Here is a 144,179-nt window from a genome sequence, read left to right as displayed (position 1 = left end):
GTGACATTAACGATCTATTTGGAAATTAAATAAAAAAGGAAGTTTAATAGAAAAGCAAATTGAATAAAAATGGAAGTTGAATAAAAATAAAAATGAAAGTTGCATAAAATTAAAAATGGAAGTTCAATCCAGAAACCACTATACCTTAACGATCTATTTGGAAATTAAATAAAAATGGAAATTGAGTAGAAAAGAAACTTGATTGAAAAAGGAAGTTAAATAAAAATAAAAATGGAAGTTGCAGAAAATTAAAAATGGAAGTTCATTCAAGAAACCACTATACCTTAACGATCTATTTGGAAATTAAATAAAAAAGGAAGTTGAATAGAAAAATAACCTGAATAAAAATAAAAATGGAAGTTGCAGAAAGTTAAAAATGGAAGTTCATTCAAGAAACCTGTAACAACCCTCATTTTAACTTAGTCATACTCGCATACACTTATGGATGATCTTGTTTTAATATGTGCATTTGCAAATCTTGTCTTGTTTTGCCTGAATGATTGCTTGCATGCTTTGTTCTTGTCTGGTGTGTTGCCAAGGTCATCTTAAGCCTAGACACCTTCGAGACCTTTATCACTTAGAACTATCTTGGAACCCCTTTAGTTGACCGCCATCTTCACCCTGGCACATTGGCCGAGATGTCACAATCTAGGCCGAGGTGCGCGTCGCCTAGGCCGAGATGTGCATCATCTGGGCCGAGATGTTAATATCTAGGCGTCCTAGATCCTTGATCCTTGCATTAGTGATTTTGTTCCTGGAATGGTATGACCAAGACCGAGGTGTGGCACATCTAGGCCAAGGTGTGGCACAGCTTAGTCAAGTGTTGTCCTTCCAAGCCGATGTCATTGTCACCCTGCTTGCCGAAGCTTTGCCCTTAGCCGAGATCATCACTTGCCGGAGTACTCTTGCTGTTTAGCTTGTTAAATACACTTTGTCTTGGTCTTGTCTAATTAGTCAGTCACCTTTTTTAGTAGAGCCAATCAGCCGATGCCACGTGTCCCGATAGAGGGATTAAGTCAGTGATTGTCGTGAGAAACATATCATTTTGTATCAAATCTTGCCTTTTAGAGAGAGAAACTCTAGGAAGAAGAAGGAGAAGTTTGAGCAAGAGAGAGTGAACTTCCAAGCTTGATCGTTGGAGCTTAAACCGTTAGATTCGAGTTTTGAGGTTAGAATCTTAACCTACTGTTGTTGTTCTTATTGATCATCTAGCTGCATTGCACGATCAAACCTGTTCGGCACGTCATGCATTGATTTAAAGTTGGTTTTAGAAAGAGAAAATGGTTTTCATGTGTTCTTGAAGAAAAGCCTCGTTTGATCCGAAAGTTTGCACTAAGGCTCATGTTTTTGTGTTTGTTTTGATAAGATCCTTATGTATGGGTACCTGGGTCCACGTTTTTGAATTCATAGCATGAAATCTTAGCTTTCGCTATAGCAAGTTTTGATCTTCGCATTCATTTTCCTCGTGTTCATGTTCTTCATGCTCTTCATGCTCTTCATGCTCATGTTCTTCATGTTGTCAAGAGGGAAACCCAGTTTTTCCCGACTTCGCTTTTGAATGTGGCCATCGAGGCCACACCTCGGCAAGGAGGTGTGGGACCTCGGCCTAGACCTGGTAGTTGCCCAGCGTGTTTTCCAAAAATAAGAAACTGTGTTTTGATTTGATTTGGCTTAGTTTTGAAGAATGCCGAGGTCATTTGCATGTATGCTAGACTTGTTTTGAGTAGTGCATTCAATGGACTTTGCCATGTGTTTGTAGGACTTGGACTTGCTTTGACCCTAACGTTTGAAGAACTATGTGAGTAGTATTTCTAATAAAGCTATGTTATAACGTTTTGTTAAAGCTTCGCTTTGCTTGTTTTGAAAAGAATTTGTTAAGCATGAATGATTGTCCCTGTTTTGTATACCAAGCATGATTTTGTTTTGATGACCTTCTCGGGAAGTCCCTTGTGCTGGAGGACTCTAAACTTTCGCAGCACATCTCGTTTTGGAAGTCCCTTGTGCTGGAGGACTCTAAACTTTCGCAGCACATCCTGTCTTGAAAGTCCCTTGTGCTGGAGGACTCTAAACTTTCGCAGTACATCTTGTCTTGAAAGTCCCTTGTGCTGGAGGACTCTAAACTTTCGCAGCACTCTCGTGTTAAAAAGGGGCTACGGGCCTTTGTAACATAGGTCCCTTGTGCTAGAGGACCCTAAACTTTTGTAGCACCCTTGTTTGAGATGCTCCTCTTGCTTTGTCTTGTTTTGCCACTGACGGTTTACCGCGTGGATGTGTTTGCCGGAATGTTATTATTTGTAATATGTGATGCTAGTAAGTATCCCTTGAAGCTTTGAAGATTTGTTAGATGGACGAGGTTCATTCCTGGTTATATATAAAGTTTTGTCTTGTATTGTTTTGAAAGGACTTTGGCTATTATTCATGCAAACTCCTTTATTATCTATACCATTCACTGAGTATCCAAGCTCACCCTCTCTACATATATATAGGTGATGAACAAGAAGGCGATGACGCCTAGATGTGATTCTGGAGCTTATTTTGGGTTTTTGATTATGTCGGCTTAACCTGTATTGACGTCGGCAGTCTTGAAAATTATGCTTCTCGATTTGTAATACTTGTATGTTGAATACATCGGCTTGAGAAGCCTTTTGATCAAGATGTGTGTTTTGTTTGATTGTTACGTCGGCAAGGAGGATGTCAGCAACCTGGCAGACCGTGTTCCTTGACCTGTAGTTCGTACATTTTGTTGTGTCGGCTTGTGAGGCCCTTTGTTAATATGTAAGATGTAATTTGTACTTGGCTTCGTTTGTAATTAAGTTGTAACCCATATGAAGACGGTTGCTATTTCACTTGACTTATGCACAGCTCTTATGGACTAACCTGTTAGTATATATCGCTTCCGTACTTGTGAGGCCCATATATTTATACTCTTTAGTGTGTGAATTTTGTAAGTTGGCCTTCGGTAATCTCGGATTACTGGCCATCACGGCACAAAACTACTAGGGGCGGTTTGGGGTCGTGACAAAACCACTATACCTTAACGATCTATTTGGAAATTAAATAAAAAAGGAAGTTTAATAGAAAAGTAAATTGAATAAAAATGGAAGTTGAATAAAAATAAAAATAAAAATTGCATAAAATTAAAAATGGAAGTTCAATCCAGAAACCACTATACCTTAACGATCTATTTGGAAATTAAATAAAAAAGGAAGTTGAGTAGAAAAGAAACTTGATTGAAAAAGGAAGTTAAATAAAAATAAAATGGAAGTTGCAGAAAATTAAAAATGGAAGTTCATTCAAGAAACCACTATACCTTAACGATCTATTTGGAAATTAAATAAAAAAGGAATTTGAATAGAAAAATAACCTGAATAAAAATAGAAGTCGAATAAAAATAAAAATGGAAGTTGTAGAAAATTAAAAATGGAAGTTTATTTAAGAAACCAGTATACCTTAACGATCTATTTGGAAATTAAATAAAAAAGAAAGTTTAATAGAAAAGTAAATTGAATAAAAATGGAAGTTGAATAAAAATAAAAATGAAAGTTGCATAAAATTAAAAATGAAAGTTCAATCCAGAAACCACTATACCTTAACGATCTATTTGGAAATTAAATAAAAAAGGAAGTTTAATAGAAAAGTAAATTGAATAAAAATAGAAGTTGAATAAAAATAAAAATGAAAGTTGCAGAAAATTAAAAATAGAAATTCATTCAAGAAACCACTATACCTTAACGATCAATTTGGAAATTAAATAAAAAAGGAAGTTGAATAGAAAAGTAAATTGAATAAAAATGGAAGTTAAATAAAAATAAAAGTAAAAGTTGCAGAAAATTAAAAATGGAAGTTCAATCAAGAAACCACTATACCGTAACGATCTATTTGGAAATTAAATATAACAGGAAGTTTAATAGAAAAGCAAATTGAATAAAAATGGAAGTTGAATAAAAAAAAAATGAAAGTTGCATAAAATTAAAAATGGAAGTTCAATCCAGAAACCACAATACCTTAACGATTTATTTGGAAATTAAATAAAAAAGGAAGTTGAATGTGAATAGAAAAGAAACTTGATTGAAAAAGGAAGTTAAATAAAAATAAAAATGGAAGTTGCAGAAAATTAAAAATGGAAATTCATTCAAGAAACCACTCTACCTTCACAATCTATTTGGAAAAAGAATAAAAAAGGAAATTGAATAGAAAAATAACCTGAATAAAAATGGAAGTCGAATAAAAATAAAAATGGAAGTTGTAGAAAATTAAAAATGGAAGTTCATTAAAGAAACCACTATACCTTAACGATCTATTTGGAAATTAAATAAAAAAGGAAGTTTAACAGAAAAGTAAATTGAATAAAAATGGAAGTTGAATAAAAATAAAAGTGAAAGTTGCATAAAATTAAAAATGGAAGTTCAATCCAGAAACAAGTATACCTTAACGATCTATTTTTAAATTAAATAAAAAAGGAAGTTGAATAGAAAAGAAACTTGAATAAAAAAAGAAGTTGAATAGAAATAAAAATGGAAGTTGCAGAAAATTAAAATTGGAAGTTCATTCAATAAACCACTATACCTTAACGATCGGAAATTAAATAAAAAAGGTAGTTGAATAGAAAAATAACTTGAATAAAAATGGAAGCTGAATAAAAATAAAAATGGAAGTTCCATAAAATTAAAAATGGAAGTTCATTAAAGAAACCACTATACCTTAACGATCTATTTGGAAATTAAATAAAAAAGGAAGTTCAATAGAAAAGTAAATTGAATAAAAATGGAAGTGGAATAAAATAAAAGTGAAAGTTGCATAAAATTAAAAATGGAAGTTCAATCCAAAAACCAGTATACCTTAATGATCTATTTGGAAATTAAATAAAAAAGAAGTTGAATAGAAAAGAAACTTGAATAAAAAAAGAAGTTGAATAGAAATGAAAATGGAAGTTGCAGAAAATTAAAATTGGAAGTACATTCAAGAAACCACTATACCTCAACGATCTATTTGGAAATTAAATAAAAAGGAAGTTGATTTGGAAATTAAATAAAAAGGAAGTGGAAGAGAAAAATAACCTGAATAAAAATGGAAGTCGAATAAAAAAAAATGAAAGTTGCAGAAAATTAAAAATGGAAGTTCATTCAAGAAACCACAATATCTTAACGATCTATTTGGAAATTAAATAAAGAAGGTAGTTTAATAGGAAAGTAAATTGAATAAAAATGGAAGTTGAATAAAAATAAAAGTGAAAGTTCCATAAAATTAAAAATGGAAGTTCAATCTAGATACCACTATACCTTAACGATCTATTTAGAAATTAAATAAAAAAGGAAGTTGAGTAGAAAAGAAACTTGAATAAAAAAAGAAGTTGAATAGAAATAAAAATGGAAGTTGCAGAAAATTAAAATTTGAAGTTCTTTAAAGAAACCACAATACCTTAACGATCTATTTGGAAATTAATAAAAATGGAAGTTGAATTGAAAAGTAACTTGAATAAAAATAGAAGTTAACTTAAAATAAAAATGGAAGTTGCAGAAAATTAAAAAAGGAAATTCATTCAAGAAACCACTATACCTTAACGATCTATTCGGAAATTAAATAAAAAAGGAAGTTGAATAGAAAAATGACTTGAATAAAAATGGAAGTCAAACAAAAATAAAAATGAAAGTTGCACAAAACTAAAAACGGAAGTTCATTCAAGAAACCACTATACCTTAACGATCTATTTGGAAGTTAAATAAAAAATAAAGTTTAATAGAAAAGTAAATTGAATAAAAATGGAAGTTGAATAAAATAAAAGTGAAAGTTGCATAAAATTAAAAATAGAAGTTCAATCCAGAAACCTCTATTCCATAACGATCTATTTAGAAATTAAATAAAAAAAGAAGTTGAATAGAAATAAAAATGGAAGTTGCATAAAATTAAAATTGGAAGAGCATTCAAGAAACCACTATACCTTAACAACCTATTTGGAAATTAAATAAAAAAGGAAGTTGAATAGAAAAATGACTTGAATTAAAAAGGAAGTTGAATAGAAATAATAATGGAAGTTGCAGAAAATTGAAATTAGAAGTTCATTCAAGAAACCACTATACCTTAACGATCTATTTGGAAATTAAATAAAAAAGGAAGTTGAATAGAAAAATAACTTGAATAAAAATGGAAGTGGAATAAAAATAAAAATAAAAACGAAAGTTGCAGAAAATTAAAAATGGAAGTTCATTCAAGAAACCACAATACCTTAATGATCTATTTGGAAATTAAATAAAAAAGGATGTTTAATAGAAAAGTAAATTGAATAAAAACGGAAGATGAATAAAAATAAAAGTGAAAGTTGCATAAAATTAAAATGGAAGTTCAATCCAGAAACCACTATACCTTAACGATCTATTTGGAAATTAAATAAAAAAGGAAGTTGAATAGAAAAATAACTAGAATAAAAATGGAAGTTGAATAAAATAAAAATGGAAGTTGCAGAAAATTAAAAATGGAAGTTCATTCAAGAAACCACTATACCTTTACGATCTATTTGGAAATTAAATAAAAAAGGAAGTTGAATTGAAAAATAACTTGAATAAAAATGGTAGTGGAATAAAAATAAAAATGAATGTTGCAGAAAATTAAAAATGGAAGCTCATCCAAGCAACCACTATACCTTAACGATCAATTTGGAAATTAAATAAAAAATGAAGTTTAGTAGAAAAGTAAATTGAATAAAAATGGAAATTGAATAAAAATAAAAGTGAAAGTTGCAGAAAATTGAAAATGGAAGTTCAATCCAGAGACCACAATACCTTAACGATCTATTTGGAAATTAAATAAAAAAGGAAGTTGTGTGGAAAAGAAACTTGATTGAAAAAGGAAGTTAAATAAAAATAAAAATGGAAGTTGCAGGAAATTAAAAATGGAAGTTCATTCAAGAAACCAGTATACCTTAATGATCTATTTGGAAATTAAATAAAGAAGGAAGTTGAATTGAAAAGTAACTTGAATAAAAATAGAATTTAATTAAAAATAAAAATGGAAGTTAGAGAAAAGTAAAAATGGAAATTTATTCAACAAACCACTATACCTTAACGATATATTTGGAAATTAAATAAAAAATGAAGTTGAATAGAAAAGAAACTTGGATAAAAAAAGAAGTTGAATAGAAATAAAAATAGAAGTTGCATAAAATTAAATTTGGAAGAGTATTCAAGAAACCACTATACCTTAACGACTTATTTGGAAATTGAATAAAAAAGGAAGTTGAATAGAAAAATGACTTGAATAAAAAAGGAAGTTGAATAGAAATAAAAATGGAAGTTGCAGAAAATTAAAATTGGAAATTCATTCAAGAAACCACTATACCTTAACGATCTATTTCAAAATTAAATAAAAAAAAGAAGTTGAATAGAAAAATAACTTGAATAAAAATGGAAGTGGAATAAAAATAAAAACGAAAGTTGCAGAAAATTAAAACTGAAATTCATTCAAGAAACCACAATACCTTAATGATCTATTTGGAAATTAAATAAAAAAGGAAGTTTAATAGAAAAGTAAATTGAATAAAAATGGAAACTGAAAAAAAATAAAAGTGAAAGTTGCATAAAATTAAAAATGGAAGTTCAATCCCGAAACCACAATACCTTAACGATCTATTTGGAAATTAAATAAAAAAGGAAGTTGAACAGAAAAATAACTAGAATAAAAAGGGAAGTTCATTCAAGAAACCACTATACCTTAACGAACTATTTGGAAATTAAATAAAAAAGGAAGTTGAATAGAAAAATAACCTGAATAAAAATAGAAGTCGAATAAAAATAAAAATGGAAGTTGTAGAAAATTAAAAATGGAAGTCTATTCAAGAAACAAATATACCTTAACGATCTATTTGGAAATTAAATAAAAAAGGAAGTTGAATAGAAAAGTAAATTGAATAAAAATGGAAGCTGAATAAAAATAAAAATGAAAGTTGTAGAAAATTAAAAATAGATGTTCATTCAAGAAACCACAATACCTTAACGATCTATTTGGAAATTAAATAAAAAAGGAAGTTTAATAGAAAAGTAAATTGAATAAAAATGGAAGCTGAATAAAAATAAAAGTGAAAGTTGCATAAAATTAAAAATGGAAGTTCTATCCAGAAACCACTATACCTTAACGATCTATTTGGAAATTAAATAAAAAAGGAAGTTGATTAGAAAAATAACTAGAATAAAAATGGAAGTTGAATAAAATAAAAATGGAAGTTGCAGAAAATTAAAAATGGAAGTTTATTCAAGAAACCACTATACCATAACGATCTATTTGGAAATTATATAAAAAAGGAAGTTGAATAGAAAAGTAAATTGAATAAAAATGGAAGTCAAATAAAAATAAAAATGGAAGTTCATTGAAGAAACCACTATATCTTAACGATCTATTTGGAAATTAAATAAAAAAAGGAAGTTGAACAGAAAAGTAAATTGAATAAAAATAAAAGTTGAATAAAAATAAAAATGAAAGTTGCATAAAATTAAAAATGGAAGTTCAATCCAGAAACCACCATACCTTAACGATCAATTTGGAAATTAAATAAAAAGGGAAGTTGAATAGAAAAATAAATTGAACAAAAATGGAAGTCAAATAAAAATAAAAATGGAAGTTGCAAAAAATTAAAAATGGAAGTTCATTCAAGAAACCACTATACCTTAACGATCTATTTGGAAATTAAATACAAAAAGAAGTTGAATAGAAAAATGACTTGAATAAAAATGGAAGTCGAATAAAAATAAAAATGGAAGTGGCAGAAAATTAAAAATGGAAGTTGATTCAAGAAACCACTATACCTTAACGATCTATTTGAAAATTAAATAAAAAAGGAAGTTGAATTGAAAAATAACTTGAATAAAAATGGTAGTGGAATAAAAATAAAAATGAAAGTTGCAGAAAATTAAAAATGGAAGTTCATTCAAGCAACCACTATACCTTAACCATCTATTCGGAAATTAAATAAAAAATGAAGTTTAGTAGAAAAGTAAATTGAATAAAAATGGAAGTTGAATAAAAATAAAAGTGAAAGTTGCAGAAAATTAAAAATGGAAGTTCAATCCAGAAACCACTATACCTTAACAATCTATTTGGAAATTAAATAAAAAAGGAAGTTAAATAGAAAAGAAACTTGAATAAAAAAAGAAGTTGAATAGAAATAAAAATGAAAGTTGCAGAAAATTAAAAATGGAAGTTCAATCCAGAAACCACTATACCATAACGATCTATTTGGATATTAAATAAAAAAACGAAGTTTAATAGAAAAGTAAATCGAATAAAAATGGAAGTTGAATAAAAATAGAAATGCAAGTTGCAGAAACTTAAAAATGGAAGTTCATTCAAGAAACCACTATACCTTAACAATCTATTTGGAAATTAAATAAAAAAAGAAGTTTAAACAAAAAGTAAATTGAATAAATACGGAAGTTGAATATAAATAAAAATAAAAGTTGCATAAAATTAACAATGGAAGTTCAATCCAAAAACCACTATACCATAACGATCTATTTGGAAATTAAATAAAAAAGGAAGTTGTGTAGAAAAGAAACTTGAATAAAAAAGGAAGTTAAATAAAAATAAAAATGGAAGTTGCAGAAAATTAAAAATGGAAGTTCATTCAAGAAACCACTATACCTTAACGATATATTTGGAAATTAAATAAAAATGGAAGTTTTATAGAAAAGTAAATTGAATAAAAATGGAAGTTAAATAAAAATAAAAATGGAAGTTGCAGAAAATTAAAAATGGAAGTTCATTCAAGAAACCACTATACCTTAACGATCTATTTGGAAATGAAATAAAAAAGGAAGTTTTATAGAAAAGTAAATTGAATAAAAATAAAAATAGTAGTTCCAGAAAATTAAAAATGGAAGTTCATTTAAGAAACCACTATACCTTAACGATGTATTTGGAAATTAAATAAAAAAGGAAGTTGAATAGAAAAATAACTTGAATAAAAATGGAAGCTGAATAAAAATAAAAATTAATGTTGCAGAAAATAAAAAATAGAAGTTCATTCAAGAAACCACTATATCTTAACGATCTATTTGGAAATTAAATAAAAAAGGAAGTGGAATAGAAAAATAATTTGAATAAAAATGGAAGCTGAATAAAAATAAAAATGGAAGTTCCATAAAAATAAAAATGGAAGTTCATTAAAGAAACAACTATACCTTAACGATCTATTGGGAAATTAAATAAAAAAGGAAGTTTAATAAAAAAGTAAATTGAATAAAAATGGAAGTTGAATAAAAATAAAAGTGAAAGTTGCATAAAATAAAAAATGGAAGTTCAATCCAGAAACCAGTATACCTTAACGATCTATTTGGAAATCAAATAAAAAAGGAAGTCGAATAGAAAAGAAACTTGAATAAAAAAAGAGGTTGAATAGAAATAAAAATGGAAGTTGCAGAAAATTAAAATTGAAAGTTCATTCAAGAAACCAGTATACCTTAACCATCTATTTGGAAATTAAATAAAAAAGGAAGTTGAATTGAAAAGTAATTTGAATAAAAATAGAATTTAATTAAAAATAAAAATAGAAGTTGCAGAAAATTAAAAATGGAAATTCATTCAACAAACCACTATACCTTAACGATATATTTGGAAATTAAATAAAAAAGGAAGTTGAATAGAAAAGAAACTTGAATAAAAAAAGAAGTTGAATAGAAATAAAAATGGAAGTTGCAGAAAATAAAAATTGAAAGTTCATTCAAGAAACCAGTATACCTTAACGATCTATTTGGAAATTAAATAAAAAAGAAAGTTGAATTGAAAAGTAACTTGAATAAAAATAGAAGTTAATTAAAAATAAAAATGGAAGTTGCAGAAAATTAAAAATGGAAATTCATTCCAGAAACCACTATACCTTAACGATCTATTTGGAAATTAAATAAAAAAGGAAGTTTAATAGAAAAGTAAATTGATTAAAAATGGAAGTTGAATAAAAATAAAAATGAAAGTTTCACAAAATTAAAAACGGAAGTTCATTCAAGAAACCACTATACCTTAACAATCTATTTGGAAATTAAATAAAAAATAAAGTTTAATAGAAAAGGAAATTGAATAAAAATGGAAGTTCAATCTAGAAACCACTATACCTTAACGACCTATTTCGAAATTAAATAAAAAAGTAAGTTGAATAGAAAAATGACTTGAATAAAAAAGGTAGTTGAATAGAAATTAAAATGGAAGTTGCAGAAAATTAAAATTGGAAGTTCATTCAAGAAACCACTATACCTTGACGATCTATATGGAAATTAAATAAAAAGGGAAGTTGAATAGAAAAAATAACTTGTATAAAAATGGAAGTGGAATAAAAATAAAAATGGAAGTTGCAGAAAATTAAAAATGGAAGTTCATTAAAGAAAGCACAATACCTTAACGATCTATTTGGAAATTAAATAAAAAAGGAAGTTTAATAGAATAGTAAATTGAACAAAAATGGAAGTTGAAAAAAACTAAAAGTGAAAGTTGCACAAAATTAAAAATAGAAGTTCAATCCAGAAACCACTATACCTTAACGATATATTTGGAAATTAAATAAAAAAGGAAGTTGAATAGAAAAGAAACTTGAATAAAAAAAGAAGTTGAATAGAAATAAAAATGGAAGTTGCAGAAAATTAAAATTAGAAGTTCATTCAAGAAACCACTATACCTTAACGATCTATTTGGAAATTAAATATAAAAGGAAGTTTAATAGAAAAGGAAATTGCATAAAAATGGAAGTTGAATAAAAATAAAAATGAAAGTTGCAGAAAATTAAAAGTGGAAGTTCAATCCAGAAATCACTATACCTTAATGATCTATTTGGAAAATAAATAAAAAAGGAAGTTGAATAGAAAAATAACTTGAATAAAAATGGAAGTTGAATAAAAATAAAAATGGAAGTTCATTCAAGAAACCACTATATCTTAACGATCTATTTCGAAATTAAATAAAAAAGGAAGTTGAATAGAGAAATAACCTGAATATAAATGGAAGTGGAATAAAAATAAAAATGGAAGTTGCAGAAAATTAAAAATGGAAGTTCATTCAGGCAACCACTATACCATAAGGATCTATTTGGATATTAAATAAAAAAAACAAAGTTTAATAGAATAGTAAATCGAATAAAAATGGAAGTTGAATAAAAATAGAAATGAAAGTTGCAGAAACTTAAAAGTGGAAGTTCATTCAAGAAACCACTATACCTTAACGATCTATTTGGAAATTAAATAAATAAGGAAGTTTAAACGAAAAGTAAATTGAATAAAAATGGAAGTTGAATAAAAATAAAAACGAAAGTTGCATAAAATTAACAATGGAAGTTCAATCCAAAAATCACTGTACCATAACGATTTATTTGGAAATTAAATAAAAAAGTAAGTTGAGTAGAAAAGAAACTTGTATAAAAAAGAAAGTTAAATAAAAATAAAAATGGAAGTTCACTCAACAAACCAGTGTACCTTAACGATCTATTTGGAAATTAAATAAAAAAGGAAGTTGAATAGAAAAATAACTTGAATAAAAATTGAAACTGAATAAAAATAAAAATGGAAGTACATTCTAGAAACCACTACACCTTAACGATCTATTTGGAAATTAAATAAAAAAGGAAGTTGAGTAGAAAAGAAACTTGATTGAAAAGGGAAGTTAAATAAAAATAAAAATGGAAGTTCATTCAAGAAACCACTATACCTTAACGATCTGTTTGGAAATTAAATAAAAAAGGAAGTTTAAATGAAAAGTAAATTGAATAAAAATGGAAGTTGAATAAAAATAAAAATGAAAGTTGCATAAAATTAACAATGGAAGTTCAATCCAAAAACCACTATACCATAACGATTTATTTGGAAATTAAATAAAAAAGGAAGTTGAGTAGAAAAGAAACTTGTATAAAAAAGGAAGTTAAATAAAAATAAAAATGGAAGTTGCAGAAAATTAAAAATGGAAGTTCACTCAACAAACCAGTGTACCTTAACGATCTATTTGGAAATTAAATAAAAAAGGAAGTTGAATAGAAAAATAACTTGAATAAAAATGGAAGCTGAATAAAAATAAAAATGGAAGTTGCCGAAAATTAAAAATTTAAGTTCATTCAATAAACCACTATACCTTAACGATCTATTTGGAAATTAAATAAAAAGGAAGTTGAATTGAAAAATAACCTGAATATAAATGGAAGTGGAATAAAAATAAAAATGGAAGTTGCAGAAAATTAAAAATGGAAGTTCATTCAAACAACCACTATACCATAACGATCTATTTGGATATTAAATAAAAAAACGAAGTTTAATAAAAATAGAAATGAAAGTTGCAGAAATTTAAAAATGGAAGTTCATTCAAGAAACCACTCTACCTTAACGATCTATTTGTTAATTAAATAAAAAAGGAAGTTTAAACGAAAAGTAAATTGAATAAAAATGGAATTTGAATAAAAATAAAAATGAAAGTTGCATAAAATTAACAATGGAAGTTCAATCCAAAAACCACTATACCATAACGATTTATTTGGAAATTAAATAAAAAAAGAAGTTGAGTAGAAAAGAAACTTGAATAAAAAAGGAAGTTAAATAAAAATAAAAATGGAAGTTGCAGAAAATTAAAAGTGGAAGTTCACTCAACAAACCAGTGTACTTTAACGATCTATTTGGAAATTAAATAAAAAAAGAAGTTGAATAGAAAAATAACTTGAATAAAAGTGGAAACTGAATAAAAATAAAAAAGGAAGTTCATTCTAGAAACCACTAGCCCTTAACGATCTATTTGGAAATTAAATAAAAAAGGAAGTTGAGTAGAAAAGAAACTTGATTGAAAAAGGAAGTTAAATAAAAATAAAAATGGAAGTTCATTCAAGAAACCACTATACGTTAACGATCTATTTGGAAATTAAATAAAAAAGGAAGTTGAATAGAAAAATAACCTGAATAAAAATAGAAGTCGAACAAAAATAAAAATGGAAGTTGTAGAAAATTAAAAATGAAAGTTCATTCAAGAAACAACTATACCTTAACAATCTATTTGGAAATTAAATAAAAAAGGAAGTTTAATAGAAAAGTAAATTGAATAAAAATGGAAGTTGAATAAAATTAAAAATGGAAGTTCAATGCAGAAACCACTATACCTTAACGATCTATTTGGAAATTATATAAAAAAGGAAGTTGAATGGAAAAGTAAATTGAATAAAAATGGAAGCTGAATAAAAATAAAAATGAAAGTTGCAGAAAATTAAAAATGCAAGTTCATTCAAGAAACCACAATACCTTAACGATCTATTTGGAAATTTAATAAAAAAGGAAGTCTAATAGAAAAGTAAATTGAATAAAAATGGAAGCTGAATAAAAATAAAAGTGAAAGTTGCATAAAATTAAAAATGGAAGTTCAATCCAGAATCCACTATACCTTAACGATCTATTCGGAAATTAAATAAAAAAGGAAGTTGAATAGAAAAATAACTAGAATAAAAATGGAAGTTGAATAAAATAAAAATGGAAGTTGCAGAAAATTAAAAATGGAAGTTCATTTAAGAAACCACTATACCTTAACGAACTATTTGGAAATTATATAAAAAAGGAAGTTGAATAGAAAAGTAAATTGAATACAAATGGAAGTCAAATAAAAATAAAAATGGAAGTTCATTCAAGAAACCACTATACCTTAACGATCTATTTGGAAATTAAATAAAAAAGGAAGTTGAATAGAAAAGTAAATTGAATAAAAATGGAAGTTCAATAAAAATAAAAATGAAAGTTGCATAAAATTAAAAATGGAAGTTCAATCCAGAAACCACCATACCTTAATGATCTATTTGGAGATTAAATAAAAAGGGAACTCGAATATAAATATAAATTGAATAAAAGAGGAAGTCAAATAAAAATACAAATGGAAGTTGCAGAAAATTAAAAATGGAAGTTCATTCAAAATGCCACTATACCTTAACGATCTATTTGGAAATTAAATAAAAAAGGAAGTTGAATAGAAAAATGACTTGAATAAAAATGGAAGTCGAATAAAAATAAAAATGGAAGTTGCAGAAACTTAAAAATGGAAGTTCATTCAAGAAACCACTATACCTTAACGATTTATTTGGAAATTAAATAAAAAATAAAGTTTAATAGAAATGTAAATTTAATAAAAATGGAAGTCGAATAAAAATAAAAATGAAAGTTGCACAAAATTTAAAAGGGAAGTTTAATCCAGAAACCACTATACGTTAACGATCTATTTGGAAATTAAATTAAAAAAGAAGCTGAATAGAAAAGTAACATGAATAAAAATGGAAGTTACTTAAAATAAAAATGGAAGTTGCAGAAAATTAAAAATAGAAATTCATTCAAGAAACCACTATACCTTAACGATCTATTTGGAAATTAAATAAAAAATGTAGTTGAATAGAAAAGTAAATTGAATAAAAATGGAAGTTAAGTAAAAATAAAAATACAAGTTACAGAAAATTAAAAATGGAAGTTCACTTAAGAAACCACTATAACTTAACGATCTATTTGGAAATTAAATAAAAAAGGAAGTTTAATTGGAAAGTAAATTGAATAAAAATGGAAGTTGAATAAAAATAAAAGTGAAAGTTACATAAAATTAAAAGTGGAAGTTCAATCTAGAAACCACTATACCTTAACGATTTATTTAGAAATTAAATAAAAAAGGAAGTTGAATAGAAAAGAACTTGAATAAAAAAAGAAGTTGAATAGAAATAAAAATGGAAGTTGCAGAAAATTAAAATTGGAAGTTCATTCAAGAAACCAGTATACCTTAACGATCTATTTGGAAATTAAATAAAAAAGGAAGTTGAATTGAAAAGTAACTTGAATAAAAAAAGAAGTTGAATAGAAATAAAAATGGAAGTTGCAGAAAATTAAAAATGGAAATTCATTCTAGAAACCACTATACCATAACGATCTATGTGGAATTTAAATAAAAAAGGAAATTTAACAGTAAAGTAAATTGATTAAAAATGGAAGTTGAATAAAAATAAAAATGAAAGTTGCATAAAATTAAAAACGAAAGTTCATTCAAGAAACCACTATACCTTAACGATCTATTTGGAAATTAAATAAAAAATAAAGTTTAATAGAAAAGTAAATTGAAAAAAAATGGAGGTTGAATCCAGAAACCACTATACCTTAATGACCTATTTAGAAATTAAATAAAAAAGGAAGTGGAATAGAAAAGAAACATGAATAAAAAAAAGAAGTTGAATAGAAATAAAAATGGAAGTTGCATAACATTAAAATTGGAAGAGCATTCATGAAACCACTATACCTTAACGACCTATTTGGAAATTAAATAAAAAAGGAAGTTGAATAAAAAAATGACTTGAATAAAAAAGGAAGTTGAATAGAAATAAAAATGGAAGTTGCAGAAAATTAAAATTGGAAGTTCATTCAAGAAACCACTATACCTTAACAATCTATTTGGAATTTAAATAAAAAAGGAAGTTGAATAGAAAAATAACTTGAATAAAAATGGAAGTGGAATAAAAATAAAAATGGAAGTCGCAGAAAATTAAAAATTGAAGTTCATTCAAGAAACCACAATACCGTAACGATCTATTTCGAAATTAAATAAAAAAGGAAGTTTAATAGAAAATTAAATTGAATAAAAATGGAAGCTGAATAAAAATAAAAGTGAAAGTTGCATAAAATTAAAAATGGAAGTTCAGTCCAGAAACCACTATACCTTAACGATCTATTTGGAAATTAAATAAAAAAGGAAGTTGAATAGAAAAAGAACTACAATAAAAACGGAAGTTGAATAAAATAAAAATGGAAGTTGCAGAAAATTAAAAATGGAAGTTCATTCAAGTAACCACTATACCTTAACGATCTATTTGGAATTTAAATAAAAAAGGAAGTCGAATTGAAAAATAACATTAATAAAAATGGAAGTGGAATAAAAATAAAAATGAAAGTTGCACAAAATTAAAAATGGAAGTTCATTCAAGCAACCACTATACCTTTACGATCTATTTTGAAATTAAATAAAAAATGAAGTTTAGTGGAAAAGTAAATTGAATAAAAATGGAAGTTGAATAAAAATAAAAGTGAAAGTGGCAGAAAATTAAAAATGGAAGTTCAATCCAGAAACCACTATACCTTAACGATCTATTTGGAAATTAAATAAAAAAGGAAGTTGAATAGAAAAGAAACTTGAAAAAAAAAAGAAGTTGAATAGAATTAAAAATGGAAGTTGCATAAAATTAAAAATGGAAGTTCGTTCAAGAAACCATTATACCTTAACGATCTATTTGGAAATTAAATAAAAAAGGAAGTAGAATTGAAAAATAACTTGAATAAAAATGGAAGTGGAATAAAAATAAAAATGGAAGTTGCAGAAAATTAAAAATGGAAGTTCATTCAAGCAACCACTATACCTTAACGATCTATTTGGAAATTAAATAAAAAACGAAGTTTAGTAGAAAAGTAAATTGAATAAAAATGGAAGTTGAATAAAAATAAAAGTGAAAGTTGGAAAAAATTAAAAATTGATGTTCAATCCAGAAACCACTATACCTTAACGATCTATTTGGAAATTAAATAAAAAAGGAAGTTGAATAGAAAAGAAATTTAAATAAAAAAAAGAAGTTGAATAGAAATAAAAAAGAAAGTTGCAGAAAATTAAAAATGGAAGTTCAATCCAGAAACCACTACACCATAACGATCAATTTGGAAATTAAATAAATTAACGAAGTTTAATAGAAAAGTAAATCGAATAAAAATCGAAGTTGAATAAAAATAGAAATGAAAGTTGAAGAAAATTAAAAATGGAAGTTCATTCAAGAAACCACCATACCTTAATGATCTATTTGGAAATTAAATAAAAAAGAAAGTTTAAACGAAAAGTAAATTGAATAAAAATAAAAATGAAAGTTGCATAAAATTAAAAATGGAAGTTCACTCAGGAAACCAGTATACCTTAACGATCTATTTGGAAATTAAATAAAAAAGGAAGTTGAATAGAAAAATAACTTGAATAAAAATGGAAACTGAAGAAAAATAAAAATGGAAGTTCCATAAAATTAAAAATGAAAGTTCATTAAAGAAATAGCTAGACCTTAACGATCTATTGGGAAATTAAATAAAAAAGGAAGTTTAATGGAAAAGTAAATTGAAAAAAAAATGGAAGTTGAATAAAAATAAAAGTGAAAGTTGCATAAAATTAAAAATGGAAGTGCAGTCCAGAAACCAGTATACCTTAATTCTCTATTTGGAAATTAAATAAAAAAGGAAGTTGAATAGAAAAGAAACTTGAATAGAAAAAGAAGTTGAATAGAAATAAAAATGGAAGTCGCAGAAAATTAAAATTGGAAGTTCATTCAAGAAACCACTATACCTTAACGATCTATTTGGAAATTAAATATAAAAGGAAGTTTAATAGAAAAGGAAATTGAAAAAAAATGGAAGTTGAATAAAAATAAAAATGAAAGCTGCATAAAATTAAACATGGAAGTTCAATCCAGAAACCACTATACCTTAACGATCTATTTGGAAATTAAATAAGAAAGGAAGTTGAGTAGAAAAGAAACTTGATTGGAAAAGTAAGTTACATAAAAATGAAAATGGAAGTTGCAGAAAATTAAAAATGGAAGTTCATTCAAGAAACTACTATACCTTAACGATCTATTTGGAAATTTAATAAAAAATGAAGTTTAATAGAAAAGTAAATTTAATAAAAATGGAAGTCGAATAAAAATAAAATGAAAGTTGCATAAAATTAAAAATGGAAGTTCAATCCAGAAACCACTATACCTTAACGATCTATTTGTAAATTAAATAAGAAAGGAAGTTGAGTAGAAAAGAAACTTGATTGGAAAAGTAAGTTAAATAAAAATAAAAATGGAAGTTGCAGAAAATTAAAAATGGAAGTTCATTCAAGAAACCACTATACCTTAACGATCTATTTGGAAATTTAATAAAAAACGAAGTTGAATAGAAAAAAAACCTGAATAAAAACAGAAGTCGTATAAAAAAAAAATGGAGGTTGTAGAAAATTAAAAATGGAAGTTCATTAAAGAAACCACTATACCTTAACGTTATAGCGATCCCGGTGGTACCTTTACCGTTTTGTTGTATTTCGGACTCGATTCCGTGGAGTGGTAGTGGTATCTACCTTGTTGCTGCCCTTTAATTCCCTTTGATTGAGTTTTAGGGTGTTTTGAGGAAGGTTGTTACAGGTTGGTTAGGCCCTGGTTTCAATTCCTTGTCGTTCAGTTTTTAGGCGGTCCGCTCGAGCGGGTCTTCTTGCGCTCGAGCGGAGATTGCACACTTCCAGTATTTTCGTGTTCCTGCAAAACTTCTGCAGATGTGGTTTTTACGCTCGAGCGGGTTTGTTGGCACTCGAGCGGTGGAGCTCGAGCGGGTGGTACTTTCTGGGTGTAAGTTTTGGGAGGTGGAAATCTGCGCTCGAGCGGACTGGTTTTCGCGCTCGAGCGGAAGTGCTTTATTCTTGTGTCTTGGAGCTCGAGCGGACCTTATTGCGCTCGAGCGTGTCCAGAGTTTTGTTCTTGGCGCTCGAGCGTCGTGTTCTCCGCTTGAGCGGGTCATACGTATATGAGTTATCCGCTGGGTGATTTTAAATCACTTTTTACTTTTCTTTCTCTCTCCTACTTTTTCTAAAAGTTATTTTGAGAGCTCCTCTCTCTAAAATCTTACATTCTCTCTAGATTTTGATCTAGCTAGGGTGAGTTCCTTGTCTTTGGCCTTTACAAAAGAGTTGTTGATCGTCGGGGGCTACGTTTTAATCTGAAAATCTCGGGTTTTGGAGCACGTTGGGTTTTGTCATCTTCTCCTTTGGGGCTCCGAATTTGAGGTAGGGATATCCTACTCCTCTCTATGGACTTTGTCTTTAAATTTTAGTATTTTGAGATGTTGGGGTTGGTTTGGTCATTTTGTGAAAATTTGGGGCTTTTGTGTAATTTTACAAAAGTTGGGGTTTTACTTATAATAAACCTAGATGCATGTCTGGCATAGAGAAATGGAATAAATGTTAAATCATTGACGAAAATGGGACCCTAAGGGTTGTAATGTAAATTATGGAAAATGACCTAATTACATTGTTTGATTAATTGGGACAATTAATTGTGAGAATTGAAGAAAAAGAAATGGAATTGTTGAGGTTGGGAATGCATGAGGTTAAAGGGTGTAGTTGAACTATTTATCGCTCACCGAATTGAAATGTTGATTTAATATCCATTTGCGCATTTATTCTCTGTTTAGAAATAACTGCTTTGGGCTATCGGTGGAGGATAGTCGTGATTGTTGTAGACAATGCATGATGATTAGGCAAACTAAAACTAATCGATTGAATGTGTCATAGAGTATGACGGTTGAATTGAATACATTAAATTTATGTATTGATTGATTGTATATAGAACCCTTGTGTTTATATGCATTGTGTGTAGAGGAGGAGATGGGGGATGTACTCCGCGGTTTAGGGGAAGATAGGGGATGTACCTCTAAACCGGATAGACTTGGGAGGAGATGGGGGATGAACTCTGTAGACATAGCTCATATGCTTGTCTAGAAAAGTGAAGATAGAGCTCATATGCTTATCTTTGAGAAGTGTAGATATAGCTCTTATGCTTGTCTAGAGAAGTGAAGATAGGGCTAATATGCTTATCTGTGAACGTGGGATATAGTTGTTATACATATCTGTTGAGACGATGATAGAGCTAATGTGCTTATCTGTTGAAAAAGGGAAAATGAAAGTAACTTGGACTCATAAGTCGTATGACATAAAATGTGATTTATGTGGATGTATCAGTGTTAGCCATCTATCAATTGCTAATCTTTTAGTCATTGTTCATGGTTGGTTTAGTGTATTTCTACTGGGCTGTGGCTCACCCTATATGGGAATATCATTTTCAGGTACAGGTAGCATGCCACCTCCAAGGACATAGCTTGGGAGGCTAGAGGCGGACACATTTTTGTGTTGTTTCACTTTTGATGTATTACATGTAATTTCAAGCCAAGGGCTTAAAGTGTAAATGAGTTAGTACTCTTTTGTTGTAACCAAGTGTTAACTTGGAAAGCGGTAAGCCCATAGGGCATTTGCTTTTGTTGTTAACATGTAATACTTTTGTAAGAAACTACTTTGATGAATAGAAGAACGTTTATTTTTATTGTCAATGTATGTCTATGTTGATGGGTCAATGTTATTATTTTGAGGGCGTTACATTAACGATCTATTTGGAAATTAAATAAAAAAGGAAGTTTAATAAAAAAGCAAATTGAATAAAAATGAAATTTGAATAAAAATAAAAATGAAAGTTGCATAAAATTAAAAATGGAAGTTCAATCCAGAAACCACTATACCCTAACGATCTATTTGGAAATTATATAAAAAAGGAAGTTGAATAGAAAAGTAAATTGAATAAAAATGGAAGTCAAAAAAAAATAAAAATGGAAGTTCATTCAAGAAACCACTATACCTTAACGATCTATTTGGAAATTAAATTTTAAAGGTAGTTGAATAGAAAAGTAAATTGAATAAAAATGGATGTTGAACAAAAATAAAAATGAAAGTTGCATAAAATTAAAAATGGAAGTTCAATCCAGAAACCAGCATACCTTAACGATCTATTTGGATATTAAATAAAAAGAGAAGTTGAATAGAAAAATAAATTGAATAAAAATGGAAGTCAAATAAAAATAAAAATGGAACTTGCAGAAAATTGAAAATGGAAGTTCATTCAAGAAACCACTATACCTTAACAATCTATTTGGAAATTAAATAAAAAAGGAAGTTGAATAGAAAAATGACTTGAAAAAAAATGGAAGTCGAATAAAAATAAAAATGGAAGTTGCAGAAAATTAAAAATGGAAGTTCATTCAAGAAACCACTATACCTTAACGATCTATTTGGAAATTTAATAAAAAACGAAGTTGAATAGAAAAATAACCTGAATAAAAACAGAAGTCGAATAAAAAAAATGGAGGTTGTGGAAAATTAAAAATGAAAGTTCATTAAAGAAACCACTATACCTTAACGATCTATTTGGAAATTAAATAAAAAAGGAAGTTTAATAAAAAAGTAAAATGAATAAAAATGGATGTTGAATAAAAATAAAAATGAAAGTTGCATAAAATTAAAAATGGAAGTTCAATCCAGAAACCACTATACCTTAACGATCTATTTGGAAATTATATAAAAAAAGAAGTTGAATAGAAAAGTAAATTGAATAAAAAAGGAAGTCAAATAAAAATAAAAATGGAAGTTCATTCAAGAAACCACTATACCTTAACGATCTATTTGGAAATTAAATAAAAAAGGTAGTTGAATAGAAAAGTAAATTGAATAAAAATGGATGTTAAATAAAAATAAAAATGAAAGTTGCATAAAATTAAAAATGAAAGTTCAATCCAGAAACCAGCATACCTTAACGATCTATTTGGATATTAAATAAAAAGGGAAGTTGAATAGAAAAATAAATTGAATAAAAATGGAAGTCAAATAAAAATAAAAATGGAAGTTGCACAAAATTGAAAATGGAAGTTCATTCAAGAAACCACTATACCTTAACAATCTATTTGGAAATTAAATAAAAAAGGAAGTTGAATAGAAAAATGACTTGAAAAAAAATGGAAGTCGAATAAAAATAAAACTGAAAGTTGCAGAAAATTAAAAATGGAAGTTCATTCAAGAAACCACTATACCTTAATGATCTATTTGGAAATTAAATAAAAAATGAAGTTTAATAGAAAAGCAAATTTAATAAAAATGGAAGTCGAATAAAAATAAAATGAAAGTTGCATAAAATTAAAAATGGAAGTTCAATCCAGAAACCACTATACCTTAACGATATATTTGGAAATTAAATTAAAAAAGAAGCTGAATAGAAAAGTAACATGAATAAAAATGTAAGTTACTTAAAAATAAAAATAGAAGTTGCAGAAAATTAAAAATAGAAATTCATTCAAGAAACCATTATACTTTAACGATCTATTTGGAAATGAAATAAAAAAGGAAGTTGAATAGAAAAATAACCTGAATAAAAATAGAAGTCGAATAAAAATAAAAATGGAAGTTGTAGAAAATTAAAAATGGAAGTTCATTAAAGAAAACACTATACCTTAACGATCTATTTGGAAATTAAATAAAAAAAGAACTTTAATAGGAAAGTAAATTGAATAAAAATGGAAGTTGAATAAAAATAAAAGTGAAAGTTGCATAAAATTAAAAATGGAAGTTCAATCTGGAAACCACTATACCTTAACGATCTATTTAGAAATTAAATAAAAAAGGAAGTTGAATAGAAACGAAACTTGAATAAAAAAAGAAGTAGAATAGAAATAAAAATGGAAGTTGCAGAAAATTAAAATTGGAAGTAAATTCAAGAAACCAGTATACCTTAACGATCTATTTGGAAATTAAATAAAAAAGGTAGTTGAATAGAAAAGTAAATTGAAGAAAAATGGAAGTTGAATAAAAATAAAAATGAAAGTTGCATAAAATTAAAAATGGAAGTTCCATCCAGAAACCACCGTACCTTAAAGATCTATTTGGAAATTAAATAAAAAGGGAAGTTGAATAGAAAAATAAATTGAATAAAAATGGAAGTTCATTCAAGAAACCACTATACCTTAACGATCTATTTGGAAATTAAATAAAAAAGGAAGTTGAATAGAAAAATGACTTGAAAAAAAATGGAAGTCGAATAAAAATAAAAATGGAAGTTGCAGAAAATTAAAAATCGAATTTCATTCAAGAAACCACTATACCTTAACGATCTATTTGGAAATTAAATAAAAAATGAAGTTTAATAGAAAAGTAAATTTAATAAAAATGGAATTCGAATAAAAATAAAAATGAAAGTTGCATAAAATTAAAAATGGAAGTTCAATCCAGAAACCACTATACGTTAACGATCTATTTGGAAATGAAATTAAAAAAGAAGCTGAATAGAAAAGTAACATGAATAAAAATGGAAGTTACATAAAAATAAAAATGGAAGTTGCAGAAAATTAAAAATAGAAATTCCTTCAAGAAACCACTATACTTTAACGACCTATTTGGAAATTAAATAAAAAAGGAAGTTGAATAGAAAAATAACCTGAATAAAAATAGAAGTCGAGTAAAAATAAAAATGGAAGTTGTAGAAAATTAAAAATGGAAGTTCATTAAAGAAACAACTATACCTTAACGATCTATTTGGAAAGTTAAGAAAAAAGGAAGTTTAATAGGAAAGTAAATTGAATAAAAATGGAAATTGAATAAAAATAAAAGTGAAAGTTGCATAAAATTAGAAATGGAAGTTCAATCTAGAAACCACTATACCTTAACGATCTATTTTGAAATTAAATAAAAAAGGAAGTTGAATAGAAAAGAAACTTGATTAAAAAAAGAAGTTGAATAGAAATAAAAATGGAAGTTGCAGAAAATTAAAATTGGAAGTTCATTCTAGAAACCAGTATACCTTAACGATCTATTTGGAAATTAAATAAAAAAGGAAGTTGAATTGAAAGGTAACTTGAATTAAAATAGAAGTTAATTAAAAATAAAAATGGAAGTTGCAAAAAGCTAAAAATGGAAATTCATTCAAGAAACCACTACACCATAAAGATCTATTTGGAAATTAAATAAAAAAGGAAGTTTAATAGAAAAGTAAATTGATTAAAAATGGAAGTTGAATAAAAATAAAAATGAAAGTTGCATAAAATTAAAAACGGGACTTTATTCAAGAAACCACTGTACCTTAACGATCTATTTGGAAATTAAATAAAAAATAAAGTTTAACAGAAAAGTAAATTGAATAAAAATGGAAGTTGAATAAAAATAAAAGTGAAAGTTGCATAAAATTAAAAATATAAATTCAATCCAGAAACCACTATACCTTAACGATCTATTTGGAAATTAAATAAAAAAGGAAGTTGAATAGAAAAATAACTAGAATAAAAATGGAAGTTGAATAAAATAAAAATGAAAGTTACAGAAAATCAAAAATGGAAGTTCATTCAAGAAACCACTATACCTTAACGTTCTATTTGGAAATTAAAAAAAAATGGAAGTGGAATAAAAATAAAAATGGAAGTTGCAGAAAATTAAAAATGGAAGTTAATTCAAGCAACCACTATACCTTAACGATCTATTTGGAAATTAAATAAAAAATGAAGTTTAGTAGAAAAGTAAATTGAATAAAAATGGAAGTTGAATAAAAATAAAAGTGAAAGTTGCAGAAAATTAAAAATGGAAGTTCAATCCAGAAACCACTATACCTTAACTATCTATTTGGAAATTAAATAAAAAAGAAGTTGAATAGAAAAATAACCTGAATAAAAAAAGAAGTTGAATAGAAATAAAAATGAAAGTTGCAAAAAATTAAAAATGGAAGTTCAATCCAGAAACCACTATACTATAACGATCTATTTGGATATTAAATAAAATAACGAAGTTTAAAAGAAAAGTAAATCGAATAAAAATGGAAGTTGAATAAAAATAGAAATGAAAGTTGCAGAAACTTAAAAATGTAAGTTCATTCAAGAAACCAATATACCTTAACGATCTATTTGGAATTTAAATAAAAAAGGAAGTTTAAACGAAAAATAAATTGAATAAAAATGGAAGTTGAATACAAATAAAAATGAAAGTTGCTTAAAATTAACAATGGAAGTTCAATCCAAAAACCACTATACCATAATAATCTATTTGGAAATTAAACAAAAAAAGAAGTCGAGTAGAAAAGAAACTTGAATAAAAAAGGAAGTTAAATAAAAATAAAATGAAAGTTGCAGAAAATTAAAAATGGAAGTTCATTCAGGAAACCACTATACCTTAACGATCTATTTGGAAATTAAATAAAAAAGGAAGTTGAATAGAAAAATAACTTGAATAAAAATGGAAGCTGAATAAAAATAAAAATGAAAGTTGCAGAAAATTAAAAATAGAAGTTCATTCAAGAAACCACTATACCTTAACGATCTATTTGGAAATTAAATAAAAAAAGGAAGTTGAACAGAAAAATAACTTGAATAAAAATGGAAGCTGAATAAAAATAAAAATGGAAGTTCCTTAAAATTAAAAACGGAAGTTCAATCCAGAAACCACTATACCTTAACGATCTATTGGGAAATTAAATAAAAAAGAAAGTTTGAGAAAAAAGTAAATTGATTAAAAATGGAAGTTGAATAAAAATAAAAGTGAAAGTTGCATAAAATTAAAAATGGAAGTTCAATCCAGAAACCTGTATACCTTAACGATCTATTTGGAAATTAAATAAAAAAGGAATTTGAATAGAAAAGAAACTTGAATAAAAAAGGAAGTTGAATAGAAATAAAAATGGCAGTTGCAGAAAATTAAAATTGGAAGTTCATTCAAGAAACCACTATACCGTAACGATCTATTTGGAAATTAAATATAAAAGGAAGTTTAATAGAAAAGGAAATTGAATAAAAATAAAAATGAAAGTTGCATAAAATTAAAAGTGGAAGTTCATTCAAGAAACCACTATACCTTAACGATCTATTTGGAAATTAAATAAAAAAGGAAGTTTAATAGAAAAGTAAATTGAATAAAAATGGAAGTTGAATAAAAATAAAAACGAAAGTTGCATAAAATTAAAAATGGAAGTTCAATCCAGAAACCACAATACCTTAACGATCTATTTGGAAATTATATAAAAATGGAAGTTGAATAGAAAAGTAAATTGAATAAAAATGGAAGTCAAATAAAAATAAAAATGAAAGTTCATTCAAGAAACCACTATACCTTAACGTTCTATTTGGAAATTAAATAAAAAAGGAAGTTGAATTGGAAAATAACTTGAATAAAAATGGAAGTGGAATAAAAATAAAAATGGAAGTTGCAGAAAATTAAAAATGGAAGTTAATTCAAGCAACCACTATACCTTAACGATCTATTTGGAAATTAAATAAAAAATGAAGTTTAGTAGAAAAGTAAATTGAATAAAAATGGAAGTTGAATAAAAATAAAAGTGAAAGTTGCTGAAAATTAAAAATGGAAGTTCAATCCAGAAACCACTATACCTTAACTATCTATTTGGAAATTAAATAAAAAAGAAGTTGAATAGAAAAATAACCTGAATAAAAAAAGAAGTTGAATAGAAATAAAAATGAAAGTTGCAAAAAATTAAAAATGGAAGTTCAATCTAGAAACCACTATACTATAACGATCTATTTGGATATTAAATAAAATAACGAAGTTTAAAAGAAAAGTAAATCGAATAAAAATGGAAGTTGAATAAAAATAGAAATGAAAGTTGCAGAAACTTAAAAATGTAAGTTCATTGAAAAAACCAATATACCTTAACGATCTATTTGGAATTTAAATAAAAAAGGAAGTTTAAACGAAAAATAAATTGAATAAAAATGGAAGTTGAATACAAATAAAAATGAAAGTTGCTTAAAATTAACAATGGAAGTTCAATCCAAAAACCACTATACCATAATAATCTATTTGGAAATTAAACAAAAAAAGAAGTCGAGTAGAAAAGAAACTTGAATAAAAAAGGAAGTTAAATAAAAATAAAATGAAAGTTGCAGAAAATTAAAAATGGAAGTTCATTCAGGAAACCACTATACCTTAACGATCTATTTGGAAATTAAATAAAAAAGGAAGTTGAATAGAAAAATAACTTGAATAAAAATGGAAGCTGAATAAAAATAAAAATGAAAGTTGCAGAAAATTAAAAATAGAAGTTCATTCAAGAAACCACTATACCTTAACGATCTATTTGGAAATTAAATAAAAAAAGGAAGTTGAACAGAAAAATAACTTGAATAAAAATGGAAGCTGAATAAAAATAAAAATGGAAGTTCCTTAAAATTAAAAACGGAAGTTCAATCCAGAAACCACTATACCTTAACGATCTATTGGGAAATTAAATAAAAAAGAAAGTTTGAGAAAAAAGTAAATTGATTAAAAATGGAAGTTGAATAAAAATAAAAGTGAAAGTTGCATAAAATTAAAAATGGAAGTTCAATCCAGAAACCTGTATACCTTAACGATCTATTTGGAAATTAAATAAAAAAGGAAGTTGAATAGAAAAGAAACTTGAATAAAAAAGGAAGTTGAATAGAAATAAAAATGGAAATTGCAGAAAATTAAAATTGGAAGTTCATTCAAGAAACCACTATACCGTAACGATCTATTTGGAAATTAAATATAAAAGGAAGTTTAATAGAAAAGGAAATTGAATAAAAATAAAAATGAAAGTTGCATAAAATTGAAAATGGAAGTTCAATCCAAAAACCACTATACCTTAACGATCAACTTGGAAATTAAATAAAAAAGGAACTTTAGTAGAAAAGAAACTTGATTGAAAAAGGAAGTTAAATAAAAATAAAAATGGAAGTTGCAGAAAATTAAAAATGGAAGTTCATTCAGGAAACCACTATACCTTAACGATCTATTTGGAAATTAAATAAAAAACGAAGTTGAATGGAAAAATAACCTGAATAAAAATACAAGTCGAATTAAAATTAAAATGGAAGTTGCAGAAAATTAAAAGTGGAAGTTCATTCAAGAAACCACTATACCTTAACGATCTATTTGGAAATTAAATAAAAAAGGAAGTTTAATAGAAAAGTAAATTGAATAAAATTGGAAGTTGAATAAAAATAAAAACGAAAGTTGCATAAAATTAAAAATGGAAGTTCAATCCAGAAACCACAATACCTTAACGATCTATTTGGAAATTATATAAAAATGGAAGTTGAATAGAAAAGTAAATTGAATAAAAATGGAAGTCAAATAAAAATAAAAATGAAAGTTCATTCAAGAAAACACTATACCTTAACGATCTATTTGGAAATTAAATAAAAAAGGAAGTTGTATAAAAAAGTAAATTGAATGAAAATGGAAGTTGAATAAAAATAAAAATGAAAGTGGCATAAAATTAAAAATGGAAGTTCAATCCAGAAACCACTATACTATAACGATCTATTTGGAAATTAAATAAAAAGGAAGTTGAATAGAAAAATAAATTGAATAAAAATGGAAGTCAAATAAAAATAAAAATGGAAGTTGCAGAAAATTAAAAATGGAAGTTCATTCAAGAAACCACTATATCTTAACGATCTATTTGGAAATTAAATAAAAAAGGAAGTTGAATAGAAAAATGACTTGAATAAAAATGGAAGTCGAATAAAAATAAAAATGGAAGTTGCAGAAAATTAAAAGTGGAAGTTCATTAAAGAAACCACTAGACCTTAACGATATATTTGGAAATTAAATAAAAAAAGAAGTTTAATAGAAAAGTAGATTTAATCAAAATGGAAGTCGTATAAAAATAAAAATGAAAGTTGCATAAAATTAAAAACTGAAGTTCAATCCAGAAACCACTATACGTTAACGATCTATTTGGAAATTAAATTAAAAAGGAAGCTGAATTGAAAAGTATCATGAATAAAAATGGAAGTTACTTAAAATAAAACTGGAAGTTGCAGAAAATTAAAAATAGAAATTCATTCAAGAAACCACTATACCTTAACGATCTATTTGGAAATTAAATAAAAAAGGATGTTTAATGGAAAAGTAAATTGAATAAAAATGGAAGTTGAATAAAAAGTAAAATGAAAGTTGCATAAAATTAACAATGTAAGTTCAATCCAAAAACCACTATACTTTAACGATCTATTTGGAAATTAAACAAAAAAGGAAGTCGAGTAGAAAAGAAACTTGAATAAAAAAGGAAGCTAAATAAAAATAAAATGAAAGTTGCAGAAAATTGAAAATGGAAGTTCATTTAGGAAACCATAATACCTTAACGTTCTATTTGGAAATTAAATAAAAAAGTAAGTTGAATAGAAAAATAACTTGAATAAAATGGAAGCTGAATAAAAATAAAAATGAAAGTTGCAGAAAATTAAAAATAGAAGTTCATTCAAGAAACCACTATACCTTAACGATCTATTTGGAAATTAAATAAAAAAGGAAGTTGAACAGAAAAATAACTTGAAGAAAAATGGATGCTGAATAAAAACAAAAATGGAAGTTCCATAAAATTAAAAATGAAAGTTCAATCCAGAAACCACTATACCTTAACGATCTATTGGGAAATTAAATAAAGAAGGAAGTTTAATAAAAAAAGTAAATTGATTAAAAATGGAAGTTGAATAAAAATAAAAGTGAAAGTTGCATAAAATTAAAAATGGAATTTCAATGAAGAAGCCTGTATACCTTAACGATCTATTTGGAAATTAAATAAAAAAGGAAGTTGAATAGAAAAGAAACTTGAATAAAAAAAAAGTTGAATAGAAATAAAAATGGAAGTTGCAGAAAATTAAAATTGGAAGTTCATTCAAGAAACCACTATACCTTAACGATCTATTTGGAAATTAAATACAAAAGGAAGTTTAATAGAAAAGGAAATTGAATAAAAATAAAAATGAAAGTTGCATAAAATTAAAAATGGAAGTTTAATCCAAAAACCACTATCCCTTAACGATCTACTTGGAAATTAAATAAAAAAAGAAGTTGAGTAGAAAAGAAACTTGATTGAAAAACGAAGTTAAATAAAAATAAAAATGGAAGTTGCAGAAAATTAAAAGTGGAAGTTCATTCAGGAAACCAATATACCTTAACGATCTATTTGGAAATTAAATAAAAAAAGAAGTTGAATGGAAAAATAACCTGAATAAAAATAGAAGTCGAATAAAAATAAAAATGGAAGTTGCAGAAAATTAAAAGTGGAAGTTCATTAAAGAAACCACTATACCTTAACGATCTATTTGGAAATTAAATAAAAAAGGAAGTTTAAACGAAAAGTAAATTGAATAAAAATAAAAATGAAAGTTGCATAAAATTAAAAATGGAAGTTCACTCAGGAAACCAGTATACCTTAACGATCTATTTGGAAATTAAATAAAAAAGGAAGTTGAATAGAAAAATAACTTGAATAAAAATGGAAACTGAAGAAAAATAAAAATGGAAGTTCCATAAAATTAAAAATGAAAGTTCATTAAAGAAATTGCTAGACCTTAACGATCTATAGGGAAATTAAATAAAAAAGGAAGTTTAATGGAAAAGTAAATTGAAAAAAAAAATGGAAGCTGAATAAAAATAAAAGTGAAAGTTGCATAAAATTAAAAATGGAAGTGCAGTCCAGAAACCAGTATACCTTAATTCTCTATTTGGAAATTAAATAAAAAAGGAAGTTGAATAGAAAAGAAACTTGAATAGAAAAAGAAGTTGAATAGAAATAAAAATGGAAGTCGCAGAAAATTAAAATTGGAAGTTCATTCAAGAAACCACTATACCTTAACGATCTATTTGGAAATTAAATATAAAAGGAAGTTTAATAGAAAAGGAAATTGAAAAAAAATGGAAGTTGAATAAAAATAAAAATGAAAGCTGCATAAAATTAAACATGGAAGTTCAATCCAGAAACCACTATACCTTAACGATCTATTTGGAAATTAAATAAGAAAGGAAGTTGAGTAGAAAAGAAACTTGATTGGAAAAGTAAGTTACATAAAAATGAAAATGGAAGTTGCAGAAAATTAAAAATGGAAGTTCATTCAAGAAACTACTATACCTTAACGATCTATTTGGAAATTTAATAAAAAATGAAGTTTAATAGAAAAGTAAATTTAATAAAAATGGAAGTCGAATAAAAATAAAATGAAAGTTGCATAAAATTAAAAATGGAAGTTCAATCCAGAAACCACTATACCTTAACGATCTATTTGTAAATTAAATAAGAAAGGAAGTTGAGTAGAAAAGAAACTTGATTGGAAAAGTAAGTTAAATAAAAATAAAAATGGAAGTTGCAGAAAATTAAAAATGGAAGTTCATTCAAGAAACCACTATACCTTAACGATCTATTTGGAAATTTAATAAAAAACGAAGTTGAATAGAAAAAAAACCTGAATAAAAACAGAAGTCGTATAAAAAAAAAATGGAGGTTGTAGAAAATTAAAAATGGAAGTTCATTAAAGAAACCACTATACCTTAACGTTATAGCGATCCCGGTGGTACCTTTACCGTTTTGTTGTATTTCGGACTCGGTTCCGTGGAGTGGTAGTGGTATCTACCTTGTTGCTGCCCTTTAATTCCCTTTGATTGAGTTTTAGGGTGTTTTGAGGAAGGTTGTTACAGGTTGGTTAGGCCCTGGTTTCAATTCCTTGTCGTTCAGTTTTTAGGCGGTCCGCTCGAGCGGGTCTTCTTGCGCTCGAGCGGAGATTGCACACTTCCAGTATTTTCGTGTTCCTGCAAAACTTCTGCAGATGTGGTTTTTACGCCCGAGCGGGTTTGTTGGCACTCGAGCGGTGGAGCTCGAGCGGGTGGTACTTTCTGGGTGTAAGTTTTGGGAGGTGGAAATCTGCGCTCGAGCGGACTGGTTTTCGCGCTCGAGCGGAAGTGCTTTATTCTTGTGTCTTGGAGCTCGAGCGGACCTTATTGCGCTCGAGCGTGTCCAGAGTTTTGTTCTTGGCGCTCGAGCGTCGTGTTCTCCGCTTGAGCGGGTCATACGTATATGGGTTATCCGCTGGGTGATTTTAAATCACTTTTTACTTTTCTTTCTCTCTCCTACTTTTTCTAAAAGTTATTTTGAGAGCTCCTCTCTCTAAAATCTTACCTTCTCTCTAGATTTTGATCTAGCTAGGGTGAGTTCCTTGTCTTTGGCCTTTACAAAAGAGTTGTTGATCGTCGGGGGCTACGTTTTAATCTGAAAATCTCGGGTTTTGGAGCACGTTGGGTTTTGTCATCTTCTCCTTTGGGGCTCCGAATTTGAGGTAGGGATATCCTACTCCTCTCTATGGACTTTGTCTTTAAATTTTAGTATTTTGAGATGTTGGGGTTGGTTTGGTCATTTTGTGAAAATTTGGGGCTTTTGTGTAATTTTACAAAAGTTGGGGTTTTACTTATAATAAACCTAGATGCATGTCTGGCATAGAGAAATGGAATAAATGTTAAATCATTGACGAAAATGGGACCCTAAGGGTTGTAATGTAAATTATGGAAAATGACCTAATTACATTGTTTGATTAATTGGGACAATTAATTGTGAGAATTGAAGAAAAAGAAATGGAATTGTTGAGGTTGGGAATGCATGAGGTTAAAGGGTGTAGTTGAACTATTTATCGCTCACCGAATTGAAATGTTGATTTAATATCCATTTGCGCATTTATTCTCTGTTTAGAAATAACTGCTTTGGGCTATCGGTGGAGGATAGTCGTGATTATTGTAGACAATGCATGATGATTAGGCAAACTAAAACTAATCGATTGAATGTGTCATAGAGTATGACGGTTGAATTGAATACATTAAATTTATGTATTGATTGATTGTATATAGAACCCTTGTGTTTATATGCATTGTGTGTAGAGGAGGAGATGGGGGATGTACTCCGCGGTTTAGGGGAAGATAGGGGATGTACCTCTAAACCGGATAGACTTGGGAGGAGATGGGGGATGAACTCTGTAGACATAGCTCATATGCTTGTCTAGAAAAGTGAAGATAGAGCTCATATGCTTATCTTTGAGAAGTGTAGATATAGCTCTTATGCTTGTCTAGAGAAGTGAAGATAGGGCTAATATGCTTATCTGTGAACGTGGGATATAGTTGTTATACATATCTGTTGAGACGATGATAGAGCTAATGTGCTTATCTGTTGAAAAAGGGAAAATGAAAAGTAACTTGGACTCATAAGTCGTATGACATAAAATGTGATTTATGTGGATGTATCAGTGTTAGCCATCTATCAATTGCTAATCTTTTAGTCATTGTTCATGGTTGGTTTAGTGTATTTCTACTGGGCTGTGGCTCACCCTATATGGGAATATCATTTTCAGGTACAGGTAGCATGCCACCTCCAAGGACATAGCTTGGGAGGTTAGAGGCGGACACATTTTTGTGTTGTTTCACTTTTGATGTATTACATGTAATTTCAAGCCAAGGGCTTAAAGTGTAAATGAGTTAGTACTCTTTTGTTGTAACCAAGTGTTAACTTGGAAAGCGGTAAGCCCATAGGGCATTTGCTTTTGTTGTTAACATGTAATACTTTTGTAAGAAACTACTTTGATGAATAGAAGAACGTTTATTTTTATTGTCAATGTATGTCTATGTTGATGGGTCAATGTTATTATTTTGAGGGCGTTACATTAACGATCTATATGGAAATTAAATAAAAAAGGAAGTTTAATAAAAAAGCAAATTGAATAAAAATGAAATTTGAATAAAAATAAAAATGAAAGTTGCATAAAATTAAAAATGGAAGTTCAATCCAGAAACCACTATACCCTAACGATCTATTTGGAAATTATATAAAAAAGGAAGTTGAATAGAAAAGTAAATTGAATAAAAATGGAAGTCAAAAAAAAATAAAAATGGAAGTTCATTCAAGAATCCACTATACCTTAACGATCTATTTGGAAATTAAATTTTAAAGGTAGTTGAATAGAAAAGTAAATTGAATAAAAATGGATGTTGAACAAAAATAAAAATGAAAGTTGCATAAAATTAAAAATGGAAGTTCAATCCAGAAACCAGCATACCTTAACGATCTATTTGGATATTAAATAAAAAGAGAAGTTGAATAGAAAAATAAATTGAATAAAAATGGAAGTCAAATAAAAATAAAAATGGAAGTTGCAGAAAATTGAAAATGGAAGTTCATTCAAGAAACCACTATACCTTAACAATCTATTTGGAAATTAAATAAAAAAGGAAGTTGAATAGAAAAATGACTTGAAAAAAAATGGAAGTCGAATAAAAATAAAAATGGAAGTTGCAGAAAATTAAAAATGGAAGTTCATTCAAGAAACAACTATACCTTAACGATCTATTTGGAAATTTAATAAAAAACGAAGTTGAATAGAAAAATAACCTGAATAAAAACAGAAGTCGAATAAAAAAAAATGGAGGTTGTGGAAAATTAAAAATGAAAGTTCATTAAAGAAACCACTATACCTTAACGATCTATTTGGAAATTAAATAAAAAAGGAAGTTTAATAAAAAAGTAAAATGAATAAAAATGGATGTTGAATAAAAATAAAAATGAAAGTTGCATAAAATTAAAAATGGAAGTTCAATCCAGAAACCACTATACCTTAACGATCTATTTGGAAATTATATAAAAAAAGAAGTTGAATAGAAAAGTAAATTGAATAAAAAAGGAAGTCAAATAAAAATAAAAATGGAAGTTCATTCAAGAAACCACTATACCTTAACGATCTATTTGGAAATTAAATAAAAAAGGTAGTTGAATAGAAAAGTAAATTGAATAAAAATGGATGTTAAATAAAAATAAAAATGAAAGTTGCATAAAATTAAAAATGAAAGTTCAATCCAGAAACCAGCATACCTTAACGATCTATTTGGATATTAAATAAAAAGGGAAGTTGAATAGAAAAATAAATTGAATAAAAATGGAAGTCAAATAAAAATAAAAATGGAAGTTGCAGAAAATTGAAAATGGAAGTTCATTCAAGAAACCACTATACCTTAACAATCTATTTGGAAATTAAATAAAAAAGGAAGTTGAATAGAAAAATGACTTGAAAAAAAATGGAAGTCGAATAAAAATAAAACTGAAAGTTGCAGAAAATTAAAAATGGAAGTTCATTCAAGAAACCACTATACCTTAATGATCTATTTGGAAAATAAATAAAAAATGAAGTTTAATAGAAAAGCAAATTTAATAAAAATGGAAGTCGAATAAAAATAAAATGAAAGTTGCATAAAATTAAAAATGGAAGTTCAATCCAGAAACCACTATACCTTAACGATATATTTGGAAATTAAATTAAAAAAGAAGCTGAATAGAAAAGTAACATGAATAAAAATGTAAGTTACTTAAAAATAAAAATAGAAGTGGCAGAAAATTAAAAATAGAAATTCATTCAAGAAACCATTATACTTTAACGATCTATTTGGAAATGAAATAAAAAAGGAAGTTGAATAGAAAAATAACCTGAATAAAAATAGAAGTCGAATAAAAATAAAAATGGAAGTTGTAGAAAATTAAAAATGGAAGTTCATTAAAGAAAACACTATACCTTAACGATCTATTTGGAAATTAAATAAAAAAAGAACTTTAATAGGAAAGTAAATTGAATAAAAATGGAAGTTGAATAAAAATAAAAGTGAAAGTTGCATAAAATTAAAAATGGAAGTTCAATCTGGAAACCACTATACCTTAACGATCTATTTAGAAATTAAATAAAAAAGGAAGTTGAATAGAAACGAAACTTGAATAAAAAAAGAAGTAGAATAGAAATAAAAATGGAAGTTGCAGAAAATTAAAATTGGAAGTAAATTCAAGAAACCAGTATACCTTAACGATCTATTTGGAAATTAAATAAAAAAGGTAGTTGAATAGAATAGTAAATTGAAGAAAAATGGAAGTTGAATAAAAATAAAAATGAAAGTTGCATAAAATTAAAAATGGAAGTTCCATCCAGAAACCACCGTACCTTAAAGATCTATTTGGAAATTAAATAAAAAGGGAAGTTGAATAGAAAAATAAATTGAATAAAAATGGAAGTTCATTCAAGAAACCACTATACCTTAACGATCTATTTGGAAATTAAATAAAAAAGGAAGTTGAATAGAAAAATGACTTGAAAAAAAATGGAAGTCGAATAAAAATAAAAATGGAAGTTGCAGAAAATTAAAAATCGAAGTTCATTCAAGAAACCACTATACCTTAACGATCTATTTGGAAATTAAATAAAAAATGAAGTTTAATAGAAAAGTAAATTTAATAAAAATGGAATTCGAATAAAAATAAAAATGAAAGTTGCATAAAATTAAAAATGGAAGTTCAATCCAGAAACCACTATACGTTAACGATCTATTTGGAAATGAAATTAAAAAAGAAGATGAATAGAAAAGTAACATGAATAAAAATGGAAGTTACATAAAAATAAAAATGGAAGTTGCAGAAAATTAAAAATAGAAATTCCTTCAAGAAACCACTATACTTTAACGACCTATTTGGAAATTAAATAAAAAAGGAAGTTGAATAGAAAAATAACCTGAATAAAAATAGAAGTCGAGTAAAAATAAAAATGTAAGTTGTAGAAAATTAAAAATGGAAGTTCATTAAAGAAACAACTATACCTTAACGATCTATTTGGAAAGTTAAGAAAAAAGGAAGTTTAATAGGAAAGTAAATTGAATAAAAATGGAAGTTGAATAAAAATAAAAGTGAAAGTTGCATAAAATTAAAAATGGAAGTTCAATCTAGAAACCACTATACCTTAACGATCTATTTTGAAATTAAATAAAAAAGGAAGTTGAATAGAAAAGAAACTTGATTAAAAAAAGAAGTTGAATAGAAATAAAAATGGAAGTTGCAGAAAATTAAAATTGGAAGTTCATTCTAGAAACCAGTATACCTTAACGATCTATTTGGAAATTAAATAAAAAAGGAAGTTGAATTGAAAGGTAACTTGAATTAAAATAGAAGTTAATTAAAAATAAAAATGGAAGTTGCAAAAAGCTAAAAATGGAAATTCATTCAAGAAACCACTATACCATAAAGATCTATTTGGAAATTAAATAAAAAAGGAAGTTTAATAGAAAAGTAAATTGATTAAAAATGGAAGTTGAATAAAAATAAAAATGAAAGTTGCATAAAATTAAAAACGGGACTTTATTCAAGAAACCACTGTACCTTAACGATCTATTTGGAAATTAAATAAAAAATAAAGTTTAACAGAAAAGTAAATTGAATAAAAATGGAAGTTGAATAAAAATAAAAGTGAAAGTTGCATCAAATTAAAAATCGAAGTTCATTCCGGAAACCACTATACCTTAACGACCTATTTAGAAATTAAATAAAAAAGGAAGTTTATAGCGATCCCGGGTTTACCCTTGTTGTATAGTGATCCGGACATGTGTCCGTGGATGTTGGTAGTTGTTTACTATCTTGTTTACATCCTTTCTTACTTTGTATTTGAGTTATAGGATGTGTTGAGCAGGTTTGTTACAGGTTGGTTGAGTTTAGAAACCAAAACTAGTTGCTCAGATTTTTGGCCTGTACGCTCGAGCGGAGGTGTTGGCGCTCGAGCGTAGATTACATCCTTCCAGTATCTTGTTGTGCAGTGTTGTGAGCTCGAGCGTAGGGTTGGGAGCTCGAGCGGAGGCCTGGTTCTGCAAAAGTGCTGGGCGAGTGCATTCTGCGCTCGAGCGGGAGGTTGGCCGCTCGAGCGGAAGTCTGTGAGTGGCCGCTCGAGCGGGGTGTTTTAAGCTCGAGCGGAAGACTGGGTTTAAGTCCCGAATTTGTGACTCTTCAAATCACTTTTTCACTTTATCTTCTCTCTCTTACTTTTCCAAAATCACCATTGTTGAGCCTCTCACTCTAGATACTACCTTCTCTCTAGGTTTTGATCTAGTAGGAGTGATTTACTCACCTTTGGCCTTTACAAAAAGGTTGTTGATCGTCGAGGGCTTCATTTTAATCTGAAAATCACGGGTTTTGGAGCACGTTGGGTTTTGTCGTCTTCTCCTTTGGGACTCCGAATTTGAGGTAGGGATATCCTACTCCTCTCTATGGGTTTTGTCTTTAAATTTTGGTATTTTGAGATGTTGGGCTTGGTTTGGTAATTTTGTGAAAGTTTGGGGCTTTTGTGTAATTTTACAAAAGTTGGGGTTTTATTCATAATAAACCTAAATGCATGTTTGGCATAGAAAAATGGAATGATTGTTGAATCATTGATGAAAATGGGACCTAAGGGTTGAAATGGTAATTATGGAAAATGGCCTAATTACATTGTTTAATTAATTGGGATAATTAATTGGTGAGAAATGAGGAAATGAAATGTTGATTGAATATCCATTTGTGCATTTATTTTCTGTTTTAGAAATAACTGCTTGGGGCTATCGGTGGAGGATAGTCGTGATTGTTGTAGACAATGTATGTTGATTAGGCAAATTGAAACTAATCAATGGAATGTGTTATGGAACTTGACAGTTGCTAGAATACATTAATTGTTTGTATTGTGTGATTGTATATAGAACCAATGTGTTTATATGCGTTATGTGTAGAGGAGGAGATAGGGGATGTACTCCGCGGTTTAGGGGAAGATAGGGGATGGACCTCTAAACCGGATAGGTATTTGGAGGAGATAGGGGATGTACTCCGTAGACAGAGCTCATATGCTTGTCTAGAGAAGTGAAGATAGAGCTCATATGCTTATCTTTGTGAAGTGTTGTGAAGTGTGGATACAGCTTGTATGCTTATCTGTGGATATTGTTGATATACATATCTGTTGTGAAGTGTGGATACAGCTTGTATGCTTATCTGTGGATATTGTTGATATACATATCTGTTGTAAAGTGTGGATACGGCTTGTATGCTTATCTGTGGATATTGTTGATATACATATCTGTTGAGAATGTGGATATAGCTTTTATGCTTATCTGAATGTGAGATATAGTTTTTATACATGTCTGTGGAAATGATGATAGAGCTAGCATGCTTATCTGTTGAAAAAGGGAAAATGAAAAGTAATTGGGACTTGTAAGTCGTTGACATAAATATGTAATTTATGTGATTGTATCAGTGTTGACCAACTATCAATTGCTAATGTTTTAGTCATTGTCCATGGTTGGTTTAGTGTATTTCTACTGGGCTGTGGCTCACCCTATATGGGAATATCATTTTCAGGTGCAGGAAGCATGCCACCTCCAAGGACATAGCTGGGAGGCTAGTGGCGGACATAGTTTTGTTGTTGTACTTTTGATGTATTACATGTAATTGCAAGCCAAGGGCTTAATGTGTAAACGAGTTAGAACTCTTTGTTGTAACCAAGTGTTAACTTGGAAAGCTGTAAGCCCGTAGGGCATTTTGTTATGAGATTAACATGTAATACTTATGTAATGGAATTCTAATGAATGATAGAAGGTGGTTAGTTTATCTATCAACGCTCGTCTTATTTGTTGGGTTTAATGTTATTATTTTGAGGGCGTTACAACTTGGTATCAGAGCGTACCGGGTTCGAATACTTTGGGTACGTGGGAAGTGATTAGGATCACAATGGGTTTGTCTCGCTTGATAGAGACTTAGATGTAGTATCATATGCTATGTGCTCAATTGATAACATGCTTATGTGACTATGTGGGTATGGGATTTAATTTCTAGGATGTTGATTGGATCCTTGAGTTTCTGGGAGTCTTGTTGGAAAAGCACTTGATCAATGCTGTTTCTAACCGGAACTCTAGTAACGTCTCGGGACTATCATTATCCGGAAATGAAGTTCGTAAGTGCTTATGTGTTTATGTGCTTATGTGGAGTGAATTACAGTTGTCCATGCATTAGGACGTGAGTGATTAGTTTCGGCACACCTATGAATGTGCTAACGTTCTGTGTTGCCTTGATTAGGATGTCAGGACGAGGAAGAGGTGCTAGGCGTGGTAGACCTGCAAGGCAGGAAGTACCGTCACAGGGTGAGATCCCAGCAGTGCAGGAGGGAGTTGGGCAGGCCAATGTGGCCGAGCCAGTAGGTCAGCAGGCTATGGGTGCCTTGGCCAGAGAGATAGCAGGAGCTTTGGGTATTCTTAGAGCTGGGAATCAGGCAGCTGAGGCAGGGCCTTCCTTCTTGAAGAGGGAGTTCTTCCGGTGTAATCCGGACGAGTTTATCGGGGATCCTAAAGAGCCGCTTAAGGCAGATGAATGGCTCGAACAGACAACGAAGACGTTTGAGATGCTTGGCATCGAGGACGGAGCACTGAAAGTGACCTTGGCATCTTTCCAACTGAAGGGAGATGCGGGTCAATGGTGGAAATACGAGAAAGCTCGTGTTGGTGGTACTTGGGAGGCGTTTATGAATGCTTTTCAGGAGAGGTTTTTATCAGCAGCAGCTAGGGAGAAGCTGAGGGATCAGTTTAGCCGGCTTAATCAGCAGGGCTTGTCAGTGGCCGAGTTTGAGGCTACTTTTACCAGTCTGTCCAGGTTCGCACCTGAACTGGTGGCGTCTGAGGAACGCCGTTGCTATGAGTTTGAGCGGAAGTTGAGGCGGGGCCTCAAGTTGAGAATTGGTGGGTCTTATATTCGAGAGTATAGACACCTAGTGGATGCTGCAGCTCATATGGAGCTTATGATGCAGGAGGAGGATGAGGGTCAGAGAGGCTCCAAGAGGAGCCAGGATAGTCAGGGTGATGGCAGGAGACAGAAGGGTTATAACCCTCAGCAGTCTCAGGGTGCAGTCTCTAGATCGACCTTTCCAGTGCCTAGTGTAGGCTCGGGGAGAGGCAGTCAGGGAGAATTCACTTGTTACAAGTGTGGCCAGCTGGGTCACAAGGTTTCTGTTTGCCCGCAGAAGGGTGGAGGTCAGAAAGCTGCTTCTTCATCAGCTAGACCACAGAGTCAGAGTTTGGGCAGGGGGCAGCTCTTGATTTGTTATCAGTGTGGACAACCTGGGCACATGAAGAGGTTTTGCCCACAGTTGAGTGCCACTTCGGGAGCGTCTGGTTCTAGGCAGACGCAGGGTTTTCAGCCAGCTCAGTCTGTGCAGGCCTCGAGGGCCAATCCGGGAGCTTCGTCATCCCAGTCTGTGCAGCAGTCTTTTGCTCCGAGAGGTGAGCAGGTAGACCAGGGGCCTACGGGGCGCGTGTATGCTGTTACCGCGCAGGATTTAGTACCAGCTCCATCAGTAGTGAGAGGTACTTTTCTGTTTTGCAACTCGGTTGCTAATGTGTTGATAGACACGGGTGCATCTCATTCTTTTGTATCTGCTGCATTTGCATCTGTTTTGGAATTGGAGTTAGCACAGTTAGCATCTCCTATTTGTGTGGTATCGCCTTTGGGCGGTGAGTTGATTCTGAAACAGGGTGTTAGAGGATGTGATATTGAGGTCGCCGATTATAGGCTTCCTTTTCCGTTTGTTGTCATGCCCATGAAGGGTTTTGATGTTATTTTGGGTATGGACTGGTTATCGTCATACCGGGCTGTTATTGATTGCTACCGCCAGAGGGTTACATTGTGTACCTTGAGCGGGGAGTGGTTCCATTTCTTGGGAGACCGGGTTGGTAGTGTTTTGCCACCGGGGTATGATTCGCGAGGGCGAAGTGAGCTTAGTAGTCTACTTGCTAGCTTTGAGAGTGGTGAGAGTGGTGAGACCCAGCATGTATTGCCGAGGGTGGTTTGTGAGTATTCGGATGTCTTTCCCGAAGATCTTGTTAGTTTGCCACCTCACCGAGAGATAGAGTTCTCTATTGATTTAGTGCCTGGTACGGCGCCGATTTCTATGGCACCTTACCGTTTTGCTCCAGCAGAGTTGGTTGAGTTGAAAGTTCAGCTCCAGGAATTGCTCGATAAGGGCTTTGTTCGCCCTAGTGTTTCACCGTGGGGAGCACCGGCCCTCTTTGTTAAAAAGAAAGATGGTGCCTTGAGATTGTGTATAGACTACCGGAAGTTGAATCGGGCTACGGTTAAGAATAAGTATCCTATGCCCCGTATAGATGATTTGTTTGACCAGTTGAAGGGTTCCCGTTGTTTCTCTAAGATAGACTTGAGATCGGGTTACCATCAGTTGAGGGTCAGGGAGGAAGATATTCCGAAGACGGCATTCCGTACGCGGTATGGCCATTATGAGTTTCTGGTGATGCCATTTGGGCTTACCAATGCACCGGCAGTCTTTATGGACTTGATGAACCGGATTTTCCGGGAGTTCTTAGACCGATTTGTGGTTGTTTTCGTGGACGATATCCTTATCTATTCGTCTTCTGAGGAGGAGCATGAGGCACACTTGAGAGTGGTGCTTGAGTTGCTTAGAGCTCATAGGCTGTATGCCAAGTTCGGGAAGTGTGAGTTCTGGCTGGGGGAAGTCAAATTCTTAGGCCACGTGGTATCCGGGAAAGGGGTGTCTGTTGATACATCCAAGGTTGAGGCAGTGCAAGATTGGGCACAGCCTAAGAGTGTGTTTGAGATCCGCAGTTTTCTGGGATTAGCTGGGTATTACCGTCGGTTTGTGAAAGATTTCTCCAGGTTGGCGTCACCGTTGACTAGACTGACTCGGAAGGGAGTCAAGTTTGTGTGGAGTGAGACTTGTGAAAAGTCGTTCCAAGAGTTGAAAGTTAGATTGACCACCGCTCCGGTATTGATTATTCCGGAGAGAGGGTTGGGTTATGCGGTTTATTGTGATGCCTCACGAGAGGGTTTGGGTTGTGTGTTGATGCAAGAGGGGAAAGTGGTGGCTTATGGCTCACGTCAGTTGAAAATACACGAGAAGAATTACCCCACACACGACCTAGAGTTAGCAGCTGTAATCTTTGCCTTGAAAATCTGGAGGCACTACCTTTATGGTGAGAGGTTCGAGGTATTCTCGGATCATAAGAGTTTGAAGTATCTGTTTACACAGAGAGACTTGAATCTGAGGCAGAGGAGGTGGATGGAGTTCATCGAGGATTATGATTTTGAGTTGCATTATCATCCGGGAAAGGCCAATGTTGTGGCCGATGCCCTTAGTAGGAAGACCATTAGTGATGTAGCTTGTATAGCCATCCGGGAATGGGTGATGTTGGGAGCACTTGGCGAGTTTGATTTGCTACTGGGCGAATCTGTCGAGGCTGCGGCCTTGTTTTCTGTTGTTGCGCAGCCTACACTTATGATTAGAGTGTTAGAGGCACAGAGAGGTGACCTTGAGGTAGGATCCCTCCGAGAGAAGATCTCTAGTGGGAAAGTTGAGAAGGGTTTGACGGTGTATCCCGACCTGAGTGTGAGATACCGAGACCGTTTGTTTGTACCGGAGGCTTGCCGAGAGGAAGTACTTCGAGAGTTTCACCATTCGCGCCTTGCGGTGCATCCGGGAGGTACTAAGATGTATCAGGATTTGGGTCGCCAGTTTTGGTGGCGGGGTATGAAAAGAGATGTGGCTGTCTTCGTATCGAAGTGCCTTACTTGCCAGCAAGTGAAGGCCGAGCATCAGAGGCCAGCGGGTTTGTTGCAACCCTTGCCTATAGCCGAGTGGAAGTGGGAGCATGTCACTATGGATTTCGTTGTAGGTCTTCCGAGGACTCAGCGGGGTAGTGATGCTATTTGGGTGGTTGTAGACCGGTTGACTAAGTCGGCGCACTTTATTCCTATGCGCGTGAGAGATTCGGTAGATCATCTTGCCGACTTGTATATTCGGGACGTAGTGAGATTGCACAGGGTCCCAGTGACGATCGTCTCAGATAGAGATCCTCGTTTTACTGCCAGGTTGTGGCAGAGTTTGCAGAGTGCCTTGGGCACTAAGTTAACCTTTAGTACGGCCTATCATCCTCAGACTGACGGGCAGTCCGAGCGTACTATTCAGATCCTCGAGGATATGCTTCGGGGTTGTGTCCTGGACTTCAGTGGGACGTGGGAGAGGCACTTGCCATTGGTAGAGTTTGCCTACAACAACAGTTTTCAGTCTAGCATCGGTATGGCACCGTTTGAGGCCTTGTATGGCCGACCGTGTAGGTCTCCAGTTTGTTGGGCCGAGGTGGGTGATGCACCTTTGTTGGGTCCGGAATTGGTTAGGGAGACGACGGAGAAAGTCGAGCTTATCCGTAGGAGGCTCGTTACAGCCCAGAGTCGACAAAAGAGTTATGCCGACCGTAGGAGGAGACCTTTGGCGTTTGAAGTAGGTGATCATGTCTTTCTGAAGATATCACCTAGGCGAGGTCTGTTGAGGTTTGGAAAGAGTGGGAAGTTGTCCCCTCGGTTTATTGGTCCTTTTGAGATCCTTGAGAGGATAGGTGAGGTTGCTTATCGGTTAGCCTTACCGCCGCAGTTATCCGGAGTGCATGACGTGTTTCATGTGAGTATGCTTCGGAAGTATGAGCCAGATCCATCACATGTGCTGGATTGGAGCGATTTAGAGGTAGATGAGGATGCCTCGTATGAGGAGAGACCGGTTCGGGTCTTGGATAGGCGGGATCAGGTCCTGCGTGGCAAGACCATTCCTTTGGTGAAAGTCTTGTGGAAACATCACGGAGTGGAGGAAGCCACTTGGGAACGTGAGTTGGAAGTCCGAGAGAAATATCCGGACTTGTTTGTTGATATGTAATCTTATATTTAAATTTTACATCTTGTTGAACTTAAGAGCTTTGATACATGTCTTAAGTTGTGAAACATTGAAAATGTTTTGGTTATTGGAAGTATGTTTTGGAACTTGCCTCATATGGGAGTTGAAAGTGACATTATATGTGTTAAATATATTGTTGAAATTGGAAAGATAGTGCATAATGTTAATGCATGTTGAAAGTACATATGTTGTTTACATATTGTGATATGTCTCTTGTTAAAGGGATGGGATGACCGGGAATGGGTCGAATTGTTGAATGTTAAAGTGTAACATTGATTAAAAGGGAGAAAAACTTGTTTTGAAAACTTGTGCTTAATTTCGGGGACGAAATTCTTTAAGGGGGGGAGGTTATAGCGATCCCGGGTTTACCCTTGTTGTATAGTGATCCGGACATGTGTCCGTGGATGTTGGTAGTTGTTTACTATCTTGTTTACATCCTTTCTTACTTTGTATTTGAGTTATAGGATGTGTTGAGCAGGTTTGTTACAGGTTGGTTGAGTTTAGAAACCAAAACTAGTTGCTCAGATTTTTGGCCTGTACGCTCGAGCGGAGGTGTTGGCGCTCGAGCGTAGATTACATCCTTCCAGTATCTTGTTGTGCAGTGTTGTGAGCTCGAGCGTAGGGTTGGGAGCTCGAGCGGAGGCCTGGTTCTGCAAAAGTGCTGGGCGAGTGCATTCTGCGCTCGAGCGGGAGGTTGGCCGCTCGAGCGGAAGTCTGTGAGTGGCCGCTCGAGCGGGGTGTTTTAAGCTCGAGCGGAAGACTGGGTTTAAGTCCCGAATTTGTGACTCTTCAAATCACTTTTTCACTTTATCTTCTCTCTCTTACTTTTCCAAAATCACCATTGTTGAGCCTCTCACTCTAGATACTACCTTCTCTCTAGGTTTTGATCTAGTAGGAGTGATTTACTCACCTTTGGCCTTTACAAAAAGGTTGTTGATCGTCGAGGGCTTCATTTTAATCTGAAAATCACGGGTTTTGGAGCACGTTGGGTTTTGTCGTCTTCTCCTTTGGGACTCCGAATTTGAGGTAGGGATATCCTACTCCTCTCTATGGGTTTTGTCTTTAAATTTTGGTATTTTGAGATGTTGGGCTTGGTTTGGTAATTTTGTGAAAGTTTGGGGCTTTTGTGTAATTTTACAAAAGTTGGGGTTTTATTCATAATAAACCTAAATGCATGTTTGGCATAGAAAAATGGAATGATTGTTGAATCATTGATGAAAATGGGACCTAAGGGTTGAAATGGTAATTATGGAAAATGGCCTAATTACATTGTTTAATTAATTGGGATAATTAATTGGTGAGAAATGAGGAAATGAAATGTTGATTGAATATCCATTTGTGCATTTATTTTCTGTTTTAGAAATAACTGCTTGGGGCTATCGGTGGAGGATAGTCGTGATTGTTGTAGACAATGTATGTTGATTAGGCAAATTGAAACTAATCAATGGAATGTGTTATGGAACTTGACAGTTGCTAGAATACATTAATTGTTTGTATTGTGTGATTGTATATAGAACCAATGTGTTTATATGCGTTATGTGTAGAGGAGGAGATAGGGGATGTACTCCGCGGTTTAGGGGAAGATAGGGGATGGACCTCTAAACCGGATAGGTATTTGGAGGAGATAGGGGATGTACTCCGTAGACAGAGCTCATATGCTTGTCTAGAGAAGTGAAGATAGAGCTCATATGCTTATCTTTGTGAAGTGTTGTGAAGTGTGGATACAGCTTGTATGCTTATCTGTGGATATTGTTGATATACATATCTGTTGTGAAGTGTGGATACAGCTTGTATGCTTATCTGTGGATATTGTTGATATACATATCTGTTGTAAAGTGTGGATACGGCTTGTATGCTTATCTGTGGATATTGTTGATATACATATCTGTTGAGAATGTGGATATAGCTTTTATGCTTATCTGAATGTGAGATATAGTTTTTATACATGTCTGTGGAAATGATGATAGAGCTAGCATGCTTATCTGTTGAAAAAGGGAAAATGAAAAGTAATTGGGACTTGTAAGTCGTTGACATAAATATGTAATTTATGTGATTGTATCAGTGTTGACCAACTATCAATTGCTAATGTTTTAGTCATTGTCCATGGTTGGTTTAGTGTATTTCTACTGGGCTGTGGCTCACCCTATATGGGAATATCATTTTCAGGTGCAGGAAGCATGCCACCTCCAAGGACATAGCTGGGAGGCTAGTGGCGGACATAGTTTTGTTGTTGTACTTTTGATGTATTACATGTAATTGCAAGCCAAGGGCTTAATGTGTAAACGAGTTAGAACTCTTTGTTGTAACCAAGTGTTAACTTGGAAAGCTGTAAACCCGTAGGGCATTTTGTTATGAGATTAACATGTAATACTTATGTAATGGAATTCTAATGAATGATAGAAGGTGGTTAGTTTATCTATCAACGCTCGTCTTATTTGTTGGGTTTAATGTTATTATTTTGAGGGCGTTACAAAGTTGAATAGAAAAGAAACTTGAATAAAAAAAGAAGTTGAATAGAAATAAAAATGGAAGTTGCATAAAATTAAAATTGGAAGAGCATTGAAGAAACCACTATACCTTAACGACCGATTTGGAAATTAAAAAAAAAGGAAGTTAAATAGAAATAAAAATGGAAGTTGCAGAAAATTAAAATTGGAAGTTCATTCAAGAAACCACTATACCTTAACGATATATTTGGAAATTAAATAAAAAAGGAAGTTGAATAGAAAAATAACTTGAATAAAAATGGAAGTGCAATAAAAATAAAAATGGAAGTTGCAGAAAATTAAAAATGGAAGTTCATTCAAGAAACCACAATACCTTAACGATCTATTTGGAAATTAAATAAAAAATAAAGTTTAATAGAAAAGTAAATTGAATAAAAATGGAAGTTGAAGAAAAATAAAAGTGAAAGTTGCATAAAATTAAAAATATAAATTCAATCCAGAAACCACTATACCTTAACGATCTATTTGGAAATTAAATAAAAAAGGAAGTTGAATAGAAAAATAACTAGAATAAAAATGGAAGTTGAATAAAATAAAAATGAAAGTTACAGAAAATCAAAAATGGAAGTTCATTCAAGAAACCACTATACCTTAACGTTCTATTTGGAAATTAAATAAAAAAGGAAGTTGAATTGGAAAATAACTTGAATAAAAATGGAAGTGGAATAAAAATAAAAATGGAAGTTGCAGAAAATTAAAAATGGAAGTTAATTCAAGCAACCACTATACCTTAACGATCTATTTGGAAATTAAATAAAAAATGAAGTTTAGTAGAAAAGTAAATTGAATAAAAATGGAAGTTGACTAAAAATAAAAGTGAAAGTTGCAGAAAATTAAAAATGGAAGTTCAATCCAGAAACCACTATACCTTAACTATCTATTTGGAAATTAAATAAAAAAGAAGTTGAATAGAAAAATAACCTGAATAAAAAAAGAAGTTGAATAAAAATAAAAATGAAAGTTGCTAAAAATTAAAACTGGAAGTTCAATCCAGAAACCACTATACTATAACGATCTATTTGGATATTAAATAAAATAACGAAGTTTAAAAGAAAAGTAAATCGAATAAAAATGGAAGTTGAATAAAAATAGAAATGAAAGTTGCAGAAACTTAAAAATGGAAGTTCATTCAAGAAACCAATATACCTTAACGATCTATTTGGAATTTAAATAAAAAAGGAAGTTTAAACGAAAAATAAATTGAATAAAAATGGAAGTTGAATACAAATAAAAATGAAAGTTGCTTAAAATTAACAATGGAAGTTCAATCCAAAAACCACTATACCATAATAATCTATTTGGAAATTAAACAAAAAAAGAAGTTGAGTAGAAAAGAAACTTGAATAAAAAAGGAAGTTAAATAAAAATAAAATGAAAGTTGCAGAAAATTAAAAATGGAAGTTCATTCAGGAAACCACTATACCTTAACGATCTATTTGGAAATTAAATAAAAAAGGAAGTTGAATAGAAAAATAACTTGAATAAAAATGGAAGCTGAATAAAAATAAAAATGAAAGTTGCAGAAAATTAAAAATAGAAGTTCATTCAAGAAACCACTATACCTTAACGATCTATTTGGAAATTAAATAAAAAAAGGAAGTTGAACAGAAAAATAACTTGAATAAAAATGGAAGCTGAATAAAAATAAAAATGGAAGTTCCTTAAAATTAAAAACGGAAGTTCAATCCAGAAACCACTATACCTTAACGATCTATTGGGAAATTAAATAAAAAAGAAAGTTTGAGAAAAAAGTAAATTGATTAAAAATGGAAGTTGAATAAAAATAAAAGTGAAAGTTGCATAAAATTAAAAATGGAAGTTCAATCCAGAAACATGTATACCTTAACGATCTATTTGGAAATTAAATAAAAAAGGAAGTTGAATAGAAAAGAAACTTGAATAAAAAAAGAAGTTGAATAGAAATAAAAATGGAAGTTGCAGAAAATTAAAATTGGAAGTTCATTCAAGAAACCACTATACCGTAACGATCTATTTGGAAATTAAATATAAAAGGAAGTTTAATAGAAAAGGAAATTGAATAAAAATAAAAATGAAAGTTGCATAAAATTAAAAGTGGAAGTTCATTCAAGAAACCACTATACCTTAACGATCTATTTGGAAATTAAATAAAAAAGGAAGTTTAATAGAAAAGTAAATTGAATAAAAATGGAAGTTGAATAAAAATAAAAACGAAAGTTGCATAAAATTAAAAATGGAAGTTCAATCCAGAAACCACAATACCTTAACGATCTATTTGGAAATTATATAAAAATGGAAGTTGAATAGAAAAGTAAATTGAATAAAAATGGAAGTCAAATAAAAATAAAAATGAAAGTTCATTCAAGAAACCACTATACCTTAACGTTCTATTTGGAAATTAAATAAAAAAGGAAGTTGAATTGGAAAATAACTTGAATAAAAATGGAAGTGGAATAAAAATAAAAATGGAAGTTGCAGAAAATTAAAAATGGAAGTTAATTCAAGCAACCACTATACCTTAACGATCTATTTGGAAATTAAATAAAAAATGAAGTTTTGTAGAAAAGTAAATTTAATAAAAATGGAAGTTGAATAAAAATAAAAGTGAAAGTTGCAGAAAATTAAAAATGGAAGTTCAATCCAGAAACCACTATACCTTAACTATCTATTTGGAAATTAAATAAAAAAAGGAAGTTGAATAGAAAAATAACCTGAATAAAAAAAGAAGTTGAATAGAAATAAAAATGAAAGTTGCAAAAAATTAAAAATGGAAGTTCAATCCAGAAACCACTATACTATAACGATCTATTTGGATATTAAATAAAATAACGAAGTTTAAAAGAAAAGTAAATCGAATAAAAATGGAAGTTGAATAAAAATAGAAATGAAAGTTGCAGAAACTTAAAAATGGAAGTTCATTCAAGAAACCAATATACCTTAACGATCTATTTGGAATTTAAATAAAAAAGGAAGTTTAAACGAAAAATAAATTGAATAAAAATGGAAGTTGAATACAAATAAAAATGAAAGTTGCTTAAAATTAACAATGGAAGTTCAATCCAAAAACCACTATACCATAATAATCTATTTGGAAATTAAACAAAAAAAGAAGTCGAGTAGAAAAGAAACTTGAATAAAAAAGGAAGTTAAATAAAAATAAAATGAAAGTTGCAGAAAATTAAAAATGGAAGTTCATTCAGGAAACCACTATACCTTAACGATCTATTTGGAAATTAAATAAAAAAGGAAGTTGAATAGAAAAATAACTTGAATAAAAATGGAAGCTGAATAAAAATAAAAATGAAAGTTGCAGAAAATTAAAAATAGAAGTTCATTCAAGAAACCACTATACCTTAACGATCTATTTGGAAATTAAATAAAAAAAGGAAGTTGAACAGAAAAATAACTTGAATAAAAATGGAAGCTGAATAAAAATAAAAATGGAAGTTCCTTAAAATTAAAAACGGAAGTTCAATCCAGAAACCACTATACCTTAACGATCTATTGGGAAATTAAATAAAAAAGAAAGTTTGAGAAAAAAGTAAATTGATTAAAAATGGAAGTTGAATAAAAATAAAAATGAAAGTTGCATAAAATTAAAAATGGAAGTTCAATCCAGAAACCTGTATACCTTAACGATCTGTTTGGGAATTAAATAAAAAAGGAAGTTGAATAGAAAAGAAACTTGAATAAAAAAAGAAGTTGAATAGAAATAAAAATGGAAGTTGCATAAAATTAAAATTGGAAGTTCATTCAAGAAACCACTATACCGTAACGATCTATTTGGAAATTAAATATAAAAGGAAGTTTAATAGAAAAGGAAATTGAATAAAAATAAAAATGAAAGTTGCATAAAATTGAAAATGGAAGTTCAATCCAAAAACCACTATACCTTAACGATCAATTTGGAAATTAAATAAAAAAGGAACTTGAGTAGAAAAGAAACTTGATTGAAAAAGGAAGTTAAATAAAAATAAAAATGGAAGTTGCAGAAAATTAAAAATGGAAGTTCATTCAGGAAACCACTATACCTTAACGATCTATTTGGAAATTAAATAAAAAAGAAGTTGAATGGAAAAATAACCTGAATAAAAATACAAGTCGAATTAAAATTAAAATGGAAGTTGCAGAAAATTAAAAGTGGAAGTTCATTCAAGAAACCACTATACCTTAACGATCTATTTGGAAATTAAATAAAAAAGGAAGTTTACTAGAAAAGTAAATTGAATAAAAATGGAAGTTGAATAAAAATAAAAACGAAAGTTGCATAAAATTAAAAATGGAAGTTCAATCCAGAAACCACAATACCTTAACGATCTATTTGGAAATTATATAAAAATGGAAGTTGAATAGAAAAGTAAATTGAATAAAAATGGAAGTCAAATAAAAATAAAAATGAAAGTTCATTCAAGAAAACACTATACCTTAACGATCTATTTGGAAATTAAATAAAAAAGGAAGTTGTATAAAAAAGTAAATTGAATGAAAATGGAAGTTGAATAAAAATAAAAATGAAAGTGGCATAAAATTAAAAATGGAAGTTCAATCCAGAAACCACTATACTATAACGATCTATTTGGAAATTAAATAAAAAAGGAAGTTGAATAGAAAAATAAATTGAATAAAAATGGAAGTCAAATAAAAATAAAAATGGAAGTTGCAGAAAATTAAAAATGGAAGTTCATTCAAGAAACCACTATATCTTAACGATCTATTTGGAAATTAAATAAAAAAGGAAGTTGCAGAAAATTGAAAGTGGAAGTTCATTAAAGAAACCACTAGACCTTAACGATATATTTGGAAAATAAATAAAAAAAGAAGTTTAATAGAAAAGTAGATTTAATCAAAATGGAAGTCGTATAAAAATAAAAATGAAAGTTGCATAAAATTAAAAACTGAAGTTCAATCCAGAAACCACTATACGTTAACGATCTATTTGGAAATTAAATTAAAAAGGAAGCTGAATTGAAAAGTATCATGAATAAAAATGGAAGTTACTTAAAATAAAACTGGAAGTTGCAGAAAATTAAAAATAGAAATTCATTCAAGAAACCACTATACCTTAACGATCTATTTGGAAATTAAATAAAAAAGGATGTTTAATGGAAAAGTAAATTGAATAAAAATGGAAGTTGAATAAAAAGTAAAATGAAAGTTGCATAAAATTAACAATGTAAGTTCAATCCAAAAACCACTATACTTTAACGATCTATTTGGAAATTAAACAAAAAAGGAAGTCGAGTAGAAAAGAAACTTGAATAAAAAAGGAAGCTAAATAAAAATAAAATGAAAGTTGCAGAAAATTGAAAATGGAAGTTCATTCAGGAAACCATAATACCTTAACGTTCTATTTGGAAATTAAATAAAAAAGTAAGTTGAATAGAAAAATAACTTGAATAAAATGGAAGCTGAATAAAAATAAAAATGAAAGTTGCAGAAAATTAAAAATAGAAGTTCATTCAAGAAACCACTATACCTTAACGATCTATTTGGAAATTAAATAAAAAAGGAAGTTGAACAGAAAAATAACTTGAAGAAAAATGGATGCTGAATAAAAATAAAAATGGAAGTTCCATAAAATTAAAAATGAAAGTTCAATCCAGAAACCACTATACCTTAACGATCTATTGGGAAATTAAATAAAGAAGGAAGTTTAATAAAAAAAGTAAATTGATTAAAAATGGAAGTTGAATAAAAATAAAAGTGAAAGTTGCATAAAATTAAAAATGGAATTTCAATGAAGAAGCCTGTATACCTTAACGATCTATTTGGAAATTAAATAAAAAAGGAAGTTGAATAGAAAAGAAACTTGAATAAAAAAAAAGTTGAATAGAAATAAAAATGGAAGTTGCAGAAAATTAAATGTCACGACCCCAAACCGCCCCTAGTAGTTTGGTGCCGTGATGGCCAGTAATCCGTAATTACCGAAGGCCAACTTACAAAATTCACACACAATCAGAGTATTTATATAGGGGGCTCGCAAATGCGGAAGCAATAATTCAAGATACAAGTGGTCCATAAGAGCAGTGCATAAGTCAAATGAAATGGCATACATCTTTATATAGCTTTAAAACTTGAATACAAGGTACAAAATACACATTACATCATAACAGAGGGCTTCCCAAGCCGACATGTTCAAAATACAAAAGCTTCAAGATTTGCCGACGTCCTCACTGCCGACGTAACATGCATACAAAACACCTTGTAAAACACACATCTCGGCGTAGCCGACTTAAAGCTTGTTACCTACATATATACATAGGGAGGGTGAGCTTGGATACTCAATGAATGGTACAAGTAATAAAGGGGTTAAATGAATGATTCCCGAGGTCTTTACAAAGCAATACATAATATATCAAGTCAAAACCATACTTATCATAACTTGTACAAAACATGAAGTAAATCTTGTTCATCAAACTTGGTCTTGCAAAACTCACATACTTAACACGTGTCAAATCTCATAACATAACCTCGGCATAACCTTGGTCCTTCGAAACATACTTGTGTCACTTAGGCCCGTAGCCCGCTTTGACCATTACTTGTGTCACTTAGGCCCGTAGCCCGCTTTGACCATTACTTGTGTCACTTAGGCCCGTAGCCCGCTTTGACCATTACTTGTGTCACTTAGGCCCGTAGCCCGCTTTGACCATTACTTGTGTCACTTAGGCCCGTAGCCCGCTTTGACCATTACTTGTGTCACTTAGGCCCGTAGCCCGCTTTGACCATTACTTGTGTCACTTAGGCCCGTAGCCCGCTTTGACCATTACTTGTGTCACTTAGGCCCGTAGCCCGCTTTGACCATTACTTGTGTCACTTAGGCCCGTAGCCCGCTTTGACCATTACTTGTGTCACTTAGGCCCGTAGCCCGCTTTGACCATTACTTGTGTCACTTAGGCCCGTAGCCCGCTTTGACAAGGACCGTATCCTTTTATACTTAGTACTGCGAAAGTTTAGAGTCCTCCAGCACAAGGGACTTGTGTTACATAGGCTTAACGTCCCCTAACACGAAAGGACGGCGTTACTTAGGCTTAACGTCCCCTAACACGAAAGGACGGTTCCAAGAATGCCATTCAAAACAAAGCTTATACTTGATACATAAAATAGGGGTGATCATTCGTGCTTAACAAATACTTTTATCAAAACAAGGCAAAGCTTTATCAAAACTTTAAGAACATAACTTTATTAAAAATACCACTCACTCTAGTTCTTGGGAAGTCGGGTCAAGGCAAAGGTCCAAGTCCTACAAACACATGGCAAAGCATACTGAACATACTTCTCAAAACAAGTCTCACATGCATGCAATGATTCTCGGGAACACATGCTAGAAGTCAAAACACTGTTTTTCATGTCAGGAAGACATGCTGGGTACCAACCAGGTCTAAGCCGAGGCCCTACACCTCCTGGCCGAGGTGCGGCTACCTAGGCTTCGGCATGCGGCTGCACGCCGAGGTGCGCACAAGACAACCAAAGGTGTAAGTGATTATACAAGGTAGGCCAAGGTGAGATACGATGCTTGGCCTAAGTGTGAGGTCTAGATGAGAGTGGTCTCGGCGACTACACCCCGGAAAGTGAAGTCTGGAGACCTGGGTTTCCACCCGTGAAGAACAGGAAGGACATGAACATGAAGATCATGAAGAACATGAATGCTAAAATCATAACTTGTTATTACGAGATCTGGGATTTCATGACATGAGTTCGAAAACATGGACCTGGGTACCCATACTTGAAAATCATGCAAGAACAAACACAAAAACATGGATCTAGGCATGAGCCTTCGGATCAAAACATGACTTTTCTTGAAGAACACATGAATGCTATTTTCTCTTTCTAAAACCGAACTTCAAAACAATGCATGGCTTACAAATCATTTTCAATCATGCAATGCAATAACATAAACATAAAGAACATCATGAGCCGATCAAGAATCTAACCTTAGAACGCGGATCTAACGGTTGGATCTCTAGGAATCAAGCTTGGAAATCTACTCTCTCTCAAGAACTCTTCTCCCTCTTCTAGAGCTTCTCTCTCTACTCTTCAAAACAATATACAACAAATGATGGGTTTCTCTCTCTGCCGGCTGACTTAACTCTCAGCTCGGACACGTGGCAACGGTTGGTTGGTTCTCTTCAAAAAGGTGATAGATTGACAAGACAAGGCCCTGACAAGGCGTATTTAGCAAGCTACTCGGAATGGCACTCCGGCAAGGGGTGACATCGGCTAACCACAAGACTTCGGCAACTAGGGTGACAATGACCTCGGCTAGGAAGGACAACACTTGACTAAGCTGTGCCACACCTTGGCCTAGATGTGCCACACCTCGGTCTAGGTCATACCACTCCAGGACAAGGTCGCTCAGGTGCAAGGGTAACATCTCGGCCTAGATGATACACATCTCGGCCTTGGTGATTCACACCTCGGCCCAGATAATGACATCCCGGCCAATATGTCAAAGCAAAGGTGGAGGTCAAACGAAGGGGTTCCAAGATACTTCTATACTGAGGATGACCTCGGCTTGGAATGATCTAGGCTTAACATCAAGGAGGGAGCAAAGCAAGCACACAACACTTAGACAAATCACGAGGCATCAAAGCAAGGCATGGATCTTACTTAAGCAGAACAAGTCAAAATGTGCAAATGCAAGCTTAACAAAACAGAAACATGCAAGTGTGCAGGAACATGACTAGGATATGAATGTGGGTTATTACATTAAAATTGGAAGTTCATTCAAGAAACCACTATACCTTAACGATCTATTTGGAAATTAAATACAAAAGGAAGTTTAATAGAAAAGGAAATTGAATAAAAATAAAAATGAAAGTTGCATAAAATTAAAAATGGAAGTTTAATCCAAAAACCACTATCCCTTAACGATCTACTTGGAAATTAAATAAAAAAAGAAGTTGAGTAGAAAAGAAACTTGATTGAAAAACGAAGTTAAATAAAAATAAAAATGGAAGTTGCAGAAAATTAAAAGTGGAAGTTCATTCAGGAAACCAATATACCTTAACGATCTATTTGGAAATTAAATAAAAAAAGAAGTTGAATGGAAAAATAACCTGAATAAAAATAGAAGTCGAATAAAAATAAAAATGGAAGTTGCAGAAAATTAAAAGTGGAAGTTCATTAAAGAAACCACTATACCTTAACGATCTATTTGGAAATTAAATAAAAAAGGAAGTTTAATAGAAAAGTAAATTGAAAAAAAGTGGAGGTTGAATAAAAATAAAAATGAAAGTTGCATAAAATTAAAAATGGAAGTTCAATCCAGAAACCACAATACCTTAACGATCTATTTGGAAATTATATAAAAAAGGAAGTTGAATAGAAAAGTAAATTGAATAAAAATGGAAGTCAAATAAAAATAAAAATGGAAGTTCATTCAAGAAACCACTATACCTTAACGATCTATTTGGAAATTAAATAAAAAAATGAAGTTGAATAAAAAAGTAAATTGAATTAAAATGGAAGTTGAATAAAAATAAAAATGAAAGTTGCATAAAATTAAAAATGGAAGTTCAATCCAGAAACCACTATACTACAACGATCTATTTGGAAATTAAATAAAAAAGGAAGTTGAATAGAAAAATAAATTGAATAAAAATGGAAGTCAAATAAAAATAAAAATGGAAGTTGCAGAAAATTAAAAATGGAAGTTCATTCAAGAAACCACTATATCTTAACGATCTATTTGGAAATTAAATAAAAAAGGAAGTTGAATAGAAAAATGACTTGAATAAAATTGGAAGTCGAATAAAAATAAAAATGGAAGTTGCAGAAAATTAAAAGTGGAAGTTCATTAAAGAAACCACTAGACCTTAACGATATATTTGGAAATTAAATAAAAAAAGAAGTTTAATAGAAAAGTAAATTTAATCAAAATGGAAGTCGAATAAAAATAAAAATGAAAGTTGCATAAAATTAAAAACGGATGTTCAATCCAGAAATCACTATACGTTACGATCTATTTGGAAATTAAATTAAAAAGGATGCTGAATAGAAAAGTAACATAAATAAAAATGGAAGTTACTTAAAATAAAAATGGAAGTTCCAGAAAATTAAAAATAGAAATTCATTCAAGAAACCATTATACCTTAACGATCTATTTGGAAATTAAATAAAAAATGAAGTTTAATAGAAAAGTAAATTGAATAAAAATGGAAGTTAAGTAAAAATAAAACAAAGAGTTGCAGAAAATTAAAAATGGAAGTTCATTCAAGAAACCACTATACCTTAACGATCTATTTGGAAATTAAATAAAAAATGATGTTTAATGGAATAGTAAATTGAATAAAAATGGAAGTTGAATAAAAATAAAAATGAAAGTTGCATAAAATTAACAATGGAAGTTCAATCCAAAAACCACTATACTTTAACGATCTATTTGGAAATTAAACAAAAAAGGAAGTCGAGTAGAAAAGAAACTTGAATAAAAAAGGAAGCTAAATAATAATAAAATGAAAGTTGCAGAAAATTAAAAATGGAAGTTCATTCAGGAAACCACTATACCTTAACGATCTATTTGGAAATTAAATAAAAAAGGAAGTTGAATAGAAAAAGAACTTGAATAAAAATGGAAGCTGAATAAAAATAAAAATGAAAGTTGCAGAAAATTAAAAATGGAAGTTCATTCAAGAAACCACTAAACCTTAACGATCTATTGGGAAATTAAATAAAAAAGGAAGTTTAATAGAAAAGTAAATTGAATAAAAATGGAAGTTGAATAAAAATAAAAGTGAAAGTTGCATAAAATTAAAAATGGAAGTTCAATCCCAAAACCAGTATACCCTAACGATCTATTTGGAAATTAAATAAAAAAGGAAGTTGAATAGAAAAGAAACTTGAATAAAAAAAGAAGTTGAATAGAAATAAAAACGGAAGTTGCAGAAATTTAAAATTGGAAGTTCATTCAAGAAACCACTATACCTTAACGATCTATTTGGAAATTAAATATAAAAAGAAGTTTAATAGAAAAGGAAATTGAATAAAAATGGAAGTTGAATAAAAATAAAAATGAAAGTTGCATAAAATTAAAAATAGAAGTTCAATCCAGAAACCACTATACCTTAACGATCTATTTGGAAATTAAATAAAAAAGGAAGTTGAGTAGAAAAGAAACTTGATTGAAAAAGGAAGTTAAATAAAAATAAAAATGGAAGTTGCAGAAAATTAAAAATGGAAGTTCAGTCAAGAAACCATTATACCTTAACGATCTATTTGGAAATTAAATAAAAAAGGAAGTTGAATAGAAAAATAACCTGAATAAAAATAGAAGTCGAATAAAAATAAAAGTGGAAGTTGTAGAAAATTAAAAATAGAAGTTCATTAAAAAAACCACTATACCTTAACGATCTATTTGGAAATTAAATAAAAAAGGAAGTTTAATAGAAAAGTAAATTGAATAAAAATGGAAGTTGAATAAAAATAAAAATTGTAACGCCCTCAAAATAATAACATTAAACCCATCAATATAAACATACATTTATGTACAAAAGATCCACGTTTCCTCAATTCATCAGAGTACTTCATTACAAAAGTATTACACGTTAACAACAAAAATAAATGCCCTACGGGCTTACGGCCTTCCAAGTTAATACTTGGTTACAAAAGAGGGTATTGACTCGGTTACACATTAAGCCTTGGCTTGAATTTACATGTAATACAACAAAAGGAAAATAAGGCAACAAATGTAAGTTTGCCCCTAGCCTCCCAAGCTATGTCCTCAGAAGTGACATGCTACCTGTACCTGAAAATGATGTTCCCATATAGGGTGAGCCACAGCCCAGCAGAGATATACTAAACCAACTATAAACAATGCCTAAAAGATTAGCAACTGAAAGATGGTCGATACTTACACCTCCATTTACATCTTATTTCAATTCCATGACAACCAAGTCTACGTTACAAGTTACTTTTCATTTCTTGTTCAACTTTGGGTTTGAAAACATGGCTCAGTACTCTGGCCAAAACATTTTGATGAGATTATAGTTCATCACTAGAACATTTTCAAAATTCACGGTGGATACACATTTTGGTGTTGTATCAATAACACATAAACTACTTCCATACTTCACAAACGATGATGATATACATTTTAGTGCTATATCAAATCAAACAAACTTTTCAATAGATAAGCATATGAGCTATATCACTACCACAACAGATAAGCATATGAGCCATATCAACATTCCAATAGATAAGCATATGAGCTATATCAACACTACAACAGATAAGCATATGAACTGTATCAATGCTACAACAGATAAGCATATGAGCTATATCAATACTACAACAGATAAGCATATGAGCTATATCAATACTACAACAGATAAGAATATGAGCTATATCAATACTACAACAGATAAGCATATGAGCTATATCTACACTTCTCTAGACAAGCATATGAGCTGTATCTTCACTTCACAAAGACAAGCATATGAGCTGTATCTTCACTTCTTTAGACAAGCATATGAGCTGTATCTACGGAGTTCATCCCCCATCTCCTCCCAATCCTATCCGGTTTAGAGGTACATCCCCCATCTTCCCCTAAACCGCGGAGTACATCCCCCATCTCCTCCTCTACACAATGCATATAAACACAAAGGTTCTATACACAATATAACGCATGTAAACACAGAATCACATACGCAATCAATCAATACATAAAGTTAATGTATTCTACCAACCGTCTACACATAATGCATATAAACACATTGGTCATAGACACAATCACTCAATACATAAAGTTAATGTATTCTATCAACCGTCATACTCTACGACACATCCGATTGATTAGTTTTAGTTTGCCTAATCATCATGCATTGTCTACAACAATCAACGCTACCCTCCACCGGTAGCCCAAAGCAATTATTTCTAAGCAGGAAATAAATGCACAATGGATAATATATCAACATTCTCAATTCAATTCCTCGCTTTCTTCAATTAATTATATGCATTAATTAATTAAACCAATTAGGTCAAATTACCATAATTCACAAAACAACCCTAAGGTTCCATTTCCATCAATGTCCCAACATTAATCTCATTTCTCTATGCCTAACATGCATATAGGTTTTTATATTTAAAACCCCAACTTTTGTAAAATTACACAAAGGCCCAAACTTTCTCGAAACTACCCAACAACCCCCAACATATCAAAATGCTAAAATTCAAAGACAAAGCTCATAAGATGGAGTAGGTTATCCCTACCTCGAATGATGGGGCTCAACGAAGAAGATGAAGAAACGAAAATGCTCCAAATCCCGAAATTTTCAGATTAAAAGATAGCCCTCGACGATCAACACAACTTTTTTAAAGGCCCAAGGTGAGAAAACATCTCCTACTAGATCAATCCTAAGAGAGAAGTTAGGGTTTTAGTGAGAGAAGCTCTCAAAACACCTTTTTGGAAAAGTAAGAGAGAGAAGAGATGTTGAAAAGTGAACAAAAAGGTCGGATCTCAGCTTTATATAAAAGTCGCCCCGCTCGAGCGTCGAACTCCCTGCTCGAGCGTCACTCACAGATCCCCGCTCGAGCATCCAATCCCCCGCTCGAGCGGCGGATGCACGCTCCCAGAACTTTTACAGACATGATGCCCGTTCGAGCGTCAAACTCCCCGCTCGAGCGTTAGACACATACTCCCGCTCGAGCGTCCAATCCCCTGCTCGAGCGTATACCACTGCAGACGAAATACTGGGTGGATGATTTCCCCGCTCGAGCGCCAACACCCCCGCTCGAGCGGACAAGCAACAACAGAGTCTCGCTCGAGCGTCAAAAGCGCCGCTCGAGCGGAGGGACCAAAAACTGGCAAGATTTTACGTTGTAAAACACAACCAACTTATTCCCAACTTGCCCAACGCAACCCAAAGCTCGAACACAAAGAGAAAGGAATAGAAAGAGGATAAGACAGCAGTACTCTTACGAAACCGAATTTGGATTACAGTTAAGCACGAAAGGGAAAACCGGGATCGCTATAACCTCCCCCCCTTAAAGAATTTCGTCCCCGAAATTAAGGGTACGCCAAAACACAAGGCCAATTGATCACAGAGCATTCAACAACCGAGCCCCAAGGAAAGAAATTACTTTCACAACAAACCTCCGACTCACTCTTACCAAGGAAGATACTAACCAAGGGAACACATTCTAAACGACCACACCTTAGGTACGCATGCCTCAACAAACCAAACCTCCTTCGAAACAATTCACCAAAAACCGACTAGTGCTTCAAGCTAAGTCACTACTCAACAACACGACCAAAGCAAATCTTTAGAGTAGATAATAAGAAAACATTTTCTTGTTCAAGAGGCATTTCCCAAAGATGTTTAAATTTTCAACGTTAACGTTCTGGAATAAATCTTGTATTTTCCATACGAAAACTCAAAAGCTTTGTAAACATTTTTCACAAATACGGTGTTACCCAAAACGCAGAGTCACCCACAATTTATTTGCCCAAAAGATTAATCGGGAATTCTTTAAAATCCTTGAATTACATCAACTTTTCAACAATGCATTTAGACGGTCCCAAGCACTAAGAAAAGTTTGTTTTCCATTTCTTTCCAAAGTGACACTATCAACAACCATCACTCACATGGTGATGCCACAACCAACATGGAACACAACATTTCTATAATGATAGTTAATATAAATAACAACAGTACTACCAACACATAAGGTATAAGAAATTCATGGTTTTGCAATTTTATCCCGCCTCCCTTTACAAAAGAAAGTCATAACTACGGCTCAGGACCTGGCCAACAACCAAATGAGATCACATCTCATCCCCACAATACCCCCCTTTAACACACAAATGATACACATTTTAGTGCTGTATCAATATCAAACCAAACATCATACATACATAATGTATAAAAGCCAATCATTCACAATGGTCAATCAATACATACATCAGATGTATTATTCCAACAGTCAGATTCAACGACAAAACATATTCAATTAGTTTCAGTTTTCCCTAATCAACATACAAAGTTTACAACCAACGAGACGAAACTCAAGGTGACCAATGCCAACCCAAAACCCGTTACCGACAAGCTGACTAATCAACTCAATAAACTCTACACTCAGTAATCCACACACTGATGTGCCACTCTAGCCACTGACCCCAACCACAGAGTTCTCTACACAAACCACAAATTTTGGAATCTCACCGGATCTCCTAAAATTGAACCGCATCAACACTGCGTCTAAGGGAATCACCATCCCCCACCATGGCTATCTAGCAAGCCTGCTCACTTTCTTGACCAAAGACCGACACGGTCACCCTCAATCACAACAACCCAAACACGAAGGACCACTTTGACCAACGCTATACTCATTACTTTAGAACACGAACTGCTCTTCCTTCAAAGAATGCTGCCAGCATCCACTCACAACCCAAACCCAACGATTGATAACCACTCACAACACGAACGCTTCCCCTATACAACCAATGGGGTCACCATGGGCTCGCTAACTAGCAAAGTCCAAAACACGAACCAACATACTGATACCATTCCCACTAACTCGAGATACAAATCTCACATTCCCTCGAACATTCTCACATAATCTTGCCGACACCACGCAATTCTCGCAACCATCACATCTAACCATCACATCAAATCTCCACATCTTGCCTGCCACCCATCTCGAGAGTACCCTCCAGAGGCCCAGCCTCCGTGCTAAACCACTAGTCAAAACTACCGCTAGGCAACCATCATGAACCAAACCCTGACACCGTTACAAGTCGCCGACAAGACTCTCAAAGATTCACTCTTCTAACTTTCCAGAGGAGTAAAAGTCCTCGCCTCCCTCGTCATTAACCCAAATCTTCATCCGCAAACACCATACCACTGTGACTCCATCCACGGGTCACTCTCCAACCACGGGCTATATACCCAATTAACCCTTCTGATAACATCCTCTCGAGTTCACCTGACAGTAGACCAAAATCTATACTACACACAAAATTTTAAATGGGTAATACCCATGAAATTCCACACATTCGGCAAGTAAAACAGTTCTCGCCCCAATATTGCCTTGGCTAGGACACGCACCCCTCGGTGGTTCTTTCAAATTTTGAAAACATAGCTCCTCAGCCCTCATCTTTCCCAAATCAAGTCACACGCCTAATACCAACAAAAAAAATATTTTATGGTTTTACAGCAACTTTATACATTAATAAAACTTCAGAGCTACAACATGCTCCATTTCACCCATTCTAGGGAAATTAACAAACAAAGCATATATGTATATATATGGATAAACAAACAGTTTAGATGTTTCAACATTCCCAAAACACATTGGTTACACAACGGAACCCAATGATCACAAAACAATAATTCACCGATTACAAAACGGATTAGCCAAAGTGAAACCAACCCCTCGGTATTACCACCACTGCCGTCCCTCGCTGAACCGCCAAAATTGGTCATCTCCAAACACAAGACAACCTACGAGCTTACTAACCACGGACAAGAACTACCGACGTGCCCCCTCTGTCCACACCTGGAACAACTACAAACTTCCCCAACTGGGGCTTGGGAACTCGACTCTACTGAGGCCCTTGCAATCTGGCCTGCTAGTCCCCCAAAATGACATTGTTCCTGCCCGGTCGAATGAAACTGAGCCTGGCTAGGTTGCAAAACCCCTAAAGAAGCCCCCGGCTGAGTACAGAAACGTCGAATATGACCCGGCAGATTACACATCCAACAAGTAGGCGGTGCCTGAGTACGAGACTAGTTCAGAATCTGGGCTGATGAAGGCCCCAGTGACTGCTTCCCCACTATACGTTCGATTGGCCCAATACCCGGCTGGCTAGAAGTTTCTAGTGGTGCAACTACTGGTCGGACTAACAACCCTGCCTTCTTCCTCTGCAGGCAAGCTGGGGACTTGTGGCCCAGTTGGCCACACTTGAAGCAAGTAACAACCTTTCGTTCACCCTTTCCCGAATCTAGACTTGGTACTAGAAAAGTAGAGCCAGACTGAGCTCTCTGAAATTGTAGTGGGTTAAAACCCTTCTGCCTCTTACTGGGCCTAGAGTACCTATAAACCGTAGGAGTCCCCACAATGGTTTCCTTCCTAACCTGGCCAACACCCATCACCATGGGCTCCTCCCTATCTTGTCCCATAGCTAACACCACTGCCTCAACATGAGCAGCCGCCTCAACAAGCACACTATATCTTTTATGCCAAGACCCCGCTATCCTCACACGGGTGTCGTCACGCAGCTTACTCTCAAACTCAAAACAGCGCAAGTCCTCCGTCTCCACCAATTCTGGAGCAAACCTCGACAGGTTAGCAAACCATCTTTCGAACCGCACCAAAGATGTAGTACCTTGGCGTAACTCCACAAACTGTTTCCGTAACTCTTCCCGAGCGGAAGGAGGGAAATCACAACTTCCTCGCCTAGGCATCTTAGTAAAAGTAACAGAGACACGTTAGCACACTCATACATGTGCCAAAGCTAAATACTCACGTCCTAATACATGGACAACTGCAATTCACTCCACGTAAGCACATAAACACATAAGCACTTACGAATTTCATTTCCGGATAATGATAGTCCCGAGGTGTTACTAGAGTTCTGGTTAGAAACAGCATTGATCAAGTGCTTTTCCAACTAAACTCCCAGAAACCCAAAGATCCAATCAACATCCTAGAAACTACGTTCCATACCCACATAGTCACATAAGCATGTTATCATTTTAAACACATAGCATATGACACTACTACTAAGTCTCTATCAAGCGAGACAAACCCATTATGATACTAATCACTTCCCACGTACCCAAAGTATTCGAACCCGGTACGCTCTGATACCAAGTTGTAACGCCCTCAAAATAATAACATTAAACCCATCAATATAAACATACATTTATGTACAAAAGATCCACGTTTCCTCAATTCATCAGAGTACTTCATTACAAAAGTATTACACGTTAACAACAACAGTAAATGCCCTACGGGCTTACAGCCTTCCAAGTTAACACTTGGTTACAAAAGAGAGTATTGACTCGGTTACACATTAAGCCCTTGGCTTGAATTTACATGTAATACAACAAAAGGAAAATAAGGCAACAAAAGTAAGTTTGCCCCTAGCCTCCCAAGCAATGTCCTCAGAAGTGACATGCTACCTGTACATGAAAATGATGTTCCCATATAGGGTGAGTCACAGCCCAGCAGAGATATACTAAACCAACTATAAACAACGCCTAAACGATTAGCAACTGAAAGATGGTCGATACTTACACCTCCATTTACATCTTATTTCAATTCCATGACAACCAAGTCTACGTTACAAGTTACTTTTCATTTCTTGTTCAACTTTGGGTTTGAAAACAGGGCTCAGTACTCTAGCCAAAACATTTTGATGAGATTATAGTTCATTACTAGAACATTTTCAAAATTCACGGTGGATACACATTTTGGTGTTGCATCAATAATATAGCGACCCCGGTCTTTTCCCATATGATTATTGTATCCGGACTTAGGTTCCATAGCTCCTACCATTGTATTTTGACTGTTACCGTCCTTTAATTTCCTATTTTTGAGTTAGGGGATGCAATTGGCAGGTTTGTAGCAGGTTGGTTGAGCTTGGGAGCAATGGGATGCTGCCCAGAATTTTGACTCTTCGCTCGAGCGAGCAGTTCTTCGCTCGAGCAAGCTCTTTGTTTGGTCCGTCGCTCGAGCCAGGGTTTCTTCGATCGAGCGAGGACTGCGTTTTGTAGTTAAACCTGAGAATAGAGGTTTTTGGCTCGAGCGAGCTTTTCTTCGCTAGAGCGAGTTAGTTCGTTCTTCGCTCGAGCAATAGTTCCTTCGCTCGAGCGTGTGTCTGGTTTCAGACCTGGGGGTTTGAGTTCTTCGCTCGATCGAGTTTTCTTTCGCTCGAGCGAGCTTTTGGGTTGTTGGCTCGAGCAAGGCTTCCTTGGCTCGAGCGTTTCTTCTCTGTGTCTGGTCGCTCGAGCGACCAAGTTTTCGCTTGAGCGAGCCTGTCCAGTTTAATTAGACAGCAGCGGGTTTTGATCAGTCTTTTTCATCTTCTTTTTGATTCCAAACCCTAGGTCCGACTTCTCTCTCTCCCTACTCACCTTCTCTCTTAGGTTTGATCTATTTAGAGTGTGTTTCTACCCTAGTTGCTTTATTAAAAAGATAGAGGGAGTCGAGGGCTTTCATTTAATCTGAACATTTGGTGATTTGGAGCACATTGGTATTTGGGTATTCATCTCTATCTTCTCCATTTGGGTTGTTTTCTTCGAGGTAGGGATTTCCTACTCCATTTTATAAGTTTTGTTCTACGTTTTGGTATTTGGATAAGTTGGGGTTACTTTGATAATTTTGGGAAAAACCCTAGTTGTTTAAATTAATTAATTTGTATAATTGGTTTAAGGGAATTAGGGACTTTGGTTAAATTCATGAAATTGAGAAATTTAATGCTTAAATGGTGTAGTTGGATAGTGTAAATCACTCGCCCATTGAATTGTTGATATATTTATTTCCAGTCTAGAAATAACTGTTTTGGGCTATCGGTGGAGGATAGTCGTGATTGTTGTAGGTATTGCATGTGGATTAGGAATAACTGAAACTAATCACATTGGTTAAGTCATTAATTTTGATTATTGCATTGATACAGAAAATACATGTATTGATTGAGCATTGCATTTGCATACATTGTTTTGTGTGGGAGGAGATAGGGGATGTACTCCACGGTTTAGGGGAAGATAGGGGATGGACCTCTAAACCGGATTTTGTTTGGGAGGAGATAGGGGATGGACTCCATTAGCATCACTTTTATGTGTGCTTATTTATATAGAAGTGTTTTATTGATACAGCACTAAAATGTGTATCAATTTAGAAGTATGAAGTGTTTTGATTTGAGCCTGAGTCTCATTTGTTGGTTGATATTGGAAGAATGTGAATTTGATACATATAGTACACTGTTGTAAGTTTGGCCAGGTTCTGAGCCATATTGAATTAATATATTGGAAAGTAAAACGTGTCTTAGACATTAATGTCATGAAACTGTATAAAGATATAACTGATTATCTTGGTTACCAATTATTGAATGCTATTGCTTTATTCAATGCTTATATTTGGTTTAGTATATCTCTACTGGACTGTGGCTCACCCTTTATGGGAACATCATTTTCAGGTTCAGGTGATAAGCTACCTCCAAGGACTTAGCTTGGGAGGGTTTGGCTTCTGGATTTTAAAGAAGACTATCTTTAGTTAATTGTCTTTATTTATTAGTACATGTAAACATTCAAGCCTAGGGCTTTTTCTTGTATTGAGTTAGAACTCTTATTTTGTATCCAAGTGTTGGCTTGGAAAGATGTAAGCCTGTAGGGCATTTTATTCGATGTTACATGTAATGCTTTTATTTAGTAATACTCTGACGAATGAATTAATAAATTGTTTTCTTTAAATAATGCATGTCAATGATATATATATATATATATAATGGGTCTAATTTTGAGGGCGTTACAACTTGATATCAGAGCATACCGGGTTTGAATACTTTAGGTACGTAGGAAGTGATTAGTATCACATTGGGTTCGTCTCGTTTGATAGAGACTTAGTGTAATGTTTTATGCTTATGTGATAACATGTTTATGTGATTATGTGGGTATGGAATATAGTTCCTAGGATGTTGATTGGACCCTTGAGTTTCTAGTAGTCTTGTTGGAAAGGCACTTGATCACTGCTGCTTCCAACCGGAACTATAGTAACGCATAGGGACTATCATTATCCGGGAATGAAATTCGTAGGTGCTTATGTGATTATGTGCTTACGTGGAATGAATTATTGTTGTCCAATGCATTAGGACGCAAGTGTTTAGCTTCGGCACATTTATTAATGTGCTAATGTCTTTGTTTCCTTTATTAGGATGTCAGGACGAGGACGAGGACGTGGTAGGCATGGTAGGCCGGGTAGGCAGGAGGTGCCTGTGCCAGAGGAGTTTCCGGCAGTTCAGGAGGGAATTGGCCAGGCCAATGTGGCCGAGCCAATAGGCCAGCAGGCTATGGACGCTTTAGCCCGAGAGATAGCAGGGGCATTCAGGGAGTCAGTAGGCATTCTCAGAGCTGAGAATCAAGTTAGGGATGTTGCTGCAGATGCAGGACCTTCCTTTCTGAAAAGGGAGTTCTTCCGGTCTAATCCGGATGAATTTGTGGGTGATCCTAAAGAGCCACTTAAGGCAGATGAATGGCTCGAACAGACAACGAAGATGTTTGAGATGCTTGGCATCGAAGACGAAGGGTTGAAAGTGACCTTGGCATCTTTCCAGTTGAAGGGGGATGCGGGTCAGTGGTGGAAGTTTACTAAGGGTCGTATAGGAGGTACGTGGGAGGCTTTTGTGAATGCTTTCCAGGAGAAGTTCTTATCTCCAGCTGTCAGGGAGAAGCTGCGAGACCAGTTTTGTCAGCTTAAGCAGTCGAGTTCTTCAGTGGCCGAGTTTGAGGCTGCATTTACTAGCTTGTCCAGGTTTGCACCTGAGTTGGTGGCGTCTGAGGAACGCCGCTGTATTGAGTTTGAGAAGAAGTTGAGGCGTGGCCTCAAGCTGAGAGTTGGGGGGAACTATGATTCGGGATTATGGGCGTATGGTTGATGCTGCAGCCCACATGGAAATCATGATGCAGGAGGAGGAGGAAGGACAGAAGGGCTCCAAGAGGAGTCAGGATGGTCAGAGTGGTGGTAGGAGACAGAAGGGTTTTAATCCTCAGCAGTCTCAGGGTAGCTTTTCTAGATCGACTTTTCCTGTGCCAAGTGCTAGTTCGGGGAAAGGCAGTCAGGGAGACATTACCTGTTTCAAGTGTGGCCAGCTGGGCCACAAGTCTCCAGTTTGTCCTCAGAGGGGAGGAGTGCAGAGAGCAGCATCATCTTCGGCTCGATCTCAGAGCCAGAGTCAGGGTAGAGGCCAGCCACTCTCGTGTTATCAGTGTGGTCAGCCAGGGCATATGAAGAGGTATTGCCCGCAGTTGGGTGGCACACCTGGTGCATCTGGTTTGAGGCCGATTCAGGGTCAGTAGCCAGCTCAGTCAGGTCAGGCCTCGAGGGCCAATCAGGGGGCTTCATCGTCCCAGTCGGTACAGCAATCTTATGCTCCTAGGGGTGAGCAGGTTGATCAGAGGTTGTTTGGACGCGTGTACGCTGTTACCGCGCAGGATCTTGTGCCAGCACCATCAGTTGTGAGAGGTACCTTCTTGTTTTGCAACTCGGTTGCTAATGTTTTGATTGATACGGGTGCATCTCATTCCTTTGTGTCTGCTGCATTTGCATCTGTTTTGGAGTTGGAGTTAGCACAGTTAGCATCTCCTATTTGTGTAGTGTCACCTCTTGGGGGTGAATTGATCTTGAAACAAGGTGTTATGGGTTGTGATATAGAGGTTGATTATCATAGAATCCCATTTTCCTTTGTAGTTATGCCTATGCGGGGTTTTGATGTTATTTTGGGTATGGACTGGTTATCGTCATACCGGGCAGTTATTGATTGCTACCGCCAGAGGGTCACTTGTTGTACCGTGAGCGGAGAGTATTTTCATTTTCTGGGGGACCGGGTCGGTAATGTGTTACCACCGGGGTATGTTCCGCGAGGACGGAGTGAGCTTAGTGGTCTACTTGATAACCTTTCGATTAGTGAGGATGATGAGACTCAGATCGTGTTGCCAAGGGTGGTTTATGAGTATTCGGACGTCTTTCCCAAGGATCTTGTTGGTTTACCACCGCATCGAGAGATTGAATTCTCTATTGACCTAGTGCCCGGCACGGCGCCGATTTCTATGGCACCTTATCGTTTTGCCGCAGCCGAGTTAGTTGAGTTGAAGATTCAGCTCCAGGAGTTACTAGACAAGGGTTTTATACGTCCTAGTGTTTCGCCGTGGGGAGCACCGGCCCTCTTTGTTAAAAAGAAAGGTGGTGCTTTGAGACTTTGTATAGATTATCGGAAATTGAATCGGGCTACGGTTAAGAATAAGTACCCTATGCCTCGTATAGATGATCTGTTCGATCAGTTGAAGGGTTCCCGTTGTTTCTCGAAAATAGACTTGAGATCGGGTTATCATCAGTTAAGAGTCAGGGAGGAGGATATTCCGAAAACGGCATTCCGTACGCGGTATGGCCACTATGAGTTTCTGGTGATGCCATTTGGGCTCACCAATGCACCGGCAGTTTTTATGGATTTGATGAACCGGATATTCCAGGAATTTTTAGATCGTTTTGTAGTTGTCTTCGTGGACGACATCCTTATCTATTCACCTTCTGAGGAGAAGCACGAGGAACACTTGAGAGTGGTGCTTGAGTTACTTAGAGTCCATAAGCTTTATGCTAAGTTTGGGAAGTGTGAGTTCTGGCTAGAAGAGGTCAAGTTCTTAGGCCATGTAGTTTCTGGGGAAGGAGTGTCTGTTGATACATCCAAGACTGAAGCAGTGCAAGATTGGACACAGCCTAAGAGTGTGTTTGAGATCCACAGTTTTCTGGGGTTAGCGGGGTATTATCGCCGGTTTGTGAAAGATTTCTCCAGATTAGCTTCGCCTTTGACTTGATTGACTCGGAAGGGAGTCAAATTTGTATGGAGTGAGACTTGTGAAAAGTCGTTCCAGGAGTTAAAAGTTAGACTGACCACCGCTCCAGTATTGATTATTCCAGAGAGAGGGTTGGGTTATGCAGTCTATTGTGATGCCTCACGAGAGGGTCTGGGTTGTGTGTTAATGCAAGAAGGGAAAGTAGTTGCCTATGGCTCACGTCAGTTGAAAATTCACAAGCAGAATTACCCTACGCATGATCTAGAGTTAGCAGCTGTGATTTTTGCCTTGAAGATTTGGAGGCATTATCTTTATGGTGAGAGATTTGAGGTATTCTCGGATCATAAGAGTCTGAAATATTTGTTTACACAGAAAGACTTGAACTTGAGACAGAGGAGGTGGATAGAATTCATAGAGGATTATGACTTTGAGTTGCATTGTCATCCAGGAAAGGCCAATGTGGTGGCCGATGCCCTTAGCAGAAAACCTGTTGGTGTCATAGCTAGTATAGCCATCCGAGAATGGGAGATGTTAGGTGCACTTGGGGAGTATGATTTACTTCCGGGGAAATCCGTTGAGGCTGCGGCCTTGTTTTCTGTTGTTGCACAGCCTACACTTGTGACTCGAGTGTTAGAGGCTCAGAGAGGTGACCTTGAGGTAGAATCTCTCCGTGAGAAGATTTCCGGTGGGAAGGTTGAGAAGGGTTTGATGGTGTATCCCGACCTGAGTGTGAGATACCGAGACCGTCTGTTTGTGCCAGAGTCTTGTCGAGAGGAGGTACTCCGAGATTTTCATCATTCACGCCTTGCGGTGCATCCGGGAGGTACTAAGATGTATCGGGATTTGGGTCGTCAGTTCTGGTGGCGGGGTATGAAAAGAGATGTGGCAGCTTTCGTATCTAAGTGCCTTACTTGTCAGCAAGTGAAGGCCGAACATCAGAGGCCAGCGGGTTTGTTGCAACCCTTGCCTATTGCCGAGTGGAAGTGGGAACACGTCACTATGGACTTCGTTGTGGGTTTTCCGAGGACTCAGCGGGGTAGTGATACTATTTGGGTGGTTGTAGACCGGTTGACTAAGTCGGCGCACTTCATTCCTATGCGCGTGAGAGATTCGCTAGATCATCTTGCCGACTTGTACATTCGGGACATAGTGAGGTTACACGGGGTTCCAGTGACGATCGTCTCAGATAGAGATCCTCGTTTTACTGCCAGGTTGTGGCAGAGTTTGCAGAGTGCCTTAGGCACTAAGTTGACCTTTAGCACGGCTTATCATCCTCAGACTAACGGGCAGTCCGAGCGTACTATTCAGATCCTTGAGGATATGCTTCGGATTTGTGTTTTAGACTTTAGTGGGTCGTGGGAGAGGCACTTGCCGTTGGTGGAGTTTGCCTACAACAACAGTTTCCAGTCTAGTATCGGTATGGCACCATTTGAGGCCTTGTATGGCCGACCGTGTAGATCTCCTGTGTGTTGGGTCGAGGTGGGTGATGCACCTCTGTTGGGTCCGGAGTTGGTGAGGGAAACGACGGAGAAAGTTGAGCTCATCCGTAAGAGACTTGTTACAGCACAGAGTCGTCAGAAATCTTATGCCGACCGTAGGAGGAGACCTTTGGTGTTTGAGGTGGGTGATCATGTCTTTCTGAAAATATCACCTAGACGGGGTTTGATGCGATTTGGGAAGAGCGGGAAGTTGTCCCCTCGGTTTATTGGTCCTTTTGAGATCCTTGAGAGGATTGGCGAGGCTGTCTATCGTTTAGCTTTGCCACCGCAATTGTCCGGAGTACATGACGTGTTTCATGTGAGTATGCTTCGGAAGTATGAGCCGGATCCATCACATGTGTTGGATTGGACCGACTTAGTGGTTGATGAGGATGTTTCGTATGAGGAGAGACCGGTTCGGGTCTTGGATAGACGGGATCAAGTTTTGCGAGGCAAAACCATCCCTTTGGTCAAAGTTTTGTGGAAACATCACGGAGTGGAGAAAGCCACTTGGGAACGTGAATTGGAAGTCCGCCAGAAATACCCGGATATGTTTATCGATTTGTAATCTTGTATTTAGCTTTTATATTATTGTTGAACTTAAGAGCCTTACATATTTCTTAAGTTGTAAAACGTTGAGTATGTTTTAGTAAATGGGTGTATCTTGAAACTTGCTTCATTATAGAAGTTTAGTGTAGCATTGCATATGTTGATTACATTGCTGAATGTGTTGTATATATCATGCAATTGAATATGATATGGGGATTGCTAATATTGAAAGGAATAATGCATAATAATGATGCAGGTTGAGATATATGTTGTTTTAGATATATATTGTGAGACGCCTCTTGATAAAGAGATGAAGTGACCAGTATTGGGTCAAGCTGTTTATTATTGTTATTTAATATCTTTGGGAATTGAGAAAAAAAAAAAACTTGTTTTTCATAAACTTATGCTTAATTTCGGGGACGAAATTCTTTGAAGGGGGGGAGGTTATAGCGACCCCGGTCTTTTCCCATATGATTATTGTATCCGGACTTAGGTTCCGTAGCTCCTACCATTGTATTTTGACTGTTACCATCCTTTAATTTCCTATTTTTGAGTTGGGGGATGCAATTGGCAGGTTTGTAGCAGGTTGGTTGAGCTTGGGAGCAATGGGATGCTGCCCAGAATTTTGACTCTTCGCTCGAGCGAGCAGTTCTTCGCTCGAGCAAGCTCTTTGTTTGGTTTGTCGCTCGAGCCAGGGTTTCTTCGATCGAGCGAGGACTGCGTTTTGTAGTTAGACCTGAGAATAGAGGTTTTTGGCTCGAGCGAGCTTTTCTTCGCTCGAGCAATAGTTCCTTCGCTCGAGGGTGTGTCTGGTTTCAGACCTGGGGGTTTGAGTTCTTCGCTCGATCGAGTTTTCTTTCGCTCGAGCGAGCTTTTGGGTTGTTGGCTCGAGCAAGGCTTCCTTGGCTCGAGCGTATCTTCTCTGTGTCTGGTCGCTCGAGCGACCAAGTTTTCGCTCGAGCGAGCCTGTCCAGTTTAATTAGACAGCAGCGGGTTTTGATCAGTCTTTTTCATCTTCTTTTTGATTCCAAACCCTAGGTCCGACTTCTCTCTCTCCCTACTCACCTTCTCTCTTAGGTTTGATCTATTTAGAGTGTGTTTCTACCCTAGTTGCTTTATTAAAAAGATAGAGGGAGTCGAGGGCTTTCATTTAATCTAAACATTTGGCGATTTGGAGCACATTGGTATTTGGGTATTCATCTCTATCTTCTCCATTTGGGTTGTTTTCTTCGAGGTAGGGATTTCCTACTCCATTTTATAAGTTTTGTTCTAAGTTTTGGTATTTTGATAAGTTGGGGTTACTTTGATAATTTTGGGAAAAACCCTAGTTATTTAAATTAATTAATTTGTATAATTGGTTTAAGGGAATTGGGGACTTTGGTTAAATTCATGAAATTGGGAAATTTAATGCTTAAATGGTGTAGTTGGATAGTGTAAATCACTCGCCCATTGAATTGTTGATATATTTATTTCCAGTCTAGAAATAACTATTTTGGGCTATCGGTGGAGGATAGTCGTGATTGTTGTAGGTATTGCATGTGGATTAGGAATAACTGAAACTAATCACATTGGTTAAGTCATTAATTTTGATTATTGCATTGATACAGAAAATACGTGTATTGATTGAGCATTGCATTTGCATACATTGTTTTGTGTGGGAGGAGATAGGGGATGTACTCTACGGTTTAGGGGAAGATAGGGAATGGACCTCTAAACCGGATTTTGTTTGGGAGGAGATAGGGGATGGACTCCATTAGCATCACTTTTATGTGTGCTTATTTATATAGAAGTGTTTTATTGATACAGCACTAAAATGTGTATCAATTTGGAAGTATGAAGTGTTTTGATTTGAGCCTGAGTCTCATTTGTTGGTTGATATTGGAAGAATGTGAATTTGATACATATAGTACACTGTTGTAAGTTTGGCCAGGTTCTGAGCCGTATTGAATTAATATATTTGAAAGTAAAACGTGTCTTAGACATTAATGTCATGAAACTGTATAAAGATATAACTGATTATCTTGGTTAACCAATTATTGAATGCTATTGCTTTATTCAATGCTTATATTTGGTTTAGTATATCTCTACTGGGCTGTGGCTCACCCTTTATGGGAACATCATTTTCAGGTTCAGGTGATAAGCTACCTCCAAGGACTTAGCTTGGGAGGGTTTGGCTTCTGGATTTTAAAGAAGACTATCTTTAGTTAATTGTCTTTATTTATTAGTACATGTAAACATTCAAGCCTAGGGCTTTTTCTTGTATTGAGTTAGAACTCTTATTTTGTATCCAAGTGTTGGCTTGGAAAGATGTAAGCCTGTAGGGCATTTTATTCGATGTTACATGTAATGCTTTTATTTAGTAATACTCTGATGAATGAATTAATAAATTGTTTTCTTTAAATAATGCATGTCAATGATATATATATATATATATATATAATGGGTCTAATTTTGAGGGCGTTACAAATAACACATAAACTACTTCCATACTTCACAAACGATGATGATATACATTTTAGTGCTATATCAAATCAAACAAACTTTTCAATAGATAAGCATATGAGCTATATCACTACCACAACAGATAAGCATATGAGCCATATCAACATTCCAATAGATAAGCATATGAGCTATATCAACACTACAACAGATAAGCATATGAGCTGTATCAATGCTACAACAGATAAGCATATGAGCTATATCAATCCTACAACAGATAAGCATATGAGCTATATCAATACTACAACAGATAAGCATATGAGCTATATCTACACTTCTCTAGACAAGCATATGAGCTGTATCTACACTTCACAAAGACAAGCATATGAGCTGTATCTTCACTTCACAAAGACAAGCATATGAGCTGTATCTTCACTTCTTTAGACAAGCATATGAGCTGTATCTACGGAGTTCATCCCCCATCTCCTCCCAATCCTATTCGGTTTAGAGGTATATCCCCCATCTTCCCCTAAACCGCGGAGTACATCCCCCATCTCCTCCTCTACACAATGCATATAAACACAAAGGTTCTATACACAATATAACGCATGTAAACACAGAGTCACATACGCAATCAATCAATACATAAAGTTAATGTATTCTACCAACCGTCTACACATAATGCATATAAACACATTGGTCATATACACAATCACTCAATACATAAAGTTAATGTATTCTATCAACCGTCATACTCTACGACACATCCGATTGATTAGTTTTAGTTTGCCTAATCATCATGCATTGTCTACAACAATCAACGCTAACCTCCACCGGTAGTCCAAAGCAATTATTTCTAAGCAAGAAATAAATGCACAATGGATAATATATCAACATTCTCAATTCAATTCCTCGCTTTCTTCAATTAATTATATGCATTAATTAATTAAACCAATTAGGTCAAATTACCATAATTCACAAAACAACCCTAAGGTTCCATTTCCATCAATGTCCCAACATTAATCTCATTTCTCTATGCCTAACATGCATATAGGTTTTTATATTTAAAACCCCAACTTTTGTAAAATTACACAAAGGCCCAAACTTTCTCGAAACTACCCAACAACCCCCAACATATCAAAATGCTAAAATTCAAAGACAAAGCTCATAAGATGGAGTAGGTTATCCCTACCTCGAATGATGGGGCTCAACGAAGAAGATGAAGAAACGAAAATGCTCCAAATCCCGAAATTTTCAGATTAAAAGATAGCCCTCGACGATCAACACAACTTTTGTAAAGGCCCAAGGTGAGAAAACAACTCCTACTAGATCAATCCTAAGAGAGAAGTTAGGGTTTTAGTGAGAGGAGCTCTCAAAACACCTTTTTCGAAAAGTAAGAGAGAGAAGAGATGTTGAAAAGTTAACAAAAAGGTCGGATCTCGGCTTTATATAAAAGTCGCCCCGCTCGAGCGTCGAACTCCCCGCTCGAGCGTCACTCACAGATCCCCGCTCGAGTGTCCAATCCCCCGCTCGAGCGGCGGATGCACGCTCCCAGAACTTTTACAGACATGATGCCCGCTCGAGCGTCAAACTCCCTGCTCGAGCGTCAGACACATACTCCCGCTCGAGCGTCCAATCCCCTGCTCGAGCGTATACCACTGCAGACGAAATACTGGGTGGATGATTTCCCCGCTCGAGCGAACAAGCAACAACAGAGTCCCGCTCGAGCGTCAAAAGCGCCGCTCGAGCGGAGGGACCAAAAACTGGGCAAAGATTTTATGTTTTAAAACGCAACCAACTTATTCCCAACTTGCCCAACACAACCCAAAGCTCGAACACAAAGAGAAAGGAATAGAAAGAGGATAAGACAACATTACTCTTACAAAACCGAATCCGGATTACAGTTAAGCACAAAAGGGAAAACCGGGATCGCTATAAAAATGAAAGTTGCATAAAATTAAAAATGGAAGTTCAATCCAGAAACCACTATACCTTAACGATCTATTTGGAAATTATGTAAAAAAGGAAGTTGAATAGAAAAGTAAATTGAATAAAAATGGAAGTCAAATAAAAATAAAAATTGTAACAACCCACATTTCATGTCCCAGTTATGTTGCTTGCATTATATGTTTTGCCGTGTTAAGTTGCTGTCACAGCCCATATTTATGCCTTAGTCATGTTCATGAGCATTTTTATGATTATGACTCGTTGAGCTTGCATCTGTATGTTTATGACTTGTTTTGCCTAAGTAAGATCCATGCCTTGTTCTGATGTCTATGTGATTACTTAAGTGTTGTGTACATGCTCTGTTCCTTCCGTGGTGCCTCAAGCCTAAGTTATGTTTAGCTGAAGTCATGCCAAGCCTAGGTTATGTTACGCCTAGATCATTCTAAGCCGAGGTCATTGTAACGCCCTCAAAATAATAACAATAAACCCATCAGATAAGACATGCATTTACATTTAAACTAACCGCATTCCTTTCATTCATTAGAATTCCATTACATAAGTATTACATGTTACCCTCATAACAAAATGCCCTACGGGCTTACAGCTTTCCAAGTTAACACTTGGTTACAACAAAGAGTTCTAACTCGTTTACACATTAAGCCCTTGGCTTGAAATTACATGTAATACATCAAAAGTAAAACGACAAAACTATGCCCGCCACTAGCCTCCCAGCTATGTCCTTGGAGGTGGCATGCTTCCTGCACCTGAAAATGATATTCCCATATAGGGTGAGCCACAGCCCAGTAGAAATACACTAAACCAACCATGAACAATGACTAAAACATTAGCAATTGATAGTTGGTCAACACTGATTCAATCACATAAATTACATATTTATGTCAACGACTTACAAGTCCCAATTACTTTTCATTTTCCCTTTTTCAACAGATAAGCATGCTAGCTCTATCATCATTTCCACAGATATGTATAAAAACTATATCTCACATTCAGATAAGCATAAAAGCTATATCCACATTCTCAACAGATATGTATATCAACAATATCCACAGATAAGCATACAAGCTGTATCCACACTCTACAACAGATATGTATATCAACAATATCCACAGATAAGCATACAAGCTGTATCCACACTCTACAACAGATATGTATATCAACAATATCCACAGATAAGCATACAAGCTGTATCCACACTCTACAACAGATATGTATATCAACAATATCCACAGATAAGCATACAAGCTGTATCCACACTTCACTTCACAAAGATAAGCATATGAGCTCTATCTTCACTTCTCTAGACAAGCATATGAGCTCTGTCTACGGAGTACATCCCCTATCTCCTCCAAATACCTATCCGGTTTAGAGGTACATCCCCTATCTTCCCCTAAACCGCGGAGTACATCCCCTATCTCCTCCTCTACACATAACGTATATAAACACATTGGTTCTATATACAATCACACAATACACACAATTAATGTATTCTATCAACCGTCAAGTTCCATGACACATTCCATTGATTAGTTTCCGTTTACCTAATCATCATGCATTGTCTACAACAATCTCGACTATCCTCCACCGATAGCCCAAAGCAGTTATTTCTAAAACAGAAAATAAATGCACAAATGGATATTCAATCAACATTTCATTTCCTCATTTCTCACCAATTAATTATCCCAATTAATTAAACAATGTAATTAGGCCATTTTCCATAATTACCATTTCAACCCTTAGGTCCCATTTTCATCAATGATTCAACAATCATTCTATTTTTCTATGCCAAACATGCATCTAGGTTTATTATGAATAAAACCCCAACTTTTGTAAAATTACACAAAAGCCCCAAACTTTCACAAAATTACCAAACCAAGCCCAACATCTCAAAATACCAAAATTTAAAGACAAAACCCATAGAGAGGAGTAGGATATCCCTACCTTGAAGTTTAAGCCAAAAAGGAGATGAAGACTCCAAGATCAACTTGCTCCAAATCCAAACTTTTTCAGATTAAATCGAAGCTCTCAACGCCCTCTATCTTTTTAACAAAGGCCTTAGGCTACCCTAGGGAGATCAAATCTTAGAGAGAGTGCAAGTTTAGAGAGAGAGGGTGTCGGATTTAGGGTTTAATCAAAGAAAAGGACTGAAAAAGTGATGTTTTAGACGCTGCTGTCCGCTGATATAAAACACCCTCGCTCGAGCGAAGGATTGGTCGCTCGAGCGACCAGACACAGAAAACTCTCGCTCGAGCCAAGAAGTTCTCGATCGAGCGAAGAAAAACCCAGACCGCTCGAGCCACGAAAATCTCGCTCGAGCCAGAAACTACAACTCTCAGGTCCAGAACCAGGTGCAACACAACTCTCGCTTGAGCGACATACTCCTCGCTCGAGCGAAGGACCAAAAATCTGGGCAGCAACACTAGGCTCCCAAACGCAACCAACCTGAAACAAACCTGCCCAACGCATCTTATAACTCAATATACAAAGTAAAGAGGATGCAAACTAGAAAATAAACAACTACCAACATCCACGGACACATGTCCGGATCACTGTACAACAAGGGTAAACCCGGGATCGCTATAACCTCCCCCCCTTAAAGAATTTCGTCCCCGAAATTAAGTACAAGTTTTCAAAAACAAGTTTTTTTTTTTTTAAACAATGTTACACTTGAACATTCAACAATTCGACCCATTACCGGTCATCCCATCCCTTTAACAAGAGACATATCACAATATGTAAACAACATATGTATTATTAACATGCACCAACATTATGCACTAACTTTCCAATGTCAACAATATACTTAACACATATAATGTTACATTCAACTTCCATATGAGGCAAGTTCCAAAACATACTTCCAATAACCAAAACATTTTCAATGTTTCACAACTTAAGACATATATAAAAGCTCTTAAGTTCAACAAAATGTAAAGTTTTAAATACAAGATTACATATCAACAAACAAGTCCGGATATTTCTCTCGGACTTCCAACTCACGTTCCCAAGTGGCTTCCTCCACTCCGTGATGTTTCCACAAGACTTTCACCAAAGGAATGGTCTTGCCACGCAGGACCTGATCCCGCCTATCCAAGACCCGAACCGGTCTCTCCTCATACGAGGCATCCTCATCTACCTCTAAATCAGTCCAATCCAACACATGTGATGGATCTGGCTCATACTTCCGAAGCATACTCACATGAAACACGTCATGCACTCCGGACAACTGCGGTGGTAAGGCTAATCGATAAGCAACCTCGCCTATCTTCTCAAGGATCTCAAAAGGACCAATAAACCGAGGGGATAACTTCCCACTCTTCCCAAACCTCATCAGGCCTCGCCTAGGTGATATTTTCAGAAAGACATGATCACCTACCTCAAACGCCAAAGGCCTCCTCCTACGGTCGGCATAACTCTTTTGTCGACTCTGGGCTGTAACAAGCCTCTTACGGATAAGCTCAACTTTCTCCGTCGTCTCCCTAACCAACTCCGGACCCAACAAAGGTGCATCACCCACCTCGGCCCAACAAACTGGAGACCTACACGGTCGGCCATACAAGGCCTCAAACGGTGCCATACCAACGCTAGACTGAAAACTGTTGTTGTAGGCAAACTCTACCAATGACAAGTGTCTCTCCCACGTCCCACTGAAATCCAGGACACAACCCCGAAGCATATCCTCGAGGATCTGAATAGTACGCTCGGACTGCCCGTCCGTCTGAGGATGATAAGCCGTACTAAAGGTCAACTTAGTGCCCAGTGCACTCTGCAAACTCTGCCACAACCTAGCAGTAAAACGAGGATCTCTATCTGAGACGATCGTCACTGGGACCCCGTGCAATCTCACTACATCCCGAATGTACAAATCGGCAAGATGATCTACCGAATCTCTCACGCGCATAGGAATAAAGTGCGCCGACTTAGTCAACCGGTCTACAACCACCCAAATAGCATCACTACCCCGCTGAGTCCTCGGAAGACCCACAACGAAGTCCATAGTGACATGCTCCCACTTCCACTCGGCAATAGGCAAGGGTTGCAACAAACCCGCTGGCCTCTGATGCTCGGCCTTCACTTGCTGGCAAGTAAGGCACTTTGATACGAAAACAGCCACATCTCTCTTCATACCCCGCCACCAAAACTGGCGACCCAAATCCTGATACATCTTAGTACCTCCCGGATGCACCGCAAGGCGCGAATGGTGAAACTCTCGGAGTACTTCCTCTCGGCAAGACTCCGGTACAAACAAACGGTTTCGGTATCTCACACTCAGGTCGGGATACACCGTCAAACCCTTCTCAACTTTCCCACTGGAGATCTTCTCTCGGAGGGATTCTACCTCAAGGTCACCTCTCTGTGCCTCTAACACTCTAATCACAAGTGTAGGCTGCGCAACAACAGAAAACAAGGCCGTAGCCTCGACAGATTCGCCCAGTAGCAAATCAAACTCGCCAAGTGCTCCCAACATCTCCCATTCCCGGATGGCTATACAAGCTACATCACTAATGGTTTTCCTACTAAGGGCATCGGCCACAACATTGGCCTTTCTCGGATGATAACGCAACTCAAAATCATAATCCTCGATGAACTCCATCCATCTCCTCTGCCTCAGATTCAAGTCTCTCTGTGTAAACAGATACTTCAAACTCTTGTGATCCGAGAATACCTCGAACCTCTCACCATAAAGGTAGTGCCTCCAGATTTTCAAGGCAAAGATCACAGCTGCTAACTCTAGGTCGTGTGTGGGGTAATTCTTCTCGTGTATTTTCAACTGACGTGAGCCATAAGCTACCACTTTCCCCTCTTGCATCAACACACAACCCAAACCCTCTCGTGAGGCATCACAATAAACCGCATAACCCAACCCTCTCTCCGGAATAATCAACACCGGAGCGGTAGTCAATCTAACTTTCAACTCTTGGAACGACTTTTCACAAGTCTCACTCCACACAAACTTGACTCCCTTCCGAGTCAGTCTAGTCAACGGTGACGCTAACCTGGAGAAATCTTTCACAAACCGACGGTAATACCCAGCTAATCCCAGAAAACTGCGGATCTCAAACACACTCTTAGGCTGTGCCCAATCTTGCACTGCCTCAACCTTGGATGTATCAACAGACACCCCTTCCCCGGATACCACGTGACCTAAAAATTTGACTTCCCCCAGCCAGAACTCACACTTCCCAAACTTGGCATACAGCCTATGGGCTCTAAGTAACTCAAGCACCACTCTCAAGTGTTCCTCATGCTCCTCCTTAGATGACGAATAGATAAGGATGTCATCCACGAAAACAACCACAAATCGGTCTAAGAACTCCCGGAAAATCCGGTTCATCAAGTCCATAAAGACTGCCGGTGCATTGGTAAGCCCAAATGGCATCACCAGAAACTCATAATGGCCATACCGCGTACGGAATGCCGTTTTAGGAATATCTTCCTCCCTGACCCTCAATTGATGGTAACCCGATCTCAAGTCTATCTTAGAGAAACAACGGGAACCCTTCAACTGGTCAAACAAATCATCTATACGGGGCATAGGGTACTTATTCTTAACCGTAGCCCGATTCAACTTCCGGTAGTCAATACACAATCTCAAGGCACCATCTTTCTTTTTAACAAAGAGTGCCGGTGCTCCCCACGGTGAAACACTAGGGCGAACAAAGCCCTTATCTAGCAATTCCTGGAGCTGAACTTTCAACTCAACCAACTCTGCTGGAGCAAAACGGTAAGGTGCCATAGAAATCGGCGCCGTACCAGGCACTAAATCAATAGAGAACTCTATCTCTCGGTGAGGTGGCAAACTAACAAGATCTTCGGGAAAGACATCCGAATACTCACAAACCACCCTCGGCAATACATGCTGGGTCTCACCACTCTCACCACTCTCAAAGCTAGCAAGTAGACTACTAAGCTCACTTCGCCCTCGCGAATCATACCCCGGTGGCAAAACACTACCAACCCGGTCTCCCAAGAAATGGAACCACTCCCCGCTCAAGGTACACAATGTAACCCTCTGGCGGTAGCAATCAATAACAGCCCGGTATGACGATAGCCAGTCCATACCCAAAATAACATCAAAACCCTTCATGGGCATGACAACAAACGGAAAAGGAAGCCTATAATCGGCGACCTCAATATCACATCCTCTAACACCCTGTTTCAGGATCAACTCACCACCCAAAGGCGATACCACACAAATAGGAGATGCTAACTGTGCTAACTCCAATTCCAAAACAGATGCAAATGCAGCAGATACAAAAGAATGAGATGCACCCGTGTCTATCAACACACTAGCAACTGAGTTGCAAAACAGAAAAGTACCTCTCACTACTGATGGAGCTGGTACTAAATCCTGCGCGGTAACAGCATACACGCGCCCCGTAGGCCCCTGGTCTACCTGCTCACCTCTCGGAGCAAAAGACTGCTGCACAGACTGGGATGACGAAGCTCCCGGATTGGCCCTCGAGGCCTGCACAGACTGAGCTGGCTGAAAACCCTGCGTCTGCCTAGAACCAGACGCTCCCGAAGTGGCACTCAACTGTGGGCAAAACCTCTTCATGTGCCCAGATTGTCCACACTGATAACAAATCAAGAGCTGCCCCCTGCCCAAACTCTGACTCGGCGGTCTAGCTGAAGAAGAAGCAGCTTTCTGACCCCCACCCTTCTGCGGGCAAACAGAAACCTTGTGACCCAGCTGGCCACACTTGTAACAAGTGAATTCCCCCTGACTGCCTCTCCCCGAGCCTACACTCGGCACTGGAAAGGTCGATCTAGAGACTGCACCCTGAGACTGCTGAGGGTTATAACCCCTCTGCCTCCTACCATCACTCTGACTATCCTGGCTCCTCTTGGAGCCTCTCTGACCCTCATCCTCCTCCTGCATCATAAGCTCCATATGAGCTGCAGCGTCCACTAGGTGTCTATATTCTCGAATATAAGACCCACCAATTCTCAACTTAAGGCCCCGCCTCAATTTCCGCTCAAACTCATAGCAACAGCGTTCCTCAGACGCCACCAGTTCAGGTGCAAACCTAGACAGACTGGTAAAAGTAGCCTCAAACTCGGCCACTGACAAGCCCTGCTGATTAAGCCGGCTAAACTGATCCCTCAGCTTCTCCCTAGCTGCTGCTGATAAAAACCTCTCCTGAAAAGCATTCACAAACGCCTCCCAAGTACCACCAACACGAGCTTTCTCGTACTTCCACCATTGACCCGCATCTCCCTTCAGTTGAAAGGATGCCAAGGTCACTTTCAGTGCTCCGTCCTCGATGCCAAGCATCTCAAACGTCTTCGTTGTCTGTTCGAGCCATTCATCTGCCTTAAGCGGCTCTTTAGGATCCCCGATAAACTCGTCCGGATTACACCGAAAGAACTCCCTCTTCAAGAAGGAAGGCCCTGTCTCAGCTGCCTGATTCCCAGCTCTAAGAATACCCAAAGCTCCCGCTATCTCTCTGGCCAAGGCACCCATAGCCTGCTGACCCACTGGCTCGGCCACATTGGCCTGCCCAACTCCCTCCTGCACTGCCGGAATCTCACCCTGTAACGGTACTTCCTGCCTCGCAGGTCTACCACGCCTAGCACCTCTTCCTCGTCCTGACATCCTAATAAAGGCAACACAGAACGTTAGCACATTCATAAGTGTGCCGAAACTAAACACTCACGTCCTAATACATGGACAACTGTAATTCACTCCACATAAGCACATAAACACATAAGCACTTACGAATTTCATTTCCGGATAATGATAGTCCCAAGGCGTTACTAGAGTTCCGGTTAGAAATAGCATTGATCAAGTGCCTTTCCAACAAGACTCCCAGAAACTCAAGGATCCAATCAACATCCTAGAAATTAAATCCCATACCCACATAGTCACATAAGCATGTCATCAAATAAGCACATAGCATATGGTACTACATCTACGTCTCTATCAAACGAGACAAACCCATTGTGATCCTAATCACTTCCCACGTACCCAAAGTATTCGAACCCGGTACGCTCTGATACCAAGTTGTAACGCCCTCAAAATAATAACAATAAACCCATCAGATAAGACATGCATTTACATTTAAACTAACCGCATTCCTTTCATTCATTAGAATTCCATTACATAAGTATTACATGTTACCCTCATAACAAAATGCCCTACGGGCTTACAGCTTTCCAAGTTAACACTTGGTTACAACAAAGAGTTCTAACTCGTTTACACATTAAGCCCTTGGCTTGAAATTACATGTAATACATCAAAAGTAAAACGACAAAACTATGCCCGCCACTAGCCTCCCAGCTATGTCCTTGGAGGTGGCATGCTTCCTGCACCTGAAAATGATATTCCCATATAGGGTGAGCCACAGCCCAGTAGAAATACACTAAACCAACCATGAACAATGACTAAAACATTAGCAATTGATAGTTGGTCAACACTGATTCAATCACATAAATTACATATTTATGTCAACGACTTACAAGTCCCAATTACTTTTCATTTTCCCTTTTTCAACAGATAAGCATGCTAGCTCTATCATCATTTCCACAGATATGTATAAAAACTATATCTCACATTCAGATAAGCATAAAAGCTATATCCACATTCTCAACAGATATGTATATCAACAATATCCACAGATAAGCATACAAGCTGTATCCACACTCTACAACAGATATGTATATCAACAATATCCACAGATAAGCATACAAGCTGTATCCACACTCTACAACAGATATGTATATCAACAATATCCACAGATAAGCATACAAGCTGTATCCACACTTCACTTCACAAAGATAAGCATATGAGCTCTATCTTCACTTCTCTAGACAAGCATATGAGCTCTGTCTACGGAGTACATCCCCTATCTCCTCCAAATACCTATCCGGTTTAGAGGTACATCCCCTATCTTCCCCTAAACCGCGAAGTACATCCCCTATCTCCTCCTCTACACATAACGTATATAAACACATTGGTTCTATATACAATCACACAATACACACAATTAATGTATTCTATCAACCGTCAAGTTCCATGACACATTCCATTGATTAGTTTCCGTTTACCTAATCATCATGCATTGTCTACAACAATCTCGACTATCCTCCACCGATAGCCCAAAGCAGTTATTTCTAAAACAGAAAATAAATGCACAAATGGATATTCAATCAACATTTCATTTCCTCATTTCTCACCAATTAATTATCCCAATTAATTAAACAATGTAATTAGGCCATTTTCCATAATTACCATTTCAACCCTTAGGTCCCATTTTCATCAATGATTCAACAATCATTCTATTTTTCTATGCCAAACATGCATCTAGGTTTATTATGAATAAAACCCCAACTTTTGTAAAATTACACAAAAGCCCCAAACTTTCACAAAATTACCAAACCAAGCCCAACATCTCAAAATACCAAAATTTAAAGACAAAACCCATAGAGAGGAGTAGGATATCCCTACCTTGAAGTTTAAGCCAAAAAGGAGATGAAGACTCCAAGATCAACTTGCTCCAAATCCAAACTTTTTCAGATTAAATCGAAGCTCTCAACGCCCTCTATCTTTTTAACAAAGGCCTTAGGCTACCCTAGGGAGATCAAATCTTAGAGAGAGTGCAAGTTTAGAGAGAGAGGGTGTCGGATTTAGGGTTTAATCAAAGAAAAGGACTGAAAAAGTGATGTTTTAGACGCTGCTGTCCGCTGATATAAAACACCCTCGCTCGAGCGAAGGATTGGTCGCTCGAGCGACCAGACACAGAAAACTCTCGCTCGAGCCAAGAAGTTCTCGATCGAGCGAAGAAAAACCCAGACCGCTCGAGCCACGAAAATCTCGCTCGAGCCAGAAACTACAACTCTCAGGTCCAGAACCAGGTGCAACACAACTCTCGCTCGAGCGACATACTCCTCGCTCGAGCGAAGGACCAAAAATCTGGGCAGCAACACTAGGCTCCCAAACGCAACCAACCTGAAACAAACCTGCCCAACGCATCTTATAACTCAATATACAAAGTAAAGAGGATGCAAACTAGAAAATAAACAACTACCAACATCCACGGACACATGTCCGGATCACTGTACAACAAGGGTAAACCCGGGATCGCTATAGTCATCTTCAGTCTGAAAGTATCTTGAAACCCCTTTGTTTGACCTCCACCTTCGCCCTGGCATATTGGCCGAGATGTCGTTATCTAGGCCGAGGTGTAAATCACCAAGGCCGAGATGTCTATCATCTAGGCCGAGATGTTACCTTTGCACCTGAGTGATCTTGTCTTGGAGTGGTATGACCTAGACCGAGGTGTGGCACAACTTAGTCAAGTGTTGTCCTTCCTAGCCGAGGTCATTGTCACCTTAGTTACCGAAGCTTTGTCCTTAGCCGACGTCATCATTTGCCGGAGTGCCATACCGAGTAGCTTGTTAGATACACTTTGTCAGAGTCTTGTCTTGTTAATCCATCACCTTTTTGAAGAGAACCAACCAGCCATTGCCACGTGTCCGAGCTGAGTGTTAAGTCAGCTGATAGAGAGAGGAAACCTATCATTTGTTGTATCTTTGTTTTGAAGAGAAGAGAGAAGCTCTAAGAGAGGAAGAAGAGTTCTTGAAGGAGAGTAGATTTCCAAGCTTGATCCGTAGAGATCGAACCGTTAGATCCGTGTTCTAAGGTTAGATTCTTGCTCCACTCATGTTGTTCTTTATGTTTATGTTATTGCATTGCATGATTGAATATGATTTGTAAGCCATGCATTGTTTTGAAGTCCGGTTTTAGAAAGAGAAAATAGCATTCATGTGTTCTTCAAGAAAAGTCATGATTTGATCCGAAAGTTCATGCCAAGATCCATGTTTTTGTGTTTGTTTTCACATGATTTTCAAGTATGGGTACCCAGGTCCACGTTTTCGAACTCATAGCATGAAATCCCAGATTTTATAAATAGAGAAGTTATGATTTTAGCATTCATGTTCTTCATGATCTTCATATTCATGTTCTTCCTGTTCTTCAAGGGTGGAAACGCAGATCTCCAGACCAACTTATTCCCAACTTCCCAACACAACCCAAAGCTCGAACACAAAGAGAAAGGAATAGAAAGAGGATAAGACAGCAGTACTCTTACAACACCGAATCCGGATTACAGTTAAGCACGAAAGGGAAAACCGGGATCGCTATAAAAATGAAAGTTGCATAAAATTAAAAATGAAGTTCAATCCAGAAAACACTATACCTTAACGATCTATTTGGAAACTAAATAAAAATGGAAGTTGAATAGAAAAATAACTTGAATAAAGATGAAAGTTGAATAAAAATAAAAATGGAAGTTGCAGAAAATTAAAAATGGAAGTTCATTCAAGAAACCACTATACCTTAACGATCTATTTGGAAATTAAATAAAAAAAGAAGTTTAGTAGAAAAGTAAATTGAATAAAAATGGAAGTTGAATAAAAATAAAAGTGAAAGTTGCAAAAAATTAAAAATGGAAGTTCAATCCAAAAACCACTATACCTTAACGACCTATTTGGAATCTAAGTAAAAAAGGAAGTTGAATAGAAAAGAAACTTGAATAAAAAAAGAAGTTGAATAGAAATAAAAATGGAAGTTGCAGAAAATTAAAAATAGAAGTTCTTTCACGAAACCACTATACCATAACGATCTATTTGGAAATTAAATAAAAAAACGAAGTTTAAGAGAAAAGTAAATTGAATAAAAATGGAAGCCGAATAAAAATAGAAATGAAAGTTGCAGAAAATTAAAAATGGAAGTTTATTCAAGAAACCACTATACCTTAAAGATCTATTTGGAAATTAAATAAAAAAGGAAGTTTAATAGAAAAGTAAATTGAATAAAAATGGAAGTTGTATAAAAATAGAAATGAAAGTTGCAGAAAATTAAAAATGGAAGTTCATTTAAGAAACCACCAAGTCTTAACGATCTATTTGGAAATTAAATAAAACAGGAAGTTTAATAGAAAAGTAAATTGAATAAAAGTGGAAGTTAAATAGAAATAAAAATGGAAGTTGCAGAAAATTAAAATTGGAAGTTCATTGAAGAAACCACTATACCCTAACGATCTATTTGGAAATTAGATAAAAAAGGAAGTTGAATAGAAAAATATCTTGAATAAAAATGGAAGTGGAATAAAAATAAAAATTGAAGTTGCAAAAAATTAAAAATGCAAGTTTATTCAAGAAACCACTATACCTTAACGATCTATTTGGAAATTAAATAAAAAAGGAAGTTTAGTAGAAAAGCAAATTGAATAAAAATGGAAGTTGAATAAAAATAAAAGTAAAAGTTGTATAAAATTTAAAATGGAAGTTCAATCCAGAAACCTCTATACCTTAACGACCTATGTGGAAATTAAATAAAAAAGGAAGTTGAGTAGAAAAGAAACTTGAATAAAAAAAGAAGTTGAATAGAAATAAAAATGGAAGTTGCCGAAAATTAAAAATTGAAGTTCATTTAAGAAACCACTATATCATCACTATCTATTTGGAAATTAAATAAAAAAATGAAGTTTAACGGAAAAGTAAATTGAATAAAATTGAAAGTTGATTAAAAATAGACATGAAAGTTGCAAAAAATTAAAAATGGAAGTTCATTCAAGAAACCACCATACCTTAACGATCTATTTGGAAATTAAATAAAAAAGGAAGTTTAGTAGAAAAGTAAATTGAATGAAAATGGAAGTTGCAGAAAATTAAAATTGGAAGTTCATTCAAGAAACCACTATACCTTGACGATATATTTGGAAATTAAATAAAAAAGGAAGTTGAATAGAAAAATAACTTGAATAAAAATGGAAGCCGAATAAAAATAAAAATGGAAGTTGCAGAAAATCAAAAATGGAAGTTCATTCAAGAAACCACTATACCATAACGATCTATTTGGAAATTAAATAAAAAAGGAAGTTTAATAGAAAACTAAATTGATTAAAAATGGAAGTTGAATAACAATAAAAATGAAAGTTGCATAAAATTAAAAACGGAAGTTCATGCAAGAAACCACTATACCTTAACGGTCTATTTGGAAATTAAATAAAAAATGAAGTTTAAGAGAAAAGTAAATTGAATAAAAATGGAAGTTGAATAAAAATAAAAGTGAAAGTTGCATAGAAATAAAAAATGGAAGTTCAATCCATAAACCACTATACCATAACGATATATTTGGAAATTAAATAAAAAAGGAAGTTGATTGGAAAAGAAACTTGAATAAAAAAAGAAGTTGAATAGAAATAAAAATGGAAGTTGCAAAACATTAAAATTGGAAGAGCATTCAAGAAACCACTATACCTTAACGATCTATTTGGAAATTAAGTAAAAAATGAAGTTGAATAGAAAAGTAACTTGAATTAAAATGGAAGTGGAATAAAAATAAAAATAGAAGTCGCAGAAAATTAAAAATAGAAGTTCATTCAAGAAACCACAATACCTTAACGATCTATTTGGAAATTAAATAAAAAAGGAAGTTGAATAGAAAAACAAATTGAATAAAAATAGAAGATGAATAAAAATAAAAATGAAAGTTGCATAAAATTAAAAATGGTAGTTCAATCCAGAAACCACTATATTTTAACGATCTATTTGGAAATTAAATAAAAAAGGAAGTTGAATAGAAAAATAACTTGAATTAAAATGGAAGTTGAGTAAAAATAAAATGGAAGTTGCAGAAAATTAAAAATGGAAATTCATCCAAGAAACCACAATACCTTAACGATCTATTTGGAAATTAAATAAAAAAGGAAGTTGAATAGAAAAGTAACTTGAATAAAAATGGAAGTGGAATAAAAATAATAATGGAAGTTGCCGAAAATTAAAAACGGAAGTTCATTCAAGAAACCACTATACCTTAACGATCTATTTGGAAATTAAATAAAATATGAAGTTTAATAGAAAAGTAAATTGAATAAAAATGGAAGTTGAATAAAAATAAAAGTGAAAGTTGCGTAAAATTAAAAATTGAAGTTTAATCCAGAAACCACTATACCTTAACGATCTATTTAGAAATTAAATAAAAAAGGAAGTTGAGTAGAAAAGAAACTTGAATAAAAAAAGAAGTTGAATTGAAATAAAAATGGAAGTTGCATAAAATTGAAATTGGAATAGCATTCAGGAAACCGCTGTACCTTAACGACCTATTTGGAAATTAAATAGAAAAGGATGTTGAATAGAAAAATGACTTGAATAAAAAAAGAAGTTGAATAGAAACCAAAATGGAAGTTGCAAAAAATTAAAATTGGAAGTTCATTCAAGAAACCACTATACCTTAACGATCTATTTGGAAATTAAATAAAAAAGGAAGTTGAATAGAAAAATAACTTGAATAAAAATGGAAATCGAATAAAAATAAAAATGGAAGTTGCAGAATATTAAAAATGGAAGTTCATTCGAGAAACTACAATACCTTAACGATCTATTTGGAAATTAAATAAAAAAGGAAGTTTAATAGAAAAGTAAATTTAATAAAAATGGAAGTTGAATAAAAATAAAAATGAAAGTTGCATAAAATTAAAAATGGAAGTTCAATCCAGAAAACACTATACGTTAACGATCTATTTGGAAATTAAATAAAAGTGGAAGTTGAATAGAAAAATAACTTGAATAAAGATGAAAGTTGAATAAAAATAAAAATGGAAGTTGCAGAAAATTAAAAATGGAAGTTCATTCAAGAAACCACTATACCTTAACGATCTATTTGGAAATTAAATAAAAAAGGAAGTTTAGTAGAAAAGTAAATTGAATAAAAATAAAAGTGAAAGTTGCATAAAATTAAAAATGGAAGTTCAATCCAAAAACCACTATACCTTAACGACCTATTTGGAATCTAAGTAAAAAAGGAAGTTGAATAGAAAAGAAACTTGAATAAAAAAAGAAGTTGAATAGAAATAAAAATAGAAGTTCTTTCACGAAACCACTATACCATAACGATCTATTTGGAAATTAAATAAAAAAACGAAGTTTAAGAGAAAAGTAAATTGAATAAAAATGGAAGTTGAATAAAAATAGAAATGAAAGTTGCAGAAAATTAAAAATGGAAGTTCATTCAAGAAACCACTATACCTTAAAGATCTATTTGGAAATTAAATAAAAAAGGAAGTTTAATAGAAAAGTAAATTGAATAAAAATGGAAGTTATTTAAAAATAGAAATGAAAGTTGAAGAAAATTAAAAATGGATGTTCATTTAAGAAACCACCATGCCTTAACGATCTATTTGGAAATTAAAAAAAAAAAAGGAAGTTTAAGAGAAAAGTAATTTGAATAAAAGTTGAAGTTAAATAGAAATAAAAATGGAAGTTGCAGAAAATTAAAATTGGAAGTTCATTGAAGAAACCACTATACCCTAACGATCTATTTGGAAATTAGATAAAAAAAGGAAGTTGAATAGAAAAATATCTTGAATAAAAATGGAAGTGGAATAAAAATAAAAATGGAAGTTGCAAAAAATTAAAAATGCAAGTTTATTCAAAAAACCACTCTACCTTAACGATCTATTTGGAAACTAAATAAAAAAGGAAGTTTAGTAGAAAAGCAAATTGAATAAAAATGGAAGTTGAATAAAAATAAAAGTGAAAGTCGCATAAAATTGAAAATGGAAGTTCAATCCAGAAACCTCTATACCTTAACGACCTATTTGGAAATTAAATAAAAAAGGAAGTCGAGTAGAAAAGAAACTTGAATAAAAAAGAAGTTGAATAGAAATAAAAATGGAAGTTGCCGAAAATTAAAAATTGAAGTTCATTCAAGAAACCACTATATCATCACTATCCATTTGGAAATTAAATAAAAAAATGAAGTTTAATAGAAAAGTAAATTGAATAAAATTGAAAGTTGATTAAAAAGAGACATGAAAGTTGCAGAAAATTAAAAATGGAAGTTCATTCAAGAAACCACCATACCTTAACGATCTATTTGGAAATTAAATAAAAAAGGAAGTTTAGTAGAAAAGTAAATTGAATAAAAATGGAAGTTGCAGAAAATTAAAATTGGAAGTTCATTCAAGAAACCACTATGCCTTGACAATATATTTAGAAATTAAATAAAAAAGGAAGTTGAATAGAAAAATAACTTGAATAAAAATGGAAGTTGCAGAAAATCAAAAATGGAAGTTCATTCAAGAAACCACTATACCATAACGATCTATTTGGAAATTAAATAAAAAAGGAAGTTTAATAGAAAAGCAAATCGAATAAAAATGGAAGTCGAATAAAAATAAAAATGGAAGTTGTAGAAAATTGAAAATGGAAGTTCATTCAAGAAACCACTATACCTTAACGATCTATTTGGAAATTAAATAAAAAAGGAAGTTTAATAGAAAAGCAAATCGAATAAAAATGGAAGTTGAATAAAAATAAAAATGAAAGTTGCTTAAAATCAAAAGTGGAAGTTCAATCCAGAAACCACTATTCATTAACGATCTATTTGGAAATTAAATAAAAAAGGAAGTTGAATAAAAAGTAAATTTAATAAAAATGGAAGTCAAATAAAAATAAAAATGGAAGTTGCGGAAAATTAAAAATGGAAGTTCATTCAAGAAACCACTATATACCTTAAAATATATTTTGAAATTAAATAAAAAAGGAAGTTTTGTAGAAAAGTAAATTGAATAAAAATGGAAGTTGAATAAAAATAAATGTGAAAGTTTCATAAAATTAAAAATGGAAGTACAATCCAGAAACCACTATACCTTAAGGATCTATTTGGAAATTAAATAAAAAAGGAAGTTGAATAGAAAAGTAAATTGAATAAAAATGGAAGTTGTAGAACATTAAAAATGGAAGTTCATTGAAGAAACCACTATACCTTAACCACCTATTTGGAAATTGAATAAAAAAGAAAGTTTAATGGAAAAGTAAATTGAATAAAAATGGAAGTGGAATAAAAACAAAAATGAAAGTTGCATAAAATTAAAAATGGAACTTCAATCCAAAAAACACTATACCTTAACGATCTATTTGGAAATTAAAAAAAAAAAAGGAAGTTGAATAGAAAAATAACTTGAATAAAAATGAAAGTTGAATAAAAATAAAAATGGAAGTTGCAGAAAATTAAAAATGAAAGTTCATTCAAACAACCACTATACCTTAACGATCTATTTGGAAATTAAATAAAAAAGGAAGTTTAGTAAAAAAGTAAATTGAATAAAAATGGAAGTTGAATAAAAATAAAAGTGAAAGTTGCATAAAATTTAAAATGGAAGTTCAATCCAGAAACCTCTATACCTTAACGACCTATTTGGAAATTAAATAAAAAAGGAAGTTTAATCGAAAAGTAAATTGAATAAAAAAAGAAGTTGAATAGAAATAAAAATGGAAGTTGCAGAAAATTAAAAATAGAAGTTCTTTCAAGAAACCACTATACCATAACGATCTATTTGGAAATTAAATAAAAAAACGAAGTTTAAGAGAAAAGTAAATTGAATAAAAATGGAAGTTGAATAAAAATAGAAATGAAAGTTGCAGAAAATTAAAAATGAAAGTTCATTCAAGAAACCACTATGCCTTAAAGATCTATTTGGAAATTAAATAAAAAAGAAGTTTAATAGAAAAGTAAATTGAATAAAAATGGAAGTTGTATAAAAGTAGAAATGAAAACTGCAGAAAATTAAAAATGGAAGTTCATTTAAGAAACCACCATATCTTAACGATCTATTTGGAAATTAAATAAAAAAGGAAGTTTAATAGAAAAGTAAATTGAATAAAAATGGAAGTTAAATAGAAATAAAAATGAAAGTTGCAGAAAAATAAAATTGGAAGTTCATTGAAAAAACCACTATACCCTAACGATCTATTTGGAAATTAAATAAAAAAGGAAGTTGAATAGAAAAATATCTTGAATAAAAATGGAAGTGGAATAAAAATAAAAATGGAAGTTGCAGAAAATTAAAAATGCAAGTTTATTCAAGAAACCACTATACCTTAACGATCTATTTGGAAATTTAATAAAAAAAGGAAGTTTAGTAGAAAAGTAATTGAATAAAAATGGAAGTTGAATAAAAATAAAAGTGAAAGTTCCATAAAATTTAAAATGAAAGTTCAATCTAGAAACCACTATACCTTAACGATCTATTTGGAAATTAAAGAAAAAAGGAAGTTGAATAGAAAAGGAACTTGAATAAAAAAAGAAGTTGAATAGAAATAAAAATGGAAGTTGCCGAAAATTAAAAATAGAAGTTCATTCAAGAAACCACTATATCATCACTATCTATTTGGAAATAAAATAAAAAAACGAAGTTTAACGGAAAAGTAAATTGAATAAAATTGGAAGTTGAATAAAAATAGACATGAAAGTTGCAGAAAATTAAAAATGGATGTTCATTCATGAAACCAGCATACCTTAACGATCTATTGGGAAATTAAATAAAAAAGGAATTTTAATAGAAAAGTAAATTGAATAAAAATGGAAGTTGCAGAAAATTAAAAAGTGAAGTTCATTCAAGAAACCACTATACCTTGACGATATATTTGGAAATTAAATAAAAAAGGAAGTTGAATAGAAAAATAACTTTAATAAAAATGGAAGTCGAATAAAAATAAAAATGAAAGTTGCAGAAAATCAAAAATGGAAGTTCATTCAAGAAACCACAATACCTTAACGATTTATTTGGAAATTAAATAAAAAAGGAAGTTTAATAGAAAAGTAAATTGAATAAAAATAAAAATGAAAGTTGCATAAAATTAAAAATGGAAGTTCAATCCATAAACCACTATACGTTAACGATCTATTTGGAAATTAAATGAAAAAGGAAGTTGGGTAGAAAAATAACTTGATAAAAATGAAAGTTGAATAAAAATAAAAATGGAAGTGGTAGAAAATTGAAAATGGAAGTTTATTCAAGAAACCACTATACCTTAACGAACTATTTGGAAATTAAATAAAAAAGGAAGTTTAGTAGAAAAGTAAATTGAATAAAAATGGAAGTTGAATAAAAATAAAAATGGAAGTTGCATAAAATTAAAAATGGAAGTTCAATCCAAAAACCACTATAGCTTAACGACCTATTTGGAATCTAAGTAAAAAAGGAAGTTGAATAGAAAAGAAACTTGAATTAAAAAAGAAGTTGAATAGAAATAAAAATAGAAGTTGCAGAAAATTAAAAATAGAAGTTCTTTCAAGAAACCACTATACCATAACGATCTATTTGGAAATTAAATAAAAAAACGAAGTTTAAGAGAAAAGTAAATTCAATAAAAATGGAAGTTGAATAAAAATAGAAATGAAAGTTGCAGAAAATTAAAAATGGTTGTTCATTCAGGAAACCACTATACCTTAAAGATCTATTTGGAAATTAAAAAAAAAAGGACGTTTAATCGAAAAGTAAATTGAATTAAAATTAAAGTTGAATAAAAATCAAAATGAAAGTTGCAGAAAATCAAAAATGGAAGTTCGTTAAAAAAACCACTATACCTTAACGATCTAATTGGAAATTAAATAAAAAAACGAAGTTTAAAAGAAAAAAAAACTTGAATAAAAATGGAAGTGGAATAAAAATAAAAATGGAAGTTGAAAAAAATTTAAAATGGAAGTTCATTCAAGAAACCACTATACCTTAACAATATATTTTGAAATTAAATAAAAAAAGAAGTTTAGTGGAAAAGTAAATTGAATAAAAATGGAAGTTGAATAAAAATAAAAGTGAAAGTTTCATAAAATTAAAAATGGCAGTACAATCCAGAAACCACTATACCTTAAGGATCTGTTTGGAAATTAAATAAAAAAGGAAGTTGAATAGAAAAGTAAATTGAATAAAAATGGAAGTCAAATAAAAATAAAAATGGAAGTTGCAGAACATTAAAAATGGAAGTTCATTCAAGAAACCACTATACCTTAACGATCTATTTGGAAATTGAATAAAAAAGGAAGTTTAATGGAAAAGTAAATTGAATAAAAATGGAAGTTGAATAAAAACAAAAATGAAATTTGCATAAAATTAAAAATGGAAGTTCAATCCAGAAACCACTATACCTTAACGATCTATTTGGAAATTAAATAAAAAAGAAAGTTAAATAGAAAAATAACTTGAATAAAAATGGAAGTTGAATAAAAATAAAAATAGAAGTTGCAGAAAATTGAAAATTGAAGTTCATTCAAGAAACCACTATACCTTAACGATCTATTTGGAAATTAAATAAAAAAGGAAGTTTAATAGAAAAATAACTTGAATAAAAATGGAAGTGGAATAAAAATAAAAATGGATGTTGCAGAAAATTAAAAATGGAAGTTTATTCAAGAAACCATAATACTTTAGCGATCTATTTGGATATTAAATAAAAAAGGAAGTTTAATGGAAAAGTAAATTGAATAAAAATAGAAGTTGAAAAAAAATAAAAATGAAAGTTGCATAAAATTAAAAATGGAAGTTCATTCCAGAAACCACTATACCTTAAAGATCTGTTTGGAAATAAAAAAAAAAAAAGGAAGTTTAATCGAAAAGTAAATTGAATAAAAATTGAAGTTGAATAAAAATAAAAATGAAAGTTGCATAAAATTAACAATGGAAGTTTAATCCAAAAACCACTATACCTTAACGATCTATTTGGAAATTAAATAAAAAAGGAAGTTGAATAGAAAAGTAACATGAATAAAAATGGAAGTGGAATAAAAATAAAAATGGAAGTTGCAGAAAATTAAAATTGAAAGTTCATTCAAGAAACCACAATACCTTAACGATCTATTTGGAAATTAAATAAAAAATGAAGTTTAATAGAAAAGCAAATTGAATAAAAATGGAAGTTCAATAAAAATAAAAGTGAAAGTTGCATAAAATTAAAAATTGAAGTTCAATCCAGAAACCACTATACTTTAACGATCTATTTGGAAATTAAAAAAAAAAAGGAAGTTGAATAGAAAAATAACTTGAATAAAAATGGAAGTTGAATTAAAATAAAAATGGAAGTTGCAGAAAATTAAAATTGGAAGTTCATTCAAGAAACCACTATACCTTAACGATCTATTTTGGAAATTAAATAAAAAAGGAAGTTGAGTAGAAAAGTAACTTGAATAAAAATGGAAGTGGAATAAAAATAAAAATGGAAGTTGCAGAAAATTAAAAATGGAAGTTCATTCAAGAAACCACAATACCTTAACGATCTATTTGGAAATTAAATAAAAAAGGAAGTTTAATAGAAAAGCAAATTGAATAAAAATAGAAGTTGAATAAAAATAAAAATGAAAGTTGCATAAAATTAAAAATGGTAGTTCAATCCAGAAACCACTATATTTTAACGATCTATTTGGAAATTAAATAAAAAAGGAAGTTGAATAGAAAAATAACTTGAATTAAAATGGAAGTTGAGTAACAATAAAAATGGAAATTGCAGAAAATTAAAAATGGAAGTTCATCCAAGAAACCACAATACCTTAACGATCTATTTGGAAATTAAATAAAAAAGGAAGTTGAATAGAAAAGTAACTTGAATAAAAATGGAAGTGGAATAAAAATAATAATGGAAGTTGCAGAAAATTAAAAACGGAAGTTCATTCAAAAACCACTATACCTTAACGATCTACTTGGAAATTAAATAAAAAAATGAAGTTTAATAGAAAAGTAAATTGAATAAAAATGGAAGTTGAATAAAAATAAAAGTGAAAGTTTTGTAAAATTAAAAATTGAAGTTTAATCTAGAAACCACTATACCTTAACGATCTGTTTAGAAATTTAATAAAAAAGAAAGTTGAATAGAAAGGAAACTTGAATAAAAAAAGAAGTTGAAAAGAAATAAAAGTGGAAGTTGCATAAAATTAAAATTGGAAGAGCATTAAGGAAACCACTGTACCTTAACGACCTATTTGGAAATTAAATTGAAAAGGAAGTTGAATAGAAAAATGACTTGAATAAAAAAGGAAGTTGAATAGAAATAAAAATGGAAGTTGCAGAAAATTAAAATTGGAAATTCATTCAAGAAACCACTATGCCTTAACGATCTATTTAGAAATTAAATAAAAAAGGAAGTTGAATAAAAAAATAACTTGAATAAAAATGGAAGCGAAATAAAAATAAAAATGGAAGTCGTAGAAAATTAAAAATGGAAGTTCATTCAGGAAACCACAATACCTTAACGATCTATTTGGAAATTAAATAAAAAAGGAAGTTTAATAGAAAAGTAAATTGAATGAAAATGGAAATTGAATAAAAATAAAATTGAAAGTTACATAAAATTAAAAATGGAAGTTCAATCCAGAAAACACTATACCTTAACGATCTATTTGGAAATTAAATAAAAAAAGGAAGTTGAATAGAAAAATAACTTGAATAAAAATGAAAGTTGAATAAAAATAAAAATGAAAGTTGTAGAAAATTAAAAATGGAAGTTCATTCAGGAAACAACTATACCTTAACGATCTATTTGGAAATTAAATAAAAAAGGAAGTTCAGTAGAAAAGTAAATTGAATAAAAATGGAAGTTGAATAAAAATAAAAGTTAAAGTTGCATAAAATTAAAAATGGAAGTTCAATCCAAAAACTACTATACCTTAACGACCTATTTGGAATCTATGTAAAAAAGGATGTTGAATAGAAAACAAACTTGAATAAAAAAAGAAGTTGAATAGAAATAAAAATGGAAGTTGCAGAAAATTAAAAATAGAAGTTTTTTCAAGAAACCACTATACCATAACGATCTATGTGTAATGGAAAGTAAACTGAATAAAATTGGAAGTTGAAAAAAAATTGACATTAAAGTTGCTGAAAATTAAAAATGGAAGTTCATTCAACAAACCACCATACCTTAACGATCTATTTGGAAATTAATTAAAAAAGAAAGTTTAATAGAAAAGAAAATTGAATAAAAATGGAAGTTGCAGAAAAATAAAATTGGAAGTTCATTCAAGAAACCACTATACCTTGACGATATATTTGGAAATTAAATAAAAAAGGAAGTTGAATAGAAAAATAACTTGAATAAAAATGGAAGTCGAATAAAAATAAAAATGGAAGTTGCAGAAAATCAAAAATGGAAGTTCATTCAAGAAACCACAATACCTTAACGGTCTATTTGGAAATTAAATAAAAAAGGAAGTCTAATAGAAAAGTAAATTGAACAAAAATGGAAGTTGAATAAAAATAAAAATGAAAGTTGCATAAAATTAAAAATGGAAGTTCAATCCAGAAAACACTATACCATAACGATCTATTTGGAAATTAAATAAAAAAGGAAGTTGAATAGAAAAATAACATGAATAAAAATGAAAGTTGAATAAAAATAAAAATGGAAGTGGCAGAAAATTAAAAATAAAAGTTCATTCAAGAAACCACTATACCTTAACGATCTATTTGGAAATTAAATAAAAAAGGAAGTTCGGTAGAAAAGTAAATTGAATAAAAATGGAAGTTGAATAAAAAAAAAATGAAAGTTGCATAAAATTAAAAATGGAAGTTCAATCCAATAACCCCTATACCTTAACGACCTATTTGGAATCTAAGTAAAAAAGGAAGTTGAATAGAAAAGAAACTCGAATAAAAAAAGAAGTTTCATAGAAATAAATATGGAAGTTGCAGAAAATTAAAAATAGAAGTTCTTTCAAGAAACCACTATACCATAACGATCTATTTGGAAATTAAATAAAAAAACGAAGTTTAAGAGAAAAGTAAATTCAATAAAAATGGAAGTTGAATAAAAATAGAAATGAAAGTGGCAGAAAATTAAAAATGGAAGTTCATTCAAGAAACCACTATACCTTAAAGATCTATTTGGAAATTAAATAAAAAAGGAAGTTTAATAGAAAAGTAAATTGAACAAAAATGAAAGTTGCAGAAAATTAAAAATGGAAGTTCATTTAAGAAACCACCGTACCTTAACGATCTATTTGGAAATTAAATAAAAAAGAAAGTTTAATAGAAAAGTAAATTGAATAAAAATTGAAGTTAAATAGAAATAAAAATGGAAGTTGCTGAAAATTAAAATTGGAAGTTCATTCAAGAAACCACCATACCCTAACGATCTATTTGGAAATTAAATAAAAAAGGAAGTTGAATAGAAAATATCTTGAATAAAAATGGAAGTGGAATCAAAATAAAAATGGAAGTTGCAGAAAATTAAAAATGCAAGTTTATTCAAGAAACCACTATACCTTAACGATCTATTTGGAAATTAAATAAAAAAGGAAGTTTAGTAGAAAAGTAAATTGAATAAAAATGGAAGTCGAATAAAATTAAAAGTGAAAGTAGCATAAAATTTAAAATGGAATTTCAATCCAGAAACCACTATACCTTAACGATCTATTTGGAAATTAAATAAAAAAGGAAGTTTAATAGAAAAGTTAATTGAATAAAAATGGAAGTTGAATAAAAATAAAAATGAAAGTTGCATAAAATTAAAAATGGAAGTTCAATCCAGAAAACACTATACCTTAACGATCTATTTGGAAATTAAATAAAAAAGGAAGTTGAATAGAAAAATAACATGAATAAAAATGAAAGTTGAATAAAAATAAAAATGGAAGTGGCAGAAAATTAAAAGTGGAAGTTCATTCAAGAAACCACTATACCTTAACGATCTATTTGGAAATTAAATAAAAAAGGAAGTTTAGTAGAAAAGTAAATTGAATAAAAATGGAAGTTGAATAAAAATAAAAGTGAAAGTTGCATAAAATTAAAATTGGAAGTTCATTCAAGAAACCACCATACCCTAACGATCTATTTGGAAATTAAATAAAAAGGAAGTTTCATAGAAAAGTTAATTGAATAAAAATGGTAGTTGAATAAAAATAAAAATGAAAGTTGCATAAAATTAAAAATGGAAGTTCAATCCAGAAAACACTATACCTTAACGATCTATTTGGAAATTAAATAAAAAAGGAAGTTGAATAGAAAAATAACATGAATAAAAATGAAAGTTGAATAAAAATAAAAAAGGAAGTGGCAGAAAATTAAAAGTGGAAGTTCATTCAAGAAACCACTATACCTTAACGATCTATTTGGAAATTAAATAAAAAAGGAAGTTTAGTAGAAAAGTAAATTGAATAAAAATGGAAGTTGAATAAAAATAAAAGTGAAAGTTGCATAAAATTAAAAATGGAAGTTCAATCCAAAAACCACTATACCTTAACGACCTATTTGGAATCTAAGTAAAAAAGGAAGTTGAATAGAAAAGAAACTCGAATAAAAAAAGAAATTTATCAGAAATAAATATGGAAGTTGCAGAAAATTAAAAATAGAAGTTCTTTCAAGAAACCACTATACCATAACGATCTATTTGGAAATTAAATAAAAAAACGAAGTTTAAGAGAAAAGTAAATTCAATAAAAATGGAAGTTGACTAAAAATAGAAATGAAAGTGGCAGAAAATTAAAAATGGAAGTTCATTCAAAAAACCACTATACCTTAAAGATCTATTTGGAAATTAAATAAAAAAGGAAGTTTAATAGAAATGTAAATTGAACAAAAATGGAAGTTGTATAAAAATAGAAATGAAAGTTGCAGAAAATTAAAAATGGAAGTTCATTTAAGAAACCACCATACCTTAACGATCTATTTGGAAATTAAATAAAAAAGGAAGTTTAATTGAAAAGTAAATTGAATAAAAACGGAAGTTAAATAGAAATAAAAACGGAAGTTGCAAAAAATTAAAATTGGAAGTTCATTCAAGAAACCACTATACCCTAACGATCTATTTGGAAATTAAATAAAAAAGGAAGTTGAATAGAAAATATCTTGAATAAAAATGGAAGTGGAATCAAAATAAAAATGGAAGTTGCAGAAAATTAAAAGTGCAAGTTTATTCAAGAAACCACTATACCTTAATGATCTATTTGGAAATTGAATAAAAATGGAAGTCGAATAAAATTAAAAGTGAAAGTTGCATAAAATTTAAAATGGAATTTCAATCCAGAAACCACTATACCTTAACGATCTATTTGGAAATTAAATAAAAAGGAAGTTTCATAGAAAAGTTAATTGAATAAAAATGGTAGTTGAATAAAAATAAAAATGAAAGTTGTATAAAATTAAAAATGGAAGTTCAATCCAGAAAACACTATACCTTAACGATCTATTTGGAAATTAAATAAAAAAGGAAGTTGAATAGAAAAATAACATGAATAAAAATGAAAGTTGAATAAAAATAAAAATGGAAGTGGCAGAAAATTAAAAATAAAAGTTCATTCAAGAAACCACTATACCTTAACGATCTATTTGGAAATTAAATAAAAAAGGAAGTTCGGTAGAAAAGTAAATTGAATAAAAATGGAAGTTGAATAAAAAAAAATGAAAGTTGCATAAAATTAAAAATGGAAGTTCAATCCAATAACCCCTATACCTTAACGACCTATTTGGAATCTAAGTAAAAAAGGAAGTTGAATAGAAAAGAAACTCGAATAAAAAAAGAAGTTTCATAGAAATAAATATGGAAGTTGCAGAAAATTAAAAATAGAAGTTCTTTCAAGAAACCACTATACCATAACGATCTATTTGGAAATTAAATAAAAAAACGAAGTTTAAGAGAAAAGTAAATTCAATAAAAATGGAAGTTGAATAAAAATAGAAATGAAAGTGGCAGAAAATTAAAAATGGAAGTTCATTCAAGAAACCACTATACCTTAAAGATCTATTTGGAAATTAAATAAAAAAGGAAGTCTAATAGAAAAGTAAATTGAACAAAAATGAAAGTTGCAGAAAATTAAAAATGGAAGTTCATTTAAGAAACCACCGTACCTTAACGATCTATTTGGAAATTAAATAAAAAAGAAAGTTTAATAGAAAAGTAAATTGAATAAAAATGGAAGTTAAATAGAAATAAAAATGGAAGTTGCTGAAAATTAAAATTGGAAGTTCATTCAAGAAACCACCATACCCTAACGATCTATTTGGAAATTAAATAAAAAAGGAAGTTGAATAGAAAATATCTTGAATAAAAATGGAAGTGGAATCAAAATAAAAATGGAAGTTGCAGAAAATTAAAAATGCAAGTTTATTCAAGAAACCACTATACCTTAACGATCTATTTGGAAATTAAATAAAAAAAGGAAGTTTAGTAGAAAAGTAAATTGAATAAAAATGGAAGTCGAATAAAATTAAAAGTGAAAGTAGCATAAAATTTAAAATGGAATTTCAATCTAGAAACCACTATACCTTAACGATCTATTTGGAAATTAAATGAAAAAGGAAGTTTAATAGAAAAGTTAATTGAATAAAAATGGAAGTTGAATAAAAATAAAAATGAAAGTTGCATAAAATTAAAAATGGAAGTTCAATCCAGAAAACACTATACCTTAACGATCTATTTGGAAATTAAATAAAAAAGGAAGTTGAATAGAAAAATAACATGAATAAAAATGAAAGTTGAATAAAAATAAAAATGGAAGTGGCAGAAAATTAAAAATGGAAGTTCATTCAAGAAACCACTATACCTTAACGATCTATTTGGAAATTAAATAAAAAAGGAAGTTTAGTAGAAAAGTAAATTGAATAAAAATGGAAGTTGAATAAAAAAAAAAAGTGAAAGTTGCATAAAATTAAAAATGGAAGTTCAATCCAAAAACCACTATACCTTAACGACCTATTTGGAATCTAAGTAAAAAAGGAAGTTGAATAGAAAAGAAACTCGAATAAAAAAAGAAATTTAACAGAAATAAATATGGAAGTTGCAGAAAATTAAAAATAGAAGTTCTTTCAAGAAACCACTATACCATAACGATCTATTTGGAAATTAAATAAAAAAACGAAGTTTAAGAGAAAAGTAAATTCAATAAAAATGGAAGTTGAATAAAAATAGAACTGAAAGTGGCAGAAAATTAAAAATGGAAGTTCATTCAAGAAACCACTATACCTTAAAGATCTATTTGGAAATTAAATAAAAAAGGAAGTTTAATAGAAATGTAAATTGAACAAAAATGGAAGTTGTATAAAAATAGAAATGAAAGTTGCAGAAAATTAAAAATGGAAGTTCATTTAAGAAACCACCATACCTTAACGATCTATTTGGAAATTAAATAAAAAAGGAAGTTTAATTGAAAAGTAAATTGAATAAAAATGGAAGTTAAATAGAAATAAAAATGGAAGTTGCAAAAAATTAAAATTGGAAGTTCATTCAAGAAACCACTATACCCTAACGATCTATTTGGAAATTAAATAAAAAAGGAAGTTGAATAGAAAAATAACATGAATAAAAATGAAAGTTGAATAAAAATAAAAATGGAAGTGGCAGAAAATTAAAAATGGAAGTTCATTCAAGAAACCACTATACCTTAACGATCTATTTGGAAATTAAATAAAAAAGGAAGTTTAGTAGAAAAGTAAATTGAATAAAAATGGAAGTTGAATAAAAATAAAAGTGAAAGTTGCATAAAATTAAAAATGGAAGTTCAATCCAAAAACCACTATACCTTAACGACCTATTTGGAATCTAAGTAAAAAAAGAAGTTGAATAGAAAAGAAACTCGAATAAAAAAAGTAGTTGAATAGAAATAAATATGGAAGTTGCAGAAAATTAGAAATAGAAGTTCTTTCAAGAAACCACTATACCATAACGATCTATTTGGAAATTAAACAAAAAAACGAAGTTTAAGAGAAAAGTAAATTCAATAAAAATGGATGTTGAATAAAAATAGAAATGAAAGTGGCAGAAAATTAAAAATGGAAGTTCATTCAAGAAACCACTATACCTTAAAGATCTATTTGGAAATTAAATAAAAAAGGAAGTTTAATAGAAAAGTAAATTGAACAAAAATGAAAGTTGCAGAAAATTAAAAATGGAAGTTCATTTAAGAAACCACCGTACCTTAACGATCTATTTGGAAATTAAATAAAAAAGAAAGTTTAATAGAAAAGTAAATTGAATAAAAATGGAAGTTAAATAGAAATAAAAATGGAAGTTGCTGAAAATTAAAATTGGAAGTTCATTCAAGAAACCACCATACCCTAACGATCTATTTGGAAATTAAATAAAAAAGGAAGTTGAATAGAAAATATCTTGAATAAAAATGGAAGTGGAATCAAAATAAAAATGGAAGTTGCAGAAAATTAAAAATGCAAGTTTATTCAAGAAACCACTATACCTTAACGATCTATTTGGAAATTAAATAAAAAAGGAAGTTTAGTAGAAAAGTAAATTGAATAAAACTGGAAGTCGAATAAAATTAAAAGTGAAAGTAGCATAAAATTTAAAATGGAATTTCAATCCAGAAACCACTATACCTTAACGATCTATTTGGAAATTAAATAAAAAAGGAAGTTTAATAGAAAAGTTAATTGAATAAAAATGGAAGTTGAATAAAAATAAAAATGAAAGTTGCATAAAATTAAAAATGGAAGTTCCATCCAGAAAACACTATACCTTAACGATCTATTTGGAAATTAAATAAAAAAGGAAGTTGAATAGAAAAATAACATGAATAAAAATGAAAGTTGAATAAAAATAAAAATGGAAGTGGCAGAAAATTAAAAATAAAAGTTCATTCAAGAAACCACTATACCTTAACGATCTATTTGGAAATTAAATAAAAAAGGAAGTTCGGTAGAAAAGTAAATTGAATAAAAATGGAAGTTGAATAAAAAAAAAATGAAAGTTGCATAAAATTAAAAATGGAAGTTCAATCCAATAACCCCTATACCTTAACGACCTATTTGGAATCTAAGTAAAAAAGGAAGTTGAATAGAAAAGAAACTCGAATAAAAAAAGAAGTTTAACAGAAATAAATATGGAAGTTGCAGAAAATTAAAAATAGAAGTTCTTTCAAGAAACCACTATACCATAACGATCTATTTGGAAATTAAATAAAAAAACGAAGTTTAAGAGAAAAGTAAATTCAATAAAAATGGAAGTTGAATAAAAATAGAAATGAAAGTGGCAGAAAATTAAAAATGGAAGTTCATTCAAGAAACCACTATACCTTAAAGATCTATTTGGAAATTAAATAAAAAAGGAAGTTTAATAGAAAAGTAAATTGAACAAAAATGAAAGTTGCAGAAAATTAAAAATGGAAGTTCATTTAAGAAACCACCGTACCTTAACGATCTATTTGGAAATTAAATAAAAAAGAAAGTTTAATAGAAAAGTAAATTGAATAAAAATGGAAGTTAAATAGAAATAAAAATGGAAGTTGCTGAAAATTAAAATTGGAAGTTCATTCAAGAAACCACCATACCCTAACGATCTATTTGGAAATTAAATAAAAAAGGAAGTTGAATAGAAAATATCTTGAATAAAAATGGAAGTGGAATCAAAATAAAAATGGAAGTTGCAGAAAATTAAAAATGCAAGTTTATTCAAGAAACCACTATACCTTAACGATCTATTTGGAAATTAAATAAAAAAGGAAGTTTAGTAGAAAAGTAAATTGAATAAAAATGGAAGTCGAATAAAATTAAAAGTGAAAGTAGCATAAAATTTAAAATGGAATTTCAATCCAGAAACCACTATACCTTAACGATCTATTTGGAAATTAAATAAAAAAGGAAGTTTAATAGAAAAGTTAATTGAATAAAAATGGAAGTTGAATAAAAATAAAAATGAAAGTTGCATAAAATTAAAAATGGAAGTTCAATCCAGAAAACACTATACCTTAACGATCTATTTGGAAATTAAATAAAAAAGGAAGTTGAATAGAAAAATAACATGAATAAAAATGAAAGTTGAATAAAAATAAAAATGGAAGTGGCAGAAAATTAAAAGTGGAAGTTCATTCAAGAAACCACTATACCTTAACGATCTATTTGGAAATTAAATAAAAAAGGAAGTTTAGTAGAAAAGTAAATTGAATAAAAATGGAAGTTGAATAAAAATAAAAGTGAAAGTTGCATAAAATTAAAAATGGAAGTTCAATCCAAAAACCACTATACCTTAACGACCTATTTGGAATCTAAGTAAAAAAGGAAGTTGAATAGAAAAGAAACTCGAATAAAAAAAGTAGTTGAATAGAAATAAATATGGAAGTTGCAGAAAATTAAAAATAGAAGTTCTTTCAAGAAACCACTATACCATAATGATCTATTTGGAAATTAAATAAAAAAATGAAGTTTAAGAGAAAAGTAAATTCAATAAAAATGGAAGTTGAATAAAAATAGAAATGAAAGTTGCAGAAAATTAAAAATGGAAGTTCATTCAAGAAACCACTATACCTTAAAGATCTATTTGGAAATTAAGTAAAAAAGGAAGTTTAATAGAAAAGTAAATTGAACAAAAATGGAAGTTGTATAAATATAGAAATGAAAGTTGCAGAAAATTAAAAATGGAAGTTCATTTAAGAAACCACCATATCTTAACGACCTATTTGGAAATTAAATACAAAAGGAAGTTTAATAGAAAAGTAAATTGAATAAAAACGGAAGTTAAATAGAAATAAAAACGGAAGTTGCAGAAAATTAAAATTGGAAGTTCATTCAAGAAACCACTATACCCTAACGATCTATTTGGAAATTAAATAAAAAAGGAAGTTGAATAGAAAATATCTTGAATAAAAATGGAATTGGAATCAAAATAAAAATGGAAGTTGCAAAAAATTAAAAATGCAAGTTTATTCAAGAAACTACTATACCTTAACGATCTATTTGGAAATTAAATAAAAAAGGAAGTTTAGTAGAAAAGTAAATTGAATAAAAATGGAAGTCGAATAAAAATATAAGTGAAAGTTGCATAAAATTTAAAATGGAATTTCAATCCAGAAACCACTATACCTTAACGATCTATTTGGAAATTAAATAAAAAAGGAAGTTTAATAGAAAAGTAAATTGAATAAAAATGGAAGTTGAATAAAAATAAAAATGAAAGTTGCATAAAATTAAAAATGGAAGTTCAATCCAGAAAACACTATACCTTAACGATCTATTTGGAAATTAAACAAAAAAGGAAGTTGAATAGAAAAATAACATGAATAAAAATGAAAGTTGAATAAAAATAAAAATGGAAGTGGCAGAAAATTAAAAGTGGAAGTTCATTCAAGAAACAACTATACCTTAACGAGCTATTTGGAAATTAAATAAAAAAGGAAGTTAAGAAGAAAAGTAAATTGAATAAAAATGGAAGTTGAATAAAAATAAAAGTGAAAGTTGCATAAAATTAAAAATGGAAGTTCAATCCAAAAACCACTATACCTTAACGACCTATTTGGAATCTAAGTAAAAAAGGAAGTTGAATAGAAAAGAAACTCGAATAAAAAAAGAAGTTGAATAGAAATAAATATTGAAGTTGCAGAAAATTAAAAATAGAAGTTCTTTCAAGAAACCACTATACCATAACGATCTATTTGGAAATTAAATAAAAAAATGAAGTTTAAGAGAAAAGTTAATTCAATAAAAATGGAAGTTGAATAAAAATAGAAATGAAAGTTGCAGAAAATTAAAAATGGAAGTTCATTCAAGAAACCAATATACCTTAAAGATCTATTTGGAAATTAAATAAAAAAGGAAGTTTAATAGAAAAGTAAATTGAACAAAAATGGAAGTTGTATAAAAATAGAAATGAAAGTTGCAGAAAATAAAAAATGGAAGTTCATTTAAGAAACCACCATACCTTAACGATCTATTTGGAAATTAAATACAAAAGGAAGTTTAATAGAAAAATAAATTGAATAAAAACGAAAGTTAAATAGAAATAAAAACGGAAGTTGCAGAAAATTAAAATTGGAAGTTCATTCAAGAAACCACTATACCCTAACGATGTATTTGGAAATTAAATAAAAAAGGAAGTTGAATAGAAAATATTTTGAAAAAAAATGGAAGTGGAATCAAAATAAAAATGGAAGTTGCAGAAAATTAAAAATGCAAGTTTATTCAAGAAACTACTATATCTTAACGATCTATTTGGAAATTAAATAAAAAAGGAAGTTTAGTAGAAAAGTAAATTGAATAAAAATGGAAGTCGAATAAAAATAAAAGTGAAAGTTGCATAAAATGTAAAATGGAATTTCAATCCAGAAACCACTATACCTTAACGATCTATTTGGAAATTAAATAAAAAAGAATGTTTAATAGAAAAGTAAATTGAATAAAAATGGAAGTTGAATAAAAATAAAAATGAAAGTTGCATAAAATTGAAAATGGAAGTTCAATCCAGAAAACACTATACCTTAACGATCTGTTTGGAAATTAAATAAAAAAGGAAGTTGAATAGAAAAATAACATGAATAAAAATGAAAGTTGAATAAAAATAAAAATGGAAGTGGCAGAAAATTAAAAATGGAAGTTCATTCAAGAAACCACTATACCTTAACGATCTATTTGGAAATTAAATAAAATCGGAAGTTTAGTAGAAAAGTAAATTGCATAACAATGGAAGTTGAATAAAAATAAAAGTGAAAGTTGCATAAAATTAAAAATGGAAGTTCAATCCAAAAACCACTATACCTTAACGACCTATTTGGAATCTAAGTAAAAAAGGAAGTTGAATAGAAAAGAAACTCGAATAAAAAAAGAAGTTGAATAGAAATAAATATGGAAGTTGCAGGAAATTAAAAATAGAAGTTCTTTCAACCACTATACCATAACGATCTATTTGGAAATTAAATAAAAAAATGAAGTTTAAGAGAAAAGTAAATTCAATAAAAATGGAAGTTGAATAAAAATAGAAATGAAAGTTGTAGAAAATTAAAAATGGAAGTTCATTCAAGAAACCACTATACCTTAAAGATTTATTTGGAAATTAAATAAAAAAGGAAGTTTAATAGAAAAGTAAATTGAACAAAAATGGAAGTTGTATAAAAATAGAAATCAAAGTTGCAGAAAATTAAAAATGGAAGTTCATTTAAGAAACTACCATAGCTTAACGATCTATTTGGAAATTAAATAAAAAAGGAAGTTTAATAGAAAAGTATATTGAATAAAAATGGAAGTTAAATAGAAATAAAAATGGAAGTTGCAGAAAATTAAAATTGGAAGTTCATTCAAGAAACCACTATACCCTAACGATCTATTTGGAAATTAAATAAAAAAGGAAGTTGAATAGAAAATATCTTGAATAAAAATGGAAGTGGAATAAAAATAAAAATGGAAGTTGCAGAAAATTAAAAATGCAAGTTTATTCAAGAAACCACTATACCTTAATGATCTATTTGGAAATTAAATAAAAAAGGAAGTTTAGTAGAAAAGTAAATTGAATAAAAATGGAAGTCGAATAAAAATAAAAGTGAAAGTTGGATAAAATTTAAAATGGAATTTCAACCCAGAAACCACCATACCTTAACGATCTATTTGAAAATTAAATAAAAAAACGAAGTTTAATAGAAAAGTAAATTGAATAAAAATGGAAGTTGAATAAAAATAAAAATAAAAGTTGCATAAAATTAAAAATGGAAGTTCAATCAAGAAACCACTATACCTTAAAGATCTATTTGGAAATTAAATAAAAAAGGAAGTTTAATAGAAAAGTTAATTGAACAAAAATGGAAGTTGTGTAAAAATAGAAATGAAAGTTGCAGAAAATTAAAAATGGAAGTTCATTTAAGAAACCACCATACCTTAACGATCTATTTGGAAATTAAATAAAAAAGGAAGTTTAATAGAAAAGTAAATTGAATAAAAATGGAAGTTAAATAGAAATAAAAATGGAAGTTGCAGAAAATTAAAATTGGAAGTTCATTCAAGAAACCACTATACCCTAACTATCTACTTGGAAATTAAATAAAAAATGAAGTTTAATAGAAAAGTAAATTGAATAAAAATGGAAGTTAAATAAAAATTAAAGTGAAAGTTGCGTAAAATTAAAAATTGAAGTTTAATCCAGAAACCACTATACCTTAACGATCTATTTAGAAATTAAATAAAAAAGGAAGTTGAATAGAAAAGAAACTTGAATAAAAAAAGAAGTTGAATAGAAATAAAAATGGAAGTTGCATAAAATTAAAATTGGAAGAGCATTCAGGAAACCAATGTACCTTAACGACCTATTTCGAAATTAAATAGAAAAGGAAGTTGAATAGAAAATTGACCTGAAAAAAAAAGGAAGTTGAATAGAAATAAAAATAGAAGTTGCAGAAAATTAAAATTGGAAGTTCATTCAAGAAACCACTATACCTTAACGATCTATTTGGAAATTAAATAAAAAAGGAAGTGAATTTCCCTTTTTAATTTTCTGCAACTTCCATTTTTATTTTTATTCCTCTTCCATTTTAATTCAAGTTGTTTTTCTGTTCAACTTCCTTTTTTATTTAATTTCCAAATGAATTCTTAAGGTATTGTGGTTTCTTGAATGAATTTCCATTTTGAATTTTCTGCAACTTCCATTTTTATTTTTAATTAACTTCAATTTTTATTCAAGTTACTTTTCAATTCAACTTCTTTTTTTATTTAATTTCCAAATAGATCGTTAAGGTATAGTGGTTTCTTGAATGAACTTCCAATTTTAATTTTCTGCAACTTCCATTTTTATTTCTATTCAACTTCTTTTTTTTATTCAAGTTTCTTTTCTATTCAAGTTTCTTTTTTATTTAATTTCAAAATAGATCGTGAACGTATAGTGGTTTCTGGATTGAACTTCCATTTTTAATTTTATGCAACTTTCATTTTTATTTTTATTCGACTTCCATTTTTATTAAATTTACTTTCCTATTAACCTTCATTTTTTATTTAATTTCCAAATAGATCGTTAACGTATAGTGGTTTCTTGAATGAACTTCCATTTTTAATTTTCTGCAACTTCCATTTTTTTTTATTCAACTTCCATTTATATTCAAGTTATTTTTCTATTCAACTTCTTTTTTTATTTAATTTCCAAATAGATCGTTATGGTGTAGTGGTTTCTTGAATGAACTTCCATTTTTAATTTTCTGCAACTTCCATTTTTATTTTTATTTAACTTCCTTTTTTATTCAAGTTACTTTTCTACTCAACTTCCGTTTTTATTTATTTTCCAAATCGATCGTTAAGGTATAGTGGTTTCTGGATTGAACTTCTATTTTTAATTTTACGCAACTTTCATTTTTATTTTCCTTCAACTTCCATTTTTATTCAATTTACTTTTCTATTAAACTTCCTTTTTTATTTAATTTCCAAATAGATCGTAAGGGTATCGTGGTTTCTTGAATGAATTTCCATTTTTATTTTTAATTAACTTCAATTTTTCTTCAAGTTACTTTTCTATTCAACTTCTTTTTTATTTAATTTCTAAATAGATCGTTAACGTATAGTGGTTTCTGGAATGAACTTCCATTTTTAATTTTATGCAACTTCCATTTTTATATTTATTCAACTTCCATTTTATTCAATTTACTTTTATATTAAACTTCGTTTTTTATTTAATTTCCAAATTGATCGTTATGGTATAGTAGTTTCTGGATTGAACTTCCATTTTTAATTTTATGCAACTTTCATTTTTATTTTTATTCAACTTCCATTTTTATTCTATTTACTTTACTATTAAACTTCCTTTTTTATTTAATTTCCAAATAGATCGTTAAGGTATAGTGGTTTCTGGATTGAACTTCCATTTTTAATTTTGTGCAACTTTCACTTTTATTTTCATTCAACTTCCATTTTTATTCAATTTATTTTCTATTAAACATCATTTTTTATTTAATTTCCAAATAGATCGTTAAGGTATGCTCGTTTCTTGAATGAATTTCCATTTTTATTTTTAATTAACTTCCATTTTTCTTCAAGTTACTTTTCTATTCAACTTCCTTTTTTATTTAATTTCCACATAGATCATTAACGTATAGTGGTTTCTGGAATGAATTCCATTTTTAATTTTATGCAACTTCCATTTTTAAATTTATTCAACTTCCATTTTTATTCAATTTACTTTTCTATTCAACTTCCTTTTTTATTTAAATTCCAAATAAGTCGTTAAGGTATAGTGGTTTCTTGAATGAATTTCCATTTTTAATCTTCTGCAACTTCCATTTTTATTTTTAATTAACTTCCATTTCTATTCAAGTTACTTTTCAATTCAACTTCTTTTTTTATTTAATTTCCAAATAGATCGTTAAGGTATAGTGGTTTTTTGAATGAACTTCCAATTTTAATTTTCTGCAACTTCCATTTTTATTTCTATTCAACTTCTTTTTTTATTCAAGTTTCTTTTCTATTCAACTTCCTTTTTTATTTAATTTCCAAATAGATCGTTAAGGTATTGTGGTTTCTGGATTGAACTTCCATTTTTAATTTTATGCAACTTTCACTTTTATTTTTATTCTACTTCCATTTTTATTCAATTTACTTTTCTATTAAACTTCATTTTTTATTTAATTTCCAAATAGATCGTAAAGGTATAGTGGTTTCTTGAATGAACTTCCCTTTTTAATTTTCTGCAACTTTCATTTTTATTTTTATTCCTCTTCCACTTTAATTCAAGTTATTTTTCTGTACAACTTCTTTTTTTATTTAATTTCCAAATAAATCGTTAAGGTATAGTGGTTTCTTGAATGAATTTCCCATTTTAATTTTCTGCAACTTCCATTTTTATTTTTAATTAACTTCAATTTCTATTCAAGTTACTTTTCAATTCTACTTCTTTTTTTTATTTAATTTCCAAATGGAATGTTAAGGTATAGTGGTTTCTTGAATGAACTTCCAATTTTAATTTTCTGCAACTTCCATTTTTATTTCTATTCAACTTCTTTTTTTATTCAAGTTTCTTTTCTATTCAACTTTCTTTTTTATTTAATTTCAAAGGAGATCGTGAACGTGTAGTGGTTTCTGGATTGAACTTCCATTTTTAATTTTATGCAACTTTCATTTTTATTTTTATTCGATTTCCATTTTTATTAAATTTACTTTTCTATTAACCTTCATTTTTTATTTAATTTCCAAATAGATCGTTAACGTATAGTGGTTTCTTGAATGAACTTCCATTTTTAATTTTCTGCAACTTCCATTTTTTTTTTATTCAACTTCCATTTATATTCAAGTTATTTTTCTATTCAACTTCTTTTTTTATTTAATTTCCAAATAGATCGTTAAGGTATAGTGGTTTCTTGAATGAACTTCCATTTTCAATTTTCTGCAACTTCCATTTTTATTTTTATTTAACTTCCTTTTTTATTCCAGTTACTTTTCTGCTCAACTTCCTTTTTTATTTATTTTCCAAATCGATTGTTAAGGTATAGTGGTTTTTGGATTGAACTTCTATTTTTAATTTTATGCAACTTTTATTTTTATTTTCCTTCAACTTCCATTTTTATTCAATTTACTTTTCTATTAAACTTTCTTTTTTATTTAATTTCCAAATTGATCGTTAAGGTATACTGGTTTCTTTAATGAACTTCCATTTTTAATTTTCTACAACTTCCATTTTTATTTTTATTCGACTTCTATTTTTATTCAGGTTATTTTTCTATTCAACTTCCTTTTTTATTTAATTTCCAAATAGATCGTTAAGGTATAGTGGTTTCTTGAATGAACTTCCATTTTTAATTTTCTGCAACTTCCATTTTTATTTTTATTTAACTTCCTTTTTCAATCAAGTTTCTTTTCTACTCAACTTCCTGTTTTATTTAATTTCCAAGTAGATCGTTAAGGTATAGTGGTTTCTGGATTGAACTTCCATTTTTAATTTTATGCAACTTTCATTTTTATTTTTGTTCAACTTCCATTTTTATTCAATTTACTTTTCCATTAAACTTCCTTTTTTATTTAATTTCCAAATAGATCGTTAAGGTATAGTGGTTTTGTCACAACCCCAAACCGTCCCTAGTAGTTTGGTGCCGTGATGGCCAGTAATCCGAGATTACCGAAGGCCAACTTACAAAATTCACACACTACAGAGTATAAATATATGGGCCTCACAAGTACGGAAGCGATATATACTAACAGGTTAGTCCATAAGAGCTGTGCATAAGTCAAATGAAATAGCAACCGTCTTCATATGGGTTACAACTTAATTACAAACGAAGCCAAGTACAAATTACATCTTACATATTGACAAAGGGCCTCACAAGCCGACACAACAAAATGTACGAACTACAGGTCAAGGAACACGGTCTGCCAGGTTGCCGACATCCTCCTTGCCGACGTAACAATCAAACAAAACACACATCTTGATCAAAAGGCTTCTCAAGCCGATGTATGCAACATACAAGTATTACAAATCGAGAAGCATAATTTTCAAGACTGTCGACGTCAATACAGGTTAAGCCGACATAATCAAAAACCCAAAATAAGCTCCAGAATCACATCTAGGCATCATCGCCTTCTTGTTCATCACCTATATATATGTAGAGAGGGTGAGCTTGGATACTCAGTGAATTGTATAGATAATAAAGGAGTTTGCATGAATAATAGCCGAAGTCCTTTCAAAACAATACAAGACAAAACTTTATATATAACCAGGAATGAACCTCGTCCATCTAACAAATCTTCAAAGCTTCAAGGGATACTTACTAGCATCACATATTACAAATAATAACATTCCGGAAAACATATCCACGCGGTAAACCGTCAGTGGAAAAACAAGACAAAGCAAGAGGGGCATCTCAAACAAGGGTTCTACAAAAGTTTAGGGTCCTCTAGCACAAGGGACCTATGTTACAAAGGCCCGTAGCCCCTTTTTAACACGAGAGTGCTGCGAAAGTTTAGAGTCCTCCAGCACAAGGGACTTTCAAGACAAGATGTACTGCGAAAGTTTAGAGTCCTCCAGCACAAGGGACTTTCAAGACAAGATGTGCTGCGAAAGTTTAGAGTCCTCCAGCACAAGGGACTTCCCGATAAGGTCATCAAAACAAAATCATGCTTGGTATACAAAACAGGGACAATCATTCATGCTTAACAAATACTTTTCAAAACAAGCAAAGCGAAGCTTTAACAAAACGTTATAACATAGCTTTATTAGAAATACTACTCACACAGTTCTTCAAACGTTGGGGTCAAAGCAAGTCCAAGTCCTACAAACACATGGCAAAGTCCATTGAATGCACTACTCAAAACAAGTCTAGCATACATGCAAATGACCTCAGCATTCTTCAAAACTAAGCCAAATCAAATCAAAACATAGTTTCTTATTTTTGGAAAACACGCTGGGCAACTACCAGGTCTAGGCCGAGGTCCCACACCTCCTTGCCGAGGTGTGGCCTCGATGGCCACATTCAAAAGCGAAGTCGGGAAAAACTGGGTTTCCCTCTTGACAACATGAAGAACATGAGCATGAAGAGCATGAAGAACATGAACACGAGGAAAATGAATGCGAAGATCAAAACTTGCTATAGAGAAAGCTAAGATTTCATGCTATGAATTCAAAAACGTGGACCCAGGTACCCATACACAAGGATCTTATTAAAACAAACACAAAAACATGAGCCTTAGTGCAAACTTTCGGATCAAACGAGGCTTTTCTTCAAGAACACATGAAAACCATTTTCTCTTTCTAAAACCAACTTTAAATCAATGCATGACGTGCCGAACAGGTTTGATCGTGCAATGCAGCTAGATGATCAATAAGAACAACAACAGTAGGTTAAGATTCTAACCTAAAAACTCGAATCTAACGGTTCAAGCTCCAACGATCAAGCTTGGAAGTTCACTCTCTCTTGCTCAAACTTCTCCTTCTTCTTCCTAGAGTTTCTCTCTCTAAAAGGCAAGATTTGATACAAAATGATATGTTTCTCACGACAATCACTGACTTAATCCCTCTATCGGGACACGTGGCATCGGCTGATTGGCTCTACTAAAAAAGGTGACTGACTGATTAGACAAGACCAAGACAAAGTGTATTCAACAAGCTAAACAACAAGAGTACTCCGGCAAGTGATAATCTCGGCTAAGGGCAAAGCTTCGGCAAGCAGGGTAACAATGACATCGGCTTGGAAGGACAACACTTGACTAAGCTGTGCCACACCTTGGCCTAGATGTGCCACACCTCGGTCTAGGTCATACCATTCTAGGAACAAAATCACTAATGCAAGGATCAAGGATCTAGGACGCCTAGATATTAACATCTCGGCCCAGATGATGCACATCTCGACCTAGGCGACGCACACCTCGGCCTAGGCGACGCACACCTCGGCCTAGATGGTGACATCTCGGCCAATGTGCCAGGGCGAAGATGGCGGTCAACCAAAGGGGTTCCAAGATAGTTCTAAGTGATAAAGGTCTCAAAGGCGTCTAGGCTTAAGATGACCTCGGCAACACACCAGACAAGAACAAAGCATGCAAGCAATCATTCAGGCAAAACAAGACAAGATTTGCAAATGCACATATTAAAACAAGATCATCCATAAGTGTATGCGAGTATGACTAAGTTAAAATGAGGGTTGTTACAGGTTTCTTGAATGAACTTCCATTTTTAATTTTCTGCAACTTCCATTTTTATTTTTATTCAGGTTATTTTTCTATTCAACTTCCTTTTTTATTTAATTTCCAAATAGATCGTTAAGGTATAGTGGTTTCTTGAATGAACTTCCATTTTTAATTTTCTGCAACTTCCATTTTTATTTTTATTTAACTTCCTTTTTCAATCAAGTTTCTTTTCTACTCAACTTCCATTTTTATTTAATTTCCAAATAGATCGTTAAGGTATAGTGGTTTCTGGATTGAACTTCCATTTTTAATTTTATGCAACTTTCATTTTTATTTTTATTCAACTTCCATTTTTATTCAATTTGCTTTTCTATTAAACTTCCTTTTTTATTTAATTTCCAAATAGATCGTTAATGTCACGACCCCAAACCGCCCCTAGTAGTTTGGTGCCATGATGGCCAGTAATCCGAGATTACTGAAGGCCAACTTTCAAAATTCACACACAATCAAAGTATAGATATAGGGGGCTCACAAGCGCGGAAGCAATAATCTAGAATACAAGTGGTCCATAAGAGCAGTGCGTAAGTCAAATGGAATGGCATACATCTTTACATAGCTTTACAACTTAAATACAATAGATATGAAGTACAAAAATACATATTACATCTTGGAAAAAGGCTTCTCAAGCCGACATCAACATAATACATGGAATACAAGTCAAGAGACATAATCTTCAAAAATTGCCGACATCCTCACTGTCGACATAACATACATACAAAACACACATCTCGGCGTAGCCGACTCCTTGGTTGTTACCTACATACATACATAGGGAGGGTGAGCTTGGATACTCAGTGAATGGTATAAGTAATAAAGGGGTTAAATGAATGATACCCGAGATCCTTTCAAAACGATACATATTATATCCGTGTCAAAACCATACATAACAAAGCTTTACTTGGCTTAAAACAAGAAATCATCCGAAACTTGGTCTTTCAAAACTTACTTACATACTTAACATACGTCAAATCTTAAAACATAGGGTGATGACATTCCAGGAAAACAAAACATAACCTCGGCATCGAGCACACCCGTTCATAGTCCGTCGGTGGCCGATATCTTAACAAGGGTGCTACTTAAGCTTAACGTCCCCTAGCACGGAAGGACGGTGCTACATAGGCTTAAAGTCCCCTAGCACGGGAGGACTATGCTACATAGGCTTAAAGTCCCCTAGCACGGAAGGACTTGTGCCACAAATGCTTAAAGTCCCCTGGCACGCACGGACTATGTTACATAGGCTTAACGTCCCCTAACACGAAAGGACGGTGTTACTTAGGCTTAACGTCCCCTAACACGGAAGGACGACTCCAAGAATGTCACCCAAAAACAAAGCTTATACTTGATACATAAAATAGGGATATCATTCATGCTTAACAAATACCTTTTCAAAACAAAGCAAGGCAAAGCCTTTATCAAAACGTATAACATAGCTTTATTAAAAATACCACTGACATAGTTCTTGGGACAGCGGGGTCAAGGCAAAGGTCCAAGTCCTACAAACACATGGCAAAACATACTGAACATACTTCTCAAAACAAGTCTTACATGCATGTAATTAATCTCGGGAAAACATGCTGGAAGTCAAAACACTATTTTACATGTCAGGAAGACATGCTGGGTACCAACCAGGTCTTTGCCGAGGTCCCACACCTTCTGGCCGAGGTGTGGCTACCTAGGCTTCGACATGCGGCTGCATGCCGAGGTGCGCACAAGACAACCTAAAGGTGTAAGTGATCATGCAAGGTAGGCCAAGGTGAGATACGATGCTTGGCCTAAGTGTGAGGTCTAGGTAAGAGTGATCTCGGCAACTACACCTCGGAAAGTGAGGTCTGGAGATCTGGGTTTTCACCCGTGAAGAACAGGAAGAACATGAACATGAAGATTATAAAGAACATGAATGCTAAAATCATAACTCCTTTATTTACAAAATCTGGGATTTCATGCTATGAGTTCGAAAACATGGACCTGGGTACCCATACTTGAAAATCATATGAAAACAAACACAAAAACATGAATCTAGGCAAGAGCTTTCGGATCAAAACATGACTTTTCTTGAAGAACAGATAAATGCTATTTCTCTTTCTAAAACCGGACTTCAAAACAATGCATGGCTTACAAATCATATTCAATCATGCAATGCAATAACATAAACATAAAGAACAACAAGAGTGGAGCAAGAATCTAACCTTAGAACAAGGATCTAACGGTTCGATCTCTAGGGATCAAGCTTAGAAATCTACTCTCCCTCAAGAACTCTTCTTCCTCTCTTAGAGCTTCTCTCTCCTCTTCAAAACAAAGATACAACAAATGATAGGTTTCCTCTCTCTAACGGCTGACTTAACACTCAGCTCGGACACGTGGCAACGGCTGGTTGGTTCTCTTCAAAAAGGTGATGGATTGACAAGACAAGACTCTGACAAAGTGTATCTAACAAGCTACTCGGTATGGCACTCCGGTAAATGATGACGTCGGCTAAGGACAAAGCTTCGGCAACTAAGGTGACAATGACCGCGGCTAGGAAGGACAACACTTGACTAAGCTGTGCCACACCTTGGCCTAGATGTGCCACACCTCGGTCTAGGTCATACCACTCCAAGAAAAGATCACTCAGGTGCAAGGGTAACATCTCGGCCTAGATGATACACATCTCGGCCTTGGTGATTCACACCTCGGCCTAGATAACGACATCTCAGCCAATATGCCAGGGCGAAGGTGGAGGTCAAACAAAGGGGTTCCAAGATACTTCTAGACTGAAGATGACCTCGGCTTGGAATGATCTAGGTGTAACATAACCTAGGCTTGGCATGACTTCGGCTAAACATAACTTAGGCTTGAGGCACCACGGAAGGAACAGAGCATGTATACAACACTTAAGTAATCACATAGACATCAAAACAAGGCATGGATCTTACTTAGGCAAAGCAAGTCATAAACATACAGATGTAAGCTCAACGAGTCATAATCATACAACGCTCATGAACATGACTAAGGCATGAATATGGGCTGTGACAGCAACTTAGCACGGCAAAACATATAATGCAAGCAACATAACTGGGACATGAAATGTGGGTTGTCACATCCTTCCCCCCTTAAAGAAGTTTGGTCCCCAAACTTCGCTTACCTTGTTCCCAAAACGACTCCTGTTGTCGAGTTCTTATCTCTTCTTATCATCCTTAGCTTTTACCTTGGGACAATCCTTAATACGATGACCCATCTCACCGCATCCGAAACATGCTCCAGTTGTCCGATGACAAACTCCTAAATGTCGCTTCTCGCAACTTGCACATGTCGGCCAGGTACCACCTTCCTGATTCGCATCGTTGGGACTATCCTTGTAATAACCCTTACGCTATCCTAACCATACTCATATGCATTCATGTGATTCTGTCTTGTAAACTTGCATTTCGAGTCTTGTTCTTGTTCGTTTAAGTGTTACAGCATGTTTTGTACCCTGCTTGGTGTGAGTTTAGCCGAGGGTGTCTTTAGTCTAGAACTTCCTTGGAACCACTTTGTTTGACCTCTACCTTCGCCTTGACATACTGGCCGAGATGCCATTATCTAGGCTGAGGTGTTCATCACCAAGGCCGAGTTGTGAATTATCTAGACTGAGATGTTACCTTTGCACCTAAGTGATCTTGTCTCGAGGAGGTATGACCTAGACCGAGGTGTGGCACATCTAGGCCAAGGTGTGGCACAGCTTAGTCAAGCGTTGTCCTTCCTAGCCGAGGTCATTATTCCCTACTTGCCGATGTCTTGTTCTTAGCCGAGATCATTACTCGCCAGAGTGCCCATGCCGTCTTGCTTGTTGAACACACTTTGTCATAGTTTTGTCTTGTCACTCAGCCACCTTTCTGTGTAGCACCAACCGGCCGCTGCCACGTGCCTCTGTAGAGGGTTAAGTCAGCCAGCAGACTTAGAAATGTATCATTTTGCTATATGTCTTTGTTTGTGAGGAGAGAGAAGCTCTAGAAGAAGAGGAAGAAGTTTAGAGTGAGAGAGTGGGTTTTCGAGCTTGATTCCTAGAGATCAAACCATTTGATTCGCGTATTGAGGTTAGATTCTTGATTTACTCTTGTCATTCTTATTGATCATCTAGCTGCATTGCATGATCGAACCCGTTTTGCATGTCATGCATCGATTTAAAGTTGGTTTTAGAAAGAGAAAATGGTGTTCATGTGTTCTTGAAAGAAAGGTCTTGTTTGATCTGAAAGTTTGCATTAAGTTTCACGTTTTTGTGTTTGTTCTCACTAGATCCTTGAATATGGGTACCCAGGTCCATGTTTTTGAACTCATAGCATGAAATCTCAGATTTTGTAATAGCAAATCACGATCCTTGCGTTCATCTCCCTTATGTTCATGTTCATCATGTTTTTCAAGAAAGGGAAACCCAGATTTTTCCCGACTTCATTCCGTTGAATGTGGCCATCGAGGCAACACCTCGGCAAGGAGGTGTGGGACCTCGGCCTAGACCTGGCAGTTGCCCAGCATGATTTCCCCGAAATAAAGAACTGTGTTTATTTTGATTTGACTTAGTCTTGAGGAATGCCGAGATCATCTGCATGCATATGAAACTTGTTTGAAAGTGCATTCAACAGACTTTGCCATGTGTTTGTAGGGTTTGGACTTGCCTTGACCCCGACGTTTGAAGAACTAAGTGAGTGGTATTTTTAATAAAGCGATGTTATAATGCTTTGATAAAGTCTTGTTTTGCTTCATTTTGGAAAGTATTTGTAAGCATGAATGGTTATTCCTAATCGGAAAATATTTATATAACTTGTTTTGATGACATTCTTGGAAAGTCCGTACGTGCTAAGGGACTATAAGCATTTGTAGCACAAAGTTTGGAAGTCCGTACGTGCTAAGGGACTATAAGCATTGGTAGCACAAAGTTTGGAAGTCCGTACGTGCTAAGGGACTATAAGCATTGGTAGCACAAAGTTTGGAAGTCCGTACGTGCTAGGGGACTCTAAGCATTAGTAGCACAAGTCCTTAGTGTCCGGGGACTATAATGCAATGACACCATTGAATTGAGATATCTCCCTTGTCTTGCCTTGTCTTGTCTTGTTTGCCACTGACGGTTTACCGAGTGGGTTTTGTTTGCCGAGATGTCATCACTTGTATTATAATGATGTTAGTAAGCATCCTTTGAAACTTGATAGATTTGGAAGATGGACTTGGTTCATCCCTTGACTTGTACTAATTATGTTATGTATTGTCGACAAAGATCTTGAATACCAGTCATGCAAACCCTTTATTACTTATACCATTCACTGAGTATCCAAGCTCACCCTCTCTATATATATATATATGTAGGTGATGAGCAGGAAGGCGGTGACGCCTAGGTGTGACTCGCAAGCTTGTTTTGGGTTTTGTTATGTCGGCTTAACTTGTATTCATGTCGGCAGTCTTGAAAATTATACTTCTCGGCTTATAATGCTTGTAACTTACACATGTCGGCCGGAGAAGCCTTTTGATCAATATGTAAAATGTATTTTGTACTTTATTGTATTTGTATCCAAGTTGTAATATTTTGTAAAGTTGTATGCTATTCCATGTAACTTACGCATTGCTCTTATGGACCACTTGTATTTTTAATTTATTACTTCCACACCTGTAAGCCCCATATATATTTATACTCTGTTGTGTGTGAATTTTGAAAGTTGGCCTTTGGTAATCTCGGATTACTGGCCATCACGGCACTAAACTACTAGGGGCGGTTTGGGGTCGTGACAGATTGGTATCAGGGCACGCGTTCCTTATAGTACGTTATTCACACACTTTGAGTCCTAAAGAGCATAGGATGTCCCTTAGAATGATTTTAGGATTGCATCATTTTGCTTACTACTTGACAAGGTGTGCATCATCTCGACATGAGCGTTTGTTACATCGGCATAACCATTTGTTATTTGCATACATGGTTCTTGGTTCAGTTTGTTTTAAGGCTGCATTTTGCTTACTCATAGCATCATGAGGAGAGGTAGACCATCAGTTGGCTGAGATCAATCAGAGGATAGATTGGACAGACTAGAAAGACTAGTTGAAGGTCTAACCCGTGAGTTAAGGTAGATGAGACAACAGAATGCAAGTGCTACATCTACCCCGGCCGAACAGACGGATGGCCGACATGCAGCTCCATCTCTTCCAGTGCCCCAAGTGCCTCCACAGCCAGCCTTGTATGGGGAAGGGATGATGACTTTGATTAAAGAGTTCAAGAAGATGAACCCACCGAGATTCGTAGGGGGCATAGAGCCGATGAAGGCCGAGGCGTGGGTTTTGGAAATGGAAAAGCTGTTTGAGATCTTTCCCAGCACCGACACTCAGAAGGTGACATTAGCAGCATTCACATTAGACGACGACGCTCAAAGGTGGTGGATGATGATTCGGGAGGCTAATCCTGGTTTAACTCGGGCCAGATTTTTAGAATTATTTTACAACAAGCCTTTTCCGCTTAGCGTTCGAGATCGCAAGACCACAAAGTTCCAGACTCTGACACAAGGCAGCAGAAGAGTGGCAGAGTACGACCATGCCTTCACCGAATTGGCGAGATACGCGCCTCATATGGTCAGTAATGAGTATAGGAAAGCCAGGAAGTTTGAAAGTGGACTACGTGGACCAATCCAGGATCGGGTCAACATGCTCAATATGCTGACTTACGCCGAGGTGTTAGACAAGGCCATCTTGGCGGAAGCTAATTTAAACCGATATCAAAGTTCAGGAGAGAGTCAGAGGAAAAGACAGAACTATGAAGGTCATCGGATGCCGTTTAATGCCAAGAAGAAGGCGAATGGGGGCAGTTCCAGCAACTCAGATCGGGATGGTAATGCTAAGCCGACGTGTGCGAGTTGTGGGAAGCCGCATATTGGGGTTTGTCGCTGGGCGACAGGAGCCTGCTTTGAATGTAGCAAGATAGGCCACCCCGTGAAAGACTGTCCAAAGGCAAGAGCTGGTGATGGTAAGAAAAATGGGAGCACCTCGGGCCCTGCACAAGGAAGCAACGTTGGAAGAACACAGATGAGACAGGGCAGAGTTTTTGCTCTAGTGCCAGGAGACACCTAGAATGCTGAAACGGTAGTGTCAGGTACACTCTCAATTTTCTCTCAAGTTGCATACGTCTTGATTGATTCGGGCTCTACACATTCATTTGTATCTGTTAAATTTGCCGAGAAGTTGAACAGACAGTTAAAACCCCTTGATTATGTGCTATCTGTATCTACTCCATCTGGGGGAACTATAATTATTGCATCCATATATAGGGCGTGTGTTGTGGTGATTGAGGATGTAGAATTATTAGCTGATTTGATGCCATTAAGCATGACTTACTTCGACGTCATATTGGGAATGGATAGGTTAGTAGCGCATCATGCATCCATTAATTGTGTTACTAAGAGCGTTACATTGAAGACCCCAAACAAAGCCGAGGTCTTTTTCCAGGGTAAGGGAGTAGTACCCCCACCCTACTTAATCTCATCCATGAAGGCCTATAAGTTGATCCAAAAGGGGTGTCAAGGTTATTTGTGCAGTATACTAAGTGATTTGAATGAGAGTGTTGAGTTAGCCGACATACCAGTTGTTAAGGAATTTCCCGACGTCTTTCCAAATGAGCTGCCTGGCCACTTAGTCGATAGAGAAATAGAGTTTACTGTGGACCTCGTGTCGGGAACGCAACCCATCTCCAAAACACCCTATAGGATGGCCCCAGCTGCACTTAGAGAACTGAAACTACAGTTACAGGAATTGTTGGATAAGGGATTCATTAGGCCGAGCACTTCACCATGGGGAGCACCCGTTTTATTTGTTAAGAAAAAGGATGGCACACTTCGCCTTTGCATTGATTACAGAGAGCTTAATAAGGTAACCATCAAGAACAAGTACCCATTGCCTAGGATTGACGATTTGCTTGATCAATTACAAGGGGCACGAGTCTTTTCCAAGATTGACCTTAGGTTGGGCTACCACCAGCTGAAGGTTAAAGCCGAGGACATTGAGAAGACTGCCTTTCGGACAAGGTATGGCCACTACGAATTTTTGGTAATGCCTTTCGGAGTGACCAATGCTCCTGCAGCGTTTATGGACTTGATGAACAGAGTCTTTAAGCCGTATCTAGATGAGTTCGTAGTTGTTTTTATTGACGACATATTGATCTATTCCAAGAGTACAATTGAGCACGAGAATCATCTAAGGCTTGCCCTACAAATCTTGAGAGACAAGAAGCTGTATGCCAAGTTGAGTAAGTGCGAGTTTTGGCTTTCCAGTATCTCATTTTTAGGGCATGTGATTAATGAAGAGGGTATATCAGTTGATCCGAGTAAGATTGAAGCCATTGTGAATTGGCCGATGCCGACCAACGTGTCCGAGGTTCGTAGTTTTCTGGGCTTGGCAGGTTATTACAGAAAGTTTGTGAAGGACTTCTCGAGGATAGCAGTGCCATTGACACAACTAACTAAGAAAAGAACAGCATATGAATGGACCAATGATAGAGAATCAGCCTTCCAAGAGTTGAAGATGAGGTTAGTTACGGCACCAGTCCTTGTACTCCCGTCAGGTAATGAGGAATTTTAGATTTTCAGTGATGCTTCACATAAGGGTTTGGGTTGTGTATTAATGCAAGGGGGCAGAGTCATAGCATATGCATCTCGTCAGTTGAAACTTCATGAAAAAAACTATCCAACCCATGATCTTGAGTTAGCAGCCGTGGTGTTTGCTTTGAAGATTTGGTGCCACTACTTGTATGGAGCCTCTTGCCAAGTTTTTACGGACCACAAGAGTTTGAAGTATTTGTTCACTCAAAAGGAACTACATTTGAGGCAGAGAAGATGGCTTGAATTATTGAAGGATTACGACATGCAGATTCAGTATCACCCAGGTAAAGCAAACTCGGTAGCCGGTGCCTTGAGTAGGAAGTCAGTGGGAAGTTTGGCATGCCTAGCCATGATTTCAGTTGAGCCGACTACTATTGGGGAAGTAAAGGCAAGGCAAATGGAGGATGGATTCCTGAAGAAGGTAGCCGACGAGATTACCACCAGGCCGAAGTCGGGTTACACCCTTGAAAATGGAGTACTTAAGTTTGAAGGAAGATTGTGCGTGGCCGACGTCCCAGAATTGAAAAGAAGGATTTTGCAAGACTCTCATGGATCTAGATTTGCAGTTCATCCAGGGAACACCAAGATGTATCAAGATGTGAAATAGACCTTTTGGTGGCCGAATATGAAAAGAGAGATAGCCGAGTTCGTGTCTCAGTGTTTGTATTGTCAACAAGTGAAAGCGGAACATCAGAGGCCAGCAGGACTTCTCCAACCTTTGCCGATTCCTGAGTGGAAATGGGAAGACATCTCCATGGACTTCGTGACTGGGTTGCCGAAGACACAGAAAGGAATGGATTCGATTTGGGTTATAATCGACAGGTTAACTAAGTTAGCGCATTTCTTGCCGGTTAGGACTTTATTCAGTGCTGATCGACTTGCTGTGTTGTATATGAATGAGATCGTTAGACTTCATGGTGTGCCGATGTCCATCGTGTCAGACCGAGATCCAAAATTTGCTTCTAGATTTTGGCAGAGTTTACAAAGGGCTTTGGGAACCGAATTGAGGTTTAGTACAGCTTTTCATCCGCAGACCGATGGCCAAACAGAAAGAACAATTCAAACACTTAAAGATATGCTTAGACTGTGTGCATTGGACTTCAAGGGAAGCTGGAAGTGCATTTGCCATTAGTAGAATTCGCTTACAACAACAGCTACCAAGCTAGCATTGGCATGGCGCCGTATGAAGCCTTGTATGGGAGAAAGTGCAGATCACCGATATGTTGGACCGAAGTAGGAGATAAAGCTTTGATCGGCCCCGATTTAGTTCAAAGGACAACCGAAAAGATTAAGCTTATCCAACAGAGAATCAGAACAGCTCAGAGCCGACAAAGGAGTTACGCCGACCAGAGAAGGAAGGAGTTAGAATTCGAAGTAGGGGATCATGTGTTCCTGAAAACCTCGCCGATGAAAGGAGTTTTAAGATTTGGAAAGAAGGGTAAATTGGCACCCCGTTACATTGGACCGTTTGAAATCCTTGAGAAAGTTAACCCGGTTGCCTACAGACTTGCTTTACCACCGAGATTAAGTCAAGTTCATAATGTGTTTCATATCTCGATGTTGAGAAAGTATATACGGGATCCACTACACGTGATCGATCATTTCGGGATTGCGGTTGATGAAGGCCTAAGCTATGAAGAAGAGCCAAATAGATCGTTAAGGTATAGTGGTTTCTTTAATGAACTTCCATTTTTAATTTTATGGAACTTCCATCTTTATTTTTATTCAGCCTCCATTTTTATTCAAGTTATTTTTCTATTCAACTTCCTTTTTTATTTAATTTCCAAATAGATTGTTAAGTTATAGTGGTTTCTTGAATGAACTTCTATTTTCAATTTTCTGCAACTTTCATTTTTATTTAGCTTTCTTTTTTATTGAAGTTTCTTTTCTACTCAACTTCCTTTTTTATTTAATTTCCAAATAGATCGTTAAGGTATAGTGGTTTTGGGATTGAACTTCCATTGTTAATTTTATGCAACTTTCATTTTTATTTTTATTCAACTTCCATTTTTATTCAATTTACTTTTCGATTAAACTTCCTTTTTTATTTAATTTCCAAATAGATCGTTAAGGTATAGTGGTTTCTTGAATGAACTTCCACTTTTAATTTTCTGCACCTTCCATTTTTATTTTTATTTGAACTTCTATTTTGAATTTTATGCAACTTTCATTTTTATTTTTATTCAACTTCAATTTTTATTCAATTTACTTTTCTATTAAACTTCATTTTTTATTTAATTTCCAAATAGATCGTTAAAGTATAGTGGTTTCTTGAATGAACTTCCATTTTTAATTTTCTGCAACTTCCATTTTTATTTTTGTTTGACTCCCATTTTTATTCAATTTACTTTTCTATTCAACTTCCTTATTTATTTAATTTCCAAATAGATCGTTAAGGTATAGTGGTTTCTGGATTGAACTTCCATTTTTAATTTTATGCAACTTTCATTTTTATTTCTATTCAACTTCCATTTTTATTCAATTTACTTTTCCATTAAACTTCCTTTTTTATTCAATTTCCAAATAGATCGTTAAGGTATAGTGGTTTCTTGAATGAACTTCCATTTTTAATTTTCTGCAACTTCCATTTTTATTTTTATTTGACTTCCATTTTTATTCAATTTACTTTTCTATTCAGGTTCCTTTTTTATTTAATTTCCAAATAGATAGTTAAGGAATAGTGCTTTCTGGATTGAACTTCCATTTTTAATTTTATGCAACTTTCATTTTTATTTTTATTCAACTTCCATTTTTATTCAATTTACTTTTCTATTAAACATCCTTTTTTATTTAATTTCCAAATAGATCGTTAAGGTATAGTGGTTTCTTTAATAAACTTCCATTTTTAATTTTCCACAACTTCCATTTTACTTTTATTCGACTTCCATTTTTATTCAGGTTATTTTTCTATTCAACTTCTTTTTTTATTTAATTTCCAAATAGATCGTTAAGGTATAGTGGTTTCTTGAATGAATTTCCATTTTTAATTTTTTGCAACTTCTATTTTTATTTTTATTTAACTTCCTTTTTCAATCAAGTTTCTTTTCTACTTAACTTCCTTTTTTATTTAATTTCCAAATAGATCGATAAGGTATAGTGCTTTCTGGATGGAACTTTCATTTTTAATTTTATGCAAATTTCATTTTTATTTTTATTCAACTTCTATTTTTATTCAATTTGCATTTCTATTAAACTTCCTTTTTTATTTAATTTCCATATAGATCGTAAAGGTATAGTGGTTTCTTCAATGAACTTCCATTTTTAATTTTCTCCAACTTCCATTTTTATTTTTTTTCGACTTCTATTTTTATTCAAGTTACTTTTCTATTCAACTTCCTTTTTTATTTAATTTCCAAATAGATCGTTAAGGTATAGTGGTTTCTTGAATGAACTTTTAATTTTAATTTTTTGCAACTTCCATTTTTATTTCTATTCAACTTCTTTTTTTATTCAAGTTTCTTTTCTATTCAGCTTCCCTTTTTATTTAATTTCCAAATAGATCGTTAAGGTATACTGGTTTCGGGATTGAACTTCCATTTTTAATTTTATACAACTTTCACTTTTATTTTTATTCAACTTCCATTTTTATTCAATTTACTTTTCTATTAAACTTCCTTTTTTATTTAATTTCCGAATAGATCGTTAAGGTATAGTGGTTTCTTTAATGAACTTCCATTTTTAATTTTATGGAACTTCCATTTTTATTTTTATTCAGCTTCCATTTTTATTCAAGTCATTTTTCTATTCAACTTCCTTTTTTATTTAATTTCCAAATAAACGTTAAGGTATAATGGTTTCTTTAATGAACTTCCATTTTTAATTTTTTGCAGCTTCCATTTTTATTTTTAGTTGACTTCCATTTTTATTCAATTTACTTTTCTATTCAACTTCCTTTTTTATTTAATTTCCAAATAGATAGTTAAGGAATAGTGGTTTCTGGATTGAACTTCCATTTTTAATTTTATGCATCTTTCATTTTTATTTTTATTCAACTTCCATTTTTATTCAATTTACTTTTCTATTAAACTTCCTTTTTTATTTAATTTAGAAATAGATCGTTAAGGTATAGTGGCTTCTTTAATGAACTTCCATTTTTAATTTTCTACAACTTCCATTTTTATTTTTATTCGACTTCCATTTTTATTCAGGTTATTTTCTATTCAACTTCCGTTTTTATTTAATTTCCAAATAGATCGTTAAGGTATAGTGGTTTCTTGAATGAACTTCCATTTTTAATTTTCTGTAACTTTCATTTTTATTTTTATTTAACTTCCTTTTTCAATCAAGTTTCTTTTCTACTCAACTTCCTTTTTTATTTAATTTCCAAATAGATCGTTAAGGTATAATGGTTTCTGGATTGAACTTCCATTTTTAATTTTTTGCAACTTTCATTTTTATTTTTATTTAACTTCCTTTTTCAATCAAGTTTCTTTTCTACTCAACTTCCTTTTATATTTAATTTCCAAATAGATCGTTAAGGTATAATGGTTTCTGGATTGAACTTCCATTTTTAATTTTATGCAACTTTCATTCAAGTTATTTTTCTATTCAACTTCCTTTTTTATTTAATTTCCAAATAGATCGTTAAGGTATAGTGGTTTCTTGAAAGAACTTCCAATTTTAATTTTCTGCAACTTCCATTTTTATTTCTATTCAACATCTTTTTTTATTCAAGTTTCTTTTCTATTCAACTGCCCTTTTTATTTAATTTCCAAATAGATCGTTAAGGTATTCTTGTTTATGGATTGAACATCCATTTTTAATTTTACGCAACTTTCACTTTTATTTTTATTCAACTTCCATTTTTATTCAATTTACTTTTCTATTATACTTCCTTTTTTATTTAATTTCCAAATAGATCGTTAATGTATAGTGGTTTCTTTAATGAACTTCCATTTTTAATTTTCTGGAACTTCCATTTTTATTTTTATTCAGCTTCCATTTTTATTCAAGTTATTTTTCTATTCAACTTCCTTTTTTATTTAATTTCCAAATAGATCGTTAAGGTATAGTGGTTTCTTTAATGAAGTTCCATTTTTAATTTTCTGCAACTTCCATTTTTATTTTTATTTGACTTCCATTTATATTCAATTTACTTTTCTATTCAGCTTCATTTTTTATTTAATTTCCAAATGGATAGTTAAGGAATAGTGGTTTCTGGATTGAATTACCGTTTTTAATTTTATGCAACTTTCATTTTTATTTTTATTCAATTTACTTTTCTGTTAAACTTCCTTTTTTATTTAATTTACAATTAAATCGTTAAGGCATAGTTGTTTCTTTAATGAACTTCCATTTTTAATTTTCTACAACTTCCATTTTTATTTTTATTCGACTTCCATTTTTATTTAGGTTATTTTTCTATTCAACTTCCTTTTTTATTTAATTTCCAAATAGATCGTTAAGGTATAGTGGTTTCTTGAATGAACTTCCATTTTTAATTTTCTGCAACTTCCATTTTTATTTTTATTTAACTTCCTTTTTCAATCAAATTTCTTTTCTACTCAACTTCCTTTTTTATTTAATTTCCAAATAGATCGTTAAGATATAGTGGTTTCTTGAATGAACTTCCATTTTTAATTTTCTGCAACTTCCATTTTTATTTTTATTTAACTTCCTTTTTCAATCAAGTTTCTTTTCTACTCAACTTCCTTTTTTATTTAATTTCCAAATAGATCGTTAAGGTATAGTGGTTTCTGAATTGAAATTCCATTTTTAATTTTATGCAACTTTCATTTTTATTTTTATTCGACTTCCATTTTTATTCAATTTGCTTTTCTATTAAACTTCATTTTTTATTTAATTTCCATATAGATCGTAAATGTATAGTGGTTTCTTGAATGAACTTCCATTTTTGATTTTCTTCAACTTCCATTTTTATTTTTTTTCGACTTCCATTTTTATTTAAGTTATTTTTCTATTCAACTTCCATTTTTATTTAATTTCTAAATAGATCGTTAAGGTATAGTGGTTTCTTGAATGAACTTCCAATTTTAATTTTTTGCAACTTTCATTTTTATTTCTATTCAACTTCATTTTTTATTCAAGTTTCTTTACTATTTAACTTCCTTTTTTATTTAATTTCCCAAAAGATCGTTAAGGTATACTGGTTTCTGGATAGAACTTCCATTTTTAATTTTATGCAACTTTCACTTTTATTTTTATTCAACTTCCATTTTTATTCAATTTACTTTTGTATTAAACTTTCTTTTTTTGTTTAATTTCCAAATAGATCGTTAAGGTATAGTTGTTTCTTTAATGAACTTCCATTTTTATTTTTATTCAGCTTCCATTTTTATTCAAGTCATTTTTCTATTCAACTTCCTTTTTTATTTAATTTCCAAATAGATCGTTAAGGTATATCGGTTTCCGGATTGAATTTCCATTTTTAATTTTATGCAACTTTCGTTTTTATTTTTATTCAACTTCCATTTTTATTCAATTTGTTTTTCTATTAAACTTTCTTTTTTATTTAATTTCCAAATAGATCGTTAAGGTATAATGGTTTCTTGAGTGAACTTCCATTTTTAATTTTCTGCAACTTCCATTTTTATTTTTATTCGACTTCCATTTTTATTGAAGTTAGTTTTTATTCAATTTGCTTTTTTATTTAATTTCCAAATAGATCGTTAAGGTATAGTGGTTTTTTGAATGAACTTCCAATTTTAATTTTCTGTAACTTCCATTTGCATTTCTATTCAACATCTTTTTTTATTCAAGTTTCTTTTCTATTCAACTTCCCTTTTTATTTAATTTCCAAATAGATCGTTAAGGTATTCTCGTTTCTGGATTGAACTTCTATTTTTAATTTTACGCAACTTTCACTTTTATTTTTATTCAACTTCCTTTTTTATTCAATTTACTTTTCTATTAAGCTTCCTTTTTTATTTAATTTCCAAATAGGTCGTTAAGGTATAGTTGTTTCTTTAATGAACTTCCATTTTTAATTTTATGGAACTTCCATTTTTATTTTTATTCATCTTCCATTTTTGTTCAAGTTATTTTTCTATTCAACTGTGACGCCCTCAAAATAATAACATTAAACCCAACAAATAAGACATGCATTGATATTCAAAAGTTCCACATTCTTTCATTTCTCAGAGTTTCATTACAAAAAGTATTACATGTTAACAACAAAAGCAAATGCCCTACAGGCTTACAGCTTTCCAAGTTAACACTTGGTTACAACAAAAGAGTACTAACTCATGTACATTAAGCCCTTGGCTTGTATTTACATGTAATACATCAAAAGTAAAACGACAACATTATGTCCGCCTCTAGCCTCCCAAGCTATGTCCTTGGAGGTGGCATGCTTCCTGCACCTGAAAATGATATTCCCATATAGGGTGAGTCACAGCCCAGTAGAAATACACTAAACCAGCCATGAACAATGACTAAAATATTAGCAATTGATAGATGGCCAACACTGATACAATCACATAAATTACATATTTATGTCATACGACTTATGAGTCCAAGTTTCCTTTCATTTTTCCTTTTTCAACGGATAGGCATATAAGCACTACCCACATTCTCAACAGATATGTATAACAACAATATCCACAGATAAGCATATAAGCTATATCCACATTCTACAACAGATATGTATAACCACAATATCCACAGATAAGCATAAAAGCTATATCCACACATCACAAAGATAAGCATATAAGCTCTATCTTCACTTCTTTAGACAAGCATATGAGCTGTACCTACGGAGTTCATCCCCTATCTTCTCCCAACACTATCCGGTTTAGAGGTACATCCCCTATCTTCCCCTAAACCGCGGAGTACATCCCCCATCTCCTCCTCTACACATAACGTATACAAACACAATGGTTCTATATACAATCACTCAATACATATAGTTAATGTATTCTATCAACCGTCAAGTTCCATGACACACTTCATTGATTAGTTTCAGTTTGCCTAATCATCATGCATTGTCTACAACAATCACGACTATTGTAACAACCCTCACCTTACTCTTGCCATATTTGTGTACATTCTTGCATAATCTTGCTTTGTTATGTTAATTTGAAGGTTTTGTCTTGCCTTGGTTTGCTATAGTTGTTTGCATGATTTTGTTTCTTGCTTAGTGTGTGTGCGTAGCCGAGATCATCTTGAGCTTAGTCCGCCTTTGACCCTTTGCACTTAGAACTATCTTGAGGTCTTGTTCAACCCCATCTTCACCTCGGGCATTCTTTGCCGAGATGCTTCGCACTTGAACCTTGTCCGCAGGCAGGTATGGCCTAGGCCGAGATGTGGCGCACCCCGGCCAAGGTGTGGCACAGCTTAGTCAAGTGTCGTCCTCCCTAGCCGATGTTTTTGCTATCTTGTTGCTGGACCCTTGTTTTGAGCCGATGTCATCTCTTTGCCGATGTGTCTTACCCGAGCTTGCTGCATACGATTTGTCAGAGACCTGTCTTGTCTATCAATCACCTTTTTGGAGCTGAACCAACCCGATTATGCCACGTGTCCGAACAGTTTGTTAAGGCAGCCGACAGATCTTGAAAACAAATCATTTCTTGTCTCAATCTTTGTTTTAGAGAGAGAAGCTCTAGAAAGGAGGAAGAAGAGTTCTTGAGTGAGAGTTGTCTTCCAAGCTTGATCTTTGTGGCTTGAACCGTTAGATCCGAGTTTTGAGGTTAGAATCTTGATCTCCTTTGATTGTTCTTGCTGAATACCTAGCTGCATTGCATGATCGGTTTTGTTTTGCATGTCATGCATCGTTTTGAAGTTGGTTTTAGAAAGAGAAAGTGGTTTTCCATGTGTTCTTGAAGAAATCTCGTTTTGATCCGAAAAGTTGGAACGAAAACCATGTTTTTGTGTTTGTTCTTGCATGACCTTCTTGAATGGGTACTTAGGTCCATATTTTGAACTCTTGGCATGAAAACTCAGTTTTTTTTTTATAACAAGTTGTGAACTTGCATCCATCTTTCAAAAGATCATGTTCTTCATATTCTTCAAAGGAAAACCCAGATTTTTCCTGACTTTGTATAACGGGACCTCGGCTTTGTCCTGGACGGTACCCAGTGTGTCTTCTTGAAACGGGAGCAGTGACTAAGCTCCCAGCTTGTTTTGCTTTGTCTTTGACTTGGATCTGGCAAGAATGCCGAGATCATTTGCATGTATATAGAGCTTGCCTTGAGAATGTGACTTGCCATGTGATTGTAGGTCCTTGATATTTGCTTTGAATTTACACCTGAGGAACTAGGTGAGTGGTATTTCTAGTAAAGCTATGTTACACTTGTTCTTGATAAATCTTGTTTTGTTTGTTTTGACGTGGTATTTGCTAAGCATGAATAAATGGCCTTGTTTGATTCTTAACCTCGGAAAGTCCCTTGTGCTGGAGGACTCTAAACTTTCGCAGTACTAAGTATAAAAGGATACGGTCCTTGTTAAATCGGGCTACGGGCCTAAGTAACAGAAGTCCCTTGTGCTGGAGGACTCTAAACTTTCGCAGTACTAAGTATAAAAGGATACGGTCCTTGTTAAATCGGGCTACGGGCCTAAGTAACACAAGTCCCTTGTGCTGGAGGACTCTAAACTTTCGCAGTACTAAGTATAAAAGGATACGGTCCTTGTTAAATCGGGCTACGGGCCTAAGTAACACAAGTCCCTTGTACTGGAGGACTCTAAACTTTCGCGGTACCAAGTGCACAAGTCCCTTGTATTGGAGGACTCTAAACTTTCGCAATACTTTTGACCAAACGATTACGGATCGTACAGCCCTTGATACTTGACTGATGAATACGGTTCATCCCTTGTTTCGCCAAGGTTTTGATACTTGACTGATGAATACGGTTCATCCCTTGCTTCGCCGATGTTATGAGACTTGAATGATGAATACGGTTCATCCCTTGCTTCGCCGATGTTATGATATTTGATTGATGAATACGGTTCATCCCTTGCCTTGCCAAGTTTGATGTGTTTCGTTTTGAAGGACTCCGGCTTTATTCATGCAAACCTTTATTTTTAGTACCATTCACTGAGTTTTGTACTCACCCCTCTATATATATGTAGGTGATGAGCAGGACGGCGGCGACGCCTAGATCGTTTGGATGCTTGTTTTGGATTTGTACTTATGTCGGCTTTGCTTTTGTATTTACGTCGGCGATGCCCTGTTTTACATGTCGGAAAATCTTGAAAATCATGCTTCTTGACTTGTATTAGCTGTATTTTGTATATGTCGGCTCGAGAAGCCTTTTGATCAAGATGTAACATGTATCTTTTTACCTTGTTGTATTTAAGTTGTAAAGTTAATTGGAATGTTTGGCATTGCTTTGATCTACGCACAGCTCTTATGGACCACTTGCATTTGATTTATTGCTTCCGCATTTGTGAGCCCCTATATTCATACTCTGATTGTGTTAAGTTTTGGAAAGTTGGCCTTCGGTAATGACGGATTACTGGCCATCACGGCACCAAACTACTAGGGGCGGTTTGGGGTCGTGACAACTATCCTCCACCGATAGCCCAAAACAGTTATTTCTAAACAGAAAATAAATGCACAATGGATATTCAATCAACATTTCATTTCCTCATTCCTCACAATTAATTATCCCAATTAATTAAGCAATGTAATTAGGTCAATTCCCATAATTAACATTTCAACCCTTAGGTCCCATTTTCATCAATGATTTAACATTTATTCCATTTCTCTATTCTAAACATGCATCTAGGTTTATTATGAATAAAACCCCAACTTTTGTAAAATTACACAAAAGCCCCAAACTTTCACAAAATTACCAAACCAACTCCAACATCTCAAAATACCAAAATTTAAAGACAAAATCCATAGAGAGGAGTAGGATATCCCTACCTCAAATCCGGAGCCCCAAAGGAGAAGACGACAAAACCCAACGTGCTCCAAAGCCCGAGATTTTCAGATTAAAATGTAGCCCTCGACGATCAACAACTTTTTTGTAAAGGCCAAAGGTGAGCAAATCACTCCTACTAGATCAAAACCTAGAGAGAAGGTAGAGTCTAGAGTGAGAGGCTCAACAATGGTGTTTTTGGAAAAGTAGGAGAGAGAAGAGAAAGTAAAAAGTGATTTGAAAAGTCACAAATTTCGGGACTTAAACCCAGTCTCCCGCTCGAGCGTCACTCACAGACTCCCGCTCGAGCGTCCAAACTTCCGCTCGAGCGTCGGATGCACTCTCCCAGCATTTATACAGAACCAGGCCTCCACTCGAGCTTCCAACTCTACGCTCGAGCGGCACTCAGACAACCCCGCTCGAGCGGCCAATCCCACGCTCGAGCGTACAACGCTGCACAGGAAAATACTGAATGGGTGTAATCTCCGCTCGAGCGCTAAAACCCCCGCTCGAGCGTACAGGCCAAAATCTGGGCAACTAGTTTTGGTTTCTAAACTCGACCAACCTGTAACAAACCCGCTCAACACATCCCATAACTCAAATACTAAGTAAAAAGGATGTAAACAAGATAATAAACAACTACCAACATCCACGGACACATGTCCGGATCACTGTTCAACAAGGGTAAACCCGGGATCGCTATATCAACTTTCTTTTTTATTTAATTTCCAAATAGATCGTTAAGGTATAGTGGTTTCTGAATGATTTTCCATTTTTAGTTTTCTGCAACTTTCATTTTTATTTTTATTTAGCTTCCTTTTTTATTCAAGTTTCTTTTCTACTCAACTTCCTTTTTTTATTTAATTTCCAAATAGATCGTTAAGGTATAGTGGTTTTTGGATTGAACTTCCATTGTTAATTTTATGCAACTTTTATTTTTATTTTTATTCAACTTCCATTTTTATTAAATTTACTTTTCGATTAAACTTCCTTTTTTATTTAATCTCCAAATAAATCGTTAAGGTATAGTGGTTTCTTGAATGAACTTCCATTTTTAATTTTCTGCACCTCCCATTTTTATTTTTATTTGACTTCCATTATTATTCAAGTCATTTTTCTATTCTACTTCCTTTTTTATTTAATTTCTAAATAGATCGTTAAGGTATAGTGGTTTCTAGATTGAACTTCCATTTTTTATTTTATGGAACTTTCATTTTTATTTATATTCAACTTCTATTTTTATTCAATTTAATTTTCTATTAAACTTCCTTTTCGATTTAATTTCCAAATAGATCGTTAAGGTATAGTGGTTTCTTCAATAAACTTTCATTTTTAATTTTCTGCAACTTTCATTTTTATTTTTGTTTGACTCCCATTTTTATTCAATTTACTTTTCTATTCAACTTCCTTTTTCATTTAATTTCCGTATAGATCGTTAAGGTATAGTGGTTTCTAGATTGAACTTCCATTTTTAATTTTATGCAACTTTCATTTTTATTTTTATTCAACTTCCATTTTTATTCATTTTACTTTTCCATTAAACTTCCTTTTTTATTCAATTTCCAAATAGATCGTTAAGATATAGTGGTTTTTTGAATGAACTTCCATTTTTAACTTTCTACAACTTCCATTTTTATTTTTTTTCGACTTCCATTTTCATTCAAGTTATTTTTCTATTCAACTTCCTTTTTTATTTAATTTCCAATTAGATCGTAAAGGTATAGTGGTTTCTTGAATGAACTTTCAATTTTAATTTTTTGCAACTTCCATTTTTATTTCTATTCAACTTCTTTTTTTATTCAAGTTTCTTTTCTATTCAACTTCCTTTTTTATTTCATTTCCAAATAGATCGTTAAAGTATTGTTGTTTCTGGATTGAACTTCCATTTTTAATTTTATGCAACTTTCACTTTTATTTTTATTCAACTTCCATTTTTATTCAATTTACTTTTCTATTAAACTTACTTTTTTATTTAATTTCCAAATAGATCGTTAAGGTATAGTGATTTCTTTAATGAACTTCCATTTTTATTTTTATTCTGCTTTCATTTTTATTCAAGTCTTTTTTCTATTCAACTTCCTTTTTTATTTAATTTCCAAATAGATCGTTAAGGTATGGTGGTTTCCGGATTGAACTTCCATTTTTAATTTTATGCAACTTTCATTTTCATTTTTTTCAACTTCCATTTTATTCAATTTGCTTTTCTATTAAACTTCCTTTTTTATTTAATTTCCAAATAGATCGTTAAGATATAATGGTTTCTTGAATGAACTTCCATTTTTAATTTTCTGCAACTTCCATTTTTATTTTTATTCGACTTCCTTTTGTATTCAAGTTATTTTTTATTCAACTTCATTTTTTATTTAATTTCCAAGTAGATCGTTAAGGTATAGTGGTTTCTTGAATGAACTTCCAAATTTAATTTTCTGCAACTTCCATTTTTATTTCTATTCAACATCTTTTTTTATTCAAGTTTCTTTTCTATTCAACTTCCCTTTTTATTTAATTTCCAAATAGATCGTTAAGGTATTCTCATTTACGGATTGAACATCCATTTTTAATTTTACGCAACTTTCACTTTTATTTTTATTCAACTTCCATTTTTATTCAACTTACTTTTCTATTATACTTCCTTTTTTATTTAATTTCTAAATAGAACGTTAAGGTATAGTGGTTTCTTTAATGAACATCAATTTTTAATTTTATGGAACTTCTATTTTTATTTTTATTCTGCTTCCATTTTTATACAAGTTATTTTTCTATTCAACGTCCTTTTTTATTAAATTTCCAAATATATCGTTAAGGTATAGTGGTTTTTTGAATGAACTTCCAATTTTAATTTTCTGTAACTTCCATTTTTATTTCTATTCAACTTCTTTTTTTATTCAAGTTTCTTTTCTACTCAATTTCTTTTTTTCTTTAATTTCCAAATAGATCGTTAAGGTATTCTCGTTTCTGGATTGAACTTCCATTTTTAATTTTACGCAACTTTCACTTTTATTTGTATTCAACTTCCATTTTTATTCAATTTGCTTTTCAATTAAGCTTCATTTCTTATTTAATTTCCAAATAGATCATTAAGGTATAGTGGTTTCTTTAATGAACTTCCATTTTTAATTTTATGGAACTTCCATTTTTATTTTTATTCAGCTTCCATTTTTATTCAAGTTATTTTTCTATTCAACTTCTTTTTTTATTTAATTTCCAAATAAATCGTTAAGGTATAGTGGTTTCTTGAACGAACTTCCATTTTCAATTTTCTGCAACTTTCATTTTTACTTTTATTTAGCTTCCTTTTTCATTCAGGTTTCTTTTGTACTCAACTTCCTTTTTTATTTAATTTCCAAATAGATCGTTAAGGTATAGTGGTTTTTGGATTGAACTTCCATTGTTAATTTTATGCAACTTTCATTTTTATTTTTATTCAACTTCCATTTTTATTAAATTTACTTTTCGATTAAACTTCCTTTTTTATTTAATTTCCAAATAAATCGTTAAGGTATAGTGGTTTTTTGAATAAATTTCCATTTTTAATTTTCTGCACCTTCCATTTTTATTTTTATTTGACTTCCATTTTTATTCAAGTCATTTTTCTATTCAACTTCCTTTTTTATTTAATTTCCAAATAGATCGTTAAGGTATAGTGGTTTCTGGATTGAACTTCAATTTTTAATTTTATGCAACTTTCATTTTTATTTTTATTCAACTTCTATTTTTATTCAATTTACTTTTCTATTAAACTTCCTTTTTTATTTAATTTCCAAATAGATCGTTATGGTATAGTGGTTTCTTGAATGAACTTCCATTTTTAATTTTCTGCAACTTCAATTTTTATTTTTGTTTGACTCCCATTTTTATTCAATTTACTTTTCTATTCAACTTCCTTTTTCATTTAATTTCCAAATAGATCGTTAAGGTATAGTGGTTTCTAGATTGAACTTCTATTTTTAATTTTATGCAACTTTTATTTTTATTTTTATTCAACTTCCATTTTTATTCAATTTACTTTTCCATTAAACTTCCTTTTTTATTCAATTTCCAAATAGATCGTTAAGGTATAATGGTTTTTTGAATGAACTTCCATTTTTAATTTTCTGCAACTTCCATTTTTTTTTATGTCACTTTCATTTTTATTCAATTTACTTTTCTATTCAACTTCCTTTTTTATATAATTTCCAAATAGATCATTAAGGAATAGTGGTTTCTGGATTGAACTTCCATTTTTAAGTTTATGCAACTTTCATTTTTATTTTTTTTCAACTTCCATTTTTATTCAATTTACTTTTCTATTAAACTTTATTTTTTATTTAATTTCCAAGTAGATCGTTAAGGTATAGTGGTTTCTATAATGAACTTCCATTTTTAATTTTTTACAACTTCCATTTTTATTTTTATTCGACTTCAATTTTAATTCTGGCTATTTTTCTATTCAACTTCCTTTTTTATTTAATTTCCAAATAAATCGTTAAGATATAGTGGTTTCTTGAATGAACTTCCATTTTTAACTTTCTGCAACTTCCATTTTTATTTTTTTTCGAATTCCATTTTCATTCAAGTTATGTTTTTATTCAACTTCCTTTTTTATTTAATTTCCAAATAGATCGTTAAGGTATTGTGGTTTCTTGAATGAACTTTCAATTTTAATTTTTTGGAACTTCCATTTTTATTTCTATTCAACTTCTTTTTTTATTCAAGTTTCTTTTCTATTCAACTTCCTTTTTTATTTAATTTCCAAATAGATCGTTAAGGAATACAGGTTTCTGGATTGAACTTCCATTTTTAATTTTATGCAACTTTCACCTTTATTTTTATTCAACTTCCATTTTTATTCAATTTACTTTTCTATTAAACTTCCTTTTGTATTTAATTTCCAAATAGATTGTTAATGTATAGTGGTTTCTTTAATGAACTTCCATTTTTATTTTTATTCAGCTTCCATTTTTATTCAAGTCATTTTTCAATCCAACTTCCTATTTTATTTAATTTCCAAATAGATCGTTAAGGTATAGTGGTTTCCGGATTGAACTTTCATTTTTAATTTTATGCAACTTTCAATTTTATTTTTATTCAACTTCTATTTTTATTCAATTTGCTTTTCTGTTAAACTTCTTTTTATATTTAATTTCCAAATAGATCGTTAAGGTATAATGGTTTCTTGAATGAACTTCCATTTTTAATTTTCTGCAACTTCCATTTTTATTTTTATTCGACTTCCATTTTTATTCAAGTTATTTTTTATTCAACTTCCCTTTTTATTTAATTTCCAAATAGATCATTAAGGTATAGTGGTTTCTTGAATGAACTTTCAATTTTAATTTTCTGCAACTTCCATTTTTATTTCTATTCAACATCTTTTTTTATTCAAGTTTCTTTTCTATTCAACTTCCTTTTTTATTTAATTTCCAAATAGATCGTTAAGGTATTCTCGTTTCTGGATTGAACTTCCATTTTTAATTTTACGCAACTTCTATTTTTATTTTTATTCGGCTTCCATTTTTATTCAAGTTATTTTTCTATTAAACTACCTTTTTTATTTAATTTCCAAATAGATCGTTAAGGTATAGTGGTTTATTTCATGAACTTCCATTTTTAATTTTATGGAACTTCTATTTTTATTTTTATTCAGCTTCCATTTTTATTCAAGTTATTTTTCTATTCAACTTCCTTTTTTATTTAATTTTCAAATAGATCGTTAAGGTATAGTGGTTGCTTGCATGAACTTCCATTTTTAATTTTCTGCAGCTTCCATTTTTATTTTTATTTAACTTCCTTTTTTATTCAACTTTCTTTTCTACTCAACTTCTTTTTTTATTTAATTTCCAAATAGATCGTAAAGGTATAGTGGTTTTTTGATTGAACTTCTATAGTTAATTTTATGCAACTATCATGTTTATTTTTATTCAACTTCCATTTTTATTCAATTTTCTTTTCTATTAAACTTCCTTTTTTATTCAAGTTCCAAATAGATCGTTAAGGTATATTAGTTTCTTGAATGAACTTCCATTTTTAATTTTCTGCAACTTTTATTTTCATTTTTATTTAACTTCCATTTTTATTCAATTTACTTTTCTATTAAACTTCGTTTTTTTATTTAATTTCCAAATAGATCGTTATGGTATAATGGTTTCTGGATTGAACTTCCATTTTTAATTTTATGCAACTTTCATTTTTATTTTTATTCAACTTCCATTTTTATTCAATTTACTTTTCTATTAAACTTCCTTTTTTATTCAATTTTCAAATAGATCGTTAAGGTATAGTGATTTCTTGAATGAACTTCCATTTTTA

This window comes from Camellia sinensis, unplaced genomic scaffold, assembly GCF_055761805.1.
Source record: "Camellia sinensis isolate YWXY unplaced genomic scaffold, ASM5576180v1 Unanchor2, whole genome shotgun sequence".
Taxonomy (NCBI): Eukaryota; Viridiplantae; Streptophyta; class Magnoliopsida; order Ericales; family Theaceae; genus Camellia; species Camellia sinensis.
Note: the sequence above shows the minus strand (reverse complement) of the source record.